The following is a 143,871-nucleotide window of genomic DNA, read 5'->3' as shown; positions in this document are numbered from 1 at the left end:
TCTATAGAGATAATTTCATCATTTTACTAGTATTGGGGGTACATTATTATTGTTTTGGTAATTTGAAGGGTAAATAGTCGTAATTGATAGTTTGGGGGGGTAAATTGTCATTGAAATGATAATTTGAGGGGATTAAGTGGACTTTACCCAAATTTCTTAATTACGTGTCTAAATTATTAACGATTCTTACATTTATTGTTCTAAATCAGAGAATTCAAGCCATTATAAGGCAAGTGCAAGAAAATAAGTGGGGAGCTCTTAGAGCATGTTTGAGATTGAGTTTAAGAAATATAGTTTTTAAGTAAAAATATAAATATTTTTTTTTTGCAAAAACTTTCACCAAAAGTGCGTTTTAACTATTTTTAGAGTAAAAAAGTCAAAAAAAAATGTATATTTTAAAAAAATTTTATTAAACATAACAACTTCTACTTAACACAACTTTTTAAATATTAAAAGTATTTTCTAAACGCTTGCCCAAAATTGGTTGTCAACTAAATAAAATGGTTATAAAAAAGGAAAAGTGTCAGTGGTAGTAAACCATGATTACTCAAGACAATGGGGACAAATGATGATGCCAATGCCTCCTATTCTAACCTATTTATTGGCTTTTCTTATGTCACAAATTCAAGATTCTTTCTTTTAAGACATTCTTTTTGTTTAAATATTTCCCAATCTCTTAATTTATCCACATTCTTTTCAAGATTATTAAATCATTATCCCAAAAGCTTCTAACAAAAAAAAAAATGTGGGCCTAAATTCTTTTTAATAAATAAAGCTTAATATGTAAAATATTTAACTAAAATAAAAATAAATAAATTGTCAGAATTCGAACTCAAGATTTTTGTTCCGATAGCCGTGTGTGTTGAAGATGGACAGTTTGGACGGCTATTGTTCTTTCAGCCCAAAAGCAAAATATAATAATGTTCTTTTGGCACCAAAAGGCGCCGAATATTAATTTATAATTAATTTACGCTCCATAACAGTTGAAAGAAGAAAATTATAAAATAAGCATGTTTTTGCATGCCTTGTGGGTCAATGGTAGGAGCTGCAGTCAAATGACTCAAATTCCCTTCAGGAAAAGGTTGGATTAGTGCATCTTTAGCCGAAGCTCTAAATAACTAAAAATAATTAAATATATTTATTATGAGTTATTTTATTCTTTCAGTATAATAAAATTAGTGCTATAATAAATTGTTTCATATGAAAATTTACTGAAACAACTATTTTTTTACTCTTTTATTTCTTCATTCTCTTTGCCTCTCTCTTTCACATATTGAAGAGTGTTGTAAAAAATGAATAAAAATTTATTGAAAACGAAAAAAGTAACCGAAGTAAAAAAATTTGTATTAGCTCGGTTGCTATTTTAACTAGAGAAATGTTAGAATTTAATAAAACTCCTACATTTTCCTCATCAAAATCTTAGGTGGCAAAATGTTATTTGCCAAGTTGATGTAAAATGGCACATGGTCTAAGTTGATGGCAAATGGTTGCCACCTACAATTTTGATGGGCAAAATGTAAGGGTTTTATTAGATTCTAGCATCTCTCTTTTAACTATTACTGTTAGAGACAGGAACGGAAGCAGAGTTTAGTATGGGCAGAGGTCAATGGACAATAAATTGTGTTACTAGGGGCTGATATGCAAAAAAAAAATAAATTAATTAAATTAAATTACCTTATAAATTTTTTTTTTTTGCCTTCAATTTTTAATTTTTTGTTTCCCTTATGAGTTGGGGGTGGCCATGGCCTATATGGGCCACTCCCTTCCTCCGTCCCTAGTTAGAGATGCTCTAAGCCTGTTTTAGGGGGTTCATTTGGGTTTGCGATTTTAAAATGTGTAATTTGAAAACGTTATTTTTAAAAATGCAGTTAAGTGTTTCGCCACATCACAGTTTGGCCATTAAAATCGTAATGTAACTTTTAAAATTGTACGTTTCCAAATAAACACTACATTTGCCTACAATTTGAAAACACAAATTTTTTGCATTTTTTAATCACAATTTTTTTAGAGACATAATCCCAAACGGTCCATTTTATATGATTTAATTTAAAATCGTAATTTTTATCTATAAAATCCCAATGCATCAGAAGTTGGAAGGAGCAAGGAAAGACATGATTAAACACTAAAACTTGTTTAAGAAATAAAATAAAATAAAAAATAGTTGAAGATTCCTCTCCTACCAACTTGTCCTCTCATTACTTCGACTCTCTTTCTGCCCACTTTCCTAATTCCCTTCCTTTAATTAAGTTGTCTTCTGTTGGCAATACATAATGACCTAGATCCTATGCAACATTGTAATGTGTTATTTATTATATATATATTAAGCTTTTACTCATTCGTACAAGTGTAATGATCAAAGGGGGGTCAATTCATGCAAATCTATATGCATTATATGCTGTACAAGTTGAACCTTTCTCTTTGATTATTTTGCAGCAAATAATATATAATTAATTTGTAAGAAATGCCCGTGAATCTGCCCTGCAGGGTTTTTTATTAATCAAGCACCAAAGCAAATGATGTTTGTTGGTGAAACAGAAACTTCTCCGTGATGGCAGGCGATCATCAACTTCTAGGGGTGGAACCATGTCACCAAAGGTCAGCGGGTTAAGAGATTTTAGATCCAAATTTATTTATTTACGGAGGAGGAATTTAAGAAAAATGAGAAAGTTATTTTTCTGTGGACCAAAAAAGGAAATCATCAACAGAAAAATTCAGCACCTAAAAAAAAAACAATGGGGTTAATCATATTCACACTTAATTTCCTTCAACTACCAATCACTAACAAACAAAATTATTTTATTAGTCGATCAGGTTAAATTTAACAAAAAAAAATAAAAAAGCACACTTCAAATGCTACTTAAAATTAAAAAATGCCTTCAAGTAAAAAAAAAAAAAATAAAGCTTATAAAATAAATAAAAGAAGGGTTGTCGAACCACCCCAAATTATTGGCCACCCTCAAGTCAAAAGGGGCTTGCCAAGCCTATCTCAACAGTGTTTGGGAGTGGCCAAGCCAGCTTCAAGTGTGTTTGAGGAGTGGCCGAATAACCCCCAAATCCTATGGCGGAGGCTGATCAACCAAAAAAACAAAAAAAATAAACCCCCAAAAAAAAAAAACCAAAAAAACTAACAAATAAATAAATAAATAAAGCTTATAAAATAAATAAAAGAAGGGTTGTCGAACCACCCCAAATTATTGGCCACCCTCAAGTCAAAAGTGGCTTGCCAAGCCTGCCTCAATAGTGTTTGGGGGTGGCCAAGCTAGCTTCAAGTGTGTTTGAGGAGTGGCTGAATAACCCCCGAATCTTAGGGCGGAGGCCGATCCACCTCCATGTGATTTGGAGGGAGGTTCAGTCACTCCATAATGGTGACTTGGCCACCACCACTAGACGTATATGGAGATAGTTCGCCCACCCCAAATGTAGTTAAACCACCCTTTTTTGTCATTTTTATTTCTTCTCTTCTTAAAAAATAAAAATAAAATTTTGAGGTTTTTTCTTTTCTTTTCTTTTCTTTTTCAACTTAAATTTAGTTTTTAAACTCATGGCATTTTAATCATTAGTTTCTAAACCCAGGGTATTATCTTTTTATGTTTTTTTTCTCTCTCTCTTTTTCGCTTTATTGGTTTCCTCCACTCTACAAGACGCAAAAAAATATATTATCATCGCTACCTTGCCATTACTCCCTTTCAAATTCATCATGGTGAAAGAGCGTTTTAGCATTTTAGGTGGAGCGTCGAAGATATCCAAAAGTTTCCTTTAATGGTTGTAGCTTCACTAGCTTGGGCCTTCAAAATTTTTGACAGGGAGAACCAAAAGGAAGATCATCATATCTCACATTAATTTCATATTCAAAATCCAAATTCAAATACATAACCAAATTGTTAGGGGTACCACCCAACACAAATTAAGTGCAAATCCTAGTCACTAATTAACATCATTGGATTAGCTTAGAATTGAACAAATGACGAGAAAACATAGAGGAGGGAAGAACGGCAGTCCTCCCCTTTTTTGTCTCGGTCCCTCTTCCTATGGTAGTAGTGTTTGATGTCTTCTCTGTAGTCTCTTCCGAACTCTGTTTCTAACAGTTTTGTTTTAGATCTAAATCTAGATATAGTTTTTCAAACTCAGATCTACTTGTCGTCACCAGCCAAGGTGTGTCTTCTCGAGGATGTCTACGATGTCGTGCTCTTCCGTTGATGCTTGTATTGGAATTTTATTTTATTTTATTTTTTTTAGTTTTTCGTTTTGATTTTTTGTTATTTTTGTCTAGGTATTCGGGTCGAGGACGTGAGTTGTTTTCCTGGCCTTTTAAGCCGAAGAGGAGAAGATGTAGATCGGTGTGGGGAATTATCTCTCACGGCTGGAAAATAAAGTTTAAAAATTTGGACTACTCATATCTTAGATCTAATCTATCTGGAGCAGATCTGTTTCATATCTGTAATTGTACATGGGTTAGCGGAATCTGAAGTCATAAATAATATTTAATTGTAAAATTTTTTTTATTGTATCTATGATTTGTAACATCATAAGATTTTACTATGATTTATCAAAGCTTTATACTACCTGATGTAAGAGTTTTATGCTCTTGATCTTTTATCAATGAAATTTGACAAAATTCCCACTAAAAAAAAAAAAATTAACATCACTGGATTTCCCACCTCACCAACAAAATACTAGATTTTGATATAACTTGGATATTCAAAATTCAAAATTTACACAGAAATTATTAGTAAGTATTACAGTTTCTATGTATTGTCATTTCTATAGCCAAGACATAGAAACCATAACGTGTGGCAAAATGTTCACCTTTCCCCTTTCCCCTTTCCCACCCTTCCCTCTGAAAAAAGAAAATGGCAAAATGTAAAATATATATATATAAAATAATAAACCTTTCTGCCAAAAAGGACGAAGTCACTATATTTACCCTTGTCTATGTATCAAACCACAATAGTTTTACATTACTCCGACACTTTGTAAATCCTTAATACAATTCCCAAGAAACAAAATTTACTTTTACTGTACAAGAGCATTACCCACACCAACATAGTGGTTAAAATTCACAAAGTAAATAATCATAAAACTCCTCATTCAATTTTACAACATAACACGAGCAATCTGATTATACCCTCTTTCTGCTTTCTGCCTGCCTTTGATTTCTCCTGCACACCGTAAAGTCCTCTCTATATGGTAACCGCCTCCAATGCTCACTTCTCTTTCTAAGTGGCAACAATAGCTCTCGAACACACTCACATTTACATGCAATTTGAACCCCATCAAGAACAGAAACTCAAGCTCCAACTCGTTCAATTCTTCTGTCGTCAATCCCCCAACTCTTGCAAAGTATGCATTACGGTAATTCCTGTTCAAAAACAAGAGCAGATATTAGAATTACGGCCAACAAATTTTGCCACGACCAGGGACAAAGCCGACTTTGGTATGAGTAGGGTCTAGGCCAAAAAAAAAAAAAAAATCCCTTGTGTTGGGGGCCATGACCAACACTGGCCACCCCAGTTCCGTCCCTAAACACAACTTGCAAATTCAACACAAATTTTAACACAAAATTTGCTAGTGTTCCGATGCAATTAGAATCCTACATAAACCCAACACAAAATTCCCTAGTTTGACATATGGAAAAATAACTCACATGTCCTCCACATATTTGGAAGCCACCATGATGGTTGTGATGAGAAGCCTATGCACATTGGTGGCACTGATCCGGAACCCTGCATTTCTCTGGCAAAACCGATCAATATAGACATAGGCAACGACATAAACCGACGGTCCGGCTCTGGTGTACCGAAAAATCCTCTCTAGATAGGACTGGATCGTCATGTCCGGCGTCTCGTCGCAGTCGAAAACCCGGGTTCTGATGGCCCATCTGCAGCTCTTGGCAATCCTCTCATTCCTGGCCATACTTCTCTCAATGAGTGAGGCAAGAACATTGATCACCAATGGGGTGTTTGAGTCTTCCTGGTAAGAATAGGAAAAAACATCGGATCGGAGCTTTCTTGGGGATATTGTAAGGGAAGATGAAGCCATATTGGGTTGAAGATGAAGGTTTTGAGGAGTTGTAGAAGAAGAAAGTGTCTAGAGAGGTTTATATAATACAAGAGAGAGTGAGAAAGAGGGAAATGACATTTTTTGGAGACATTTGGAAGGTGGGTGGAAGCCAAGATAATATCAAATTACAAGATACGTGTGCCTCCTCTTTGTAAAGGCAAAGTACAAACCACCAGCTAAGCTTTATTCATTGTATAATGCAAAAAAAACCCTCTCTCTCATATTAAAATTTGACTCGCCGACAGTGGGTTGAAGGGCATGGATGGAAGAATTCTTTATTTCCAATGTGATGAATATAAAAGACTTTAATTTGACTCATTTAATTAGACGTATTTAGTTCATTAACCATAATTTTTGTAGTAGATTTATGGGTCGTGTCAAAAATTAATAGTCCTAAATATTACGTGTCGAATTCAGATCGTGTCGAGACATGAATATAAAACTATATATGTCAACTCTAATTCAACTCATTTAATTAAACGGGTCAAACCTATTAATCATAACTCGTTGATTTCATGAGAAATGATATTTAGGGCCTGTGTGGGTGTGCGTTTACAGGGCCTACAAGTGCGTTTAACACTCAAAAAGTACGTTTAGAAAAGAAAAAAAAAATACATGTTTGGTAAAAAAAATTGAAAGCACCTTTAAGAATCTAAAAAAAGCCAAAAAAAAAAAAAAAAAAAAATTGAAATGCACGTTTGGCAAAAGCTTCATTTTTAAGTTTTTGCCAAAATGCGTTTTTGGACTTAAAAGCTCAATTTCTCAAACAGAATCTCAAGTATGTTCTTAGCATTCTTTCAACATTCTCAGGTGAGTTGACATGTTTCATCTGTTAAAGTGTTGATTAAATTAATAAAATTTACATATTTTTATTAGCTTCAGCTCTTAAGATTAATGGTCGGTTTATAACCGAATTATGACAATTCACCATCAATTTCAATTAAATATTATACATGTTAAAAAAAATGTTAAAAGTATCAATTAAATAATTAAATTTATTATTTATTTATTAACTTAATTTCATATTAAGTTTACAAATTGTATAAAAAAATTGAGAAGTAGAAGACATAGGTAGGTGGTTGGTCCCACAAAAGTAGAGGGCATTTAAAGATTGACTTTTGCCTCGAGATTTGTGTGATTTGCCTCCAGGGTGAGGCCGGTAGTATGTACGAGTTGTAGGTACTACACGTGCGGAGGCTTCACTCATCAGTATCATCGAATCTTGGTTTGCAACTTGCAGCACGTGCAAATGCTGCTCGCCGAAAATGGAAGCAAATTAGTCCATCAATCCATGATCAATGAAATCTATCCCAAGATTGAGTTTCCCCATCTCTCCATGTTTTTTTCCCTTTCGGCCATTTAATTCTTGTCAGCTCTGAGATGGATTGAGGTCTACAAACTTGCAATTCTAAAGATTATAAGACTCACAACATTATCCTTTTTTTAAATTTTTTTTATAAAAAAAATAGATAAACTAAATAAAGGAGTAGTCATACTATCTTGGATGGTCGGCTTATAGGGTTGTTGATCATCACAAGGCGATAGTTAGGTGTGTGAGATCAAGAACTATAGCAATTATCTGTTCAAATTGATACATGTCAATCTCCGCCCTCGATCCTCTCTGCACCATGCCACTATCCGCTCTTGCTCAGCTCATATAAGATGGCTAGTTCTCGGATTTGAAGAGGTTTTCAATTATGGTCTTCTCCAAGCCCGATCAATTAACCTTCATGGGTCCCGACCACAAACATGCCTCACCACCGTATTCATTGGCCTCTTCTATACCTGTAGCATCCCTCTTTGTCTACATCCAACCACCACACATGGCGTATAGCCCTCATGCGCCATCGCGTGGATACCTCTCACCCACACATGGCTCCTTCATTTCACTCATATGTCACCTTCCTCCATTGTTGCTGCTGTCTTTTTAGTGTTATGCATTTATGTTATTTGACTTCTATTTTGTATGTTTTATTGTTTTTTTTTTTTTTTCCCAATAATTATTTTGTTATGTGGGTGTTAGCGTCTTTGTACCTTGCTCTTGTGTTTTGTTGAGACTTTTGAAAACGGGAGGTTCACTCCTTTGCAACAGATCCGGTTTGCTTTTGGACGTGCCTCTTCTTCAACAGCCTCTTTCTAGTGATGTAATTTTTTGGCTAGGGTTCGAGAAGGGTTGAGAGACATTTTGAAATATGTACCCTTTTGAGAAGGGTTGATAACCCTTCCTTATTTGATTTAACCAAAAAAAAAAAATTATAAAAGCTTTCATCCAACGCATGCCTCTCATTGAACATGCCAAAGTTCTGCACAGTAAGAGAAAACTCACGGGAACGGTAATTATATATAATTGCAATTTCTACCCACATTCTGTCGTTATTTATCCTTTTGATCGGTACTTTTTTTTTTCTTTTTCTTTTTTTCTAATTTGATCGAGACTTATTAACTATCAAATCCTCTGAACATAATTCGAAATCACTGAACCACCAGAAATCCATGATAATGACTTTGTAAGAATCATTTTGATTATTCTTATTCTCAATTATGATGTTGGGCATTTGATATGCCTGCTCTGATGCTCAGCATTGAACAATAAGGTTCAGTTTGTCCCACAAAATGACATTCCATTTGAAACTGAAATTCTGTGGTAACATTTTAAAGATTTTTATAAACTTTACCCCTTAGTAATTTATTGAAAAATGACAAACTTACTGACACATGACACTGACAGCATGCATGTAATAGAAATGTCAAAAACATTATAGTGACGGACTAATGTAACATGGTATCAGAGCTAAAAATTTTATGTTGGAACCCTGACTCTACAATTTACCTCCAATTTCAATTAATATTTCACTTGTTATGGTTCACCTATTAAGAGGAAGTTTGAACTCATACGTAAAGAGAAATGTTAAAATATTGAGTCCCATCTATTAGGATGTGGTGTAAAACCTCATTTTACAGCCTTCAATAAAAATTTGACACATCAAGTAAAAACACTAAATACTATAGAGATGAAAATACCATATATTTAATTCAAATCAATATCATAGACTTTTTCATTCATTTTAATCCAACGCCTACCCCCCCCCCCCACACACACACACACCCCTCCGAGCCCCTGTCACTAGAGTCTCTAGAACCAAGACGGTGATTTTGTCAATATGTATTTTGTCAAGATAATGAAAATTATTTAGTATGAATGGTTATATTATTTTTTTGTATTTCAAACTATCTACCTCCTATTCGATGATGCAAAATACCCAGTTTACACCATGACGTGATTAAAGTTAGTTTTTAAAATATTAATTAAACGATTAAATTTACAATTTTCTATCAACTTAAACTTTTAAAATAAGTGATAATTCACATACTAACACATATTAATTAACAAATCATAAATTAATTATACTCTAATTCATTTAGCACCCATTTTAAAGTTCTGATTGCATTAATCAAAAACATTGTGTTTGGGTTTAAAATACGATGGATCGATCACATAATTAACATATGTGTATTTTTTAAAATTATTTTAAAGAATAATTATTTTAGAGATGTAGATCTATTTTCAGTACTATTTCTTTCTTTTTATAGAGCTCAATGAATTTACTTTCAATTTTTTATAGAGCTCATTGAGTACGCCGACAGCCGTACCGTAGCAGAGCGATAAATTAGTCCTGGAAGAAAAATGTACAGTACCAATAGTGAATACATTAATAACCAATTGATTTAAAAGCAATAGGTCCACAAATAATATCCACTCAAACTTTTGGCAGCCTCAAATATCTTTTACAATGATTGATGAGTTTCTTATTTTTTGTGTGTTCTATATCACAGACAATATTAGGAACCGACACTAAAGTGGTGCACCATATGGAAAGATAATATATAAAATAATAATTAAAAATGAAAAAGATAAAAATAAAAAAACATGTCGTGGATCCACCACTCACTCCATTTTCAAATAGGCAGTGAGAAGCAGACAGAACATATTTTAGGGGTAAAGCCCGTTCCTGAACTTTGGTCGGGTCATTTAGAAGAAGAATCCTGGTACAAAAATGGAGGAAAAAATGTAAAATTTGTCTTCTTGGTTGTACCAATTTGTAATAAGTTTTTTATGCTTTAAAAAGTGACTTAAAATTCTCAGTAATTAGTATAAAATAACAAATAATCCTTAATCCGAAACTTTCATTTGAGATTTTGACAAAAACCGTCACCAGACTACCCTCAAATTCTTGGGGTGGTTCAATTACCCCTTCTCGCCAATTTGGAGTTGGCTCGACCGACCTTGAATTTTTTTTTTTCTGTTTTTAATATTTTATTTTTTTTTTATATTTTTAATTGTAGGGGACGGGTGTCATATTTTATTGGTGCTAAAGACTAAAGTGACGTCCTGACGGTTTCGGTCAAAATTTCAAATGGAAGTTTAGGATGAAACTGAAGTTATATGTCATTTATGCTTATCATGGCAAGGAATTTTTGAAGTCACTTTTTAAACCCTAAGTAGCTTATTGCAAAGAGAAATGCTATTAGCATTCTCAAATGTCCCTCTCTCAGCATTCACTTATTTTTTTTGTTATTTGTTATTTATTATTTTTTTAAAAAAAATATGTGGATGTGAATGTGCCAAAGAGACAAGAATGTTGGGAGATGGACCCTTGAAAATGTTGAATAGCATTTGACATATTTTATATTTTTCCCAAAAACAAAAATTATAGGGATAATTACCTTTTGTCCTCATAAATTACAGCGCTTTGGCACTTTCTCCCAATGAATTACCAACTATGACTTCTGACCCCATCAAACTAGCATTTTATGACAAAAAGCCTCCTTAAGTTAGTTTAAGGGGTTAAAATTGACGGTCAACAGTCATGTGCAAGTCATGTGCCATTTTAAATTTTTTTTCTTTCACTTTTGCCCTCACTTCAGACCGATAAAATGACGCTTATACCCTCCTAAACATATTAACTATATTTGTTTGAAGTGAGGGCAAAAGTGGAAGAAAAAAATTTTAAATGGCACATGACTTGCACATGACCGTTGACTGTCAATTTTAACCTCTTTGACTGACAGAATGTGGTTTTTTGTCATAAGATGTTAGTTTGATGGGGTCAAGTGTCATAGTTGGTAGTTCATATAGAGAAAGTGCCAAAGTGTTGTAGTTCATGGGGGCAAAAGGTAATTACCCCAAAACAATAATAACCCTTCTTTTTTCACGAACAGTTCATTATTTGAGTAACGCTTTGAGATGATTAGAAAATATGTACTGGAATTGGGGGAAGTGATTGATAATTCTGTATTAGAATTTCCTTTCTGGTCATATGCAGTCACATAATGTTCCATTGCATTATGATAGAGAGTTCCAGCATTAGATATAAGCAAAAAAAAAAAAGGGTAGTGGTGGACTGCCGCACAGGACAGGGGAGGGTGGCGGTTCCACCTCTAATGCTAAAGTCATTAACTAAGATCGGAGATAACAATAAATTTAGGAGGTGTGGAGGATAAATCTTTATGAAAAATTAATGCAAAATCATAAAGTTCTAAAACATAACTTCATAATGAATTCATAAAATAATTCTTCTCTCTTGTGCCCCGAGGCGCTTTTTTAAAATTAGAGGAAACTTCACTATGACCCCCTGAACTTCTACTCGATTTTACAAACCCTCTCTAAACTTTCAAATCTCTCATTTTGGACCCCTAAACTTTCAATTACTCTCAATTAGAACCATTCTATTAATTTTAGCCGTTAAAAATACAAAAAAAGACCAAAATATCCTTGATTTTCATTTTTTTTTCAAATACAAAAATGTTTTGGGAGTTAAAATTTTATACAAAAATCATGAATATAAACGTCATGTAACATTTAAAATTTGACGAAATGGTCCACATTGAGAGTAATTGAAAGTTCAGGGGTCCAAAATGAGAGATTTGATAGTTTAGGGAGAATTTGTAAAATTGAGTGAAAGTTTAAGGGGCCAAAGTGAAATTTCTCCTTAAAATTAAGTTTAACTTGTCATGACATTACTTATTCTGCTCCCTCATCTAACTTGCTTCCTACTGCGTCTCATCTTTACCTGAAAATATGAAAACAAAACAAATGAGCAATATCCGCTAATCAATTTAAAATCGGTTGGTTAAAACATTTTATTTTAAAACGTTCTAGTGTAAAAATTTACTTCACATTGAATAAACAAACTTTTGAAATTCTTCTTTGTAAAATTGGACTCAAGAAAAACTTCCTGCTTAGCAAGCATATATCATAAGTGTTTAGAGATATTGGATTAATTAATGTGATCCTCACAACAAATTAGAGAAAACGTAGGTATCCAATTGTCACCCTTTTTTAAAAGAAAACCATCTAAGACCATTAACTTGTAAAATGGACAAATTCTTGAAAATAGTTAGAGGCCAACAAATGTCTTATTAAATATTTCCCCTCAAATGATGTTGTTTTTTTATTTTCCATTACCTTCCTGGCTCCATAATCTCCTATCAGTCAAGGGAAATAAATCACACTACATTTCTGTGGTCCAATGAGCCACAACCTTAATCTTCATTATTGGGCTTAATTATTAAAAAATATATATATTATAAGCCTCTCTCTATGTGCAATCACATTGAAGTGTCGACTCACTGAAACTTTATTATTCAAGCTTTCAATTTGACTTTTTCCTACATTTGGAAACATACCTTTTTACAAAAAAAAAAAAAAAATTGTTTTTTATGTCTAGTGAGGGTGGTCTATACATTTGGCATGCAAAATTATACGAGTAATATTAAAAGTCACTCTTAATTATATATTTTTTGTATCACTATAAAACTGATGTGCCTTCTAAAATCATCATTGAACTTGTAATTGATCATTATTGAATTTTGATCAAATTATGATTTTAAAAGCCATCTCATTCATGACATGGAGTGACACAAGCACGATTTCTAAACTTACTCTACAAAATTACACATGTAATTTTTCAGAGTAATTATCGTGTCCCTCCAAAAATGAGGTGACTTTTTAAATTCATCATTTGATCAAAATTCAACATCGATCAATCACAAACACAATGGTAATTTTAAAAACCACGTCATTTTTTTAGGGACATAAAAATAACATAAGAAGAACTTTTACCATTACTCAATTTTTCGAGCGGATGCGATAATTACTGCCCATAGGAGGGAAACAGATCATCTCCATTTTATTTAGTATCCATTTAGTACATTTAGAAGGGTAATATTATCTTTTTCTTTTGAAGTAAATTTTTTTGAACAAGTTTATCCTTCTAGATGCACTAAATAGATTTTCTCTATTTCATTCGAAATAGCGAATTTTTTTCCCATCCGTGAAGGATAGTTATCATGTGCATTGCGAAGCACTTTACCTGATAGGATTCCAGTGCCACGTTTGTTTTAAACCGTTGGATGGGACCTGGAAAGATGATCATTTGTACTCACCCCCGAGTGGAGCCCATCTCCCTTCATGATGTTGAATTATTTTAGCGTGTAACTCGGGTCGTGGCATTGGACCTCAAAAAACCCAATGAAAAGCCCAATGAAAAGATCCAAGCAAAAGATTTTGGGATTGGACCTTTTATTTCCAATGATGACACAAGCCCAAAATCTGGTGCCCAATACCTTCATGGGCTTCATCCACGTGGCAAATTTAAGTACTTTCTTTCGAATTGATGAATAATTAAAGTATAGGCTTCCTTTTGTTTGATTTTTTATTGGTTTCAAATGAGTAATTTTAGAAGTCATTCTTCTGTCATTTCAAAAATAATGTGACTTTTAAAATTACCATTTGATCAAAATTTAATAATGATAAATTACAAGATCAATGGTGATTTTAAGAGTCACATTATTCTTAGAATAACACAAGAGAGACTTCTAGCATTACTCGATTTCAAATAGGGAACATAATCCTCTCATGTTCAAATGAACTGGAGAGTATCCAATTAGTCATACTTTAAGGGTATTTTTCTATTTTCACTTTTTGAGAGGACAAAAATACATCTCCAATATAACTAATTAAATATTCTCTTGTTCAAATTAATTGGAGAGCATCTTAATTCTTCAAATTGACATTTCCATCAACTTATTGTCCAATTAATTCACTGTATGTCACGTCATACCAATCAATTAATATTATGTGATTCTTGTTTGACACGTCATGTGCCTATTGTACATGTCACGTGACACAGAATTTATTACAAATATACCCTGAATAAAGAATTTCTTTTTATTTATGATATGTTTGCAATTTAAAGTAATTGTGCGGTGTGGCACACAATGAAAGGCCATGGTATTAATTGATTTGACTCACATAGCACACCGTTAATTAATTGAATGATAGGTTGATGAAAGAATTTATTTAAATCCAAAGAAAAATCTAAAGATCTAATTATTAAAATCCCATAAAAACCTAAGCGGTAAATTTGATTTTTCCTTTATATATATATATTGTCATAAAAAGGTGAAGTAATATTCATATGCGACATAGGATATATCCTAAAGCCCCAAAAATGTATCCTCTGATTGGCTGATTCAAAAAAAAAAAAAACACTCAACTTCTAGATGTCTTCGAATGTTTTCTAAAGGAATGGACCTAGAAAATTATTGTTTCCTTTTTCTTTTCTTTTCTTTTCTGAAAAGGACCAACTAGATAGGAACAAGCATATGGTCCTAAGGCACTTATTTGTGGTCCGACAACACTTTTAAATAAGGTCATTTTCTCCTCTACTATGGAGCTTAAAAGAGCACTCAAAATCTTGCTTTGTGGCAATAGTTTAACACATGCATGTCAATATCTCATATCCGGTATCTCACATGATTATTGCTTCATTGAACAAATATTTTTCTTGTGGTCGGTCACTCACTTTGAAGAAAAGAATATTCCTCCTGGCTATGGTGCAATCTTAATGGGCAAGCATACTCCGCGCTAAAAGAAAGGGATAGGGGCCTTTAGGTATACATATAGGCAGAATCATAACTTTTTAGAGTATGTTTTAAAGTCAAAAGAGCTTTTTACAAAAAAGCTTCAATTTTAAGTTTTTTTTTAAAAGTGCATTTTAGCAATTAGTAAAAAAGTTTAAGAATACTTTTGAAATTTATTACCTAATATGCAGGCTTTTTATTTGGCACAGCTTTCTAAGTATTAATAGTACTTTTAACCTTCCCCAACACAATCTCAAATCGGCTCTTGCAATCAGTAAAAATCCAATTTTAAAGAGTTTATATTATAAAAAGTAAAAAATTTGGGAAGGCTATAAACTTCATATTGTTACCGTGCATAACAATGATGAATAATATGAAAACGAAAAGAGAGAGAGCCGAGACACAGATTTACATGGTTCGACAAGCTGGTGCCTACGTCCACAAGAGAGTGTAGCTATATTTTACTATTAATGATTCAAGGTTACAACAAAGCACACTTATAAGCCCTAATTCTACGGATATATACAGAGCTTCGCTCCGTTCACTCCACTATTTACTCAGCCAACCACTAGTATTCCAGTATTACTCTGTATGCTTAAGAGAATATGAATCACTAGTTCCAACACTTCCCATAAGTGGGAGTAGTTCCGCCCTAAGGTATACTGGTTTTGTGAAATAGAATTAGTAACGATTAGGTTTTATGCATTGGCTTATTTTGGTGATCAAAACATGGGTTTCAACACTACTACATCGGTTCTAGATTTGATTAATTTTAAATCTATATTTGATTAATTTAAAATTTTGGGAGGGCTGTTTACTCCCCAAGGGTGGGAGTAGTTCTACTCCTAGGTATATAGCTGGTTTTGTGAAACAACAGAAGCAACGGTTAAGTTTTATGTATTGGCTCATTTTGGTGATCAAAATATGGCTTGTAACTAATTTTTATCTCAGAAAAAGAAATTGTTAAATATGCACGTGTGAGTAAAAATTCATTTGAAAACATATCAAAAGAATGAGTAATTAATATAACAAAATTTGAACTAAATTCATTAGCATAGGCTTGTGGGTTGAATAATATCCTAATATGTGGTTTTATTGAAAGAACTCCCTCAAAATTAAATCTCACCATACAACCTTGAAAGGATTTTAACATGTTCCATTGTTAGTTCATATTCTTGTTGTCGGCATACTCTCTCTCTCTCTCTCTCTCTCTCTCTTTCTCTCTCTCTCTATAGCAGTGAAAATGATGAGCTAAATAAATTATATATTTTTCTTTTCTTTTCCTTTTCTAATGTCAATTAATAACAAGTATAATGATGCCAATTTTATATCAATGATGCCAAAAAAAACAAGAAAAGCTAAATTACTGACAGGAAACTAGACAAGGGAAATTAAGGAAAATACTACTGACAAATGATGATTATAACCATTGTTCATCATGTCTGATTACTTTTAATTTCATCAGAAATATTGTCCCTAGCCTCTCCATCTAATGATAATGACGTACGATTTTCTCTTCAATTCTTAGAAAATTAATGCATTTCACAAGTACTTTATATATATATATGATCCATCTATATCATATTGACCCCACAATACCAAAAAAAAAAGATATTTGTGCAGTATGTTACAATGCAATAAATGATTGCGAAGTATGTTATATGTGTTTAGTGAATGGGACTTCACTTATATGCCGTAAAAAAAATTTGGACCAATATTGAAAAAACAACATAAATTTTATGTAATTTTTTTTTTTTAGCACCTAAACCAAATCCTAGTGGGTGGCTAGAGACAATTTAGCATATACTTTAAAGGATTCGGCTTAACTGCTGTAAAAAAAATTTACAACATATGTTTTATAATTTTTTTAACGGTTCAAATTTAATTTTATTCTCTCTCTTTCTTATAAAAACATATATAAAACTAAATTTGAACAGTTTTAAAAACTACCAAAAATATACTATAATTTTATTTATTTATTTATTTATTTTTACAATATCTATACCAAATCCTATTTTAAATCCAAAAATGTACTTTTTAACTAATTTAGACTTAACCAAGAGGTAAAAATAAAATAACATAGGGTAAAGTCCACTTAACCCCCTCAAACTACTAACCCAATGACAATTTACCCTCCAAACTATCAATTGCGACAATTTACCTCCCAAACTACCAAAACAATGACAATGTACCCCCCAATGCTAGCAAAATGACGAAATTACCCATATAAAACTTTCAATAAGACTAAAATACCCTTAAAATTTTGAAAAAAATAAATAAATTTTAGTATTTTTATTTTTATTTTAGTAAGCGTAATTTCGTCATTTTGTTAAAATTTGGGGTACATTGTCATTGTTTTGGTAGTTTGAGGGGTAAATTGTCGCAATTGATAGTTTGGGGGATAAATTGTCATTAGAGTGATAGTTTGAGGAAGTTAATTAGACTTTACCCAATAAAATAAAAGCACATCCAATAGAATTTAATTTGATGTCAACTAATGGACAAGTGAGATAGAACAGACTTCATGGACTGTGTTTGGCAACACCCTCCTCTCTTTTTTTATTTTTTCCAAAAAAAAAAAAAAAAAAGTCAACATTTTTTTAAAAAAACGGAAATATGAGGATTTCATTGATTAAAGATCATGAGTATAAAGCTCTTATAAAGCAGAGAAAAAAACTCTTACAGCACAAAGCATAAAGTTCTGCAAAAATCATAGCCACATGTTAGCTATGAGGTTACAAAGTCATAGATACAAACAAAAAATTTTACAATTATGTGTTATGTATGACTTCATTCTTCCGTTAACCCATATACAAATATAGTTAAAGAGCAAATCTGCTCCGAGCAAACTAGATATAAGATATGGGTAGCCAAATTTTCTAACAAAATTTATTTAAACCGACTGTGAGAAATAACACCTCACACCTAATTATCCAGGCCATGAGAAATAACCTCTCACACCTAATTATTCCTCATCACTAATGAAGGAGATCTAAAGAGAAGAAACATCTTATTCAAGACAAAAAACACAAACAAACAACCAGCAATTAAGCAGTAGAAACAGCCGGAGAGGAGATGAATGGCACAACATGATGGAAGGAAATATCGCAGAGAGGCCAAAGTTGCTGATCTAGTCGAAGAATACCTACAAACATAAATTTTTTTTAAAAAAAAAATTAAATTTTTTTTTTAAAAAAAAAAAAAAAAAAAAAAAAAAAGAGAAGGGGAAGGGGAGAGGAGGAGGGAGCAGATCTCCTCTCAAAACTATTTTATGAGGAGAAGGGACGAGAGACGGCTTATCAAATAATTATCTTCATTTTTCTCTTACTAAAAATTTAAATTTAATTTTACCTTTATATTACATCAATTATTTCTTATTAATATTCAAACAAAAAAAATTCACGAAAAAACTTTTACCAAATGCATGATTTTCACATAAAACATTTTTCGTTTTCATTATGTTAATGAAGCTAAATCACAATAATAACATTAACGCATTTACTTTTTCGATTTATGGTTAGTTTTCCTGTAGAATTAAATATTCACCAATATGAAATGTGAAAATTGAATTTGTGGCGACTTTTTAAATAGCCAATATCAATATTTTAGATATTAAGTAAATTTTCCCACCTCATCCTGAAAAGGGGCCTAAGGGTGCGTTTGGGAGTGCGTTTTTTAAAAAATAATCTGCGATTTTAAACCAAATCGCAACTTTAGGATGTTTGGGATTGCGATTTTAAAAACGCAAATTTTAAAATCGCAAAAAAATCTGCGATTTTCATAAGCTGATTAGAAGGTGCTTATTTGAAAAAGTGCGAATTTAAAACAAAATCACGATTTCTATTAAAAATATATTTGACGCAATAGTTACCTTTTTTAGAACATGAATAAAAAAAATACCAAGAATACACACCTAAAATATATTAAAACCCTTATTTTCTCTTTTTTTTTTCTTCATCCTCTCTGTCTTGTTCATCCTCATTGGTAATTTGGTCATGAAACCGTAATTATATGCTAATATTATCCAAACACTCAATTGATAAAAAAAAGTAATTTTTAGTATATTTTACCAAACGCCTGTGCAATTTTTAAAAACTCAATTTTTAAAATCGCACTTATTAAAATCGCACTCCCAAACGGGCCCTAAATATCAAAAGCTTTTATGTCGTCATCCTCCCAAAAGGACAAGAATTTAATGTAAGATATGGACACACATATAAGGCTTCCTGAGGGTACCTAAGCTGTTTTTAGATGGGCAAATTTGTTAGTTTAAGACTGTTTTGATTCAGATTTTCTAGGTATTGCATACCATGTAATATTTTCTTTTTTCTTTTTCAATCGCTCATTTATATTATAGGTATATCGCTTACTAAACTAGGAATGACTCAGTTGTTTTCAGAAAATTTGTTAGTTTATGATTGTCCCGATTCAAATTTCCCAAGTATTACATGGGCGTAATATATATATATATATATATTTTCTTCTTTGGACCGCTCATTTATACTATAAGTATATTGTTTCTTGAAATAGGGGTGGGGTGTCTTAGCTGTTTTCAGGTGAGCAAATTTGTCAGTTCACAATTATTCCGATTCATATTTTCTAGGCATTATATGGGGTGTAATAATTTTTTTCTGGAGCGCTCATTTATATTATAAGTATACTGCTTTCTAAACTAAAGATGACTCGGCTGTTTTCAGGTGAACAAATTTGCAAGTTTACGGCTATCCCGATTCAAATTTCCTAGGTATTGCATGGGGTGTAATAATTTTTTTTAACGCTCATTTATATTACAAGTATACTGCTTTCTAAATTAGAGATGACTCAAGTGTATTCAAGTAAGAAAATTTGTTATTTTATGGCTATCCTGATTTAGATTCCCTAGGTATTGCATGGGATGTAATAATTTTTTCTGAACAACTCATTTATATTACAAATATACTGCTTCCTAAATTAGGGACGACTCAGCTGTTTTCAGGTAAACAAATTTATTAGTTTACGACTATCCCGATTATTACAATGTATTGCATGGAGGGTACATAATAAATTTCCTCTAGACCATTCGTTCTACATGAGCAATCAAGATCATGCCAACAATTCCAAAAAAAAAAAAAAGAGTTGGATAGTTTTGGTGCCCCAGAAGGGCGTTCTAGGGTAACCGACAACCCATAGACCCCACATAAACCGCCCAACTCACTTTATTTCCTTTTTATATTTTGTTTCGCATTAACGCTGGCACGATATGAATCGTTCATTTAAAATAAACAGTCCAAGAAAAATTGATTGCAGCCTAACCTATATGCAATACCTTGATAATATATATGTGAATCCCGACAGTTCTATACAGTCCCATTTGCATCAGCAATTAAGAAAGATGGCACTAGTTGAATAAGAGAATCTGATAAAGAGGATTATGATTGTTTGGAAATTGGCCAAAAGGACAAGATTCCCGAAGGAGGCAAAGATCCTAGATTTTCAACGTAATGCATGTGGTGATCTCATAGTCCAAGCGTTTCCTTTCCTCTCCAATCATTTACATTTGCTCTTATTATATCTCTTCTTTCATACCCATCACCTTCATCTACACTTCACACGCCCCAATCCACATTGATGGACACTACACAGCTACTTGTGTAACATATGTTGGGGTCCCATTGAGAAAAAGGAGAACAAGTACTATTTTTTCACACAAATATTTGTATCTAATGAAGAAGATGAAAAAGAAAATGGAGGGGAAAAGATGGAAGGAAAAAAGAGAGGGAAAAAGAGGGTTCAATTATTGCTTTCTATTTGTATGGTTCCATACTTCCATTGACTAAACATCATGTTAAAATCATGGAGTTTGCAGTGCTATTATAGCCAATGATTGGGATTTTTAGTAATCTTTTGCTCAAATTTTTAGCAATTTAATGAGACAATACATTCTAAGAAAATTCATACGAACCACCTACCCAAATTAATTTTGAACTGTGTAGCTACTTACTCTAATAAGTAGACTTTCATTTACTCTTCCATTGACTGTACATCATGTTAAACCATGGAGTTTGTAGTGCTATTATAGTCAATGATGACAATAACTCTTCCATTGATGAGATTTTCGGTAATTTTTTGCTCAAGTTGTTAGAAATTAAGGTGATATATTGTGAGAGAGTTCATATGAACTCACTTATCCAAATAAATTTTGGGTTGTCCGACCACTTGCTTGAACAAGTAGACTCTTTCATTTACATATATTGTTTAAATTACTAGCAATTTGATTTTTTTTTTTAAAAAAAATGCTGAAAATCCTTATTCACCTTACGAAAGCCTTAAACATATTAAAGTGTGATTAAGTCATGAGATTAGACGTGGAACATGCATGATGCACATGTGTTTCTTATCATGTTAGATTTTAAAAAAATAAAAAAATAAAAAGAAACACAATTAACATCCGAAAAAGAAAAACAGTTTCATTAGAAAGTCCAAACGCAGAATGATTTCCCTTTTAATTCATTTAAATAGAAAACTCTATTTGTTATACTATTAATTTAACTATTATTTCTTGTGATTTAACAAAATATCATACTAAAAATTATGAGTTCGATATCAGTTAAATATTTTATATGTTGTGCTCTTATTTGATGAGCAAGAGTATTAAAATATTAATTTAATAATTAAATTTATTATTTTTTATCTGTCTAAAATTTTAGAGTAATTTAATATTATTAAGATGCATTGCATATATACTACCTTGTAATTTGTTTTCTGGGCATGTTTGAATATTCTAGTAATTATCTCTGTGGGACATCTTAGTTATTACCACAAGAAGAAAATTTTAATTCAGCATGCCCTATCAAATCAGACCTGACATCAGGAACGTGCTTTTCTGACATACCTCCAACAGGGTTTTGAACCTAAATATACGTTACTTTGAATTTGAATCTTAATTTTCTTATCCAAAAACTGTATTCCTGTTTGTTAACATCTCCTGGAAAGTTTTACAGATTGTCATATCAGTTGTTCATCATTCATAGATTAGAATCCTTATTAGATTTGACTACCAAAAAATAAAATTAATCAAGCTCATATTCTACAAATCGTACTACAATATTAATTATGTAATATAAATAGAATCATAATCCGTATCATGTTTGACCATATCTACAGAAAAGAATTAATTTCGTATTTGACAACATTCTATAAGAAATATTCCCATGTGTAAAATATTTGTAATAATTGTAATTTCATGATTTTTGTCCGATTATGTATGTCAGTATAAAGAAAGAATTCCTCCTTTCGCTTTCTCAGTTAAGTAGTAAATTCATAACTACCTTATTATAAATGCTAGAATTTTGAACCTATTTACCATATTCTTTAGGGTAATGATATTCTTCACACCTATTTTATACTAGCTGATGTTGCGTATTTTAAGTGGCTTTTCTTTTATTTTTTTGGCCGCTTGAAACATATCGCGTCTGCCAATATAAAATGTGTGATATATGAGTGTGAAGAATAACATTTTCCTATTTTGTATCGTGTTTTTAGAGGAACCGAAACTCACTAGAAATCTCCTCCATTTTTCTCGGCAATCAAATGGATAATGGAACCAAGACAATTCATTCATAATGCAATGAGCTTACCTTATCTGCACTCCATTTTTACTAGAAAGGCTAAAATATTGGCTTTTGTCATGAAGTGTTTGCAGAGGGCTAAAGTCAATTCATCTATTATGGCGGCAATGTATGTGGAACCCTCATGAAAGATATATGTGCCGAACCTTTAATACAGTTGACAGAAAACAGCATCCAATCATTTATATGTTCATCTTTAGGCAAACATTGCATGTTAGATGTCTTCCCTGAGCATCTAAATAAGAAATTTGTGGGACAGGAGAGAGCTACTGATACATCAATTGATAGAAATTAGACATTTGAGTGCATGGTGAAGTGATCATGTAATGGACCATATTTGACTGATTACAAGCATTAAAAGAGGATTTTGTATGTTCGTTGCAAATAATACAAGTAAAAATATGCTACAACATTGGGTTTTCGAGTGTCGTTAGGAGTAATACAGCTTTTATTACAGGTCCTCTACAGACTGATCGACATAGTAGTTCACGTGACATTTACCATGTTGGCCGCTGATGGATCAGATGAAATTGAGCAGTCAATGCGTCAGCAAGAAAGAACAAAAGGGGAGTGAAAAAAATGAAGATACATCTTTCATTCAAAAATACAAACGCATCACGGAGGTCCCAAATTAATCGGTTGAAAGGCAAAAAGAGAATATTGTACACCAAATGCGCCAACTATTCACTAATTGGTTACCCTCCAAAAAAAGGGCACCATTTTTAGCTATTTCCTTCTCTGTTGGAGCTAATATACACTAACACTCGCAACATATAGAAACACCATGCCTTGTATGCCCTTGCAGCAACACAAAACTGTATCAATTGCATGCACCCAACTTTTCATTTTTTCTCCATAGGTAGTAGGCATTGCAAGCAACAAGGCATGCATATATACCAGAAAGCTTAGCTCTTAGAATTAGAAGGTGGTGGTTGATGCTGCTGCTGCTGCTGCTGCTGGTACATGGCAGCCATCCTGCTGTAAGCATCCATGGTCATTGGCTGCAATAAACTTTGTATTACTCACTTTATTTTCGATCTCACAGATCATCAGGCTCTTGTACTAACAAAATCTCTAAAATACAGACACATTGTAAAAAAAATTCTAACAAATATTATCAGATCATCAGAAAGCAGAAGTAATGGAACCAAACTAACTGGTTTAGCTACTGTTGGAATTTACAAAGAAAAGTTTGTGTACTTGAAAAAATAAGAGGTACTGTATCTTTTACCATTACTATTTAAACTGTGTCAAGAGCTATAAGCTACATATAATTGCTTGTGTTTTGTCATGATCTAAAATAGTAAACACTCTGTTGATGCAAAGATTAAGTATGATTTGACTCTTGTAATGACCTGATGGCAATAAGTAAGCAACAATTGACCCAGCCCTTGTAGTTCCAATAAAACCAACTTGGTGCTTTGTAATCATTGCAAGAAAAGCCAAAGAAAAAAGGAAATATAAACAGAAAAAACTCCTCAAAATCAATAATTTAATGAACAAGTGAATGGTATCTAGCTAAATTGTCAACTGAAACTGACATGCATACCTGTGATTGGCATGCCAGGAAAGCGGACAAGGGGTCCGGCATTACCGCTGCTGAGGTGGCAGCTTGTAACCGGTCACCGCCGGAGCCATCCCAGGAGGTAATGGGCATGAAGGCGGTAGGGTGAAGAACAGGAGAGATGCCAGCGATGTTGGGGCGGTTGATGTCAATGCCCATGCCAAGGCCGATGCCCATACCCATCCCCATGCCTAGTGGAGCCATCATGGACATGGGAAGTTGTTGCATGGTCATTGGCATCATCATTGGTTGCATATTCATTCTGCTCATCATATTCACTTGAGCTTGCAGTTGCTTTAGATATTCAATTACTTCGTCAAGCATCGACGCCTTATCAGTCTGCAATAAATCAAGAAAGTATGCAGAGTGAATACCAATCAGTGCAGGTGCTCCAAAACTATTTAGTATTGTCTCTCATAAAGTTCATGGCTTGGAATGAAATTAATGTTGAATTTTGCAATGCAAGAAAATATGCAGAGTCAATGTATATATATATCCTCTAAAACTAGCTATATAGCATCAACAAACTTGTAAAACTAGTGTATACGACAAAGGTTTGTTTCGTAAACTCTTTAGAGGGTGGTCATTGCTCTTTAGTTGTGATGCAACATAAAGCTAAAAGTAGTTTTGAGCGTTTTATGTTTTCCTGCTAAAACTGTCCTAAAAAAGTGTTGTCAAACGAGCTCAACAAACTTGTAAAACTAGTGTCTACGACAAAGGTTTGTTTCGCAAACTCTTTAGAGGGTGCTCTTTGCTTTTTAGTTGTGATGTGACATAAAGCTAAAAGTAGTTTTGAGGGTTTTATGTTTTCCTGCTAAAACTGTCCTAAAAAGTGCTGTTAAACGAGCTCAACAAACTTGTAAAACTAGTGTCTACGACAAAGGTTTGTTTCGTAAACTCTTTAGAGGGTGCTCTTTGTGTTTTAGTTGTGATGCGACATAAAAATAAAAGTAGTTTTGAGCGTTTTATGTTTTCTTGCTAAAACCGTCCTAAAAAGTGTTGTCAAACGAGCTCATACTTCTCTCTCTGCATTATAGTTTTCCACTGCTTTTATGTACTTAAATTTTCTAGGCAGAAGCCACAAGTACATAGTAGGACTTCTTATAAGCTATAGCTGAGATAGAGAAAAAGAAACTTGACCCCCATATGCAGAAACCTGTCTAATTAACCCCAAGCTAGCTTGAGAGCCTGCAAGATTCAGCACCCGACATATTTGACCTTGTTACTTTAAAGATGTGTACCACATAAAAAGTCACAGTACCCTCTCTCCCTCTCTCCCCCCACAGAAAGTTTTAGAAATTTAGATTAATAACATGGAAATGAGTGATTTCAGACAAACATAATTAGGGCCTACCAATTGAAGGATTTGTTTGGGAGCAGGTCGTTGTCTCCATACCCAACAGCTTTCTGTCAAATTGTCCCCCATAGCATGCAACTAGCTGCATATGTGGACTAGGATCATCGGATTCAGTCCCACAATTCCCACAGCCATTTGTGTGCAAAATAAGCTTGGACCACATCTATTGCATTCACTGTCACCCATCTAATCTTAAATCTTTCAAGCTATGAGTAGTATCTTATTGTGTGAAAATTAGAAGAGTATCCTCATCTCTAGCCACCTGTTTTTCCTTTTCTTTTTCTTTTTTTAGATTTTTCATCAATGGTTAATTTAGCGATTTTGCCCCCAACAAGAGGGAAAAAAAAAAAAAAATCAATAAAAAATATAATATGAGTGCTGCTAGAGATAATACAACTTTTACTATAAGTTTCTTACAAACTGACGTGGTGGTTTATGTGGCACTTACCAACAAGAGGTAAGTAGTCTCTAATAGACAAAACAAAACCTTAAAGAAAATCCACCTAACACAGTAAGGAAAATCATTGGCTAGTTTGGCAACACTCTTGAGAGCAACTTTTTACTTTTTAGCCAAAGAAAGAAAAAATAAAAAAAAAATAAAAAAATAACAAACAACTCAACACAAAAAAACATTCAAAAACAACTTTCACCTTTACATCATATTCATGTCACAACTAAAAAGCAAAATCATCGGCTCATTTGGCAACACTCTTTAGAATAGCTTTTTGCATTTTAGCCAAAGAAAAAAAAAACACATTAACAAACCATTCAACACACAAAATACTCATAAACAACTTTCACCTTTACGTAACGTCACAACCAAAAAGCGGTAAAAAAAAAGAAGAAAAAACCATTAAAAAGCATTACCAAACGAGCCAACCATCCATAAATGAAATTCCTAGAACAAGATCCATCATGTTACGGATGCCATCCCATGAAAAAATCATTCCTCATAATTATCCAGGGGACCTTTGATCATCCACCGACTGCATATTAAATGGAGATGGTAACATCGAGGAGCAAATTTCTACTAGTTTGGCATTTTTCTCTCACAATTTAAAGTTTTGCAAGGATTGTAATAGAAAAAAACAAAAACAGAAACAGTACGATTGTTTAGTTAAAAGTAGGCCTGAACAAAAAAAAAGAAAAAAAAATAAAAAATAAAAAATAATTGTAAAAGCACTAGTAAGAAAAAGAAAACACATGAGTTGAGACAGAAATGGCCAAATATGGAACTGCATACCTTACTCGAATTGGGGACCAGCTTCTGCAGTGTCTTCATTCTTTGATTTATTTTATCTCTCCTTTTCTGAAACAATTAAAAAACATTTTAAAATTGAATACACTCCACAATCCTCCCCAGCTTCTTGGAGAATCCCGTCTTTAAAGGTAAGATGTGTCACTTGAACATATGAGACTTCTCATACGCTAAGTCCGACCCGGTTTATAAAAAAATCATGAGATCCATCTCAAATTTAATGATGATTTTTTATTCACTCTAATGAAACCCAATCATATCACTGGAGTAGAACTAAAAAGAAATGGCAACTTTTCCAGATATGCTAAATTAATGTCTTATGAGAGAGAGAGAGAGACAGAGAGAGAGAGAGCAGAGCATACACGTTCAGATTGGTTATGAATGGCAGCAGCCCTACTCCTTTTGGTAGAAACAGAGGATTTTCCATTACCCTTCTTTTTGTCCTCATCGCCTGCCTCCCTCTTCACAAATTGTACACCATGAACCATAAAAAACAAAAGAAAATCAGACAAATAAATATAAAAAATAAACCATAAAAAGATAATATACAAGCTATGTTATTTAATAAATTTTAATATAATTAAAATGATGTGAAAATAAAAATTAATTTTAAGAGCCGATAAACCGACTGTATAAAATAGCTATAAACCAAGTCGGTTGAAACAAAAGGAAAATCATTATTAGCACATGCTTGCCTGAGGTGAGCTATGGCAAACGGAGTCATGGTCATCGGCGGTGGTGGTGGCCTTTGTTGTGCAGGGCTTGCCGGCGGAGCTGGTGTGTTCCGGGGAGCCAAGCGACGTAGAAGTAATCCCAATACCGAGGTCTATATCACACGTGTCAAGCGTTACATGCTGACTATCCATCCCGCACGTGGCGCTCCCAGTGACGCTCTGGTCTCTGCTGCTCCACTCCGCAGGAGCACGCGCCTCCGCCGCGCGTCTCCCCGCGAAGACCATGTCCACGTCTTTCTCGTTCGTCCCCCCACCACCACCACCGTCAGCAGCTCCGCTGCAGGACCCGACACGTGTAGAGCACCCGACCACGCACGTGCCGAGCCCGTCCTTGACCTGCCCCTGGTCAACGTCGGAGGTCCTGTTGGAACAGGGCACGAGCGCGTCCATAGTCATAGTATTCGAGGCGGCGGCGGCGGCGGCCGCAGCCGCCACGGCCCGGTGGTGGTGGTCGAACCACGGAACCAAGTCTTCGACGCCGGCTCCGTTGAACGGCTTCCGGTTGGGCGGCGGCAATCGAGTGGCTTGGTTCACTATGGATTCCAAAGTTCCGCTGGCTCGCGGCTTCTCCCAAGTACTGTACTTGGATGCAGAGGTGGTGGACTTTACCGGCACACGTGGCGGTCCTAAGCCGTGCATAGCTAGCTGGCCGTTCTCCCACGTCAGCTCCGCAACTTCATAGTCCAGCCTGTTTTATCATACAAAACAAATGATTCAGAATTACCTCCCGCCGCCATATTTTTCCGAACGGCAATATATATATATATATAGAGAGAGAGAGAGAGAGAGAGAGAGAGAGGGAGTACATGGGGACGTCAGGGGCGGTGGAATTGGAGTGAGAGCGGAGGGAAAGCCTGGTAGGGTTGGGATTGTCGTCGAAATCCCAGCTGGGAACACACTGGCTCATTCTGGAAGGAGGGGTTGCCGGAGGCAACGGGTGTTCCGGGGAGGAAGGAGAAAAGGGTATTTCTCTCTTTCGCTTATGTTTTAGCCTTGAATCAGATTTCATGTGTTTGAGAGGGAGAGAGAGAGAGCGAGAGAGAGAGAGATAGATTCTAGTCCACAGGTACAGAATACAGAAAAAGTTTCATATTATTTATGGAGAGAGAGAGAGGTTTGGGTATCTATCGCAAGACTTTGACTACAGTCTCAGCGTTTGCTTTATGCCTTTATCCATAAAAACATAAAGATTTATGAAAAAAAAGTAAATAAAAATAGTAAACAAAAAGATGTGGACTGTGAATAATCTTTGCAAATTGCACAAAGGAGTGAAGTACGTTTTTCTTCCTTCTATGAAAAAGAAAAAAATTATATATATATATATATATGAAAAACAACCACATCAACTTTCTCAAACTGGTTCACTTGTCAATTGTCAGCCCCCATCTTTTATCGAGGCCTAGGTTCTCCTCGTGGAATTATCTATTCAAATAGGCTATTTAACATCTTAAAATAAGTTTTATATGTAATTTTATATTATGTATTTAAATTTTTAATATTTTAAATAGATAATTATTGTTAATCGTTATTCGGATTAGAAAGACAAAAGTAAGGTATATTTGCTAATTTATTTAATTAAGTATTTTTATTTTTAGTTTGAAAATGTATTCTCAAATAATATAAAGGTAAAAACTGTTTTTTTTTATTAAGAGTATTTTTTGTATTTGGATGGTATGTTAATTTTTTTTACTTTTTTATTTTTTATAACAAGTCTTTTTCTTCATTCATTTCTTATAAAAAAAAATAGTATGTTGTTCTATATCATAAATACAATGAGTAATTTCGTTCCATATCAAGAGTCATACAAGCATAGTGAAGATGATAAAATTAGCCCCAAACATATTTAAGTACATGAGAAACAAATTCATATTTAAGTATTTGAATGTCACTGTCCTAATTAGTCTCCAAATCTGCAGTATATTCCAGCAAATCATGTTTATATATATTGTCCGATCATCAGAACTTTTCAATAATGATAATTCTTGTGTCATCTGTCAATTATTTGCTCCCAAAAAAGAATTAGGAAGAAAAACGAAAGGCATATCGGAGATCTAAGACCTCTATTATGAGGATTTCATGTAAACAAAACCTTAAAACCCGACTAAAGGTAATCAAAACCCCAGTTAGGAGAAAAAATTTCAACCCAAAGATTGCTGGAGAAAGCAAATCTAAAAATAAGACAAACAATAACTGTTATAGTAACATGTGTGTCACTATACTCTCCACTCAGAAGAAGAAAATAGTTGGGGAGGATTCCCTCCTCCTAGAATGATTATCCTTGGTTTTTTTTTTTTTTTTTCTAGTGTTAATTTTTTTTAATTGACAAATTAAGAAACAAATAAATACTTATTTTGTTATACAAAGAAAAAGTTTATTTAAAATTGTTATCTCTACTGTATGTCTTCTTTTCTTTCCCGAAACAACAAATATCTTTTCATTTTCTTTTTTCAAAAATTTCATTGAAAAAATGCCAAAGATATTTTGAGAAAACGAAAGATATTTTGAAATTAATTCTTTTTTATTAAAATCATGTCCTACATTTATCTTAAATCGGTGAAAGAGTACTTACTAAAGAAGGCATACATTTAATTTGGCAAGTCAAAGAGAGGAGACATTGACCGAATTAAATTTCATAAAACAGTAAGAAGACAAAGTTCTATTATAATATATAAGTGGGAAAAATATATATTTCCAACATTCCAATGGCTTCCTTTGCTAAAATTTGTATTTTAACACTATATATATATATATATATATATATATATATTAAGAATATGTTTGGAATTGCGTTTTAGAAATAGAGTTTTTAAGTTAAAAAGTTTTTTTTTTTGCAAAAACTTCATTTTTAAACTTATGCCGAATGTGCATTTTGGCCATTTTTTAGCTTTTTGGATCTTTAAAAGCACTTTCAATTTTTTTTATCAAACTAATATATATATTTTTTTTTCAAATAGATTTTTTAAGTGTTAAACGCACTTTTAAACCCCTCAAACGCACACCCAAACCAGCCCTAACAATATAAACACAAAATACTCTTGAAAACACAAAGTCAACTTCTACTTTTATGTCATATTAAAATATTTTTTTCAAACCCAAAACAAAAAATGTCTCACAAAACAAATTAACAAACCGAGGACATCGACATCATGTTTCAAAGTGTCCGAATCCCGCATTCTAAATGAGCAAAATACCTTTAGATCCACCCTCTTAAACTGTCCAAATTTGAAAACCCAATAATAGGTAATTCTCACACACACACACATATATATATATATATATATAGAGAGAGAGAGAGAGAGAGAGAGAGCATGTTTTTTTAGACCACCTTGATCCACAGGATATACATGAGAAGTGATATATGTGTTTTACTCCTATCACTTCTCATGTATATCCTGTGGATCAAGGTGGTCTAGAAAAACATGCTAGAGCTGCCGACTCAACCAGCCCCCGTTTAAAGTTGAGTTGTCGAAATGACTTGACCTTCTAATTGTTAGTTAAGATGTCGCCCATGAGGGTTTAGACAAACGTTGTCATTTTAAAGGTGATTCAATTTCTTGTCAATACGTTTTTGGTTTCCCAATGGTCAATTTATAACAACAGTAATTATTTAATCCAGGAAAGAGAAAAAGGATATAAAAATAATTACAAAAATTAAAAATAAAAAACACAGCGGAAAAGGAAGAACAAAACAAAAGCTATATTTGAGTCTGTCATCAAACGGAGAACAAAACAATTCTCTGACATAATCAAAAGCAGAAACACTTTTTTTGCCAAATGAGCCCATTGTTTTTTTTTCTTTTTTTTCTTTTTTTTTTTTTTAAAAAAACATATTTTTTTTTTATTTTGCAAGCCATCTTCAAAGTCACGACTTTTATTTTTTATTTTTTACATGTCTGCATAAGAGGGAGAGAGAGATTTGACTTAGTGGCCTCAACTTCATTTAGCGTGGTCTCAGCCGATTGAGTTACCTCTTAGAGACCAAAGTCACGACTTTTAGAACATTTAAATTTGACTCAATAAATATTTAGTTAAAAAACACATTTTTTTTATTAGCTATACCTACATCCAACTCAATATTTTAGCTATTCGCTTACACTTTTCTATTTAAAATATTATTTATTTATCTACTTTTCCTATTTCAAGAAAAAAATAAAGAGCAAGATTATTTTTATTATTAATATAAATAAAGATTTGTTGAGCTACAGTACTCAGGTAGCAGCTGAACAAATCCTTAGTCATTTTATTGCGCTGGATGTGAAGCATTTTTTGTTATATTGCTAATTAAAATAGCCAAAAAGCTAATTTGTTGAGGCCAATGTAAATGATCTAAGTTTCTCCAAAATTAAATTGGAAAAATATTAAGGCCGTCAATTCTTTATACAATCTGTAAATTTTATATGAACTTAATACAAAATTAATCGATTAAGGTTAAAAGGTTTGATTCATTTAATTAAATAAAATCATATTGGGGCTCATGCATATAATCTTCTTATACTCGTATTTTGACGTGACTCGAATTCGACACGTGAGATGTAGGGATAATGATAATTTTTTTTATATGACCCGCAAATCGAGCACGAACCAAACATGAAATGAGCCAATTATGATTACAGTTAAATTATCTATATCTCGACACAATCTAAATCCAACACGCAAATACGAATCGCTATAGGTGCTTATTGATCCCACCTTTAGCTAATATATATGTGAATTAAAGTAATTTTCAAAAGAGAAAATATATATATATATATATATATATATATATATATATATATTACGCTCTACGGCGGGGGAGTGTAAAATTTTGAGGGTTAATTTATAGATGTTGGCAAACGTTAGAAAAAATAAAATAAAAAATTATAGATGTTGGCAAACGTTAGAAAAAATAAAATAAAAAATTATAGATGTTGGCAAAGGTTCGGCGGAAGTCCAACGTCGTAAATTGCCGTGATTTAACATAGGACAAGCGAAAGCCAGGCTGGTCCAAGCTACGTCAGGGCCTTTGAGTCTGTCTGTGAACAAGGGCTTCACCGGCCAGGTACATTGAATTCTCTGGGCCTTAACATTTTGCTGGCCACTCGTCCTAGATTTTGCAGTCGCCTCCATTTGATTTGCATTGAGCCAATGAGAATCAACTACGGCTCCCTTGATTTCTTCAATTGTCTTACCAATCTAGTTTTTTTTTTTTGTTTTTACCAATATAGTATTGATTGAGGTTGCAATGTTCTTCTTTTGCCATTAAAAAGACATAAATGCCCATAAATTTTTTTTACAAAAAAAGGGCAAACAAAATTAAAAATTCCAGGGAAGGTTGTGGATTAGTTTTGTCTTTTTTGGATTTTTAGGTGTATTTTTCTTTTTGAGATATTTTAAGGGTATTTTTATTTTTTTAAGAGGCAAAAAGGGGTCATTGTAACCGTGAGAAATTATAACGACGATGGTAAATTGATAGGGATAAATCTATGTCATTAGGGAAAAATTTACTTAACTCTTTTAACTAAACTTTCTTCACTTTTGCAATCTCCCCCCTCTCCCTCTCAAAGTTCAAAAACTCTCAATTCAGTTATCAAACTTTTAAAAATTTGCAATCTCACCATTCTGAGGGATAAGAAATTCTCAAAATACTCTCATTTAAAAAAATAAATAAATAAATAATTGTAATTTAAGAGTACTTTATAATTTTATAAAGTTTATAGGGGTATAAGGGTCATTTTACATTTTGACCGTTGATTTAACTTCAAACCCTAATAGGAGGTGAGATTGCCAAAAATGGTAAATTGATATGGCAGTTCATTTGGTCTTCAATCTGTTGGTAAACCTGGAAAGCAAGAAATGCAAAAGCATTTGATAAGGTGGAACTTGAACCTTGGTGGATTATTGCTAAAGTAAATGTCCATAAATCTGATTATATTGTTAGAATAATAACAAACATGCTAGAAAATTAGAATACAAACAAATAATTACGAGGCATCTCTTTGATATTTTTTAATCCATTATATTGTAAAATAATAGCACCAAATGATTCTTCCACTCTTCCCTCCCTCCTTTCTAAAGGTGGATGTCAATAGGACAACCCAAATTCTTCCACTAATGAAAATATAGGTTTTATGCATGTGGAGAGGAATGGGAAAATAGCCTATATATATATATATATATATATATATATATATATAATGAGAAACATTCTATACTCATTCATTGATAAAAAGTCGCAAACAAGAGCTCTTACAAATAGAGCAAAAAACTCTAAAAGCAAATCATAGCCGAAGCTACAACAACATACCAATCAACCATAACCAAAAACATCCGCTAACCCATAACTATTCATCAGGTTTAATATCAGATATGCACCAAACAGACATAATCTAATGCATAGGTAGCGCTTATTCCTCAGCCCTGAGAGCAAAGAACCCCCGTGCCGAAACTCATCCTCCTCAACCCAAAAGTCAGGATATTGTTCACATCTACAACCCAAGGTCTGGACCAAAGCAGTAACGGGTAGATCAAAGAGAGAGGATAGAGCCTTATTACAACCAAAAAATAGGAAAGAAAAACGTACAGGGAAATAAAGGGAAAAAAAAGAGAGGAAAATACAAGCAACAACAGAGAAAAACAGAAAAACAACAATAGGAAACCAACAATACAGGGAAAAAACAAGAAAAACACACTATGCGAATAAAGGCAGCCAGAAAGAAGCCGATTGCGTGCTGGCCGAAAACCGACGCAGAAGGTGGCATTGGAAGTTCATCATGGTAGGGACGTGTGAAAAGACCCAGCAGCAGATGATGGGCGGCAAAGCAGGTGCAAAAGAGATCTGCGGCACACACAAAACAATCAGGGGGGAGAGTTTGAGTGAATCCCCCAAGAGCAGCAGCCACAAAGTGTACCAAATAAACAGAAGCAATAAAATAACAACACACCAAAATAAACAGCAAAAAAAAAAAAAAGGCAGAAAAAGGAAAGCAAACTACTCAAATCATAAACAAACAACATAACCATAATCGGAGAGAACAGAAACTCAAAACACAGCCGGAGAGATAGATCCAGTGCAAAAAGTGGGATGGGCACAGTCGGATCCGGTTTGCAAGGTGGTGGGGCATGCATCGAGGTGGAGGGTGGAGGGCAGTAGATCGGGCAAAGAAGCACTGATCCATAGCCAAACCCGATCCAGCAAAAGACGTAGCAGAAGGTGATGGCGGGGGAGGAAAGCAGCAAGGTGGAGAAAGGCTAGGCGGCCATGGCAGCAAAGGGAGAGAAAAAACGGACCAGAGGGGGGAAAGGGGCAGCAGAGAAGGGGGAGAGAGGACGCAACGGGGTTAGGGGCATTAGGTAAACAGCTAGCACCTAGTGCGAAGAGGGCGAGGGGAGGAGGGAGGCAGCCAACGGCCATTCCTCCTCCCCTAGCCTGGAGTTACCTTACCTGTGCGGCTGCAGCGCCCTGAGAGAAAATTTTTTAGTAGATTCTTACCTTTAGGTAAAGTATATAAAAGACCATATTAAGTCCACTTAGTAGGGTTACAAGCCTATATATTATGTAACGAATTAGTTCGTAATTAACTCAGAGTGTCACCACTAAAACCATAATCAAGATTAATGACATAAATGCCTAATTGTGTCGATATTCTTTTTAAACTATCGAAAAAGTGCCCATGTTCATCCTAATGACAAAAATATCATTAACAAAAACAAAACAAAGAAACTTTAGAAAAGGTTATTATATATATATATATTATGAAATAGACCTTAAAAAAATTTTTGCCACACCCCCCCCCCCCCCCCCCAAACTAAAAAACTTCTAATTCCACCCCACCCCTGCCCCCCTAAGGGGTGGTTTTCTTCTTCTTTTTCTTTTAGTTTTTTTTTTTTTTTTTTTTCAAAATTATAGGAATATTTTTGTCTTATTAATAAAAATCGAGGGCCATTTTTCTTTTCTTTTTGTTGGCCTTAGAGGATATAGACATTTTTTTAGTACTTTAGGAGGGATATTGGCAATAGAATAATAATTTGAGGGAGGATCTATGCATTTTTCCTTAACATTTACCACCACCACAAAGTAGATCTAAGCCTATATCTTAGTACACGAAACCATCTTAAATCATTAAGACTGCAACTTCACCCCGAATGCACTCATTACCATAAGTGGTCTATGGGACTTCATAATAAGTCCTCTAGCGATATATGAAATCACAAGCCCATGACTTAATAAACAAATCACACATGAAACACAGGTATGTAGTGAACCCAATGTAATAACCACAAAATTTATTAATTAAAATAAGGGTTAAATACCTTATTCACCCCTAGAGCTTTACAACTTTATTTTTTGATCGTTATCATAGGAGGTTCTTCTAGTTTTATTTTTGCCCCAATGGGTAACTCAATTGGCTGTGAACCACGTCTCATAATATAGTGAACCCAATGTAATAACCACAAAATTTATTAATTAAAATAAGGGTTAAATACCTTATTCACCCCTAGAGTTTCACAAATTTATTTTTTGATCCTTAGGGTTTGATTTTTATCACAGGAGGTCCTTCTAGTTTGATTTTTGCCCTAAGGGGTAACTCAATTGGCTGTGAACCACATCTCATAAAGCGGAGATCACTAGTTCGAGTCGTCACTCCCCCTTCCCTTGTATGGACATGTCAAAAAAAATAAATAAATAAATAAAAGATCGGGATGGTCCTTTCATCCATCTACCGTTAGTTGACTTAATGGAAAGCTAGGTCACTGATACATGAACCAATTATATGTTGACATGTGTCCTAATTGCCAAATCATCAACTATGATTGGATTTACACATTTGCCACTTAATAAATTTTTTCAATGTGTATTAAATTAAAATACTGGAAAATACTTGCAAAAAATAAAACCCTTCTTCCATTCCTACGACCCACAGAATCCCCAAACCCCATTCGAACCCACCCCCCATCTCCGGAGACCTTACTTCTTCCCCATCTCCAACCACGAGACGAGCCTTCTTCCCCGGCCAATGCCTTTATAGTAGCTGATTTTTTTTGGACGAACCCATTGTTTCATTGTCTGAGTGGAGGACAAGCAGCTATACATATGCTTTTCTGATAGCCATCAAAATCAGAAAAGGGAGAGATGTTATACAAGTTTGTTTTTGGATAAAAATGTATACATATGATCTGTGTAATAGAAATGATTGTTGTGTTTAGAGGATCAAGGCTATAAAACATTTCTCTATTAGTATACTCCATTGTAAAAGTTGTCATCTGTTGTACCAAATACTCATGTAAATTAATAGGCAAATACTTATCACGTTTTAACTTGCAAGTGCACGAAATTCAACAGTAGTATAGTTGGGCAAATACGAGATCATCTCACAAGGATTGTTAATTTTATTTAAAATTGATTTTCTCAAACTAAATTGCCAAATTGTCACAGATTTGCAATGGTGAAGAGATATAAAGATAATGAAGAGATTAGGGTTTTGATATCCATCACAAATCATACTAATTAAGAAAATATTAGATCAATGTTCCAATCACATGGTATTTTAATGTTTGTTAATCTAAGGGCATGATATCTACACCTTAAATTATTTATCTCCCTAAATAACGAATTAGGTATGATATCTACTCTAATTCTTTTCTTCCCTAAATGATTTAACATAGTATCTACTAAGTTGTTCTTTAGGAAAACATAATTTTATGGAGATCGACAAACACATAAATCATAGGGCATGGTATCTACTCCTAGTTTCTATGTTGATTAAGCCAAGAACCCATGATGAGGTTCTTTTGTCACTTTATTAAGCCCAAGATTCGGTCATCTAAATTGACTTAATTAACAAATTTCAATCACAAGCAAATAATGGTGAGACACATTCACAAGGGGAACTCAATTACATAGGCATAATCAATTAAAATAACCACATATGATTGAAACAAAGACACTAATATTAAACTTAAACAGACATGATTAGGGTTTCAATCTAGCCCTAACAATTGTTTAGTTACACCTAATGAAATTAAAACTAAAAAGAAAAGGGAAAGAAGAAACCAGAAAACGCTTCTTGAAGTAGCCTCAAAATTCTTCTCTTTGGAATTGTATCCTTTTTAAAAGGCCTAGGAGCCTATTTATAGGCTTTAGAAATACCTAGAAACCGTAGAAAGCCTAAAAAAATTGGAGAACAAACCCTAGTCCAATTAGGGTTTGAAAAACCTAGTTTTAAGCGAAAAATGAGTTTTTCTGCATCTGGGTCGCCCGAGTGCACTCGATCGCCATGCCTTGCGCTCGATCCCAGCTTGCGCTCGATCGTTCCTCTTTTTCAGCGCTCGAGCCTAAGTGTAGTGCGCTTGATCCGAACTCCATCTTTTCCCAAAATTGGCCTTTGATGCCCAAAACTTCTAGAAACGTTTCATTTTCCTTCAAACACCTAAAAATAGACAAAAACACGAAAATGAAGTAAAACAACATAAAATAGCACAACTAAAGGATTAACACACATAAATTAAGGGCTAAAATATGTATATTTTAGCACTTATCATCATCCAAAGTTCTTTATGTTATCCAAGGAATAGATTTTTTATTTTTTATTTTTTATTTTACTCAACTTTCTACAAAGAAAGGTACTCAACAATCTTGCAAAAAAGGTTGGGCTTTTGGGTTTGTTCGTGGAATGGGTTTGTGTCGTGGTCGAAGATTGTGTTGTGGTCAGGGAAGAAGGCTCGTCTCGTAGCCGGAGATGGGGAAGAAGTAAGGTCACTGGAGATGGAGGGTGGGTTCAAATGGGGTTTGGGGATTCTTTGGGTCATAGGAATGGAAGAAGGGTTTTATTTTTTGCAAGTATTTTCCAGTATTTTTATTTAATACATGTGGAAAAAAATTTATTAAGTGACAGATATGTAAATCCAGTCATATTTGATGATTTGGTAATTAGGACATGTGTCAACATATAATTGGTCCACGTATCAGTGACGTGGCTTTCCATTAAGTCAACTAACGGTAGATGGATGGAATGATCATCTCGGTCTTTAGGCAAACCAGAATGACCTCCTGTGATAAAAATCAAACTCTAAAGATCAAAAATAAAGTTGTGAAACCCTAAGGGTGAATAAGGTATTTAACCCTTAAAATAATCAACTCAAAGTATTACTTACAGTACATCCATAGTAATTAATTTGTAATTAGTTGAAGTTACCACACCAATAATAACTATCACAATAAATTGTAGTGAAAAGCAGAAATAAAATGATTTAATACAATTCTAAATATCTTTCAATATAATAATTACTAGCATTAATTACCAATAGAGAACTTCCAAGAATAAATGTCTACAAGGTAAAATACTGCTAACTATTTGTAGCGTCCCACATTGCTTGTGTGTGGAAAAAATGATGTATTTATATGGAATATGCTCTTTCTAAATGGTATGAGGCATTTTGAGATAAACCTAATAACAAAACCGTGTGGGCCTGGCCCAAAGTAGACAAAAACATATTATTTATGGCGGGATGTTACGTATGGTATCCGAGCTGAAGCACAGCTTGATATGAAGGGAACGTACACAAGCCCATGAGGGTCACTGGCGATGACGCTGGGTCCCAAGAGGTGGTAATTGTGGCGTCCTACAATGCCTGAGTGTGAGAAAGGGGATGTGCTTATTATATAGAGCATGCTCTCTCTAAATAGTATGAGACTTTTTGGGGTAAACCCAATAATAAAAACCATGCAGACTTGTCCCAAAGCAGACAATATCATATCATTTAGGGTAGAGTGTTACACTATTCTAATCAAACCTGACAAAATAGGCTATTCGTTCAGAATCTTCATCCTAATGAAATGTCACTCCCAAAAGTCGTCCAAACCTGATAATTTGCAAAACAACGAAGTGTTTCATAGATGGAAAAGTAAATGCGTAAGTCCTAAATTGCTCATAACAAAAGGTTGAAGTGTTTATTACCCAATCGGAATATGATTCACGAAATGTATGATATGTGTGTTTTTAGGGACATGCAAAATCTTATCTCTAAGGTCGTTTAGGAATATGCCTTCTTCCCCCATCTCATTCATATATTCATTCCTTGATTTAACTATTGGGATAGTCTTTGTCCCCAGCTACCGTTCTTTACAATCCAAGACTTAAATTAACAACTCTTTATAAGTCAAATTTGCATCGATTTGCAGCAGTTTAAAGTTCACTATGTGCAATGGGTTATGCACATATTTTTGCAATGTAGAGACATGGAATGCATTGTGTACTTTGGCAAAGTCTGGCTGTAATCCAACTCTGTAAGCTACCAAACCAATGATTTCGATTACCTCAAATGTTCTGATATACCTCCGGTTCAGCTTGCCTTTCTTGCCAAACTACATCACTCCTTTCATTGGTGAGACTCTAAGGAACACTTGGTCGCCGATTTTGAATTCTAGCTTACAATGATGCTTGTCTGCATAACTTTTATGTAGAACTTTGAATTCTTTTGTGTCTTGCACCAAATTTGGTCCCAATAATTTTCGTTCGTCGACTTCATCCCAGTACAATGCCGATTTTTGCTTGCGTTCATAGAACGCCTCAAATGGTGCCATGTCAATAGTTGCTTGATAAAGGTATGAATTAATGAATCCAATTACATTTGAAGTCAAGCATGAACATTCTCAGCATGTCCTCCAAATTCTGGATATTCTTTTTTGATTGACCATCCGTCTATCGGTGATATGTTGTGCTAAAGTTCATTTTTGTTCTCATGGCCCCGTGTAAACTTATCCAAAACCTCAACGTAAACTAAGGATCTCGATCTAAAACTACGATAGAGAGCACTCCATGCAACATGACTATTTCTTGCACATAAAATTATGTCAAGGGTCCCTTCCACAAAAGATTGAGCATGGAACGTTTAAGGTTATTCCTCTCGAAGAAATCATGAACGAGGGTAGGAGCGAATGGAAAAAAGACTCTAGTAGCCTAGTAGACGTATCTTTTTGTTTATTAGATTTGGATTTGTCGATGTCTCACCCAATAGTAATTGCAAGTATCCCGTCATATAAAAGAATGACTATTCCATTCCAAAAGTTCTTCATATACCAAACGTGGCCTTGGCTTGCTAAAGTTTAAAAAAGAGAATCCTACCAATACTTAAACGCTCATCCTCTAACAAAAGATTCGACTTGATGATGCCAAAAGTTAATAGGAAGATAATTCTGTGCATTCAAAAGCCCTACAGAAAAAGAATAGAAAAAAAAAATTAAAAATAAAGAAATCTGTGACCTACTGAATCCAATTATTCACACCAAAAGTCTTTTGTCATGATGATATCACACAGCCACAACAAAATAGATAACGGCGGAGGATTGAATTTGCAAAAAAGAAAAAAGAAATCGTTAAAAATAAGATAACGGCATAATTTTTTATTTCTTTTTGAAAAAATATAAAATATAAAATATAAAAATAAGAAAAGATGGATAATGAAAAGGAAAAAAGAAAAAGAAGCAATCCCACTGAAAAACCTTATCCGTCTACAAAAAGTTGAACACTCTGAGCCTGAGGCGTACTTGCAGAGCAGATTGTGTCACCGCCTGCCTCACGTGAGACAAATTTAAGAACCTCTAAAGGATTACAATCCTTATTAAAGCCTAAGCATAATACTCATTTGCTAATCATTTCTCTCTTCTTCTTCTTTTTTTTTTTTTTTTTTTTTTTTTTTCGTTTTTTCTTTTTGTTTGAGTTGCTAATCATTTTCAATAATAGAAAGAATCTCTCTTTTTTCTGAGCATTAAAAAAATTAGAAAGAAAAAAAAAAATTTTGAGATACCAAAACTATTGCTTAAGAAAATGTTTAGAGTAACGGCTATCTTCAGTAATACTAGAAGTCACTCTAAAAGTGATGTGACTTTTAAAATTACCATTAGACTTATGATTAATTATTATTAAATTTTAATCTAATGATAATTTTAAAAGCCATATTTTTCATGGAGTAATACAATAGCGACTTTTACTCAACTATATTTGTTAACTTGTTTTGGGGTCTTTTTTATTTTTCGTTTTAATTTTTTTTTTATAATGATATAAAAGGTAAAAATTGTTTTTTTTTTTTTTTTTGTGTTTTTAGAAGTATTTTATGTTTAGATTGTTTATTAATGTTTTTGTTCTAAGATAAGAAAACAAAATTTTTAAAAAACGGGCAGATTTTACTATAGTTCTCTTACAAACCCACATAATAATCTATATTTTACCGGAATGAGTGTCATATGGACTATAGACACTTTAGTTGTTAACATAATAATAAGTGTCATGTGAATTATTATGTCAGTTTGTAAACGTAGTAATCGTCTATATTTTAGTAGAGTAAGATTCTCTCCATTTCATTTATAGAAAATATTTAAAGTTATTGGGTCTAACTTGTGTATATGAAGTTAACATTGACATGTCTTTTTAAAAAAAATTAGATAATGTGATACGATTAGATACATAAACTTTAAAACCCAATCATAAAATAAATAATCAATAATTATTATCTTATTTTAGTGGGTGACGCGATAAATATCCGTAAGATTTTTATAAAAGATATTCTATCCTTAGCCTCACTCATTTGCTTAAAAATGTCAATTATATAAAACTAGACAGATTTCTAATCCCATGGTTTCTGTTCAGAAATCCAGAGAGACAAAAGACAAAACAGCAGAGTACTTTAGCTTTGGGTTTGGTTTATTGGAATTTCAAACGCAAACCCTTTGGCTTGGTGAAGGGAATTCTACTAAAACAACCTCAAATAATAAATTAAAGAGAAAATGTCAGATTCAGCAGAGACAAACCCTAAAGCTCCCAATCACCCAAGCCCAATTCCAAAGCAATCAAAGAGGGTGGCCAGAGCAAGACCTTTGAGCCTCCCAGACATATTCTTCAAAGACCAGGAAGCTTTCAAGCATGCTATTCTCCAGATGCAGCTCCACCAACCCAACCACCAATTCCCGCTCGCCACGTCGCCGTCTCCTTCCTCCCCAACAACCTCCTGCTCGTCCTCTAACACCGACCTCACCGCCCTCTCCCTAGACCCGCCTGCACCCGATCCCACCTCCCTCCTCTCCGACACTCTTCTGTTGCACATCTTCTCAAAGCTTACCGTCTCACAATACCATTCCAATTCTTTGGTCTGCAAGCGCTGGTTGTTCCTTCACGGTCGCTTGGTGCAATCGCTCAAGCTCTTGGACTGGGGGTTTCTCGACTCGGGTCGGATTTTTCGCCGGTTCGCCAACGTCTCGGACGTCGATATCGTCCGCGCCTGCATCAGGTCGCGCCGAAACTCCGGTATTCTCGTGACCCACAAGGCCGTTTCGGTCCACGTCGATTCGAACTTCTCCGGAAATGGGTTTATCGGGGCGGCCGATTTCTTGCCGACCCGGGTTATTGACCAGGGGCTCAAGTCGCTGGCCGAGTCGTACCCGAATCTCCGGAGATTGGTGGCTATCGGAGCGAGCGAAGATGGGTTGTCGTGGGTGACCAAGGAGTGTCAGATACTGCAGGAATTGGAGCTCCATTGTTGTGGGGATTTGAGCTTGAGAGGGATTTCGGGGTGTACGAACTTGCAGATTGTGAAATTAGTCGGTTGGGTGGATGGATTTTACGGCTCGGTGGTATCGGATATCGGGTTGACGATATTGGCGCAAGGGTGTAGGCGGTTGGTGAGACTTGAGCTGTGCGGTTGCGAGGGAAGCTACGACGGGATCAAGGCGATCGGGCAGTGCTGCCAGATGCTCGAGGAAATGATCCTGAGAGATCACAGGATGGATGCGGGGTGGTTGGCCGCTTTGTCGTATTGTGGGAATTTGAAGACTTTAAAGCTGCAGTCGTGCAGGAGCATCGACTCGAGCCCTGGCCCAGACGAGCATCTGGGGTTGTGTCGGACGCTGGAAGGCTTGCATTTGCAGCGGTGTCAAATGCGGCCACGGGATCAGCACGGCGTGAGAGCTCTGTTTTTGGTGTGTAGGGAGGTTAGGGAAATTGTGTTGCAGGATTGTTGGGGGTTGGAGAATGATGTTTTCGGCTTTGCTGGTATTTGTAGGTATGAGCTCTCTTTGTCATTGTGTTGTACAGATTTATTACAATTATGGAGTACACTTTTAATGTCTTTTAGTGTCGTATGGTGATTGCGCATGTTGTTTTGAGTTGAAGAGAAAGTAGCTGTTACTACTGTATGACTAACAAATTTCTTGTATTAGTTAGACATTATATGCACTCAAAAGTGAGAAAAATATACATTGAGAATCAAATAAAAAATAAAAAATAAAAAAAAATACTCAGTGCTGCTCATTAGTTTTTATTTTACTACGTTAAGAAAAAACAAAACAAAACAACAGTAGTCTTTCCTTTGGAAAATATTCTTGTTAATATGAACAATATTTTTATGACTCTATTTGTTTGCCATGGACATTTAAAGCTACCTGGCTATGTACTTGTGGATGAAATTGAGAGTTGATATGAGGTGAACTAAAAAAGCAGCCATTAGGAGATGTTAGGAATTCTTTGAAATCAGTATTTGTGAGTCGTAATTTTTATTTAAAAAATTGTTATATCCTCTGACTGAATCACTAGTATTACTTTTTCCAAAACATAAAAACTAAAAGTGATTTGAGAAAGCCGCTTTCAAAGAAATAAGGTGCAGTGAAAGTTTATGCATTGTTGAGGAGAGCTCCTTGGGGTCTGAATACACAATAAATGTGATTCAATCCTGAAATGAGAAGGCCATGATAATGAGGTCAATTGTTGAACGAAATTACTTATTAGGTGCCCCGGCTTATTAATATGAACGGTTTAGTAACCTAAGAAATATTTGTTGTCTAGAGCATGTCTTTTAGATATTCCAAACCAGTAGAGCATATGTAAGAACCCAAGGTATCACTGATTCCTCTGTAAGTTGAAGGGCTCCAACTTAGTGGCTAAAACTTAAAGATACCATATTATTTGAAAAATCCCAACATGATCCTTTAACCAAGTGTGAGCTAAGGAAGAAAATTTATTGGGGTTTACATCTTTCCTTGAGTTACCCTATCTTCTTTTATGGTATTCCAATTTCTTTATACAAGAAGATCTCTAAGTTTGATGTGTGTCCTTGCACTGGGTTTTCCCTAAAGCAAATCAGAAAACATGTGAGAGATTCAGATGAGTCTGAACCAATGTTGAATCAAAACATGTTATGGCCATGGTTTCCCCACAGCTGGAAATGCATGTAAGGTAATGGTCAAAATGCAGGACCTTTCTTCCCCATGGATGTTATGAACAGAACAGATACAGTAGTTTAGTATAAAAGAATAATGAAATTGACATAGTAAGTTCTTAAATAAGTGAAATTCTTTTACGGAAGGTGTATCAGTTTTCCAGATGACTATGTTTATAAGATCCATAGAGATCAGTAAACTAGAGAACTAGAAGTTTGCAATTTAAAGGTTTTATCAATGTGAATGCATAAGAAAGTATCAATTTCAAGAAGAACGATGTAAAGTTAGTTGTGATGTTCCAAATAAGTGTTCTCTAGATGTTTTATTACAAAAGGAGGACTTATCTATAGTTTTTTGAAGGCTGCTGGATTTTTTTTTTTTTTTTTTTTAAATTAGTAATCAAGATATCATTAAAAACGTAAGCGTACCCACGTACACAGGAGAAGGCTGCTGGAAATTGAGATGTGATAAAAATATCTGCATAATTCACTTCTTGGAAAGTTTAATTCAGATTCTCAAGAAATCAAGATAACACTGCCTGTCAAGCCAGTGGTCTTTGGATTGAAATGGTATCTCCACCCCCCATGAATCTAGTTGAAAAATGAAGTCACACGTTCAAACCCGTAAAGTAACTTGACTTATAGTTTTCTATCAAAAGAAAAGAAAATTACATTTCCTGCAATCAACGCTAGAAATTATAAATGTCCTAATATCTGTATGCGCTATGTCTGAATATTATGCAAAGCTCTATGGGGATTGGGGGTTAAAGAAATGGCTTCAATGACAATTTCCACAGTAATCCATATTCTTGCAATTGTATTTGAGGCCTTTGGAATTATTATTATTTTTTGGTAGTGCTTTTCTTTAACATCAGTGTTCTTTATGAATACAGATGGAAAATGGAATGTGTGTTGTGTGCGCACACTTGCGTGTTTTTCTTTCATACAAATCTAAGTTTTCTTGTAAGCTGTTTAGTTTATGCTCTTCATCTTCTGGCTTTGAAGAATTCTTTGTTTGAGGCCATAAATAAGGCCCATATGAACTTGTCAACCTTTACATTCATGATAACGGCTCCTCTTTATATGGATGGTCTCCATCATTTTAGGATTTGGCAAGGTGTACTTTTACCATGGCTAGTGGGATACAGCATTTTGATACATTGTCTAATGAGGAACTAATAGCTGCCTATTTGAAATCTTGTATATTATAGCCAAATATTGTTGATTTGAAGGTTTGAATGAAAAATTTACTTTTCTCCTTGCCTAGGGGGGTGAAGGTGCTTTCTTTGGAAGGATGCTCATTGCTGACAGTGGAAGGTTTGGAGTTGGTAATCCTTTCTTGGAAGGAGCTTCAAAGACTTAGAGTAATATCATGTAACAAAATAAAGGACAGTGAAGTGACTCCTGACCTCGCAGCCTTGTTCTCTGTTCTTAAAGAATTAAAATGGCGACCAGATTCCAGGTCTCTCCTCCAATCAAGTCTTGCTGAGACTGGTTTGGGAAAGAAAGGCGGTCGTTTTTTCAGGACTTTTAAGGTATGACCTTGCTACTTCCTTCTTAGAATCTGTGCTTCAATCAGTGAAACTCAGATGATTTACATGGCATCGGCACTACAACACACTCCCCGCTACGTTGTCGACTTTGTAGTCATTATCTTGTCTAATTCGGAGGTTTATCATCATGATAACAGAAGATGATTTGCTTTCTTGCTTACAGCGCCCTGCCAAAGGGGGCACGTCCTTCGAAGCGTTCTAATCCCTCACCACTTTAGTTGTAAATGGGATATAACCAGCTTGACCAAATTTTGGTGTCAAGTTAAAACTGTAATGTTCTAGGTTGATGCCCAGCACAGCTTCCCTAATGTTCAACAAGGTTAGAAATGCTAATTTTGTTATGTTGGGTAGTTGAACTGACTTGGTAGGCGTTAGCATAAGCAAAGACATTTAGTACAGTTTTTTCACATCTGGATATGTAGCCTCTATTCTTCTACCACAAAGTTATAGTGAAAAACTTTCTGCAGTTTGAATATGCAGAGGATCCTTTGTCTTTTCATGAGTTTACGTTGGGTATTTTCTTCAACAAAGCAGAGGTTCATCTGACTAATGCCTGCCAATTTCAAACAAATTACTACACATGGAAGTGACGCATGTTTATTGAAATTGCTGTGTAGATTTTTGGCTTGTTCTATACATGCTATCCATGCATGCTCAGATGACAGAGCACTTGTACACATTGATATTGCAGGTTTTTCTCTTGTATATGACATATGGATGGACAAATAAACAGGCTGGAGGTTTTGGCTTTTATTTACTCCATCTGCAAAGAATTGTCTCTCTCTTCGTTGGAGTAGAGAGTCAGATTAAGAACATGTTTGAGATTGTATTTGAAAAATAAAGCTTTTAAGTCAAAAAGTGATTTTAGACAAAAGCTTCATTTTTAAGCTTTTGCCAAAAATACGTTTGGTCATTTTTAGGCTTTTTGAACCCTTAAAAGTACTTTTAATCTTTTTTACCAAACGGTTTTTTTTTTTTTTTCAAACTGATTTTTTGAGTGTTAAATGCACTTTTAGTCCCCACAAATACACCCAAACAAGCCCTAAGGATATGTTTGGTGTGCTGTGTGTGCATAATAGACCCTCTAAATATTTCATTGTTTGGTTGGTTTTGTATACCTGTGAGTATTATATTTGTTTTGTTGTAAATTAAAATTGTATTATAAGGGTGTTTTGAGAAATTTAATTATAATATGATTCTATTTACTAGTATATTGCACTATAGCAAACAATTGAATATAAATAACTATTACTATTTCAATAGCTATTTTATTCTGTCTTCTTCATTTTTGATAATAGTTTTTTTTTTTTTTTTTTTTTTTTTTTTTTTCAATACAATAGTAATTTAACATACCAAGCATGCCCTGAGGGTTAATGGTTTTAAACTTCATTGCAAAGGGTGAGATTATGGTTCAATTCAATTCAGAAATTGATGTACATGAAACTTGTAAAATGCCCACTCTTGTGCCACAAAATCCAGGCTACAATCTCTCATCATTCTTGAAAGAGACTCTCCGAATGAGAGATCAGATTATCATAAATAGACATTCTTATCATTCTATCTATAAAGAGGAATGATAGGGACCCAACTTTTTTGCCCAACAAAAGTCCAACTTTTGCCTTATTTATTTTTTTTAAAAAAAATAAAATAAAAAATGGAAAAAATGTTTAAAGCAACCCTATCTATTTTTTGTCTTTCTTTTATTTGGTATTTTTTTCATAATAATGTCATTTTTTTTAAGAAAATGTCATTATTATGAAGAAAAATACTATTTTTCATTTTTAAAAAAATACTAAATAAAAGAAATGCCAAAAATAGATAGGGTTGCTTCAGACATTTTTTCCATTTTTCATTTTGGTTTTTTTAGAAAAAAAAAAAATAAAAGGTAAAAGTTGGACTTTTGTTGGGCAAAAAAGTTGGGCCTTTAGCATTTCTCATCTATAAATTCTAAGAAAATACCCAAAACAATTAAAGCAACAACTTACAACCGACTTAACCTATTATTATATTAATAGATAGCAAGAAGTTCCTCCCCAATCCCAATCGTGTCTCTTATATCTCAATCTCAACCGGGATACTTGTTTGCCTAATTTCTTGATGTTTGTTCTTACTTTTGCACAATATTGTTCGTTTTGAGTCTATTTTTTGGGAGCCCACCCATTTTTGGGTTTATGTGTTTTTTTCCTTAAGATCTATTTTCTTTTCCTTTCGGATCAAGAACGGCAAAAATCTTCTCTTGTAACCATTTTTCTTAATCAATTAGAATAATAATAATAATAATAATAATAATAATAATAATAAATTGTTAAATTGGTTCCTGATTCAGCCACTTCAATGGTTGAATTTTGGGTGGTCAGTCATGGAGTCCAATTTTTTTTTTTTTCTTTACTATTTTTAGAGTAAATTTATAGTTACACTTGTTATTGTTTTACCTCTTATTTATCTTTTATACAATTCTTTTTCAAATTTACGGTTAGATTTGTAGGACTCACATGTAAGTCTTACAAATTCAATGGTAGATTTTAAACAAAATATATGGATAAAGTTAGAAAGAGAAAGAAAAATAACATTTCTCTTACAATTAATAATGATCATGTCGGAAAAATAGCCAGAATTTATAAAGAATTATTTGTTACATAGGCATTAAGAAATTATTTGTCACTCTTTTGAATAGGGGTGTCAAGGGACGGTTAATAACTGCCTGCTAATCGTTAACCGCTATAACCATTAACTATTTAACCGTTAACTGTAACCACCTTGACACTCCTACTTTTGAATCCACGTCAAATTATTTGTCACAACCTTAAATCAGGAACACCAATTTAGCTTTCTTTCTTTTCTTTTTTTTTTCTAAAAGGAATAAAAGGTCTTTGTAGACTTGTTCAAGTTATAGTCTTACGTGGCAGAAACCCATTGGTTGAGTAGTCGTCGACACAAAACACGTTGGTATAAAAATCGTCAAAGGAAAGAATCGGTGCATTCATCCCAAGCAGAGTCAAAAGCCGTTCTCTCTTCTTCAAAGGCGGCCGAGTTCCGAATCACTGAGTCGACTCAGGCGAGTTTTCTCTCCCTCTTTTTGCATTTGCTATTCAAATCTCATGCATGTAGAATTTTTGATTCCCGATTATTTTGAATATGTATCCGATGCGCGCGGTTATAGATCCGATCTATGGCATGAAATCTTCAATCTCTTCTGGGATCTTGTTTGAGATTTGGCTTTTCGTGCACTTTCGTTCCAGATCCAACTTTTCTAGTGCGATTTGGAGATCTAGGGCTTTAGAATTAGCTAGATAGGAATGTTTTATGTTGAATATGTTTGCTTCTTCTTCTTCTGGTCTATTTTCTAATATATTTTCGTTGTTGATGGATTCTATTGCAATTCTCTTTAAATTCGTTGCTATTTTGATTTTTAATCAATTTTTGTTTTATCATTGTTTGGAATTTCGTGTAAACCAAGCGATTCATCGCTTTTTGCATGCAAAAGCAATTTGTTGGCGTTATTTTTCTTAAACTGATTCAAATTTTGTACATACATGAATAAATGTTTGAGTTGTATGTGATCGATATCCAATTGCGAGGCTTGTTGTTGTTTAAAAAATATAAATAAATTATTCAACCCTAGATTTAGAAATTTAGGTTCTTTTGGTGCAACTGGCATGGTATATTAGAGTAAATTCTCCCCTTTCTGGTAATATTTTCTTGGTTTCTCACTAAGCATGTTTTAATTTTGTGGAAGATTCAGTGAAAAATGAGAAAATGTCTTCCATTTGAAAACTGTTCTGCATGCGTAGTCAGAGTTGAGTTTTTTTCGCAGCATTTTTCAAAAGCTTTGAAGCATTCTATGGTTGAATAATATATGCACCAATTTGTACAAATAGTGTACTTGTAATTTTGAGAATTAATTGTAATCACTGAAAAGAATGACAAAACAAAAAAAAGAAACAAAGCCAATATTATCAATTTGCAGTATTACATTGGTTTGGGTTGCCAAAAGACTGCTTGCACTTGAAGATTCCGTTGCAAAATACTGAAAGAAATAGCAAACTGCTCTCTATTATGCTCATGCTTGACTGAGCAATGCTGCGATTGTTTTCAGAGTATTTTAGCCTATATAACTTGTGTAGCTCCGTTTGTGAGATATTGAAGATCTCGCTAAATCTTTCGAATGACTCTTGCAGAAATGGCGTTGGGCGGACCAGCTCCCCCTAGGGGAAGTGCAGCAGCTACTGCAAGCATGCGCAGGAGGAGGACCACAACTGGTGGGGCCTCCGGAGGGGCAGCCGGGACTATGCTCCAGTTTTACACGGATGACGCCCCAGGCCTCAAGATCTCTCCGAATGTTGTCCTTGTCATGAGCATTGGCTTCATTGCCTTCGTTGCCATCCTTCATGTCATGGGTAAACTGTACTTTGTGAAAAGAGAGGCATAGTAGGGCACTGACCAAAATGATAGAGAATTCAATGTGGTGAATTTTGGGTTTTGAACGAATAAGTAGTTATGTTAAGTGATGAAAGGTTGACCTTTCAATTTATTAACTTCTTTAATGGTTGAAACAGCTGTAGTTTGTCTTTGTTTCTGTTTATTAGAGGCAAAGGTTTCTGCAACATTCTGCTGGTGTTAACGTCACTTGTCCTTTAAAATGAGAATACAGTCATTGCAAAGCATTCATTTTCATTGCTACTATTGATTGGCATCATATGCTTAAGCATAGTTGGGTTATGCGAATATGATTTACATTTGAAGAGTAATGTTATTTAGTAAATTGTTATACAATTTGATGATATATGTCATTCTAATTATATGACGTTGTATAGCAGTACTCTGTTAATTGAGGAAAAATTTTGCACTTCTACAACATTATTAGTGGTGTGATATATATATATATATATTAGGTCATGGTTATTGATAGCCACTTATGGCTGCCATGTTTATTTTCAGAATCTATTCTTTATGTACTTAATGTTGTGAAGATGACAAGCTGAAATGAGGGTTGCCCTCATCATGGCAACATTGCTTCAACTGACCTTAGATGTCGCTTGAAGCATTTGCCGTTTTTTACCAGCAACCTTTGATCTGATTGGCAAAAATGGCCCCAATACCCATTAGAAGAGGATCAAGTGTAATGTTTTCCTGCTAATGCGAAAAAAATGAGAGGTAAAGTATTAATGTGCAACCTCTCTCTTTACTAGAAGACGAAGTATCAATCGAAAGCATCTTCTTGAAATTATAGATCACTTCCATGAAAAATGTAAAAATAAAAGTCATGCACTGTTAGAATTTGCAATTGGCATGTTACATGTTGAGCAAAGATAGAAAATCGTGGGTATTTTATCACCAAACAAGGGGCCTAGGATCGAATTGTGTACACCAAAGGAGAGGAGAGCCTGGAGAGGAGTTTAAAGAGATGGATTGAAATAGAAGGAAACATCCGGGGCTATATATGAGAAATGATATTTATTACAACTATGTTGATGTGACAGTAAATATCAGCCATTGATTTTTATTTTTACAAGCTTATGTTGATTGAAATGTTAATTTTCACTACCACATCATCATAGTTTCATGACAAAAGTATGAAAATCTACTAAATAGCATTACTTATTGTCATTAGCATCAGCAAAAGTAATAATTAGGAAATTTAAGAAGATTAAATCCAAAACTAATTGTCTTGCCACATTTTGGATTGAGAATAGGGTAAATCTGAACACATCAAACAAAGCCTAAGAATTTGTTTGATTTTGCATAAGGTGTTTTTTTCTTTTTTTTAAGGTGGGATTGAGAAGAGAAGTTGCGAACAAGAGTACGAGAATAGAAGGCTTTTAAATGTGGAATTGAAATTCAACGCAAATGTTTGCTCATTTTGCTTGTAATTTAGACAAGTAATTGTAAGATGACCCTTATGGGGGCCAACCTACCTGGGTAGGTGTTTGGGTAGCCAAGACCTACTTGGATAGGGGGTCTTCTCACAATAACCCGTCCAAAGGTGTGAGATAGCGATGAAAAATGATTTATATAGATGAGAAATGTAAACCATTTTACGCCGCATGAAGGGTTAACCATTAGTACACATCGCGCCAAACACTAAAAAATAAAATTAATAATAATAATAAAAACAAAACCTTTTCTAAGAAAAAATATATTAGGCCCAAATAAATGGGCCCAAGTGTCAACTGCTCAAGAAGAACCAAATAGTTGGGAATTCTCTGTGTTTCTGCACAAGTGGCTAAAATAACAAAGATTTGGATATAAGAGGAATCAGAGACATTGAATTCAAAAAGAACTGAAACAACAGAAACGCAAAAAGCCCAAGAAAATGATGATATGATGGGATAGAATCCTCCCCATGCAAACCCGCCATGAATTGATCAACTCCATCTCCATGGCTCTCTCTCACTACAACCACTGCAGCTATTCCAAGATAACGAAGGCTCCGCCTTCAGAGGATTCCTCTGAAGGCTGTCCAGCGTGGAGCATGAGCTCTCTTACGGCCGTCTTGCCGGAATCTCCATCACCCACTTGCAGCGCCGCCGCCTCCTCCTCCAGCCCTCGGGACTCTCAAGTCCCCATTGAGTCTTCCGATGCAAGAAACCTGCAGGTATTTAGAGTTTGATTTTGTTTGTTGTTGGGCTTCAACAGACCGTCTTAATTTGTATAGATTTTGAAAACGATGGATATATTATGCATGACCCTTTTGAATCTTGCAAGATTTGATTGTCTCTGTTTATTGTTGGGTTTTGCCGAAGTTGATCTCTTTTGGCTTTTCAATGAATTAGAGCACTAGTAACAGATATCTTATAACCAAGATGAGAAATGCTAGAGAGCCAAACAAATGAACTCAAAAAAATTTTCAAACTAATGTGGCAAAAGTTTTAAATTAAAAAAATGCAATTATCTTTCCATTGTCTACCACTCATGGTCTGCCACATCAGTTTGAAAATTTTTCTGCATTTATTTGTTTGGCTCCCTATCACTTCTCAACTGAGACATGCTACATATCATTCTCTCAACTATCTTTCAACTATCTCTTTTTACAAATCTAAGGGATTCACCATTGGATTTGTAGACTCATGTGGGTCCCATAAAAATTCAATAGTAGATTCATTCATTCACTATACAGAAATGATTGAAAGATGATTGAGGGAATGGTTTTTATCATTTCTCCCCTATAACCCATTCCCCTCTTTATATATAGGAAAAATCTTTTAAAAAAAAAATCATAAAAAGTCACGCAGCTTCCCTATTGCTTCCCTATACATTGGGAATACTACAATGCTATTCAATGTGTAAGGAACCAAAAGAGCTTTTTAATACATTATTTTAATATAAATATTTTTATTTCCTCTCCTCTTTCATCTTTCTGCCTTTTATTAAGGATTGTGTTGAGATTTTGTAAAAATTTGGAGGTTAAGTATGGAACTTGTATTTTGTAAAGAAATAATATTTTAATGATAAAAAAAAAAAAAAAAAAAAAGATTGACGCTATTGTGAAGTATATTTGGATAGATAAATAAATAGTAGTTTTGTTCCTTAAACTTAGGAAAAATGAAAAGGAAACTATTGCTACTTGCTAGTGCTCTTTTATAGATAACAAAATAGATATCTTTGCTTTGCAATCTCTCTCTTTTTGATGAATACATATTTCTGATGAGAATGTCTTTGTTTCTTGATTTGTTATAAGAGTCTGTTTCATTCAATTCTCAGAGACAAACTTCTTGTAATGAAATAGAAAAATGGATGGAGAATGCCAAAACATTTTCCCATTTTCGTCACCCCTTCTTGCATAACAACAACCATTTCAAAGGTTCTCTCTCTCTCTCTCTCTGTGTTGAGCTTCTTCAAAGGATGGTGTTGTTAAACTCATGTGTATGCAGCTCCTGATCAAGAAGTTTCCAGCCTGATTTCATCTCCAGTAGCATGCGCTAACACCATATTCGGAGCATCCGAAGCCGGAAGCCTCAACAATGGACGCCACAAATTGCTGAGCCGCCACAAACCTTACCATGCTTTTTTGGATGAACTCAAGAGGCAGGAGCGTCAAGCTCAGATTGACACATGGAAGAAAGCCAAATATCAGAAACTCGTGCACAAGTGAGATATCAAATCCTCTCTCTCTCTCTCTTTCTCTCTCTCTGTGATATTCAAGAGAGATTTTAATTAAGCATGTTCTGGCAGACTGGAAAGGAAAGAAGCTGTTATCAATGAATGGGAGTTGAAGAATACCAAGAAGGCCATCGAGGAGATGAAGAAATATGAGGTATGGAAAAAAGGAAAATGTTAGGTATTCTTCTAGAGTTCTCTGAGTGTCCTCCCAATTGTGATGTGATTTTTAAAATTATCGTTAAATTTGAGATTATCATTATTGACTTTTAATCTATTAGTGATTTTAAAAGGTACATCACAGCTGGGAGAACACAAAGAGAACACTAGAAAAACACCTAACATTTTCCTATGAAAAATATATTTATTTTTAATGTTCTTCTTAATCAAAATTATTATGTCGCTAATCTATATTTATAACAGATTTTAGAGCTTAATCATCTAAATGATGGATGGGCTTTCTATTTTTTTTTTAAAGGAACCTTACAGGAAGGGCTTAGACGATGGGAACCATAAGCGTTTCCTCAAGTCTGACTAAACCATAGCCTGACCCAGCCCCACTAAAACATCATTAGAAATCAAGGTGGTTAATACTAATCAGACATATAGATGGCCTTGTTTCATTTACAAAATGGGATGAAATATGGCATGATACATACTTTAGAGAGCCCAAGCCCAACTGTGCTTGGAAAATTGCTTGAACAAGTGTTCAGACAACTCGAAACTTGTTAATCTGGGCCTCATTGGAAGCCTAATAACACACAAGATCATCACCATAAGAAATCGCAGATTATTTTAAAAATCTTCTCTTTTTTTTTTCCTCTCATCATTCCTTGTTGGCAGAGCAAGCTGGAGAGAAAACGCTCCAAGGCTTTGGCGAAGACAAACAAGACAATAAGCAGAGTCAAGAACGAGGCAAGCAGGAAGAAATCAAAGGCGAGACGATCAACAATTGACGAGATATCAGCAGTTTCAAAATATTATGAGAAGATCCGAGCCACCAAAAGTTGTCTATTGCTCGAGCTTAGGAAGTTCTTTTAGTTCAAAGAAATGCTATAATCCGTCTTTTTATCCCTTTAAAATTGATTTGATTTTAAAATTAATATTAGATCAAATGTTAATTACTTTTAAATATTGATCTAATACTGATTTTAAAATTCATATCAACAATAAAGAATAAAAATATAGTATATAACATTTTACTCAAATTACTCATTAGTTCATATTCAATCATATTCAATACATCACCGTATGACAATTACACCCAACCGTTGGTTCTGGTGGCATTACCATTCTTGCCCTTTGAAGAAAAGAACAAACACTTCATTCATATTTTCTCTTTGTTTATTACCCAAGTCAGAATTTTTTCGAGGTACTTTTGCTTCAATAAAAATAACATTCACCTTTGTTACTTTTCGAGACTATCAATAATGTTATCCTGATAAGCAATTTTTGACAAACTTATGAACTCAACACAAATTCAATACGAAATTAAAAGATTAGGGCTGAAGAGTTTAACTCGTTTAATTAAATGAGTCTAGTTATAGTTAACCTATATAATCTTATATTAATGCCTTGATACAACTCAAATCTGACACGCAACATAATGACTAGCAATTTTGACATGACCCGTAAACCCGACACGAACCCAATATAAAACTAAAGGATTATGGTTGAAAAGTCTAACCCATTTAATTAAATGTATCGAGTTATAGTTGACATATATACTCTTATACATATACTTTGACACAACCTAACACATGACATAATGATTATCAATTTTTTATATGAGCCGCAAACCTGTCATAAACTCAATACAAAAATTGAAGATTAAAGTTGAAGAGTTTGACACGTTTAATTAAATTAGTCGGGTTATAGTAAGCTTATATAATCTTACACTAATGGCTTAACATAACCCAAACCTGACACGCGACATAATGACTAGCAATTTTTGACATGACTCTTGAACTCAACATAAACCAAATACAAAAAAATTATGGTTGAAAGTCTAACTCGTTTAATTGAATTGGTCAATTTTCACACGACTTAAACCAGACATAATGACTTGCAATTTTTCACATGACCCACAAAACTGACACAAAACCAATACAAAATTGAATAATACTAGACATCCTAACATTTTTTTCCAAATTCATTTTCCCAAATCATCTAGTCCATTCAATATATATATATATATATATATATATATATATATATATAGATTTTTTTTTTTCTTAAATGAATAAGGTGTCCAAATTATTTGGAAAAGGGAATTTGGAAAAATGTGTTGGAATGCCTAGCAGCCCTCTACAAAATTAGAGGGTTATAGTTAATAAGCCTAACTTGTTTAATTAAATGGGTCGAGTTATAGTTGATATATATAATTTTATACCTATGTTTCGACACAATTCGAACCCAACATACGACATAAGGACCAACAATTTTTAACATGTCCCACAAACCCAACACAAACTCAATACAAAATTAGAAGGTTAAAATTCAAAATTTAGACACGTTTAATTAAATAGATCAAACTAGGTTCAACTTATATAATTTTATATACTCTTTGACAAGATCTGAACCCAATACACAAACATGAACTTTGATGATGTAGTAATAAAAATCAACCATTGAATTAGCACTTGTGAGAAAAATAAAAAATCAAAGATTAATTTTCATTACTACGTCATCCGAATTGTATAACAATCTACTAAAAAGCATTAATCCTCTTTACCTTCCCTTCCCTTGGAAGTTTAACCAGACGGTTCTAACATGTAGCATTTACACATCTAGTGTTTCAGGCGATAAAGAAACAATTACATGACGCTATAACCAAAAGCTTGGAAGTTTGAAAGCAAAAATATTTACAACTATCCATTAAATACAATTGTAAGAATATTGAATACTACATACAATGGATTTAATTGCTTTAACTAGTTAAAGTACATAATTGTCCTGTCTTTGATAATCAAATGCTGCAAAGAATCAGTGGGTGTTGTCAGATACCCAACCAGGAACCATACTCTCATCCACAGATTTTGGCCCTCCGCAGGATCTTGAGACTGATTCAAATAGTTTTTCAATCTCGGGGGCACACCTTATGAAGGTTTGGTTCCAAAAGTTGTATCTAGGATTCTGAAAAAATTAAAAAAAAAAAAATGACCAACTTAGAAGAAAAATTTTGGAATTAAAGTTGCAAAGGCATACAGTGCAATTAAAAATATCATCACCTTAATTAACTCGATGAAAGTAATGAGAAGGCCCCATGGATGAGGTCGGTTGACAATCAGGCGTTCCAACAGCACTCTTGTAATTTGCTCCTGGATTATTTCCTGCCCACGCCAAAGGAAATTAGAATTCAAGGCAAGCAGCTGAATATTCTATGTAATCTTTAAAACAATGCGAGTTAAATCATCGATTGCTAATACCAGTTAAAAGATGCTTTACAACAGAAATCTTGAAACCGAATAGTTTAGAGATTTAACAATAGAATAACCTCACCATGACAACAAAAAATGAAAATTTTAAAGATGAATTTTTTTGCCAATTTAACAGATTTTGAATCATATTTTAGGCCTGAATACTTAAAAGGAGCAGTATATCAGTCCATCCATTTTGTTGAAGGGCATGCACTTGGTTTACATTGCTTGCTTGAAATCCAGAAATCCAAAAATCAAACAATCTTTCCTATTGCCTAAGCAAGAAGTTCTAAGCACAGATCGCCATCTTCAGCGTCAGTTACAAAATTAAAAACACGCAAGACAATACATTCAAGTGATATTGTAAATAGATCATTTTGTACCTGATTTGATTCGGCAAACAAGTAAAGAAGGATGAAGGAGAAGTAATGTGTATGGGTGTTTGGATAGCGCAATTGGTTAGCGACCGCATTAAGAAAGAGGTAGCGCCCTTCAGTGTCTAAGTCCGCTATTAGAGCCTGGAAGATATCCAAGGCGGCACCAACAAAGAACATAGCCAATGGAACAGTGTTGGTAGGGGACTGTGCATGAGGAGTTTTCGACTGCAGCTGCTGGATGGCCAGTAGAAAAACAACATGAAGATAAGCATCAAAACACAATTTCCTAGAGTCCTTTTAATTTCAAATTGATAAACATATTATCCTATATCCACAGGTCCCAAGTCTCTGGAGTAAAAAGACATGGCAAATTAATAGTTCTTAATTAGAAAATTAAATACTGTGGTTTCTTCGAAAGTTCTTTTAAAAAAAAAGATAAAGAGTGAAAAAAAAAAAAATAGACGATAATAGCACTTAACGCATTGGTAACTGACCAATCAACATTAACAGGTAAAGAATGCATAAGTAATAACTAATAACCCAGTGGACAACTTCAAACATATAAAAAAACTGGGGAGCACAGTCTACTAACAATGAATGGTGGTCTTTGAGACCCTGAGTACACATGTATAAGTAGGGTAAAAATCAGAGTACCTGCATTCCAACATAAAGCACAAGGGCGTTGATCAAGGGTACATTGTAACGGGTACCAGCAGAGGCAGCATCACTTGGTGGAAGTAGTAGTTTCTGCTTCAGTTCAGTCACAAAAGATGCAGGCTGCCTAGTCTGTGGAATATACCCAAAAACAAAAAAATAACAAAAGAAAAAGGACAACAAGAATGTAACATTAGAAAGAATAAACTCCGGAGCGTGGTACTAGAATTAAAGGAAAGAAATGTCCAGAATATTATGAGGGAAAAGCACAGAAAAATATATGAGAAAAAAGAAAAGGCAAGTAAATGCCGCACCAAGTGAAACACAGTTTCCCCAAGCATATTTTCTGGTAACAAACAATGAAGGAGACAAAACCAGGTACCTTGAGATACTCATCTAAGTCAGCCTTAATCTGCTTTGCTTTAAGAGCTATTTCAACATCAGAGAGAATGCGTGGGGATTGCCTGATTTCTGCAAGTAAATCAATCTGCATATCAAAGAAAACCAGTTCCACTCAGGATTTTTTTCTCTTAAAGAAACGCTTTACAAGTATTACATTCGATCAATCAGGTACCTTTAAGTTGGGAGTAGATGGATCTGGCAGCCTCATATTACGGGGAAATGCACTAAGGATAATGTTTCGCATTTGTATGCAGCTCGGAGGAATCACATCACAGAAGGAAAAATGAAAATCACACAGGAACTCGGGGAAATCATGAAGCAGCACTAACAGCACCCTAAGCGTGCCTTTGTACAGAAAATGAACCTGTGAATATCAAAGAAAATAAAAAGAATGAAAGATAGTTATACTTAAGTCATAGTGGCTGTAAGCAATGAAACCCAGTAACAAAGAGGCAAACCGGCACTCCGAGTTCAGCATTCCTCAAAAATGGCTCCATGAATTGGAACAAGTCTACCAGCAACCGCTGCACAAATGGCCATCCCTTCTGACCATTTACAGTGAGCATTTTTGGCATGAAACTCCTGTGACTCACCAACTCAAGCCATGCAAAGCTGAAGAAGCATTTCAACAAAGTTAGTGTTGCAGGTGCAAAATGGAAGACACATAAAATAACACAGGCAGGCCAAAATCATGATGTATAGAAACCACATTAAGCATATTAAATCCTCTCCAAATAAAATATGTTCCAAAGAAAAATGCCACCCATATAATAATGAATACCTACTTGCTGATTAGCATCAGCATGCCAAGGGCCTTTTTTAAACCCCTTGTAAACCTTCACAGCCAATTACCCAGAAATATAAAACTCGTAAGACACTATTTCTAAAAAATTCAGACCATTCTAAAATCTTTCATAATGGGTACAGACAACTCTATTGCATGATCAATTTTGTCCTCTATTAGCAGTGCCCATCAAGATTCCAAGTAGAACATTTCAAACCTAACAGCCACTTGACAGATTTCTTAAACAAAGACAAACTTGGTCATGGTCAAGTTGGAAAAAACCGATTGGATTTAATAAACCTATCAGCTTAAAATATCTAAAAGCTTTCTGATTTTCAGAATTAGCAGCAGAGAGGATCAGAAAAGCATATCGACTTCAAACCGCCGCCAAAAATCCAACTTCTATTTCTGCCCACTAAGAAGCCTTTAATCTCATTCTGGCAATGCGTTTTACTGATGACCCTGGTCAAAACATCTACAAACAACGTAAAGAAGAATGATCAATTCAAGAAAGTTAACAGTTTCCAATCAAGTCCTGAACCAGCCCTTTGCTCCAAAATGAAAATCAACTAATCACCAACCTAACTTTTCAAAGAACTTTCTTCAATCCAAGCATTAACAAGTATCTTTAACCATGTATTTCTTATGCTTTAATAGAAGCTAATGAGTATCTACTGAGCTATAGATTCCTTGCTTTGGTATAACAGTAAGAAAAGTAGATTTGGTACTTCAATTGATAGTTCAATTTAATTGAACTACATGAGGAACTATAGAATAATGTTTTATAGAGCACCTATAATTTTAGTGCAAACCATCAGTCCCAACAATTTAATTACGGACTTTTCCAATTTATTCAATCTCTCAAACTATCCTAGTAAAAACTGCCCTTCATTTGTCCATCTAGAAAGGTTACTAAAGCAAAGAGGAGATCAACTGGACGTAACTTGTCTGACTAGTAAGCTTGCATATTAATATTCTATGCAGGATGCTTTAATCAACTTAAAACATACAATTCAACAGTTCTTCCTCACAAATCAGTCACGAAACTATTAATTACATCTCTAAAAAGAACCAACAAGTCAGCATTCAAACTAAAAGCAAACATCATTGACGATCATCCAAATTTAAATCTATCTGTACCAAAGCTCAGAGGTTCATAATGTTAATGTCAACATGTCCTACCATCAGACTGTTGACGGAACAAATTCAACATGCTAACCTGAATGTAGGAACTTTAAGGGGCTGCAAAGCATGAAATGCATTCGCAAACGCTGCCAAAATCTGCAAAATGCAGCACCACTTTAGTGTATCATGGAGCCAAGAGTGAAAAAAGCAAATGATAACTATCCAAACCTGAATGTTTGCACCATCAATAACAGGATCCAGGGAACTCAGGTCCAGCAGCCAGTTAATGAACAATCTAAAATATGGTCGCGGATTAAAGGATGTTTTCTTCTCCTCTGCATCCTTCTGGATGAATCTCACAGTCACAGCCAGAATCTGTCACATACCATTTATAAGATAGGAACCATCATTCTAGAATAATAAGGAAAAGGAGCAAAAACAAGTTTTTAGTTTGGACTACGGACTAACCTTAGACAAAAGAAAGAGTTTACTAGACCCCTGCTCCACAAAAAATCAAATAATGCAACATTACATAGATGTAAATTAGATTCCAAAGAAGAAAAGACCATACAGAATCTTTAAAACACATGATCACCTTCAGGATAGAAAACACCAGTTTTCCATAGATATCAACAGCAAGGAAGGACATATTCTGCACTTGTTGAGGTGATTGTACCTCAGAAGATAGACAATGTGCAACAGAAAGCTCCTGAGATGAATATTAAGGGTTCAGTGTGCATCTCAGAGAATTAGGTTGAAATATTGCTTTAAAAAGAAACCTCACAGTCAGGTGGCGGAAAAAGCGATCTGTCATATCATCTCCCTTCAGCAGTCCATTCTGATGCAACTGTAAGATATAATGTGTACAGGCTGCATCGTTTGCACCAGGCAGTTCACATATCCGGTACCATTCCGCAAACAGCCTAGAAACCTACAGCATATTAACACACATAAATGTTAAGACCACAACACTAATGCATATAAAATACTGATCATTATGTTTTTATTCTATTTAGTCACACCTCCATTTACACTATTATGAGCAATAATGTCCAATCATAATAAACTCAAAATAGAAACAGACAACAGAACAAAAGAATTAGGTACTTCCTGTTCTACACATACACAAGACACCAACAGCAAACACAGTATACCACTATATAAATAAGCTGACACAAAAAATCTTGAGAAAATTAGTACACAACATGATGAAGACATAGCATTTTTTTTTATTTGTATCTGTGAAACAAAGGCAATATTTTTAAAAACACAACAACAACAATAACAACAACAACAACAAAAGAAAGGAGCAGTGACATTGGAAAGATTTAAAGATATATGTTCAGGTAATTTGTCGTGGGCTTTAGGGCTGAAAGGTTAGGTTTAAGGGCTAGTGGTCATAGGACGTTGTCTTCAAGGTTTTACATAAAGAACTAGATGGGCTTAAAGGATGAAGAGGACTCCTCCTTGAAGCAAACACTAGCAGAGATTTTTTTGGCAGCAACAAGATCTGATATTTTTGAGGTTGTACTAAGGTTTTAATTGGTGGATTACAATATGGAAAAGCTCAGAGTTTAGCGGTTTATAAGATCTAGGAAAAGAGTTGAGGATTAAGATTAAAATATCACAAGAAAACAAAATCATCGAAGCAATGAACGGTACAGTCCTGCCTGATGTGGTGTATCTGGAATGTGAGAGGATGATAGTGGAATTAAAAGCTTTATTCTTCAATACCCTCTACCAAAGGGCGGCTGCCCTGGATTGCTTTCGTTTTTCTATCTGTCATGATTTTCTTAATCTTTTTTCTTCTTTTGGTTAGGTGTTTCTCTTGTATACTTTTTATCTACTTTGGTTGCACCACTTTTTTAATGAAATTCATTTACTTACAATAAAAATAATAAAAGAAAAACAGTAATGTGAACAGTGACCAAGAAAGTACTCTAGGCACTAGGGTTGCAAAAGAACCGAGCCGTTCATAAACAGCTCAAACTCAACCCATATAAACATGACTTGAGTTTGACTCGAGCTTGAACAGAAATTTAGGCTTGTTCATTTAAGGAACTTGAATAAACTCAGAGCGACTTGTATAAGCTCTTTAAACTTTTATAACTTCATTTTTATCGTTTACTTTATAGTATTGTTTTTACTTTGTAGGGAGAACATAAAGTTAAAAAAGGGGAATTCTATTTTTATCATAATAGATATAGCTTAAATCTTTGTAATTGTAAGTGTTGATATAGATATTTGTATGTGTACGTGTGTGTACTGCAAAACATACATATAGACTTGAGATTCGATTATTTAATATTTTAGAAAAGATAATAAGATATAATATAAATAGCCTATTTCATGAAAAAATATTATAGATGGTTTATATAATACAAGGTTAGTGAAGTTTATTTTTTTAAAGTACATAAAAAAATAAAAAAATAAAAATCAATTTATCTAATTAACTTGTATAAAATCTTAACAACAATTAAGTAACTAATGATGAACAAGGATCTAGGAAAAAATATAAACAAAGAAATTAATAAGTTAATTGATCAGCTCGTCAATAAGCTCGAATTCGTTCAAAAAATGAATAAACCAAAGTTAAATAGATTATCTAACTCGGTAATAAACTCAAGCTCAACTTATATTCGAGACAAAATTAAACGAAACAAGTTTAAACATTCAATATCGGCTTGACTAAAGCTCTACTAGGCACATAAACCTTCAATAAACCCAAATACTCGATTTTATTATTCAACTCTGAAAATTTTGAGTACAATGAGAATTTACATAGATTCTAGATATTTTTTTATGAATAACATCATAAAAAAAGGCAAAGCCATCGTACACGAATAGATTCTAGATCTTAACATTTAATAGGACAAAAACTCCTACTTCAACTAATAAACAAACTCCCAATCGGACTGGACTAAAGCCTACACATAAAAACCCATAAACTATGCAAGACTGATCACTTATTAAATTAAAATCCAAGGTCCACGACTATGCCCTACAACCAACAATTACAAGACTAATGAAAACACCCTTAACTTTCAATAAACCAAATTGAAAGAGAATAAAATGGTATGACATAATTAACTTTTTTCTTTGATATGTAAGGTGTGACCTAATTAACTACCAAAGACACTTCTTGAACCAAAGAGACCTCTTGCTTAGTCTTAGGCTTCCAAAGAAAATGTTTTGTCTCTAGCAACACAATTGTTGTGCCATCAAGCAGTGTCTCAAGACAATTCCAATTCAACTAAACCATAATCACAATGAAATTTAGATCAGCTACGAATCCTTATCAACTAATCAGCGTCGTCAGAAACATATATTCTTTTATGCTATTATATTATATCAAAAATCACATCTTCGTCACCTCACTAATTGACATATCCTTTTTCACTAATTTTATCCATACTATTTTAGGCCTTCCTTAACCTCTTTCAATCCCTCACCTCAAATTAATCGCACTTTCTCACCAATACACTAATAATCTTTGTTGCAAACGAGACCAACTTAAGCAACTGCCTCACTTTTTTACCCAGTAGGAGTCACCCTTATCTTTGCATGAATGACTTCGCAACCTTATCTTTCCTAATCTTCTCACCCATCCATCTTTTTTTTTTTTGATAAGTAATAATAAGTTTTATTAAAAGCGTAAGGCGCCCCAACGTACACTAGAAGTATACAAGTGGCAACACCTAACTAGAAAAAGAAAAGAGAAAGCCGAAGCTCACCCACAAAAGAACCCCAACACATCCACCCAAAAACCCTCAAAAACAAAAACCCAAAGAAGCCCAAAACCCTCAAAACAAACATGAATCGTTACATCCCAATAGTCTTGCCCTTCCTTCTCCGAGGAGACGCGCTAGCAATGCCATAATTAATAGAGCTTTCTAAATTTAACAGCTCTCTCTTGCCCTTAGCCCTAGGTTGCGCGACCTTTATTTCCCGAAGGAAATTCTCTATCACCTCATTCAGCAACACCAACTTCCGATCATCTTCATCGCCATCCAGCCCCTGATTAGGAAGATCCGGGGATAGCTTCCCATTGCGTGCTACCTGATTTGCCCGACAAAAATCCTCCTCCATGACCTTCAAGCTCGCCATATGCGGATCATCGTCCTTTACACCTGCCCTCATCCACTCAATCAGCCACTTTTGGGGTTTGGTCAAACCATTTTCACCAGTTATGGTGTCAGAAGTGCCTTTGATCCTAGATTGTGCAACCTCCACTTCCGGAACAAAATTCCCTTTCTCCATCGGACTTATGCCCCTCATCGGATTAGTGTCCTTAGGAACAAGCTTCACTTGAGCATTGTAAGCAGCAAACCCAGCGAACCCAGCGATTGGGTCGGCATGATATTGTACCAGCGGAGCACTAAGGGATTCCACCGTCTCAAGAAGAGAATCATTCACCCGGCTTCCTCGTTCTTTCTTAGCTCTCCGATAGCAGCTTGACATCTGCTTGTTAGGAACTATGGGAGTGCCATTATCCGATAACCTAGAAATTGAGTGTAATCTATCTCCCAATGCTAGCGCCTCTAACGAATGGGCAGCCACGGGTACCAAAGAAAAGGAATGTGAAGGGACAGAGGTATCCGCTAAATGTACCTGTTCAATCCCGGTAGTCATCAGAAACTCCAATGCCGACAAGGAATTCGAACCGGGATCCAAAGCAGAAGCTGGTTCCGATCTAGATCCTGAACCAACCAGGGTCGACGAGGACACCTCCTTCACCTTAGACAGAGGAGGAGTCACAGATCTCGACCCAAAAAACCCCTGCCGAAGCATCTTAATAGTCACATTTCAGCTACTCAATTTATGTACATGTTACTTTTTAACATCCTAATATTTTATACCATCCCGCCAACCCTATTTTTAATTTCACTAAACTTACACTTCCTATACTCGGTTTTAATCCTACTCCACCTAAAATCTCTAGTTTCTAAAGCACCCCTTCAAACTTCCAACTTCAAGTTGAAATCTCACTTTAGTCTCATCTTTAACATGATATCAAACAATATCTGATGAAAACAATAATTCACTCAATGCAGACACCGGCGGATCCCTTTGACATAAAGTTCTCATATGCATGAAAAGGTGTGGGCAAGTTTCAAGTTTTAAGTCATTATCTTCAGTCGACTTGAATAGAAAGGAACCAAAACACAGTAACAAGCCAAGAAAAAAAATAAGCATATAAATTTTTTAAAAAAATACAACATATCAAGGTCATGACAGATGCACCCAATATATCCTTCTCAATTTTCATTCATCCTAAATCAGCAGCTCTGGTCAAATACATATAATCCCTAAAAACTTTACCTGGGTTAAACCAAGGTATATGAAGAATTTAAAATCATGATACCTGCTCGCCAAAACCAGCAGGATCTGGTCCTACAGACTCCACACTGTTATAGTCTTCCCTACTTGCTGTAGAGTGCCCAGGAGGCTGTTTCAGCAGAAAGAAATATTTTTGGATCAGAACAAATTATCAAATTCAAACAATAGTAGACTATGACATCTCCATTGACCTTTTTGTCTTTCAATTGTCTGGCTTTATCCTCCTTTCCAACATTAACACCAGATAGAGCAGCCACACTAGCAGCAGGATTCTTCACAACCTCAACTAGTTGTTGTAATGACTCAGGAGATCCAGGCTTTGCAGCAACCTAAATATTAGAATTAGTAAGAAACGGTATTTAGAAATCATGGAATGCACTCTCTCACACAAAGTGCACAAAGGCAAACCTTTGCTAAAGCATCAACAAGATTGTGAAGTTCAGATATAACTCTAGATTCTTCAATGACCAAAGTTTGCAGAAGGGAAATTGCAAACTCGGTTGCAGCCTCTGCAAATTCATGCAATTAGTCAGTCAACTGTAGTACAATATAAACTATGCAAATGAAGTTCCTTGAACATACTATTCCTGCCTCCATCAATAAGTTTTGCCATGTGAACATTGTACTCTGCAAGGTTTAGCAATTCACTGCGAATAAGACCAACAGTTATATCTTTGTTGAACTTCCGCTCCTCATCTGAGTAAATAACCTGTAAAAATAATGTGCAAACTCATATAATGATGAAGAAATGGAACAGACAAAGCATGAAGAGAAACAGAATTATCAACAGCAGAAACATTATATAGTATATCAAGTAAAGGTCTCCCTCTAATAACCTGAAGGTGATATAACTTAAGTCTATGAAAGCACAAAGCAAAAATAATGCTAATAAATACCCTATGAGATTTGAGAATATTTGGAAAATTCTCGGAGATCCACATACAGAGAAAAGATGAATACAAAAAACATAGGATTCATAATACAAAGATCAGCATAGAAAGTTTATCTAAAATTAAGATATAACCTAAGGTAGACCAAGTGTGTAAAAGGTAAAGAAACCATCACATAGCATGGGACAAAAGAGCTTCCAAACCATATCGTGCATCTTGAGAAACAGGAAAAAGGAGCAATAGGGCATACCCAGCTAGTGAGCTCCTTAACAACAAGCTTGCAAACATCACGAATAGCAGTCAGAATTGCAAGATGAGTACCAACATGAATAATGTTTGACCCATTCTCATATAAACCTTTGAAAACCTGTATCAAAAATACAGAATGAAAATCAAATCATAGAAAAGTTTAGGCTAAGAAATTCCCAAAGGTATATGGTTACTTCCGCAGCTATTTAAAGCAGTTGATTGGACACCAACATAAAATTGTGCAGCAAACAAGATAGCTCGAGCATAACACATTAAACAAAAAGTATAACCCAAAATATTATCTTATAAAAGGAAGTACACCTTTTGTGCAACAGCCAAGGCAGCTTCATCACGACTAATGCATCTGAGTATGATTTCAGGAACTTCAGCAATGACTCCCTGAACACAAATATACCCCGAAAGAATGCATTTTAATGTGAATATATGTCCCAATAAAAAGTAATTAAAATTTCAGATTAAGAACATGTTCAAGAAATAGGATAAAGCACAAGTGATTCCACAAAAAAGTTATCACAGATAATGAATGTAAGGCAGTAGTACAGATAATACCTGGATGTCCGCTTCTTTACCATCATTATTTAGCAAAGCTTCCAACTGAAACAATTACAAACAGGTTAAAGTATTTCTGAAGTAACAATAACAGAACTGAAAGGAACTAACAAAAAAAACAAACATGGAACCACTAGCCCTGAAAGCAAATGGTCTCCATGCAACAGGCCACAATCAGCGCCATATTTGTCCAAAACATAAACATAAGTTGCAGACAGTATACTATAATGATGTAAATGGTATACAAGAAAGAGAGGGGGAAAGGACACTGAAGGGAGAAGATACAAGAAGGACAAGCAACAAAGGTCATTTCCAACCTTCTGTGCAACAATCTGGTATTTATCCAATGCATCCCTAGTGGTGAGCGAAGGCTCGGATATGCTATTTCCAAGGCGCTCAGTGGCAACTGGTGAAGGTAATAGCTGTGAAGAAGCTCCAGATTCCTTGCAACAAATTAGAAGCACATGTTAATAACAAAGACTAAGACCTCAACACCACAAAAAGCATCAACAAAATAACAAATTCTAACCTTTGCAACATCAGAGGAATCCAATGAATGCAACTCAGAGGCTGAAGAAGTTGGAGGAAACGAACCAGTGGCAGAATCATTCTCAGAACTAAGCTGGGCAACACCATCAGCCACTCCAATGTGAATTGAGGAAGCACTGGATACTCACAAGCACTCCAATCATATTAGCAAATAAAATTTAGAAAATAGAAGTAATAAATATACATAAAATAGATAAAGCACCTAAGATGCATAGCTGAATTAGATTCCATTGACTCATCTTGCGACCGAGAGACTGCTTCAAATCCTGTGCTTCCTGAGGTAGATGAGTAGCCAGGATTTAATTGTCCAGATGCGGAGCCATATGCACCAGTCAGACTCGTACCGCCAGATGAAGCAGGACCAGAAGGCATAGCATGTGAACTCTGGCTAGATTGATTTTGCCAGGGAAGCCGAACAAAGTCCTAAAACAGAAAGGGAATACCAAAAAATGTCATATTTTAAGCACCAAGTTTCTTAAACACCATATCATACCTCATGCAAAAAGTCAGCAGGTACCTACCTCATAAACTCGCTGTTGAGAAAGGGACAAGTGACCAGGTTTAGGACGGAGGGCCTCTGGTACAACACCCATAGAACCTTGTGTATACATGTTTCCATCAAAAAATGTGGGGCCAACACCCTCTCTATGCTTCCTTCTCAAAGCAAGTTGTTGAGCTATTTCCCCATCAATGGTTTGTATCGCCTACAAGAAGCAATGTACCACGAATTAAAATTTATATTGCCACAAAATACAAAAACTAATGAAAAAAGTTTATAACCAGTTCTTTTGTCCACAATCATAATTGAATAGATAAACAAGTGAGAGGCGATAGAGGGAAGAAAGTATGGTCTTTTTAGGATATGCCCTAAAAGGTTTAAATTGAATTATTGGTTTGAATATTATAAGCACTTGCATGATGCAGCAAAAGAAAAAACTAAGTCACAGGTTTGTTGCTTTCACCTATGGCGATCTTGAGTTCTATCAAGTGGGACCCACATGCCAACACCAATGAAACAAGGCTTACCCACTTCAAAGATCGGGTAACATTCTCCTGATCTTGTTGACTCTAAAGTTCTCTAGGAGTTTCTAAGACTCTTAGGAGCATATTATTCGACTTTAGAAAGTCTATAGAAAAGCTAGGCAACTCTCTCATCCACTCCCGCCTGTGTTGGTGCGTGGGTGGCGCGTGAGAGCTGATTGGTGCTACTTTTAGGCTGTGTCATGGCTGGTTCGAGAAGGTGGTCGGTGGAGTCCAAGGAGTTTGAGGTGTTGATTAAGGTAGGGGCGTCAGGGGTGAGGATTTTTGAGAGGAGTAAAAGGATCAATAGGTCCATTTTCATGAAGAAGGATGAGCTAGCTTGGATGGTGCGAATAGTGGAGGATTTGGTAGCAGTGGATAACTCAGAAGTCTTTTGGGATCAATCCAGAGCTGGGTATCCTAGAATAATCGCTCAGAAATGCGCTAATAGGCGTGGATGTTTTCTGACGGTGGAGGAATTTCATGATAGAAGGTGTGGCTTGATCATCATTCCAGAAGGACGTTGTGGGATAGGGTGGGAACGATTCGTCGAGGAAATGCGAGTGGCAAACTCTTCTCTCCATGAGCATCGAGTGTTCAGGGAAGATAAGAGAGATAAGGAGGTTAAGGAACGGAGGAGTTATGCGGAGACATTGAGGCTATCGTTGAAGCCAACCGAAGAGTGTTGCAATTCCTTCCAAGAACCGTTTGTCAAGGTGCAAAGGTGCCCGAAAGGTGCCTCTAGTTATATGGAACAGCAGACCCATGAGTATGGCAAGAAAGCATTGGTTCCGACGACGACCCATGCATCGGTGAGGGCTCACAGTGGTTCTAACGAAGATTTTTTGTCCGGCGAGGTCTGTCCAAGCACCTGTAGAGGATGGTATACAAGTTTGAAGGATGGAGGTCGCACGGGGGTTTCGTTTAGAGCTCCGGCGAGTAGTCTCCAAACGCCGGCGATGTCGCATGCTTCAATGGCAGTTTCTGAACACATGACGGGAAGGGGGGGTAAGGGGCACCATGCTGGGCAGACCTACTCTGAGGTAAGTCTCGAGCTCCTCAAAGTCAGGGAGTCGTTGAGACGTCTGAAACGGGAGTGTGACGTGGGGCTGATAAAGATAGACATGGTGATCAAGCAAATGCAGGTTAGTGGGCTTGGGAAGGGAGATAAGGAATCAGCTTGTCAGAGGAAATCAGTACCGAATGGGAAGGAGAAGTTTGGGCTGGAAGGAAAAGTCACAAAGCCCAATAGATAGCTGAAGGTGAAGAAGAGAGCGGTTTTTAAGCCTAAAGGAGTGTTGGGCTCAGGCGTGGGCTTTAATAGCCCAGGGCATGCTGGACCAATAGGAGCAAAATATTCAGAAGAGGTGGCTCCGACGGAGGAGACTGAGAAAGTTTCGAATGGCTTGCGACCATACATGGCTAGGTCGGCAAGCCCATCGTTTGTGGCCACAAGGGTCTTATCTGTGGGAGGGGGGGTTGGGTCAGCGGCAAGAGGAGCACCCAAGGTGGTTATCAGCACACCTACATGGGGCTTTGATGGGTCTCTGGCCAGAGAGAAGCCCAACAACAAGCATCCTCTAAGTTCGGCGATCGAGGCACAGCCCACCGGCAAGGGCAAAGCTCTGTTGACTTATAGGAGGAGGAAGTTTGGGCCGCAGAGGTGGGACGCTGCACTGGTGGGTTCGTTAGAAGCTTCTTCTTCGGCTTGTGGGCAGGTGAAAGGGATTCTCGGGTCGAAGCCGGAATCTACTCAGAGGGTGCCGGAGATGCAATCTTTGCCGGAGAATCCTCAGAGTTCACCGGAGTGCCGAATGGAGACTAGCGATGCTAGTGAGGGTTCGCCGGAGTGCCCTGTGGAGACCGGCGATGCTGGTGAGGACATGGGCTCCGCCACAGATCAGGTTATGTTGGAGTTTTCCTCTCGTTGGAATTATGGGATGGTTGTAGGGGGCTGTTCACAGAAGGTCTGTCGGGGGGAGGCAATGAGTCTGGTTCAGTCGCTTCATGTTGGACAGGAAGGAGTTGAACGTTTGCCGTCGATGGAGCTCATTGGGTCTGGGTTAGGTATGGACGAGAACAGCATCTCAGCAACAATTGGGTTGGAGGATTTAGGACCAGAGAAGATTTCTTCCAGCTAGGTAGTTGAAAGTTGCCTCAATTTTTGTCCTAAAATTGGTGTATCTGATAAAGGGAAGAAGGAGGAGTTGGCGGCTTTGTTCAATTCTATTGAAGCTTCCAGGATGCAGTTTGATTCTGATTTGGGAGGCATTTCTGCCTATGTTCCTGCTCCCAAAGGATTTAAGGAGCTTAAGGAGTCCGATTGTGCTCGTTTTTTTGACAAGGGCCAGACGATATTTGTCCAAGGTAGGGGTCGAATTGGTGGATCATGAAGCTTAACATCGTAGCATGGAATGTGAGAGGGTTGAATGCCCTCAAAAAAAGGTTGCGTATTAGGGGTTTCTTAAAAGAGTGGAAAGCAGATATAGTGTGTTTGATTGAGACTAAGATGGAGGCTATTTCCCGTGAGGTGGTCCATAGTCTTTGGGGTGGTCAACATGTGGGGTGGAAGTATAAAGGGTCTAATGGTTTGTCGGGGGGGATGTTACTGATATGGGATAGGAGGGTGGTGGAGTGTAAGGAGGAGTGTGTGGGGCATTTCACCCTGGCGTGCTCTTTTAAAAATGTGGAGGACAACTGGGTATGGGCGTTTGGGGGGGTGTATGGTCCGAATGAGGATGTGGAGAGGAGGGTCCTTTGGGAAGAGCTGGCTGGTTTGATGAATGTGTAGGAGGTCCTTTGGTGTTTTGGTGAGGATTTTAATATTGTCTGGTTCCCTAGTGAGCGCTCTAGTGTTTCTTATTACTCTTCTGGCATGATGGATTTCTCAGACTTCATTTCAGAAAACAATTTGGTGGACATTCCGATGATGGGGGGACAATTTACTTGGTCTAATAATCAAGAAAATGAGATTTGGTCTAGAATTGACCGGTTCTTGCTATCCTCGGATTGGGAAGATCACTACCCAGCAGTGTCACAAAGAAGACTTCAACGCCTGTTCTCCGATCATTTCCCTATATTACTGGACTGTGGGGCTCTTTGCGGAGGTAATAAGTACTTTAAATTTGAAAACATGTGGCTTAAAGCCGAAGGTTTTGTTGACAAGGTTAGTTCTTGGTAGGGGTCTTATTCGTTTGAGGGTTTACCTAGTTTTGTGTTAGCTAATAAATTGAAATGCCTCAAATTGGATTTGAAAAAGTGGAATGAGGAGGTGTTTGGTGATATTGGGAAGAAAAAGAAGGAGTTGATGGGAGGTATTCAGGAGCTGGATGAGTTGGCAGAGTCGAGAGGTTAAGATCGGGAGGAAAAGATTCGAAAGGCGGATATGTTGAAAGTTTTGGAGAATACCTTATTGTGTGAAGAAATTCATTGGCGCCAGAAATCGAGAGCTTAGTGGCTCAAGGAGGGGGACCGAAATACTCGTTTTTTTCACAAGATGGCTAATTCTCATCGCAGGTACAATCGTATGGAAGTGCTTCGTATTAATGGCGTCTTATCCGATGATCCAGTTGAGGTAAAAGATCACATTGTGCAGTATTATCAAAGCTTATACTCGGAACAAAGCTCATGGCGGCCTAGAATGGATAACCAGCCTTTTTTGTCTATTGATGAGGAGGATAATAGGTGGTTAGAAAGAGATTTTGAGGAAAAGGAGGTATGGGAGGTGGTAAAAGACATGGATGGTGATAAGGCACCAAGTCCAGATGGCTTCTCCATGGCTTTTTTTCAAGCTTGTTGGGATGTAATTAAACATGATGTTATGGCGGTTTTTGATGAGTTCCATCGTAGACGTCTATTGGTGAAAAGCTTTAATGCAACTTTTATTTCCTTGATACCAAAAAAGGCGGATGCGGTGGAGATGAAGGACTTTCGGCCCATTAGCTTGGTGGGAGGGGTGTACAAAATTGTTTCTAAGGTTCTTGCCAATAGAATGAGAACTGTTTTGGGTAAGGTCATATCCTACTCTCAAAATGCTTTGATCGGTAGTCGTCAAATCCTAGATTCGGTTCTTATTGCAAACGAATGTGTGGATAGCCGCATGAAATCAGGGGTGCCAGGTGTTCTTTGTAAATTGGACCTGGAAAAGGCTTATGACCATGTAAATGGGGACTTTGTTTTGTATGTGCTGCATAGGTGCGGTTTTGGTGAGAGGTTGAGGGCTTAGATAGAGTGGTGTATTACGTCGGTAAGATTTTCCATTCTTGTGAATGGTTCTCCGGAAGGTTTCTTTAACAGTTCGAGGGGAATTCGGCAAGGGGATCCTCTCTCTCCGTTACTTTTTGAGCTTGTTATGGAGGCCTAGAGTAAGATGGTGAATGCGACGGTTGACCAAGGCCTTTTGACTGGTTTCTTGGTGGGAGATAGGGTCTTCTCAGAGTTGGTGGTTTCTCACTCTTTATTTGCTGATGATACTCTGATTTTTTGTGAAGCTTCTCTCGAGCAAATCCGGTATGTGCATCTCATTCTCTTATGTTTTGAAGTTGTTTCGAGTTTGAGAGTTAATCTTGGAAAGTCAAAAATTGTGGCTATTGGAGAGGTGGAGAACATTGGGGTTTTAGCTAATATCCTTGGGTGTAGTGTTGCCGATTTGCCTATGAAGTATTTGGGTCGCCCTCTTGGGGCGCCGTATAAGGATACGGTTATGTGGAATGATGTGATCGAAAAGATGGAGCGTCAAATGGCAGGTTGGAAGAGAATGTACCTCTCTAAAGGAGGCCGTTTAACTCTCATTAAGAGTACGTTGACTAATATCCCGACTTACTTTTTGTCTCTGTTTCCGATTCCTATGTGTAGCTAAAAGGCTTGAGAAAGTCCAAAGAGATTTCTTGTGGGGAGGGATGGGAGATGAGCCTAAGTTGCATCTTGTAAATTGGAACCCAGTCTGTCGTCCCTTGCACTACGATGGTCTTGGCATTCGAAAGTTGCATCAGTTTAATCAAGCTCTCTTGGGGAAATGACTTTGGAGATATGCGAATGAGAGTGAGGCTCTTTGGTGCAAGGTTATCAAAGCTAAGTATGAAGACCAGGAAGGTAGGTGGTGCATGAAGGAGGTTTCGGGTTCTCATGGTATGGGCTTATGGAAGCATATTCGACAAGGTTGGAACTTCTTTGCCAAAGGTATTTGGTTTGAGGTGGGGGTGGGCTCGAAAGTTCGTTTCTGGTATGATATTTGGTGTGGGGGAAAAACTTTGAAGCATGCCTTCCCATCCTTGTTCAGTATCGCTAGACACAAAGAAGCATGGGTGAAGGATAACTTTACTTGGAGGAATTGGGGTTGTTGAGTGGAATGTCATTTTTGTGCGGCCCGTCCAGGATTGGGAGATGGATTTGGTTTCTCCTTTCTTTGATCGGTTGTACTCTTGCAAGATCTCCATAGGTACTGTGGATCGTATTCGCTGGTCCTCGTCTAAGAAAGGCAAGTTCGAGGTTAAGTCGCTCTTCAAGGCCTTGTCCAAATTTGACCATGAGGTGTTTCCTTGGAAGAGCATTTGGCGTACAAAGGTGCCTTTGCGAGTGACTTTTTTCGGGTGGACCGCGGCTCTAGGCAAAATTTTGACTCACGATAATCTGCGTAAAAGGAACCTTATGGTGGTGGAGTGGTGTTGTATGTGCAAGACCAAAGAGTCAGTAGATCATCTTCTTCTCCACTGTGAGATCGCAAGTGCTATTTGGCATACTATTTTTAGTCGGTTTGGGTTGCATTAGGTCATGCCTTGCAGGGTGAGGGACTTGTTCGATTACTGGTGGTCGGGAGGATGTGCTCGAAGTGCGGTAGTGTGGAAGATGATCCCTGTGTCTTATGTGGTGTATATGGATTGAAAGAAATGCTAGATGTTTTGAAAACTCCACTAGGACTATAGAGGAACTAACTCATCTTTTCTTCTTTACTCTTTACTCTTGGATAGCCGCTTGGCTAGCTCCTTTAGTGATTAGTTTCTCTGACTTCTTATTTCATTTCTCTCCCTCTTAGGCGCTCTCTTTTATACTTCCCGTGTATGTGAGTTGCGCCCCTCTGCGCTTTTGATATATAACATTATTACTTATCCAAAAAAAACTTAGTCCACCAGGCGTTACTAAGTACCTTATGAGTTAGGTGTCCTAATCCTAGCAGGGTACAGAAAAGTCGAGTCTTTCTAGACGTGCTTGATTGACAAGGGATTAATCGACAACGGAAGATCACCGCATACAAGCATCATGCTTCCCACATGAACTTGTGGGACTTCCTAATAGATACAAAATCATTCAAACAAACCCAAGAACTATAACATCGAATACTTTCCTAATTCTGCTTAATGATGCAAAATCGTATTATATCTTTAACTCCTATAGCAGTGCACTCATGAACAAAGGAGTCTATTTTTTAAAGAAAACGAATCACTCAATTAAAAACATAGCCAAGTGCATGAATTTTTTTCGCATAATGGCCAACCAAATAGAAGAAAAAACTCAATTGAATCTTTGTAAGTTGATAGTACAGTTTCTACCAACCAGGTTAAGATCACCGAGCACACTGTGCACTTTTATAATAATTTGTATTCGGAGCAGTTCATTTGGTGGCCTAATTTGGATGCCCTTTCTTTGGCTCTATTGATGCAGTTGAGGCCAATTGGCCGGAGAAAGCATTTGAGGAAGGGGAGGTTTTCAGGGTAGCGAAAGCAATGAAAGGTGATAAAGCCTTGGGCCTTGACAATTACTCTATGGCATTCTTCTAAGCATGTTGAGTTGTTTAACAGAAGACATCATGAACATCTTTCATGACTTCTATGTTAAAAGCAAGTTTGAAAGCAGCCTAAATGTTATGTTCATTGTTCTCATTCCGAAGATTTCAAGGCTGTTGATCTAAAGGATTTTCGTCCAATTGGTCTAGTGAGTTGCATCTAAAAATTATTGCCAAAGTTCTAGCTAACAAGCTGAAAATGGTTTTGGAGAAGATTTTTTCCAAGTCTTAGACGCTATCATCCCAGGAAGGCAGATTCTAGACCCCGTTCTCATTGCTTATGAATGTGTTGATAGCATAATCAGATTAAGAGAGTTAGGCACGATTTGCAGATTAAGGGAGTCAGGCGCGATTTGCAAATTGGATTTTGACAAAGTACATGATCACGAAAAATTGGGATTTTCTGATGTATATGCTGAGGAGCGGCTTTTTTTTTTTTGATAAGTAATAATGATATAAAAAGCGCAGAGGGGCGCAACCCACATACACGGGAAGTATAAAAGAGAGCGCCTAAGAGGGAGAAAAAAGAAAGAGGAAATCAGAGAAACTGATCCCTATAGGAGCAAGCCAAGCGGCTGTCCAGGAATACAAAGTAAAGAAGAAGAAATGGGTCAATTCCTCTATGGTCCTAGTGGAGTTCTCAAAGCATCTAGCATTCCTTTCATTCCAAATACACCACATAAGACACAGAGGGATCATCTTCCACACTACCGCACTTCGGGACCGACCTCCCGACCACCAGCAATCGAACAAGCCCCTCACCTTGCAAGGCATGAGAAATTGTGCACTTGAATAGCTCATTGTATTTCTTTGGTGCGTTTTTCTGCATTGGTGAACAGCACTCCACCTGTTTTTTTAATAGTTTTTTTAAAAATTTAAAAAAAAAAAAAAAAAAACAAAACTATTAAACCTTTGCCTCAGTTGTTGTTTGTCATTGTGATGGAGGATTTGGGCAAAGATGATTTCTCCTGAAGTGTATGGGAAGGGGGGGTTGTTATCTAGGTTTTCTGTAGGGGCTGGAAATGTTGGTGGGATCACCATCTCTCATCTTCTGTTTGCAGATAACACTCTAATTTTCTATGGGGCGGACCTAGACAACCTCCGTAATTTGTGTTGCTTGTTCTTATGTTTTGAAGTTGTCTCAAGCTTTAAGATCAATTTAGCCAAGTCGGATCTTGTAGGTGTCAATAATGTAGAAGGTTTGGCTAGGATATTGGGATGCAAGGTCTCTTCTTTGCCTATGAAGTACCTAGATTTCCTTCGGGTGCTTCTTTAAAAGCCAAATCTATTTGGGATGTCATAATTGAGAAGGTTAAGCGACCATGATCGAGAGCACTTTATCCAATTTTCCTACCTACTTCCTAGCAGATTATCTTTAGTTCTCTAATGGCTCTACTCAATGGAACGTTAACTTTGTTAGAGTGGCGCATGGTTGGGAGTTCGAATCCTTTTCCTCGTTTTTCGATCAGTTGTATTCCATCCAATTGAAACAGGACAGCGTAGACAAGCATGGTTGGGAGTTCGAATCATTTTCCTCATTTTTCAATCATTTGTATTCCATCAAATTGAAGCAAGACACCCCTCCAAGAGAGGGTTGTTTGATGTAAGATTGTTCTACCCCATTTTAGCACTCCCTTCCCTCGGTGGTGTATTTTGCGAAGTAAGGCCCTTGTAAGAGTGAGGATTGTTCTACCCCATTTTCTTCATTTTTCAATCATTTGTATTCCATCAAATTGAAGCAAGACATCCCTCCAAGAGAGGGTTGTTTGATGTAAGATTGTTCTACCCCATGTTAGCACTCCCTTCCCTTGGTGGTGTATTTTGCAAAGTAAGACCCTTGTAAGAGTGCTTTATTTGCTTGGTCGGCTGCTTTAGGTAAGATCCTCACTTTGGAAAAATTCAGAAAGCAATCTCAATGTGGTAGATTGGTGTTGTATGTGTAAGACGAGAGGGAAAACCGTTGACCACCTCCAACTCCATTGCAAGATAGCCAATATGGATCTCAAGTTTCCGTTTATTCGGTTTAATGTGCACCATGCCCCGTCGAGGGCAATTTGGTAATCTTCAAAGTGAAGCTATTTGGAAGATGATTCCGCTCTATATGATGTGGACATAGCAGTTTGGTAGTCCTCAAAGTGAAGTTATTTGGAAGATGATTCCACTCTGTATGAATTGGTGTATTTGTACAGAAAGAAATGACCGGAGCGTGAAGACGTTAGTAGAGCTAAAGGCCTTCTTTTTCTATACCCTTTTCCAATGGATGGTTGCCTATAACTGTTTTCATATTCCTAGTTTTCATGACTTGTTTGACCTTTTTTTCTTTTTCTGGTTCGGTGTTTCTCTTGTATGTTTCCTGTGTACTTGAGCGCACCCTTTGATTTTTAAACAAATCATTGACTTATCAAAAAAATAAAAACTTTAAGATGCACAGGAACTTGGAATAACTTCAAATCAATCTTTATAGGCTTTTCAAATTCTAACAAGCTATCAAATTCATAACATAAAACGTAATTACATACCCATGAATTCCACTAGAGAAAAACTTTCAAATGCACAAGATCTTTGAATAGCTTCAAATCATTCTTTATAGGATATTTAAATACCCAAAATGTCCAAAGCAACTTTTACTTTGCCAATTTTTTCAACCTTGGTGAGCAGCAATTTTTCAGGTCCCTTTTTCTCTTTCACTTAATTGACTTCAATCTACACATTCCAATTTACTGAAATCATTCTGTTCTAAATATACAAGACGTAGCCAAATATTTTCATGGATATCATCAAGTTAGTGTTTTCATACCAAACAGCTATTAGAAATGTTCAACATCATCAAAAGAGTAATGTCCATGACAATTTTGGTGATAAAACTTCTATTCCAAAATATTATTTTATATTTTCTAGTTGACACGATAAAAAGATTTAGTGCTTTTTATAACGCCATCAATAGTAAAACACCTTGAGTAGAAAGTGTGTAGAAAAATGCTTTAGTACATGAAGATGAAATTTCCACCCACCTCAAAGTAAAATACAAATGAGCATGAGCATAAAAGATATAAGCATTGCAGCTAACCTTATCCGTGGCAGCCTGTTCAATGACTGCACAACCGAGATCAAGGTTGTCATTTGTAACAAGTTGTACTGCTTGTTCTAGAAGTTCACTCGCAATATTCAGACCCTGAAGTGAATTCCTCAGCTGACTTGATATTGACCCACGTAAGGGTTCCTAGCAGAAACCACAAACAAAAGTTAACAACAGAAAATAAAAGCATACAATCTAAAAGATATGACCATTGAATCACAAAGATATTCTTTAAAACCAAACGGGATAAATAAATTCCCAAATTTAAGTGTGAGACATTACTTTGCACGTTACATGAGCAAGACTTCCAGCCAGACTTGCAACCATCAAGTGTGCTGCATTAAATATGCGTGTTTCATCCAATTCCATGGCATAATCCTGCCATTGTATTTGAAAAAGTAAGTGGAAAAAGATACAACCGTAGCAACTAGAAAGCTTTACGGACAAGAGCTTCTTATGATTCCAGATAGTTCTATTGCTCTGCCATTGCAAGGTGAAAAAGGCTTATGCAAGAGTTTTAACACTTCAAGAAAAAGGGATCATTCTACAAAAAGATAAGGCCGGCTCTAATTTATGGAACAATATGCTGAGCAGTCAGGATACTGCATGCAAAACAGAAAAAGCAAAGTTGAAACACAAAAACAGAATGGATAAGTGGGACAAAATGACTCAAAAAAAATACGAATACGGCGGAGAAGTCAAAGGTGGCAACAATTAAGGAAGATGTGGGGACATCGTCAAAGATGAGTATTTGTATAGAAGAACAATTAATGCATCATTTATATGTAGAGATTATTTTCAAGTCGAGGTGCTTAAAGGAAAAGATGACGATGACACATGGCAGTGAGAACAGAGACAAGATTGATTAGAGTACGGACCTGCCAATAGCCAAAAAGGAAATGGATACACAGAATTAGTATCACGTAAAGATTTAACAAACCTTTAAAACAAGCTCCTTTGTTGTTTGGGTTGCTATAGATACACTGCGCTGAACAATACCAGATACTATCTCTTTAATAGCTCTGTCCATCGCAATTGGAACCACTCTGTAATGTATGAATGAGATGAGCTTGTCATAGAAGTAATAAGCACTTTTCTCAACAAGCAGTAAAAGAATTTTCAGCTTCAAACCTCTGAAAATGCAGGTGTAAGCCCAAAGCACTGAGCTTCTGGTTGATAATAACATGAGTTCCAATGTTAGGTATTGGTGCAGGAAGCTACAAACAACAGAAGAACCAGATACTTAGTTAAAACTAGATGTCCTACCTTATTAAAATAAACATAATTTTCTTCTTACTAAACGCAAGGAAGAAAATGCAACCATACCTGAGTTAGAGAAAACGGCGACTGGGATGGAGTGGCTTGCAAGAGTCCTTGCGCAGAAGGGAGCTGATCAGCCAATCCTAAAGCTGACAGCTTTTCATCCTCCATCAATGTACCAGAAGGAAGATGAAGAGAAGCAGCATACTGAAAAACCAAATTCATGAAAACTCGAGGATACAGACCACCAAACTAATTCGAACTAAGCTATACAGAGAACATACGAAAAAGAAGGGAGGGTCATAACCGATCTCAAAAATCTCAAACCAAACAAACCTGAGATAACAAATGTGTGTGGCCTCCAGAATTAGGTGTACTAGCAACCTCAAGCGGTAGCTCAACTTGGTTCACTGGTGGTACCATTCCGGATTTAATTTCAGCAACCAACTGTGGTTGGGATGCTCCAACATCTTTGTTAGAAAAATCAGGATTCCCTTCAACTTCCCTTTTGCGATCCTTGAGAAGAGAAGTCGGTGTAACATCCTTCATATCAACACTCAGGTTCTTGAATAGGACCTGAAATGGCAAGAGGTAGAAATATAAATAGCTAAAAGAGCCAACATTATATTAGGCAGGCTTCAACAATGAAATAATTGTACGTCTACCTCAATATCAAACTTGAGGTTCATTTTCAAGTTTGGCATTGAATAAATCTCAGCAAGTAACCCAAGAATGCCCATGGTCCAAGGATTGGGAGGTTGATATGCTAGACTGTTTTGGCATGGTTCCAAAACCTGCAGCAAGAAGTGTGTGGTTAAGATCACAGCACCTAAATTCAGAGCAGAAGTTAGCAATTATCAGCATAACCATACCTTGGAAGTAAATGGTATTACTGCAATCATCAATCCCTTCTCATATGCCTGTCCCACCAACCCAAGATGAACAAAAAAAGTCAAATATCAAATCATAAAATATGTAGCATATGATTCTCAAGAGCACCTGAAAGTTTTTTTTTCATAAGCAATCAAAATTTATTAAAATGCGAGAGGATGTAACCTAACCAGAAAAACCTGAAAGATAACAAAAGAAAATCTAATCCGGCATAACCATAATCAAGAAGACAACATTAATCAAATTATCACCTCTATAATCAAAGATTTAGGATCAATTTCACGAGCCCGTAAGACTTGATTCCTTCCAATTGTTAACTTCCCAAGCCAACTACCCAAGTTTTTTAGCAATGAACGCTCTTCGGAACTTGACTTTATAAGCTCTGATCCTAGGAGAACCTGAAAAAACAAATTTTTTTAAAAAAAATTAAAATAAAATAAATAGATCCCAATCGTTATTACACTGGTAGCTACATCCAAATGCATAAACAAATTAGTTATAAGACAAACCTTGCAGTTCTCATATGTGGCTTGAACAATTTCTTTATTCAAAGCCTTTGCAGTAACCTTGTCCAAAAACTTCAAATACAAGTCATGAAAATTCGGCTCAATGCTTGCTCTGTCAAGGAATAGGTAGAATGTGATATGTGATAAGAAATCATATGAACATGACAAAAAGGCAACTGCAAGGTGTGTGTACCTAACTATGTGTATATACCTATGTATATCTGTGTGTGTGAATTCACAGGTCATTGAAAATCCAGCTAAATGCTTTACCATTAAATAGTTGGGAGACATTTATAAAGGACTGGACAATTATAAAGACAATTACAACAAACTACTGTATGGCGTAAGCTAAGCATAACAGTATTCAAAGGGACCCCAAAAAAATAAAATATATAAAGGCAGCTGTTAGGATTAGCATAAACAAAGTTACAAGTTCAGGCAGCATGTTTCTAATATGTGCTTTTCTATGAATGCAAACATAAATACAATCACAAAGTTTCTAACCTTTTCATAACCATATATTGTGCAAACCAGGGATAGTACTGTTCCTTAAAAATTTCATTGAATTCTTTCGCCTTAGCTTCAATATTAGCAACTGAGATATTATTTATGATAAAAGAAATTTTGTCTTGAATCTCTGATGCCGGAGCCTGTAAACAAAGAATAGACACATAAAAGGATTAGAACAAGACCATATGGACAAATTGAATGGCAAACCAAAAATTTCAATGGTAACTTTTCCATTGTGCAATCCTCATTGTTACCATGATATTCAACAGGATGATTAATTGAACTAAGCCCTGTTCTACTTAAAAGATGAACTTAATGCTCACATAGTCAAAAATAAGGAGACTAACAGAAGGATCAAAACCCTATAATTCATATATCAAGCCAACTGCCAGCACTTCCACCAAAAAGCTGATCTTCAGCATCAACAGAGGGAGAGATTTTCTTTTTATACAGAAGGAGCAATGTGTAAAGACCGTTATTTCCATATTATTTTGTGTGTGTGTGTGTGTGTGTGTGTGTGTGTGTGTGTGAGAGAGAGAGAGAGAGAGAGAGAGAGAAGCCCATAGGGATGAGCTTTAAATGGAATGCCCTGAACTATTGACTGTCAAAGTCCCAATTATCAATCTTTGACACATACTGGGTGTGTTCAATTGTTTTGTTAATGACAATTCCTCAGTCATAAAAAAACTAAAAAAAATAAAGGCAAGAAGGGAAGTTACTTCTGCATGCAACATTCACTTGAGAAAAAATAAAATAAAATAATGACAATCTAGAAAAGGCTTGACACAGTATGCAATTATGTACTTTGGTTGCGAAATTGCCAAACAAGATCATACAATTCCAATTAGGTAAGAGGGGTCTTGAACTAAGAAATAGATTCTAAAAGCTAAAAAAGGGTATGTCAAAATATATATATAAAAACCGAAATAACCCATAAAAACACCATGATAATTGAGAACAAAGAAGAGGTTAATGAGAAACACTCCAAAAATCCAGACAAAAAAAAAGGTCAAGAAACAACTATATGGCTTTAAGTGACTTTAAATGGCATAGAGAAAAAAAAAATGTGAAGAAAATAGGGTGGTGCCAATTTGCGCTTTGAATGAATTTACATTGCTTATCAAAAAAAAGCAATATTCTTTCTTAATTCAGAGTCATTCACAAATATTTCTCCCCCAGAAAGAAAGGGCAATAAATAGTTCCGTTCACGTCAAAGTACAAATCGATGCCCAGCGGTAGTGTTATTAAAGTTTTCTGTTCTACTTAGGCACTTAAGTCCAGTGTTGTTAGAGTTAAGGGGTTGTTAAGATGGCGTTCAATTGAATCCAAAGTGCTTGAGTTGGTGGTGAAGGGAAGTTCTCCTGGGGTTCGGATTCTTGAAAGATGCTGGGAAAATATTCACTCTATTTACTTGGGTAAAGCCAATAGTTGGTGGTTGTTAGCCACCATAGACGAATTGATGTGAGAGATGGGCTCGAAGTTGTTTTGTAGACACTCTCGAGCAGGTTTCCCTGCTATTCTCGCCCAACAATGCTCTAACAAGAACGTGCAGATCTTGTTCATAGAGGAGCGTCAGTGGAGGGAGATGGAGGGTACATATATCAGTACTGAAAGGGAGAGACAGAGACGGGTGGACATTCACAGCGGAGCTATGCTTGGTTGTGAACTTCTTCCAATCGCTCTTCGCCAACCGCTCGTCGATGGGTGTGGGCAAGAATCAAACGATGTTATGTTCTCCGACCAAGGGGGGGCAAAGGCCATTTGCAGAGTTAGTGAAATCCAAGACGGTTGCTCTAATGGGTTATTAGGAAGAGGCCACCCGAAATTCCAAGGTGACGACTACCCTTCCTCCCGGTGGGAAAAAAGGCACTTGGGCTGATTGAGGACCAGTGGCCATGCTGGTGAGTTCCTTCATTGGTGTTTCAGCTTCTGGTTCTGCGAATGTCATTCCTTGTGGAAGGGAGCACAGAAAACCTTGCAGAGTTCGTCGGGGGTGATGCAGAGCCACTATTGTGCTACCAAAATGGCTCAGATTTTACCGGAAAATATGGGTCTAAGGTGTCGCACATGACAACTCCCCTGCAACCCTTTTCTCAACCTTCCTCAGGAGATACAAACAGGGAGACAATGTTATTTGCAAGTTCAATCACAGCGGTCTTGAGGCTTTTATTTGTGGTTTTGTGGGGGCTGAGGCTACCAGCTCTTGGTCTGCTGGTGGTTGCCAGCTAGGATCTAATAGGGTAGCAGCTCAGAAGGCTCCTGCTATTTTAAAGGAGAGTTTATATCCTTCACTGAGCCCTCGGTTTCTTGTTCATCTTCGGGTTTTATGTGGAAAGATAGTATTATTGACAATAAGGGGGAAGGATCTGCTCTATCTGCATTGGTTAGGATGGAGTTGGGTTGTTGGGGCAAAACACTGTGCAGGGACAAGTTGCTTGTCAATAGAAGGAAGGCTTGGCCTGCACTCCCCTGCTGTGCTGGGAAAAACTGATTGCTCAAGGCTTGAGTACTCATATTGGGCTTTGCATAGAGTGAAGAAAATCCAATTTGTTATGGGGGTTTCTTGTGTGGGTTTTGAGGAGGGGTTTATAGCTCTCTTGACAGTTATTGAAGCAAGCTGAAGTCATAAGGTTTCAACTTCCTCTTCTAAACATGGCAACAAAGGTAGTAGGGAGTTAAAAAGACCAGGGTGCTCCATTAATTATATGATCCCCAAGGAGAGAGTTAGCTGCGGAAAAGGAAAGGAAAGGGGGTTCTCAATTTTAATTAAGCCTAAGTTGTAATCCTGGAACGTAAGAGAGTTGAATCAGGGGAATAAATGTCTGAGAATGAGGGAATAAATATCTGAGGATGAGGAACCTTCTCAGAGAGTGAAAGGTTGACATTGCATGCTCGCAAGAAACGAAGCTTGGGGTTATGTCAAGTAGTGTTGTGTGTAGTTTGTGGGGTTGGCATCATGTGGACCGATGTTGTTTAGACTTTGGAGGGGCTTCATGTGGCATTTTAATTATGTTGGATAAGTGAGTAGTGGAAAAGATTAACAATTGTACAGGGGAATTTACTCTAGCGGTTACTTTCATAAACGTTGAAGATCATTTCACCATGGCTTTTGCGTGGGTCTATTACCCTAATCCTGATAGGGATAGAAGGCTTCTTTAGGATGAGTTGGCTAGTATGCTTAGTTGGTATAACCTGCCTTAGTGCATTGGGGGTGATTTCAACGTTACCCAGTTCCCCAATGAGAGATTGGAGAAGCTTGCTTATGCCCAGCAATGATGGAGTTCTCTAACTTCATTTTTTTTATTAGAGCCTAATGGACCTCCCTCTTGTTGGAGGTACTTTTACTTGGTCGAAGAAACGGGAGTCACCTTATTGGTCTAGGATCAAGAGATTTATTGTTTCTCTGGATTGGGAAGCTCGATTTCCTAGTGTGACCCAGAGGAGGCTTCATAGGCTGTGCTCAAATCATTTCCTGGTCCTCCTTTACTGTGGTGACTTTCAGACGTGCAGTAGGTACTTTAAATTTGAAAACATGTGGCTCAAGTCTGAGGGTTTTGCAAATAGGGTGAAATAGAGGTGGGACTCTTCCAATTATTTTCATGGCTTTCCAAGCTTCATTACGGCCCACAAGCTTAAGGCTTTGAAAGTTGATTTAAGGAAATAGATTGAGGAGGTGCTTGGCAATGTAGGAAGGAAGAAAAAGATCCTTCTAGAAGAGCTATGTGCTTTTATATTGCTGAAGGAGGGGCTTTAGGCAACGAGGAGTGAACGAAAAAGTCAAAAGTACTAAGCGAGTTAGGCGAGTTGGAGGCAGAAATATAAGGCTTTGTTGTTGGGGGAGGCTCACAAATGTACTAAGTTTTTTTTCACAAAATAGCCAACTCTAAGAAAAGAAAGAACTTTATTGACTCCTTGTCGATTGATGGCACCATGTCTACCAAGCATTTGGAGATCAAAGAGCACATTGTACAATTTTACAAAAAAAAAATGTATACCACGCAATTCCATTGGTGACCTTTGTTCGACGGCCTTTATTTCGACTCTATTGGTGAGGCTAAGGTTAATTGGTTGGAGAGAGAATTCGAGGAAGGGGAGGTGTTGGAGGTAGTGAAGCTATGAATGGTGACAAGGCGCTAGGACCTGGCAGTTTCTCTATGGCTTCCTTTCAAGCTTGTTGGGGTGTATTAAAAGAAGACATTATGAACGTCTTTTGTGAATTCCATGCTAGAGGTAAGTTTGAAAAAAGCTTTAATGCGCAATGGCTCATCGTCCTCATCCTGAAGATTCCTAGGGTTGTTGATACCAGGGACTTTGGCCCCATATGTCTGGCGAGTGGTATTTACAACATTATTGCTAAGATTCTAGCACACAGGCTAAAGACGTTTATGGGAAAGATTATCTCCAAGTCACAGAATGCTTTCATTCGAGGTAGGCAGATCCTATATATCCAATTCATATCACCACTGAGTGCCTTGATAGTAGAATAAAATCTAGGGAGCCGAGTGTTCTATGCAAATTGGACTTAAAAAAGCATATGATCTTGTCAATTGGGATTTTTTGTTGCACATGCTGAGGAGTGGATTTGGGGGGAAATGATGTTCATGGATAGCTCACCGAATATCCTCGGGCGTTTTTTGGTCTTGGTGAATAGCACTCCCACCAATTTTTATTGTACCTCCTTTGGTTTGAGACAAGCGGACCATCTGTCTCCCTTGTTATTCATCACTATGATGAAAGCTTTGGGGAGGATGATTTTTACCACATAGTGGAGCTTTGTTGGCTAGCTTCTCTATGGGGAAAAGCCCAAGATTACCAACCCAAGTTCATCTATCACCTCTTGTTTGCGGATGACACTTTGATTTTAAATGGGGCTGACCTAGATCATCAGCGTCATTTGTGGTGTTTGTTCTTATGTTTTGAAGCTGTTTCGGGTCTGAAGATCATCTTGACTACGTCTGAATTGGTTCATATGGGCAATGTTGATCATGTAGATGGGTTGTCTGGCATTCTAGGTTGTGTGGGGTTGCTTCTTTGCATTTGAAGTATCTTGGTCTTCCACTGAGGGCTTCCTTTAAGGCCAAGTCTATTTAGGATAGGGTTATTGAAAAGATAGAGCATCAGTTGGCCAATTGAAAAGGGATGTATTTGTTTAAAGGTAGTATGGTTACCCTCATAAAGAACACTTTCCAATTTGCATATGTATTGCATGTCACTCTTCCCTTTCCCTCTGGGTGTTGCAAACCGTATTAAGAAATTTCAACATAACATCTTTGGGGTGGGTTAGGAGAAGAGTCCAAATTTTACAGGGTAAGTTGGTCCAAGTCTGGTGATTCCAAACAGTGAAATGTTAGTTTTGTTAGAGCGGCTTATGATTAGGAAGTGGATGTGTTTGTTTCATTCTTTAGCTTGTTGTGTTCAATCAGAGTGAAACAAGTAGGTGAAGACAAGCTTTGGTGGGCCCCCTCTAAAAAAGGATTGCTCGATGCTAGATCTTTCTACAGTATCCTAGGTTGTAGGGAGGACCCTGTTTTCCATTAGAGGAGTATTTGGCAGACTAAGGCTCATTTAAGGGTGGCTTTTCTTGCTTGGTCGGTGGCCCTAAGAAAGAGCCTTACCATGGACAATCTTAGAAAGCGACATGTCATAGTGATCGATAGGTGTTGCATGTGTCAAAGGAATGGGGAGTCCATGGATCATCTTCTTCTCCATCGTGAGGCAAAATGTGTCTTATGGAATGCTTTCTTCAGTCACTTTGGGATTTCTTGGGTTAAGCCTAGATGAGTTATTGACTTGTATGCATCTTGGTGAACTATTGGTGATACCGGAGTGTTGTGTGTTTTTGTCTTTTATGGTGAGGGAAATGAATGATAGGAGATTTGAAGATCGCGAGAGAACGATGGAGAAGCTTAAGTTTTTTTTTTCTTCAATACTTGTGAACAGCTACTTATGTTTCTCCTTTAGTTCTAAGTTTTCATGATTTTCTTGTGTTTTTTTTTCTTTTTCTAGTTAAGTGTTTTGTCTTTTATACATCCTATATACATGGAGACACCTTATGCTTTCAATGATATCTCGATTACCAAGTATAAATTGTATTTAGAAAGAGAGAGAGAGAGAGACCCAAAATGCTAAACCAAATATGGCATATCAGGAGTACCAGAAATCACATCTTTCAAATCAGCACAATATAGTTTTGCCTTGGCTACCAGACCAAAATTGTGTATGTCAAAATTCACTTAACCCAATTGAAGAATACAGAACTTAGTTGCACTTGAAATACATGAAAACCAGCTGGTTGTTATGATAATGGACGTGAATATTAATCTTATAATAATGGAAGAACAGATACGACACACTGCCAAGATGAAATAGACCAGACAAGGGAAAGTCTCCAAGCACAAAATTTCAAAATACATAAAATAGTTTAAAAAGGAATGTAGAGAACAAAACTGCCACTGTAGTACATGTATTGTCAAATGCTAAATATCTCACAAATCAAATCTTCAACTCAATCTAACATGCATTGACTTGCACCACATGTGAACGTTTTTCAGTGAAAGTTAAAGAATGTGGAATTGAGTACCTCTATGGGAGTCTCTCTTTTCTCGGCTGCAGCAACAAGTGTTTCAATGTTCAGAGCAGAGCCAAATCCTGTAAAATTGTGTTGCATAAGTATGACTAAAGTGATGAAGCATTTAACTAAAACAAAGACCTAATAGCATATTGCAACTTTTTTTTTGATAAGTAATAGCATATTGCAACTTTTATAGAAGAACAAGCATTAAATATGAAGTACAAGAAAATTACTGGTAGAAGTAACTGCTCGAGAAGGGCGAACAAAACCAGATGAAGAAGAAAGCATTGGCGGAGCACTTATAGCATTCTGTAACTGCAATTTTAGCAATAGAAGGAACACTGCTTAGAAGGGGAATAAAAATGATACAGAAGAATGCTGGCCAGAAGGAAAGAGAGAGAGAGAGAGAGAATGAGAGTTACCTTCTGAATACTAGAAGCATCACCTAAATGAACAGCTGAAGATTGCCCTACAGAAGATAAGAGTGGTTTCCCGTCATTAGATGATACTGCAGCTGCTTTATGACGGTCTTCAAGACTTTCATTTCTATGTTGAAGCTGCAGTGGGGACGAAAGTTGCTGCCCAGGCTGTATGATGCTAGAGCTATTTAGCTGCAGTCATGACCCAGCATATAAACAAAAGGCATTGATTATTCAGTACACAAATCAACTGAATAACTGGTTTAGCCAAGTAAAAGGGTCCCTCAGTTTTTCGTACTCAAAATACATTATAGTCAATAATGCAATATAGAGAATGAATTATTAGAATTGAATTTGTTTGACCGATTGAAAATGCATCCTCAAACAATCCATTCTACAATTTCTATAGAATTTTTCCAAAAGTAATTTTGCTGACCAGGACAGCCTTATGAAAGTCTACTCCTCTTAACTTCATTTTCAATTAAGTTCAGATGCGTGACACAGGTCAAGAGACAATTGCTCTTTACCTCCAGATTTCCTGAGGTAGCCTGAGTGGAACCATGGTGATTAACAACAGAAGCATGGCTGCCTCCATCCGTGTCTGAATGGCCTGATGAAATCCTTGCAAGAGCCTGTTCTATGAAAGCAACAATATCTGAATGAGTCCCGCGCAGATGGGATATCTGTAAGATATGGTTGCAATATTGTGGCCACTCAATCAGACGATCCACAAACTGCTCCAAAGCCATAGTCCCAAACACAAACATCTGCACAGAAAGAAACCATCATTAATATCATATAACAATAACCGATGAAAGAAAGTCAATGAAAAATGATACCAACTTTTGAATCTGCAGGTTTGCGTAGAGCATCTAAAACACCACGCAGAGCAATCCCGAGTGTGAGATGAGTTACAAGCTGGTGCTTGATAACAGAGCCTGAGATATGGTTAAGAACCATAGCAATAAAGCAAAAGAAAATTCATTTTAAAGACACATAACAGTCTAACAATGAAAAAAGGTGTCTGTTAATAAATCAAAAGCTGAATAATATACATCACTGCAATTAAAATCAGGCTAAAAATAAATTTTGATGAAGTCAATGTCGTTAATCGGCTGAAGACATGAAAAACAAAATATGACTTGCATATATCATATAAATCCAAATTGCATAACCATATAGAGCTGAGCACATTCAACACAGTCACCATTAGAAGACTACTGAAGAGAAGATTAACCAGGGTAGTGAGTCAGGTAATTCTAACAATGTAGTGAAATCCAACACTGTAGTTAATTGTCACCATAAGGCCAAAGAGAGAATGTTTTCAGAAACTGATGATCTCCAACTTTCAAGGTGGTTCGACTAAAAAAGACAGCTACATGTGGAAAGTAGGCCACAAATTCTGATATCTCTCTGGTATGTCCTAAAGTTAAATGTGTCAGAATGCATCCTTTAAGATACGAGTGGAGTAGATGCAAATGTTATTGCTGCAGATAATCATAGCAAAAGTCCAAAGACAAAAACATGGTTTTATTCACAAGACCCTTTCAGGCAATCTCTCTCTCGGAGATTTCTACAAGGCTGAGCTATTACAAGACCAAACAGAAAGAACTTAGTTCAGCATACCCAAGAAATGGAGAAATGATGCTGAAATTTGAAAGTGCTCATGTAGCATATTAACTCAAGCTGTTTCAATAAGATTAATTCTGAGTACAATAAAAGGATATGAAGTATCAGCAAATTTTATTATGTATGTATGCATAAAGTTTTTTTTCTCCGAGTAAAAAGGGTCAGGGTCATTATAGTTAAGTTAATAGTCATCTGCAAATTTTATTATGAAACTTACCAAACAGAACTGCAGCAATTTTGAGCTGCCTCTCGGGATACTTGGGGAAGAATCTGTACTCCTCAAACAGATTTGCAATCATGCACTCAAAAATTAATTGTTCCCTGTCAGTTGGTGCAGAAGACCCTTGAAATGTTAATTCCACATTAGAAAGAAAATAAAATTTTAATGTGAAAATAGGTGACATCAGCAGATTTGAACAAAAAGCTCCCTTAACCAGACTTTACCCATTTTGGAAAATAAAAAATTGGCACAACAAAATTCCAAAGACAAAAAACCCACTTAGACCTCGTTTTCCAAAGGCAAAAACACGGAAAGACAATTAGCATTGATGGGAACTGCCATCAGATATATGAGAAAAGATAGCCATATCTCAATTGGATAAAAGTACCATGACAAAGAGTCAAAGACAGAGTAGCCTTCAAAACCTGGGGTTTCAAATAATACAACAATATTCTGAGATATGAAGTAACCAGGTGAGTAAAAGCTTTAACAGGCATTACACCTTTTCACAGAGGATTCCTTGAATCGAGCAAGCATTTGAACCATTGCTTCAATGGTCAACTGACCAGAAAACATTTGATGGAAGTAAGAGTTTGCTTCAGCCTCAATATCATCTGCATATCCATCAGACGTTGAAGAATCTGTAGCCCCACCATTCTGCAACCTTGGATTAGAATCCATAGTTGTTACATGCAGCTTTTCCATCTCCTCAGCAAGCTGCGTAGAGCTAATCAAGCCTGTATGAGCTTTAAGGACCTGCAGTAAAAAAAATACAGAACACGGTTACAGATAATCAAGAACAAGACTGCATGTGGATTGACAGATTGACCGAGTTGCAGAAGAAGAACCTTCAAGAAGGTAGAACTAGTCTCTACATAGAGATTCAAGACAGCACCGGAATGATGGAATGTTTTGGTGGAAAAATCCTGTGATCCACCAAATTGAATCTCCTTCAAGAAACTGAGGCACTCCTGAAAGGTCAAACTATGCACTTCAAACCATATTTTTAATACAGTTGCTATATTTCTTTTCCAATAATAACAAAAATAAAGGCTCCGTTTGTTAACATTCTTGTTTCCTGTCTTTTGTTTTCTCTTCTCAAAACAAAAACATTAACAAACAACCTAAAGACAAAACACTCCTAAAAACACAAAAACAATGTTCAACTTTATGTCACCTCATAACACTTTTTCAAACCAAAAACAAAAAACACCCTCTAAACACACATTACAAACAGAGCTAAAACTTCTTCATCCTAAAGTCACTTTTTGCTTTCCTTTTGGGATGTTCCAAAATGAGCGCCATTTTCAAAAAGTCAAAAGTACTTTCTATATGCTCCCACATTAACCCTCCCTATTCAAAAAACCAACCGGTAACATTAGCCAACCTCTAATTGAGGGTCAAGGGCATTTAAGAAAGCTTATTGCACTTACTAATCTTCACCAAAAAAAAAAATTGTACCATTTGAAACCAAGATACTCGTTTTTGGGGAAACAGTGGATATTCAAAATGTACCAAAAATTGGCACTCTCACGGTTATCTGCACTATTTACAGGTAGCAGATGCAAGAGCAACTAATTATTACCTCAAAGAAAATATCTTTATATGTATTTAAATTATAACTGAGCCACTTCTCAAGGTCTACAAGTTCTTTTCTTGACGCAAGAGCTGCCAATCGGATGGCATAAGAAGAAGGAACCATATCTAACACTGCTGATATAATCTGCATAGTAGACAAGAGCAATGAGTACAGAAGCAGGAGAAATAAAAAATCTAATAATGCCAAAATCATTAGACATTCAAAAGGGTATATCTGGATAAAAGAAGCTCAAAGCAATGAAAAACTAAAGCACAATGGAAACTTCACAGCATCAGACAGTATTTCTAGTTCTTTGGGGAGATCATCAGACCGATCAAGAGACTAATACTACAAGCATATTGACTTTTGAGTTTAAAAGCAATATAATGCAACACACAAACAGGAAGGCAATCAACCATGAGTTCACTCAAAATTTACCTTTAGCTCTTGGCAGATCTCCAATATTCTAGTCATGCTGTCTGGATCAGAGTTGAGGGCATCTATAAATCCACGCAACACCATATTGGGATTAACATGCCAGAGGTGAAGAAGCATTCCACTATTCATGGCATTTTTTACTATAACCGGGAAAACACTAAAGGTCACTTCATACTGGAGGAGGTTATAAGCAGTCTGCAAAACACATGCAAAATTTATTAACCAACCAAAAATATTTGGAAAATGATGAAAACCATCAATGACCGAATAGAAAAGGCAAACAAAAGTACATTAACGTGTGCCATCCCAAGAAGTAAGACTTCAGGACAGTGTTTAATAGGATATTCAACGATCAACTGAACAGAAGTGGCATGACCCCTCTCAGCTAGTTGACATAGCACGTCCAAAAGGTCAAGACACAACCATGCATGATTAGCATGTCCAAGTTGTAGCTTATGGCCATGCACTGCATCAATATCAGCCTGCAACAATTATCGGTTATTTACAACAATCAAAAAGAGATAGCTCAAGGAAAGAAGTAACAACTGGATACATATGGCATCATACCAGCTGCCTTGCAGAATGGGCAAATGTAAATATTTCTGGTGGTGCTGAAACAGCATATTTAAGAAAAGATAGCTGACCCTCTGTATTCTTCCAAACAGAACCACAAATGGCATGGAGAGGGAATGGTTCCTGCGTAATCCAAAGATTTAGAACTAACATGTTTCTCATATGAAATTCACATATTTATCTTACAACACATTTTCTGTGTGTAACTCTGCACATGTACTAAGAATATACCTGGCACGCGCGCTTATATGCAGTCATAAAAAAAGAGAATGCCTCCTGATTAGGAAAGTAGAACCCCTCATGGTCCATATTTTCAATAACTCGTATCCAATTGGTTCCAGGAGCCTGTATTCAGCATACATACTTAGGTACAAAAGACACACATACAAACTAGCAATCATTACGATAAAAAAATAATAACAATAAAAAATAAAAAAATAAAAATTTGCAGCAACAAGAACAAAAAATAAACTCACAAGTTGCTTGATTGTATCTATGACAACATCAATATTCCAGGAGTCCAAGGATTGCAGATCAAACAAAGTGCTGCAACCAAGAGCCAAGCTAAGCGTTGAAAACATGCTCTGATTGTCCTCAAGACCAGCTTGGGTGCGGGCAATTGTGCCAAGTATTTTAGACACAGTAATCTCAGTCAGTGGCAAGAAAAGAGATAAAATCTCTTTGCACTGTGTTGCATTAACTGTGCACCCATAACCTAGTTCCTTCATAATATCTCCCATGCTCATTTCCTTCTCCATTTCTGCTAAAATAGAATCAAAATCTTCTCCAGAGTCATGGAACAAATCCATATTCCTGTAGCAAAAACAACAATCAAAGTTATTTCTAGATGATACCTTTAGAAGCAATAAACAAATGGGCAGGGCATCTTTTTAATCAACTGCACAACTTTTCTAGAAGAAATACAATTAGAGAAAGATTTGTCACCTTAGAAAATTGGCCTCACGCAATTCATCTGAAAGAAGCGGCGTTAAAACAAATGGGGCAACATCATTCGACTGCACGAAAGATAACATCTGCATAAAGGAATCTAAATGCTTGGAAAGGGCCTCAGACCGCTGGAGGAACATAACAATATTCTGAATTCGCTCAGAAGAGTTCAGTAAAACAGGATTCGCACACAATTCCTCAATCTGAGCCATACAAAAACTTTTTCCTAGATAACACCAAAAAAAACAAAAAATCCCCTATTAAAAGGTGAAAAACATACACGCGACAATAAGTGCAAAGGAAACTAACTAAGCAAGAATACATCCCGGTATCAAGATTTTACTTCCACTTAAAATCGAAACTTACCACTCATTCTGGCTTCAAGGTTTTCAGAATCTGACAAAGCGAGACCAATGGCAATTTTTTCAGATACAGACAGGTGCAGTGCATTAGAGAAATTCTCTAGAGTTCCTTCATTGATCTCTGCGTTCCTTAGCGACTCAAAAAACACCGTGCTGAAATTTGGCTGGTCCAACAGGTATCTAAAAATTGATGCAACAACTAATTCTAGCTGCATGTTCTTTGAGTCTGTGCCGTAAGAGTTCAGATGATCAATGCATGCTTGGAGCAGCATAATGCTTCCCTCAACTCCATATTCAACAAACTGCCAAAAAAAATAGACCATATCAGTGCATTATCCATTCAAATGCATAGATGAAACTCAAAAAACCCTTATTCCAATGAATTTGGATCTGCTTCATGAATACCTCTTTCTGCCTGAGCAAATTATCATCACTTCCAAATTTTTAAAATTATACAAAATTTACAGAGGCTTGACCAGCAGTTAAGCATGCCATAAACTTCAGACAACCCCTCAAAATGGGAATGTAAAAGATTAAATTTTAATCATTGCCAGCATATTTATGTCTGAAATAGACTGCACAATAGAAATCAAGTTAACAGATTTTACATATAAATACAAGTTTCCTAAGGAATGGACCAGGTGCTAAGGTTTGAGCCTTATCAATTATTTAGAATCAACACTTAAAAAAATATTACACACCAGTATTTTCTCTCCCCTACTCCCTTGTAATGTTGTGCTAGTGGATTTATCTATTGAATTCTAGGTGAAGGTGATGACGAGCTCCAAAATGTCTTTGCGTGTATGTTCTTTCTTCTTTTTAGGTTAGTAAGATAGTTTTCTGCCCTACTTATCAAAAAAAAAAAGAAAAGAGAGTTTTCTACCCTAGCGGCGGCGCTGTTAGGTGTTGTGCGCTAGCTCTGGTGAGCCACAATGGAATGACGCTTCTCCATAGAAGCGAAATCCTTTTGCCTGTCCGCGAAGGAAGGGTGTCCTGATCTCCGTTTGGAGGAAAAGAGAAAAGGGTTCGTAGGGGTAATTTTCGTGAGTCAACCTTGTGCTTCATGGTTGGTGGATACGGTTGAGGAGGCGAGTCAATCTTTGTTGAAGGTTGATATTGCGAAGTCATACCGTGAGGGCGATAAGGCTCTGATGGTGCATGGGGGTGTTAATAAGGCAGGTGGTTTCCTGGAGGTGGTTGTCTTTGTTGACGGAGGTCGTAAAGGAATCATTTGACTACCTGAGGGCCATGGTGGGAGGGGATGGCATCGGTTTGCAAATGAGTTGCAGAGGATGTTGGCTCCACAAGCCTTTGTGCACCCTGTTCCGGGGACGCAACTCAAGCTTGGTTTGGGAGAATCCATCTCTGGATGTCATCCTGGGGGCTCCTTTGCAGAGGTTCTTCGGCTGGCATCTGGTTCTGAGGTGCTTCCCGTTGGGAGGAGGGTAAGATCTTCGCAACCTCTCGATCTTTTCCCGGCGAAGGACTCTTTTGAGCTGAGGTACGGAGATTATGAGTCGCAGGTGATGATGGATTGTTTTGAGTTGGAGTCGCGAGAGCCTGCTAATTCTGTTACATGTTCTATCCCGGCAGCTGATCATACGAAGAAGAAGAAGAAGAAGACTAAGACGATGCTAGGTCTTTTTCGTTCTAATTTGGGCCGGGTCCTAGCTGGGTTAGTTAAAGGACTATTAGTTGGACTGGGTGTATTACCTTTAAGGAAAAAAGAATGGGTTTATTCTATTTTTTTAAAAGGCATACAAGATCTCGGGTTTGGGTCTTTCCTTAAGCCCAAACACGCTGGGTATCTTAAGTCAGGTTGGCACAGGGGTATGAAGCGTCATGTTAAGTGTTTGCCTAAGTCTCAACAGTGCGGGTCTGCCTCGCCGAGAGATGTTGATTTTCCGGCCGCTCGTAGGGAGGCGTGTGTTTCTGAGGCATATGCACCAATCGCCGGTGGTCTAGCCTGGGTTTCCAGCAATGATTCCGAGCTTGCATTGGTGGGGCAGTCATTGGCGGAGGTGCATCCGGAGTTACCTCAATAGGGCTGTGCGTCAGGGTCTGTGAGTACCATGCCTAGTATTGGGGATCTTTTTTATTTCTTCTGTCTCCACTGTCTCCAACGGTGGTCTTTGTCCATCCGGTGGGAGTTGATGTTGTTCCGGCGAAGGAGGTTGAGCCTGTTAAGACTGCTTCGATGAAAGGGTTGCTACGTCGAGGGTTTTTAGGGTCTAGAAATGCTTCTTCTTCTTCTCTACCTAGGATGAAGGAGGCTTCATCATCGGCAAAGGGTTCTAAGGTTGTAGTCAAAGATTCACAGATTTATTCTTCTTCGAAGAAGCACGCGGCTGAGCTGGGTTTGAGAATAAGCGAACCTTTTCCTCGCATGTCGGAGAGTGGTGCTCCAATGTACTCCTCTATTTCCAAATCTCAAATAGGGTATGTCCGGAGGGTGAAGGAGAAGATTGCTAAGCAGTGGCATAAGAACAAGGAGCTGTTTGCCGAGGTTGTAGCGGAACCTTCGGAGAAGGGGGTGGAGAACTATTCGGAGGTGGTGCGAGATGCGGTGAAATTCGCCTCCAGTGTGGGACTGTCTAATGGTGAAGGAGGTGATGAGAAAAGTCATTTGAATCTCTCTTCGAAAATTGAAGAGGAGTGGGAGCCCTATACCTCTAAGGTAAAAGGGAAGAAGGAACTCAAGAATTTAGAATGCTCCATCAACTATGAGGCTAGAGAGAGACCTTCTCCGGAGAGGTGCCATCGCCGGCGGGGTTGTGTTAGGACCAAAAATGCATTTTCCTTTCCTCCAGAGGTGCATTAGGGGCTTTGTGTTTTTTTAGGGCTGGTGGTGGTTGTGGGCTTCAATCTTTGGGTTTTTTGGGTTCTTTCTTTGGTTTACCGTTTTGTTGTTGTTACTATTTGGGTTTTTGGGGTTGGGACTTCTTGGGTTTTGTCTTTGGGTTTAAATTGGGCTACCTATGTATACTTTCTTGTGTACTTAGAGGCGCATTGCGCTTTTTTGGTTATATATAATTTACTTATCAAAAAAAGACTACATTTTTCCTGATATGTCTATACATCTGAAATAAACAAGACCAAATTCATGCAATGAATTATTAAGCATATCTTTAACTTTTAAGAGATTCTAACCTAAAAAACAATATTAATAAGATATAAGCATTCATCTGTGTTTAATGTGGTGCATTTGGAGAAAACACAATGCTCAAAACTTCAAAGATTGTGAAAAGACAGTGTTGAGTTTTTTTTATAAGTGATCAATATATCTTTTTTAGTCGTTTTGGGTTGTCTTGGGTTATGCCTAGAAGTGTTGTTGATTTGCTTAATTGTTGTGGTGGTCCTTCGGCAGGCCTAGGAGTGTTGCGGTGTGAAAAATGTTGCCCACATGCCTCTTCTGATGTGTATGGAAGGAAAGCAATGATAGGTGCTTTGAGGACAAAGAGAGGACGTTGGGGAAAATTTTATCCTTGTTCTATGAAACTTTGTATCTATGGACGGCAGCGTACGTGTCTCCTCTATCGATTCGTTTTAGTGATTTCCTAGTTCGTTTTGCCCCTGCTAAGGTGGCTCCTTTTGTATACTCCCAGTGTACTTAAGGGCGCCTTACGCTTTTTATGAGATTGTTTCATTACTTATCAAAAAAAAAAAAAAAAAAAATTAAAAGTGTAAGATGCTCCTAAGTACATAAAAAATATACAAGAGAAAACACCTAGTTAGAATGAGCAAAAAAAAAAAACAAATAAATCATGATAACTAATCGTCAAAAGAGAAACAAAAGAAGTTGTCCAAAGATACAGCGTTAGAGTTAAAAGCCATTATGCTCAAGTCTCTTTATGTTGGGATTCCTGCTTATAATTGTTCTTGCTTTTCTAATTTTCTAGAATTTATTTATTTGTGTTCTTCTTCTTCTTAGTTGTGTGTTTATTTTGTATACTTCTTATGTACTTGGGTTGTGCCCCTTTGTGCTTTTTAATGATATTTGTTTACTTATAAAATAAATAAATAAAAAAGGATACAAGCAGATAGTATCCATGGTGACTTTTCAGCTCAAGCCTGTATAAGTTACATTTCCGCCCAATCTTCTACTTTGTTAATCAATAGCATCATAGAGCAACTAAACTTCATTTTCTTTCTTTAGTTTCATTTTCTCTTGTTCATTTTCAAGGCCTAAGTATGGAAGTTATGGTAAGCACGGTAGTTCCATTTTTCATTCTTTTAATAAAATCACTCTCCTTTCTATGTTTTACAAATCCAATATCATTAGCAATCTAGTAATTCTCTGTACCAAGAATACATTCATGCAGATAACTTGTCCAAACCTATTAATTTTTAAAAAGATTACTCAGTCTTCCAGTCCTCCAGTCTTCCCTATCCTTCTTTGCTAGCATAGCATCCAGTAACAATTTTCAAACTGCATTACCAATTACACACTTATCCTGTCCAAAAGCAAAGCTAACTATATCCTCAAAATAAATAAATCAATTGAGTTTCCAAAAATTAATTTGCAAATACCCATCAAAACTACCTCTTAATCTTTTCCTCCTTAACCAGTCATTGGAGTCAACCCACTCTCAAGTATATTTAATCCCACGTTTAATCAGATTCAACCAATTTAAATAAGGCACAATCTAAGCCTAGAAACAGAAAGAAGCTAGCGCAATCCACACAAATGAAAAAAAAAAAAAAAAAAAAAAAAAAAAAAAAAAGTGAAATTATTAGGTTTCCGGCTAAACCAACAAGGGAAACGTAACATCATGATGATATTACAACCTAAAAAGCATAGCATTTTACAAATAGAAACATAGATAATCTGGTATTCACATATACGCATACATGCCGAGAGAGAGGGGGGTAATACCTGACGGAGCTCACGAAGAACAGAGTCGGCGTTGGATTCGTCGAGGATCTGGAGCAGGTACCGAATCTGATTCGAAGCCGTTGACGAAAACTTCAGCATGGTGGCGAGTGATTGAATTCTAGGGTTAAGGGTTAGCAGAGAGAGACTGAGTCTGTGAGAAGAAGATTGGGTGAGGAGATTCGGAGATTCGAAGGGATGAAGAATCGTCAAGAAACGGAGAGGAAAGGCGAGATTTTGCGTCTGATAGTGTTTTATAGAGTAAGACGACTGGTTTGGTTGCGTAGGGAATGTGCGGATTACCGGCGGGTTTTATACGATGGGTTGAACATGTTTTCGAGTGGGTATCAAATACCATTACAATCCCGACTCTCGAGGCCATTACATTCACAGTGGGACCATAGTATTTTTAAAGAAATATATATATTATTATTTTTAACTCACAATTATTTATAATATTGACATCTCAATCAATTCTTCTTAAAAGAAAGAGATATACTATAATCTAATAAAAATTTTATATTTTACCCATAAAAATTTATGTGATAAGATGTCACATTATTTTTTTGTGGAGAAAAAAAAGACAGAAAAAAAAAAATGTAGCATATTGCCACATGAACTTTTATGAGCAAAGTATTAAGTTTTTATTAGATACTAGCATATCCCTTTCTTTTAATAAGAATAATGTCGTATACCACACAAATATCTCACAAAGTTAATGTGACAAGTGACAAGGTCTAATCATTTTTTAATCAGTCATCATTAAAAAAAATTTATAATAACTATTAAACCTTATCATATCAGCTCTGAGAGATGTTTATTTGAAATGTATGATTACTCTTTTAATAATGATTGATATAAAGGTTGAGTAAAATTGTCTTGTCGATAGTCATGATATTTAAAAATTTAAAAAAAAAAAAAAAAAAAAAAAAAGTAGTTCTTTAACATTACTCCTTTTTCATGTAACAAAAACTATAACGATGAGAAGGACTTTAAAAAAAAAAAAAAAAAAAAAATGTTGAAATATTTTTTTCTAATTTTGTTTGAAAAAAAGTGTTTTAATGTAATATAAATGTGATAAGGGTTGGTAGGTGTGAATCGTGTGATTCATATTTAAATAAAAATTTAATTTATGGGGTTCACTTCATCAACTTATTTGGTTCGGTTTTCTAATAAATAGATATTAAACATGTTTACTTTGAAAATAAATAAATAAATAGGTGTATAGCTTACTTCTTTTATATATATATATAAATGGTTATATGGCCAGGCCACTTTTGACATAAAGAGAATGTCAAAAGTTAGCGAAGAATTGCCTGGCTGCTTCTCAAACAAGTAGCCCCTTCGTGATATAATCTTGTAACCCAAGTCGGGCACTTAGCTAGTAGAAAGTGGTCGCACGACGACATTTAGGGGCCGACCTTAGAGCACTAGCAGCAGATGCTCTATAAGCTATTTCTTTATTTCTTATGTTTAGAAAAAATTTCAAAAAAACTACAACAATCTACTCACATCAGATTTCCTACATTTAATCAACTCTCAAAGTTACTATAGTGTTTCCCAAAATATACAGAACCAAAAGTAGTTTTTTATACATTATTTTAATATAAACATTTATCTTTCATCGTTTTGTCTTTAATTGAGGATTGTGTTGAGATTTTGTGAAAAAAGTGATAGTAGGTAAGAAACTTGTATTTTGTAAATAAATAATATTTTAATGGTATATGGAAATTTCACAGGAAACAAAAAGTAGTTTTGTACCATAAACTTAAGGAAAATCAAATGGAAGCTGCGGCTAATACTCTAAGTGATTTTTTTTATAATCATTGGAGTCTTTGGCAACCCAACACTTTTTAAAATAATTACAAAAATGCTAGAAAATGACTATTTTTTATACTAGGCCCCCGGCAACATTAATTTTTCACACCCCTTTCAAAATTATACTATTTACAAATATTTTTAAAATCTTAAACAATGACTCTCAAACATGCTACATGTTACACTTACTCTTACTGATAAAATAAAGCTTCATATTTTTTGGAGGTGTTTGTTAAACACTCTATCACTGTTCATTTTCCAGGACACTGTTCATGAATAAAAAAATAATAATAATAATAATAATAATAATAATTGGTATGGAAAAATGAAAAAGTAGTATTGGAAAGTAAAAAATTTTGTTTTATAGTGATTATTTTATTGGAATAGTAATAAAAAGTAAATAATATGATATAAAAAGTGAATGAATAGATATAAAAGTGAGAATGGTTTTTTTGAAAAAAATGAAGTGAATAGTGTGGTGGAGAATGAATAGTGCCAAGGTGTTTGACAAACACCCCCTTTGTTCTCTCTTGAGAGAGAAGTGAGAACCTCCACCTTCTCTCTAAAAAGAGCAAGGCTTTTCTATCTCCTAGTGAGGCTTTTTCTTCAACTCCAAGAGAGGAGGATGGATCTCTTTCTCTCCCCTCCTCCATTTCCCATTTTTTTTCTTCCTTTCCTCCTTTCCTTTTCTTATTCTTGTTGCATCCTTTTGTTTTCTACTTTGGTTTTTGTTTTCGTTTCCTCCAAATTAATAAGACCCTTGCAGCTCAACCTCCACCTCTGGCCCACCACCCCTCATCAGCCTTGTCTTCAGACGTGCCCCACCACCATGCTCTTGGGCCTCATCGCTTCCCGCCATTCTCTTTTGTTATAATATATTGTGTGAGATTTGATTAATTATCAATTGATAAAATCAAATTTCACACAATATATTCTAACATCTTTTGTGTCATCGTCTGACCACCACACGCCGATGTGTAGCCCTCAAGCGCCCGAACGTGGATCTCACTCGCCAATGAGTGTCTTCCACGTGGACTCCCCTCACTTGTGCGTGTGATGTCTAGTTCACTGCTCCACTGGCCCCATTCACCAATATTGAAGTTGTTTAATCCTGTTTTGTTGTTTTTCTTTTATTTATTTATTTTTAGATGTAGTCTCCATGCACTTCGGCTATTTTTCTTGCTTAGGGTGGCTTCTAATTCCGGCGTGTGGTGGTTGGATTTGTTTGTTGTGGTGTGGCATTTTCGGTGCTTATTTTGTTACCGTGGTTATGGTAAGGGTTTGGAAAGAGCAACGGGTTTGGAAATAGTTGCTCTTTTGGAGCCCTTTGTTTTGCCTATTACTGCAGTCCTTTGTGATCGTTTTGATTTTCTTAATGGATAGGGTCATTTATTTGATTCTTTCTCGTTGGTTACTTTGTATTTGCACCATATTTTAGTTGTTTTTAGGTTGCTCACCTGTGTTTGGGTGTTTATTATGTAATTCTCCTTTCCCCCTCCCCGTATTGAATAGAACCGCCCAAAAAAAAAGCCTAATGCCATTTGAGGGAGTCAGAGCAGTGGTAGCACCTACTCACTATATATGCACCGATGTTGAAATCATATGAAGCTTTTCGTTGAAGATTGAAGAACACCAAGTTGCCAAGATAACAAGAAAAGTAATTAATTGCAGTGTTGCTTATGCTTTGAATATCACATAGAGACTTAAATAAGGGAACAAATTGATTGAGAGTTTGAGATTATTGAATTGAAAGACAAGTACCCTTCAACTCCCTTTTTTATTTTTATTTTTTTTCTCTTAACAACACAAGGCACAAGATGTTGTAACTGTTGTTGAATCAAAATATGAAAAAAAATGGAGTATGAATCTAATTTGGATATAGTCTTGATTTTGTCTGTTTTATCTTGATATTGGGTGCATTCACATCCGGCTCAGCAAAATTTTAGTTAAATTTAGTCATAATATAATTTTTTTCTATTTTAACTATCAACTTTTTTAAAGTACTTACATCCAGCTCAATATTTTAACTATCAACTTTTAATATTTTATTTAAAATTTATTATTTATGTTATTCTACGAGGAATGAGAGAGAAGTTTAAATAATTTTTAATTAGAGAAGAGAGGATAAAATGATTTTTTTATTAGTAAAATTATAGATTGTTGAGCATTGTAGCTTCTCCTCAAATTTTTAGAACATTCTCAGTAAACTCCCTATAAGGGAGTCTGTTCCCTTATAGGGAATATGTTCAAAAAAATCGCAAAAAAAGTCCCCAGCAAACTCCCTATGTTATTCCTTAAACCATCAGATGCTATAATAAAACCTAATGTATTGATTTCACTGTCGCGATCTCGATGAATTATTTAATCCTAAAAACACACTCTCTCATCTCACGACTATCTATGCACGCAAACCTTCTTCTTCGTCTTCGACGTCTTGCTTCCTCCTCTTTGTTCAAGCACGCTTTAGCACTACTATTCCATGAGCTAGAAGTTCATGGATGAGCATCAGAAGTCACCGAAGAGCACTTAGGCGGCGGCCACAAATTCATGCTCGTTCGTGTCAAATTTAGTTGCCAACCGGAGGATCTCTAGTCGTGGTGTACTTGCTTTGGATTGATGGTTGATCTGTTTGGAATGGCTTTCGATTAAAATCATAATATAGGTTTCTTTGATTTTTGAAGGGAAATTTTGGTTATCATGGCGATTTGGTTTGCAAAAAACCAAAAGTAGAGGGAAGAAGAAGATAGCTACGAGAAGAAAGAAGACGAAAATATGAGGGAGAGAGAGAAAGTTTGTTTAATAAATTAAAAGAATAAAAAAAAAAGTAAAAAAAAAAAAGAAAAAAAGAAATTTAATAATATAAAAAATAATTAAGAAAAATTATTGGAATGTATATCAACATAAGAAAGTATAAAGTAGTTTGAATATATCTTTAAGTATAAGAAAGCATAAAGTAGTTTGAATATATATTTAAGTTTAGTAAAAATGACAAAGAACCTGCTGAAGGCCCTTAAGCTAATTTGCTGATGAAAAGTGATTTAAACACTAGCCATGAAAAACACAAGAATCGAGGATTGGAGGGAGGTGACGGTCCGTCAGAGAGTCCACAAGCACCGTTAAGTTATTTTGATGACGTGTTTGTTTGTAGGCCTTTGATATTTTTTAAAGAAATCGTAGCCATGAAATGGCTCACATCCGGCTCAACTCAAATGGGGAGGATCCGGATCCGACGTGTGCCTGGCTGACTCGCTCCGAGATAGAAAGACACAGGGAGTGCGAGTCTGACACTGAACGAACCCTCTAGGCTCTAGCAATGGCGACGGTTGCAGAGTCATCGGAACCGAACCCAACACCACCACCGCCACCGCCACCGCGCAGCGACGATCCTATAGGCAAACACAGCACGACGACAATCCTTGGCGAAACGACGCCGTGGATCGAGTACGCAGTCCAACAAGCCCAGCTCGCCCACGAGGCCGTCGAGTCCACAATCGAAGCCTCCAAGTCCCGGCTCTCCCAAATCATGTCCACTTCCTCTACGCATTTCCACCAGACTATCGTAAATTCCCTCCACTCTTATCTACTTATTTCCTCTCTGTTTGTTTGCCGAGAAAATAGTGGAAAAGACACCGAACAATTGAATTTTCGAGATTTTAGTCTACATATACATTTTCTACATCTTGCTATAGAGGTGAATGAGATTTATGGCAATCGAATTCGTTTATAGTGTGAAATTGTCTGTTTGACAAGAAGAAAGAGGAAAGAAAACGAATAAAGTTCGCGTATTATGCATCATGGATTGATTTCTTTTCCAATAATTTGAAATTCAGATAAAATATGCCGAAAATGAAAATTGTATTATACTTTGCTATTAGTTGAAACCAAACGAAGTATTATGCTTAAACTAGGGATTGTGTATCTAATAGTTCATATTTTGATAGTACATTTGAGGTAGGAGATGACTCTAAAATTAGATTTTGGAGTGAGAAGTACTGTGGAAATTGGGCCCTCAAGGAAGCTTTTTTTTTCAGTTTTGTATAAGAATCGACTCTGCGGTGGATCATTTGGAAGTTTCTGACGGCTCTTATCAGTAGAACATGAGCTTTATCAGAGCAGCTTCAGTTTGTTGTATTCCTCTAGAGCGGGCCAGGGAGGGGAAGGGGAAGATAAGCTTTATTGGGTCCCTTCCAAGGGAGGGTTGTTTGACCTTGGATCGTTCTATAATGTCTTTGCCCCTCATGATGGTGCTCCTTTCTCTTGGAAGTGTATATGGCAGAATAAGGTCTCTTTGAGAGTAGCTTTCTTTGCTTCGTGGGCTGCCCTAGGGAAAATTCTCACCATAGAACTTTAGGAAGCAGTATGTCATTGTGGTGGATTGATGATGTATGTGTAAAATATGTGGGGAGTCTATGGATTATCTTTTTCTACACTGTAAGATTGCTAGTACCTTATGGAGTGCTATACTTGAGTAATGCTGGTCTTACTTGAGCTATGCCTAGGAGAGTGGGTTACCTATTTGCTTGTCAGAGAGGGTTGAGTGGCAATCCCTAGAGTGCAGTAATGTGGAAGATGATTCCGTCCTTTCTTTTGTGATGTATTTGGAGGGAAATAAATGATTGGGCTTTTAAAGACTGCAAGAGGATGATGGTGGATTTCAAGTATTTTTTCAGTATTATTTTCCACTGGGCTGCTACTTTAGAATTTCTTTATGTGCTTTATTTTCATATTTTTTTTACCGTCTTTTTATTTCTAATTAGGTGCTCCTCTTGTATACTTCCTGTGTACTTGATGTGCTTTTTGTGCTTTTTAATGACATTTCGATTACTTATATAAAAAAAAGCTAATTTTTTAGTTCCGCTATGAAGTTGTTCATATTATAGCAGCTGGAACTTTGAATGTAGGATTCTTTGGAAGATCTCAAGTCTAAGTATGCTGCTTATGAGGATATGGTATTCGGAAAGATAAAAGGTTAGCTCTGGTTTCAGCTTTTTGGTAGTTGTGTTTACCACGAGCATGCGTATTTCTTTGTTTTAGATTTTTTGATATTTGATAGTGTTTATTTTCAGACTTGTGTGCACAAGGTGTTGTTACTGTGGCTTCACATCCGTTGATTACTACTGGTGGGGTTGCCGCTGGCTTGGGATTTATGGCACTGAAAGGTATAGTTTAAAGTTCTGTAGACCATTGGATCAGATTGCAATTATTTTAAAGGTTCTAGATGTACTTATTTTTCGATGGCCATGTGGCTAGGACTTTTATAATTCATCTATAAGTGAGGTGTCAGATATTATGAATGTCATTGACGTAGATGGATGTGAAATTTCTGACTTATCTGCCAAATCTTGGAACTTGCTTCTGCTCAAGAACATTCATGAAGCTAATCTTTATTTCATATCATATCCTAATGATAAATATGTTCTCGTGCGTGTTCTGAAAGGTTTTAGCTTTTTACTGAATATTATCTATAATATTTACTGATCACTGTTTTTCTATTAACTGCAGGGCCACGGCGTGTCTTGTACTATAAATTCTTGCGCCTTTTTGTGAGCGACGAGGTAAGCCACAAACACAATTGAAAAAAATGAATGTTTATTTCCAATTCATGGCCTAGCTATGTAATCAGGGTTTAACATGAACATGAATTGTTTGGCACAACCCTCGTACACGAAATGTATACAAGAGAGACAACCACAACATGAAAATGAATTGTTCATGCAACAGTCTTCAATATTTTACAATGATGCCTCAGTTGACATGGCAAAAATGTTTGTAAAATTTGTATTCATTACCAAGTGTCTACTGTTCTTTTGTGCAATGTTTGGCAAGCAGAATGATGGATCAATAAATGTATAACTGATCCTCCACTTGATTTTCAGTTAATCTCTTTTAAGAGCTCCTCAAGAGATAGCCCAGCATTCTCTTCCTTCACATCTAAATTCTGGATGTCTCCTAGTAACCCACTGTTCTTCACTCCCAATTCACCAAACCTGCTTATTCCAAATCTTCAAATCTTCCTTGAAAAAGAAGAAGAAATAATTGTATCTTTAGACTAAAATCTTATAGTGGACCGATTTCCAAGAGCTATATTACACCGAAGTGGAAACATTGAGACTTTAGACTTAGTCACTTGTGTTAACTAGTTTATTATCATATGAATTTTTTGATCAAAAATAAAAGAAAAGGCATGATTGAGAGAGAATGTTGCAACGAGGGCCCAGGCTCAACAAGTAAAAGTGGTGGGTTTGAGTCGGACTTAGGTTCCATCCTACTAAGAAAAATAGGGTTTTTGTTTTTTTTTTTTTGGGGGGGGGGGGGGGGGGGGGGTGTCAGTTTCCTATTGGTGTGAAGTTTGATTGGTAGTTCAACCTAATCAATAAACTTAAATCCTCTTTGACAAGGGGCTAACCTGCCGAAAAGTTTTTTTTTTTTTTTTTTTTTTTTGTATGAACTTTAACCCAGACTTCATATGCATGCTTATCACCTTAGCGGAGGGTGGTTGCTGTGTATATCTTACCTACCATTATATGTGGATATATAGAATATGAGAAAGCTAGCTTGCTTCCAAGCCACCACATAAGATGTGCCGGTGGTCATAGTTGGTAAGTGCTAGACAATTCTATAATTACCTAGGGAAAACATCAACCACATTTGCGCTATTATTCTAAAAGGACTAGTCAAGTTACAATTGGAGAACCCCAAGGGGTTGGCCTAGTGGTTGAGGCTTGAGGTCTTAGGGAGTATCACCCCATAGATCCAAAGTTTGAGACTTCCTAGGTGCAAACTCCCCCTTGGGGCCACACCCCCTAGTGTGAAATCCAGTGATTTATCCTGACTCGTGTAGGGAAACTTCTGAGGGTGCGGTGCATAGGTCCGAGATTTACTCTGTAAGGGTGGGTCCGAATGGCCCTACCTTGTCGAGGTTCCTCGTCATAAAAAGAAGTTACAATTGGAGCTCTCTAACTTATAAAGCCAATTTCATATAGCAAGGAACCAATATGAGACATAACACTTATGAGAATCTTTATAATCCACCTACTCGATGTGGGTAATCCACTTGCCTAATGTGGGACTAACTTTATGGGGTGTCAGAATGTCCTCACCTAAATCCTTAACGTCTTCGTCATGGCCCAGGCCCATGTGGCTTGGTTATTCTGATACCATTTGTAACGATATAGATAAAGCGTTAACCACATCTGCGCTATCACTCCCAAGTTACAATTGAAGTTATCTAGAATCACTTATAAGTCTAGTCTCATCCAGCAAGGAACTAGTATGAAACTTAGTACTTATGAACACCTTTATAATCCACCCGCTCAATGTAGGTAATCCATCCATCCAATGTAGAACTAACTTTCTAGGGGTGTCACAAATCTTCAATTGAGTTTATTAATGATCAGGTGCCGAACCTGGTAACCTTTGGTTTTAAGGTTGGAATTAGAAGTTCATAGTTTGTATACTCTTTGTGCATGTTCTTTTCCTTTCTCATCCTTTATTCCTTAATTTATTTCTCAAGGAAAGTTAAAACATCTCCATAAATATTTTCGTTGTCTTTAATAAAAAAAAAAGCTCCAGTTCAATATTTTCATTCATTTGAATTTTGTGGATTATAGTTGAAACACTGAACATGCTAAACTGGTTGAGTTGCATGGTTTTGCTGTTGATCCACATCATGTTATAAACTGATTCCTGCTAGTAATTTAGTTTAGTGCATGTTATACCACAAAGTAAAATTCAGATTTTTTTTTTTTTTTTTTTTTGTTTTGTTTTTTTTGTTTTTAAGGTTTGGAGTTGATTCACAGCTGGTAAAGGCACATTAAAAGGTATTGCTGGCTGCATGCTAGGAGGGGTTCATAATCATGAAAACTGAAAGGTTACTTATTATAATAGGCATCACTGCATATATTTGCCAAAATCTTACACATTTACTTGGATTTGGAAGGTATTTTTACCATTTTTGTGTTTCCTGCATGTTTATGTCTCTGACATTTTTCAGAGCAAGAGCATATGCCACTTACATTTTCATGTGACAGAGGCCAAATTTGTTCCATCAATCCATTTTTAAATATGTTACCAATTTATATCTAGTGCTCAATAGTACCTAATAGCATAAAGTGATTATTTTGAAACATCAATCTCGAGATGGAATTGCCTGTGTTAAGATGAATGTTTTTGCAATTTCACTTCATTGCCTTCAAGAAAATTCAAATGTATATCTCTCTCCTTAGGAGAACATTCTTTTTGTCTACCCTTGCTCCAAAAACTCGAAGGCATCAATACTGTATTCTCACCAATACTTGGCGTCTATGCTGAGAACCCTGAGCTGTTGTTCTATAATTGAACCTGTTTTATGCTATTTAGAGATTTAACTCTGCCTTTATTTCTGGGTGCAGACCTTACTGCTCAAAGCTAATCGGAAGGTAGAGGGGTTGCGGACATCACTTGATAATCTGAAAGATAAAAGTGAAAAGTTAGAGGTAACCTTTGGTTTCTTGTCAATCCTTATTGATGATGAGGAATTGATTAGAGTGTGTCATGAATTATTTTTGTGTTGCTTCATGCATCCATTACTTTTTTGTTCCTCTTTCTCTCTGTTCCCCCCCTTTATTAAAAGAGAAGACTTGGCCGGTGCAAATGTTGAAAAGGAAGTGGCACACTTACGTACAAGGATGTATGCTAGTAGTATCAAACATCTTCACAGGACTACCAACGCCTATATGCTATGTAGAACAAATCAACAAAATTTAGAAATGAAAAACCTTGATATCCTGCAATATAGAGTTTCACCAACACAGTTAATCAGACCCTAACATTTATACTTTGGGAATCTCAAGGGTCCTCTGCTCTTGGCTGAGTCTAAAAGTTTGACCGGAGGCAGAGATTGGTATCTGCAAACACTCAAACTCAAAGCATTCAGCATCTTAAACCTCCAATGCTTTGGTAGGTATTTGCAAACACTTTTCTTTGAGTGTCTCAGATGCATGTGCCATCCATGAATAAAGGGGCATGATGTTTGGCAAACAAACTGAGAAGGAAGAAAAAAATATAAAACTTTTTGAGAAACGGCTGTCTTACTCTATATCATTTTGGGAACAAACCAGAGAACAGTAGTCGGACAAATGGTTTGATCCAACTGGGCATCTATAAAGGGACATGATGTTTGGCAAACAAACTGAGAAGGAAGGAAAAAATATAAAACTTTTTAAGAAACTGACGTTTCACTCTGACATTTTGGGAACAAACCAAGAGAACAGTAGTCGGACAAGTGGTTTGGTCCAATTGGGCATCCATTAGGTTAGGCGCCAAACCCATTATTGGTTTGAGATATTGATAAGGTGAATACCCATTCTAGTCAATGCTATATAATGACATTTGGACCTCAAAAGATGGAAAGAAAGAAAAAAATCTCTTTCATCCTATCTCCATAAACCTCAAGGTGTACGAAGTTTCATATCTGATGAGCAGATCAGTAGAGAATCCATTTATCTTAAGTTGATCTAGTCGAAAAGCAGACTTACGTTAAAATAATCCTTCTTTGAAACACTTTGGTAGTGCTCCTGTATTGGAATCAAAATAATGGACTTATCTATTTAGTTCATGTATTTGAGGAATATATGAACAGACTTAAACAGCCTTATCATGACACCCTTTTGGATATTATCTTATACAGCTATGGATGGGGAGTGTTGCAGAGAATTCGTCCCTACAAGTCACTGGGGTGAATCGCTGTGGGTAGAGGCATGCGAAAGGTTTAACCACTTCAACACTATTAAGTATTCTTTAAATCTGTGAAAGCTGTTTCAAGCCAAAGAGTGGAGCTGATTGTGGTCTTAGGTGTTAGGTATTCATAAATAAGAATGAATAGAAGCAAGCAACTTGGGCTTTTCCCTCTTTGTTTTTCTTTTATTGATATATTTGTTGTTTATGTAGACCTTAAAAAAATTGAATAGAAGGGAGAAGGTAGCTCACAAGATTGTATTGCCAAGTAGAATCTGGAATACTGCAGTGTGGGAGCCAAAATAAAAGGGAGGGGGGGAGGGAGGGTGGGGAACAGGAGGCCCCCATATTCTTGCTTTGTGGATTTGCAGCACAGTGCAAAACTCCAAAGCTTCAGCATATCAATTAGGTGTTTCTTAAAATAGCATTTTCCCTAATGGCTGATATTGTATTCACTTCCGGATTTTAAGCTATTGCCTGCTCATTGATCAACGTAACTGATTCAAGCAAGCATTCCTAAAACAACGCAAATTCTTTTCAGAAAAGCACATTACATGGAGAAGAGATACTGATACGCGGAAGGACAAAACTGAGGTTTGCACTTATATCAAATAGCAGTTTATATAGTTTACCGCATTTTTTCATTGCATTAATAGATCCTGTTCAAACCATTTACAGACTCGCAGGGAAACAGATTCAAGGTGTAATCCGCACAGCTTATAAGATTGAAAGACAAGCAGCAGGTATGCAAATATTATCTCTATTGAAATTGTTGACTTTGAGCACATTGAACCTATGTGGATGAAACATTCCGCTAATGTTATCTCCACGTTGCCTGTGTTGCTACAGGATTGAAAGATATTCTTGGAGAACTTCCTAGGGCATCTCAATTTCAGTCACAGGTTAGTTTTTCAATTGAGGCATTCCCTTTCTTCATTTCACCATTGCTTGTAAAAAAAGGACAATTTGCTATCCTACTTTCTTGTTTGATGTTTCAGTTTGAATTTCTTACTCTTGTCATATATATTAACAAATAACTCAAAACACAAAACACATTTTATACAGCTTTTCATATCTCCTTATAAGAATATTTTGACAAAACACATGCTTAGCTTTTGCAGGGGTAAGAAAAATAATAAAAAATGGGGTTAGAGTGGCTGTGTGGAGGAAAGGCTATGTGGCATATATATATATATAAGAGTAACCCTACACATGTTTTTGTTTTCTTAAAATGAGCAAGTCACATAAAATATTTTCTCAAATGTGAACCCCACGGAAAACATTTCTCACCTTTTGGTCATTTCAAAACACTTTTTTAAACCAATAATAATAATAATAATAAAAAAAGTTACTTTAATATACTAACAAATATAACCAAAAGCTCGTTCACCATTCTCTCCCTTTCACAAGTTAAAATTTTCGAAGGTCATCAACTCCATGGAGAAGACATCATAGTTAAAAGAATCATTATTTGGAATAAAATATGACCAGTGAAGAATGGGTAATAAAGGCATGGGCAAGCCACGTCCTCTATCAGTCTATCTATCTTTCTTCCTGTCGAATAACTTTTTCAAAAAACTTTACTCGGTCAATAACTTTTACATCTACTTAAAAGTAAAAGAGCTAGAAGTTATGATTTCAACAAACATTTTGCTTCTGTCTTAAGTATTCTGTTGTTTCCCAAAATGCTGATGTGGGGCTGTCTGCTTGACAGGTTTCTAACCTTGCTTCTGAGGCAAAGCGAGAAAGGAATGCTTTGACCAAGGAGATCACAAAAATCAGCAATCATGGAATCTCGGTTTGAGACTTCTCCTGCTGACATTCTTTTGTTGCATGTACTTTTGAAGCTTTTACAAATTGAATCGCCTTTAATTAACATGTGAGGGAGGAACTTTATTCTGTGAGAAATAAATGCAATCTGTGGAACATTTTTTTTTTTTTTTCTTTTTGAGTTATGGGAAAGGCGAGGTTTTCTTGCTTTGAAGAGGAGATACATGTCCTGCATTCAAATTCTATCATTGCTTATTTCCTTACCCTACTTTGTAGCCATTTGTCCAATATTTAATTTTTGGGGTTGTGTAGTATTTTTGTGCAACATAGTACATAGAACAGACAGCTTTGAAAAACTTGTCATATGTTATAAGTTTTTAGTTTCTTAGGCAAATACCTACCAAATCATGGAATCCTGTATCAAGCTCCATTTGTTTCGACATTAAACGAGATTTCCGGAATTTTTTTTACTTTTTTTTTTGGTGTTTGTGATGAATGAAAAATTGATTTTGATTTGAAATATTGTTGGATCACCATCCTCCATGTCACCGCCCACCACCTCTTCCCACACTGCACAACTCCTCTCCTGCAACCTTTGCAGTTTGCAACCCTCTACTGGCCGGTCATGAATTTTTGTGTTTTCTTCATTGATAAATTGTGCAACTCATGGTGGCCTTGGTCGAAGTAGTGGTGATTCCGTGCAAAGGATTTTTATGTCAACTAAATACCTCAAAATATTTTTGACATCATCTTTTGAGTCTCCCAAGTATAGAAAATAAGCATTTTTTTTCTTCGTTAAAAACCAAAACAAATAGAACTAAGATATTTCAAACCTACATGCATTCACCCAACTCTAATTATTTAATTACAAAAAAAAAAGAAAAAGAAAAAAGAAGGTAAGCTGATATCATAGCTGTGCTTTTGGCATTTTTCAGTGAAAATGCTGTCCTGGTTATGAGTCCACAGCATTTGGTGCCAGTGGAAGTAATCTATGCCTAAAAGCCTAAAAGCCTAAGGCCCTAAAGGTGCCTTGGGGCTTGGCCCTGACAGCACCTAAAGCCAAATCCGGGCTTATTAAAAAATTACTAGAGATTTAAAATGTTTTTTTATTAACTATTCATATTTAATTTTACTTTTTCTTTATTTTTTCATAAATTTAAAATTAAATATAAACCATTAAAAAACCTGTGAAAGATTTTATTTTATTTTATAGCACCTAAGCCAAATCTAGTCCTAAACCTAGGAAATGTTTGTAGTATGAGTTGAAGATTATCTGGCTGATTTTGCACAAAATTATTCTTAAACAAGGAATCAATTATAAAGCAAAGGCAGTAGCACCTTTGCACCATAATTTTTTCCTTAAACTACATGAATACAAGTACAACATAAGAGCATTCATTCACATTTTTTTCTCCTTTCATATCCAGCTAAAAACACATCATGTTTTTCTATTTTAATTACCAACTCATTTAAAGCATGTAAATCTCACTCTCAATTTTACTATCGAGTTTCACTATTTCATTTAAATGTAGTTTCTCAAATACTTTTTTATTAAAAAAAATTCTTTAACAATTATATTTTTTAAAATTGTCGTATTTTTTAAAATTTTGTCTATTCTCAATAGTCATAATTTCGAAAATTCATATTTGTTTAACCATCATTTCTTTCAAAATTCGTGTAAAGAGGAAAAATATGCTTAAGATAGAAAGAAAGTGAGTGAATAGTATTATTGTAATGCTCGATTTTTTTAAAAAAAATAAAAAATAAAAAATAAAAATGAATGATCTAATATCACTATCATCATCAGAACACACGACCCCATCAACAGGTGATGATGATTTATTGTTGTAGTAAAACAAAATCGGACGACTGAGATCCCATATCACCATTTCCTTTAATCGGGTCCCACAATCACCTACCGCCATCCAATTTGAAACCAGCGATTAAATTCAGCGCCCATTGTAGAGAGATAAACCTGAGAAAAGAAAAAAAAGAAAAAAAAAAAAAGAACAGAGAATATTCGCTCACCCTCATCTCCCTGCTGCATCACGTGAAACTCCCACTCTCTTCCCCCCCCCCCCCCCCCCCCCGAAAAAGGATTAAGGTCCTTATTCCAATACTTTAATCTGGATTACTCGTATTAAATAAACGGTCTAGATTATGACAACACTCACTTTTTGGGCAAAAGAGCAGTTCAACAAGTGATCGAACCATCCCTTTAGTCACAAGAAGTGACGAGTTTTGTACAATTCATTTGTAATTTTGAATGAACGGTCTAATTTAGGGATACGACATTTAATGCTTAGGATATTATGGCGTGATTCTAGTCCAAAAATAGCCAATTTGGTAGTTCCCTTTAAAATCCAAACATAAAAGTAAAATTAATCGTAGAGGGTTCGGGTTAAAGGACGAAGATCTAAGCATCCCAATTATATAAGAAAAATAAAAAAGAAAGAAGCAAAATGACCTAAAAAAAGAAATTATACTTGGAGAATTTGATTAACATAATAGCATAATTTGTGCTAAAATAATAAAATAAAAAATGACCAAACAATCATTTAGCCATAATAACAACATAAAAACATACGTTTAAATTGAACTTTAGAAAATGATCGAACCACCTTTTTAGCTACAAAAAATGCTAGGTGGTTCGTCGAATAAATTGAACTTTAGAAATGATCGAACCACCTTTTTAACTTAAAAAAATGGTGGGTGGTTCGGCCAACCGACGAGGACCTACTCAATACTCTTACGGCAATTTGGGAGTTGGGTTTAAAATTCAAGCATAAAATTAAAATTAATCTTAAAGAGGATTTGTACTAAAAAAATTAATTAGGACGAAGATCAAGCACCCTGTCCCTCATCATATAAAAAGAAAAACATGAAGCAAAAGAACCTTCTTTCTCTTTAGAGAACCGAAAGGAAATTAAAATTGGAGAATTTGATTTGATAAACATAATAACATAATAAGAGCCCAATCACTTTCCGACACGTCAGCAGACCTCAAAATCACGCTGATGGTGATGGTTAAGATGATGATTATACATTTGCTCCTGTTGTTGTTGTTGCTGCTGCCTGATCAGATCCTTCTGGCGCCGGAGCTCCATCACCTTCCGGTGCGAGTTCGAGTGCTGAGTCAGCACGAACGTCGGGCTCGCGGCGGGTCGGTACTCCGGAACGAGCCGACCCGACTTGTACCTCACGCCGCACGCGTTGCACAGCGTCTTCGGCCCCTGTGGGCCCGTCCGCCACTGCGGCGTCTTCTCCGACGCGCAGTGCGCGCACCTCCGCACTCCTCCATCTTCGGCGCCGCCGCTCTTGCTCTTTGACGGACTGGATCCTCCGGTCTCCGGCGAGGTGGTTAATGCTTTGGAGCGTTTGATGCGGGCGGATCTAGTCCCAGAGATTGACGTGTCCGATCTGAATCCAATCGTTCCGGCGAGGTCGTTCGCCGGAAAATCGGTGAATGAGTCATCTACGAACTGCGAAAGCCACTCGAGCTCCGCCACGTCGTCGCTCTGCACACCGGAATCAGAACAATCAGAGATCAAAGAAAAAACATAGGTACTGTTTGGTTACCATTTAAAAAAAAATTAATATTTCTCATCAAATAAATTTCTTAAAATCTTAATAATTATTATTTTTTAACTTAAATAATCTAAACTGTATCGCCTTATATTTATATTAAGCGAGATACAATAAATGAAAAGAAAGGAAAAAAATCAGTAAGAAAAAAAAGTGAAGAGAAAGCGTGGTGGCGGTGGGTGCTTACGGGGACGCAGAGCGTGTTGGTGAAGTCGGAGGAGAAGTGGGTGCCGGCGGGGCTAGGAATGGTGGGTGGGGAGAAGAGTCGGTGGGTGTTGGATGGGTTGTCATGAGTCGGTTGAAGGTAATGGGAATCGGAGGATGAGGCGGAGGCGGAGGAGGAGGAGAAGAGCTCGTCGTTGGAGAAATCCAAAAGGTCGTCGATGGGGAAGCTGCAGTCTGCTCCACTCGACGACAGCCCGTACACATCCATTATCACCGGTGGGGGTCTCTGTGCCTCAGCTCTCTGGGTTTCTGTGAGAAAGAGAGAGAATCAGAGGGGAGGGGATGGGGGGGTTTGAGGGGAAGAGATATAGCAGTGTATGATGGGAAGGGGGGCAGGAGAACGTGCAGGGAGTGACCATGCACTGCAGTGAGGGAGAGAGAGGAGAGAGATGGGGGGATTTGTTTAGTTTCTTTATCTGTGCAACTGAATTCTGAAATGGATAGGTGTGGAGTATTTTAATGGGGTGAGAGTGGAAAGGCCAAGTGCATGGATGCTTTCATGCAATCATGGACAAATGGCTACACACCTACACATGCATGCATTACCCCCTTGTACTTTCTCATATTTCTCATCTCCATCCATTCCAATTTTTGTTTCTGCCCCCCACTTTTCTTTGATTGTTAAATACACCCCAAATATGGGCCGGAAACTATCGATTTTTCGATTAGGTTGTCCGAATAATACATAAATTCAAGCAGTTTAAGGAGGGTTGATGAATTCATCTGTTTTGGGCAAGGGAATGTAGGATGCAGAACCCATCTGTCCTAAGTCGTTGTCAATGTAGGATGCATAACCCATTTGTTTTGAACGAGTGAGTCATGCAACCATTTTGTCTTAAGTTTAAAGGTTTTTTGTGTCATTAGAGTAATCTAATAATAAAGAATTTCAATACAAGGAACTATTCCCTTGTATGATATTGATATAAGATATAATTTTTCTTAATGAGCAATGCTACATCCAAATTATCTTACAATGCTGGTGTTGTAGTTCCAACAAGCTTTTGATTTTTTTTTTTTTTAACAAGGACTTAATTATGGTTGGTTGGATAAAAATATAGTAAGTAAGACTCTTTCTTGATATCCTTTTTGTTTCCTTTTTGCTCAATTGGTTTATTTGACTCGGTTCAACATGAAGTAGGGTTCAATTTTTCTCTTTTTCTGTTTTTTTTTAAGGAACCGAAGTATTGAAAATGGCTACAAGGATCTTTCTTTTATATTCATGAATCACATATTCATGAATCCATGATATATTCTTCAGAAAAAAGGGTCTTGTAGGATGAAATTGGATAAGCTAGATTTTGACAAAAGTGTTTCTATAATCATATTGTCTATAAAATTGATTCATCAAAATACTTACGAGTCACCATTGATGTTGACACATTGCCATTGGGGCATGTCCATTGGTGGACCAAGCAATCAACAATAAGCATGAAACAAAAACATGCAACCAAGGAGAAAATTCTAGCAAATCAATGTCCATATTTCAAGCCAAAATCTCCCTCTATGATTAAGACCACCACCGATTTTCAACACGATTCATAAATACAGACTCAACATAAAATTAATAAGCTTTAATAAAAAAAATTCGACCTAATTAAAGGTTCAAATTAAGATTGATCTCCCTCTCCCTATTTAAGTACGGCAAATTGAAAAAAAAGCCCGACGTTTTATCCAATGCTATTGAATCCTTTATTGAAGTGGGAGAGCTACCCCTACCCTTTCCTCTCTACAATTTGTCTAGTCACTCCAGTCACATTCTTGCAGTGGCAAAAGGTGACTAACTAGCCGGCCAATCAAACAGTCTATACATTAGGGTCCCATGCTGTTGTTAATGTTAGGGTTTACAAGATTGTCAACCTTGAAAAAAATCAAATTTTTTTTTTTTTTTTTTTTTTTGTTTAGGTTAAAAAGATAAAATTAATGCTACACTTTACATTCATTTTATCACATTTACTTCACTCTGTTAACGTGACATAAGCTGAATGGATGTAAAAAATTTTATTTTTTCAAGTTGTCGTTCAGCTCATGCCAAGTTAGCGGGTGTGAATAATAGATTCTAATGATAATAGTATTTTGGACGTATCTAACCAAAGCATGTATCACAATCAATTAAGATTATTTTCTTATATATATACTCGATGTAATGACTTATAGGATAAAGTTTTTTTTATTGAATTTGGCTTAGGTGGTGTCAAAAACTACAACATATATACTTTTTTTTTAAAAAAAAATTAATATATTAAAATAATATTTGTCCTTAGATCATGTGATTTTTTTATGTACATTTTAAAAATATAAGTCAATTTAATAATTATTTCGACCCAATTTAAAAGAAAACGCTATAATCTAATTAATGTTGTTAACTACAGTTTGATTGGAGTAGACTCATAAAAGAGTCTAGTTGAAGTTACTTAGAGGATTTAAGCATGTTGCTTATTGTTTTGTCCCTTTTTCAGTTTTTTCATTTACCATAAAAATAAATAATGCCATAATTACTCTTAGATCCAAACCAATAATGACATAAGTGGACCGCCATATCCCGTACTCCCTCTTTTATAGGTAGAAACCAAAATGAATAATGACATTATTGACTTTTAACTCGTACACCCTAAAATATTGAAACTGAACAAGAAACTCCATTAATTCCAAATTTAGTTTCTTCAATGGTAGCTCAATCGGTTAGAGATCACGTCTCAGCAGAGGTTACTAGTTCGAATTTCTCCTCTTGTGTTTGGACATGTCAAAAAAAAAAAAAAAAAATTCAAATTTGGTAAATGCAGCTAATTATATGTACTTATTGGGGTTTGACAGGACCCACGAACTCGATACGAATTCATCACGAAATTTAAGAGTTAGGGTTAAGAAGTTTGATTCGTTTAATTAAATGGATCAAATTAGGATTAACTTATATAATTTTATATCAATGTCTTGACAAGACCTGAACTCAACATGCGATATAATAGTTAGTAATTCTTGACATGATTTATAAACACAACACGAACCCAATACAAAATTAAAATAATTAAAGTTGATGAATTTAACCTATTTAATTAAATAAGTTGTGGTTAAGATGCTCATGCATTTACACAGCTCAACTCTGACAAGCAACTCGCTTACATTTGAATTTTCCATTTTATTCACAAAATTAAAAGAAAGCGGGACACGTGTTACCTAAACATATGATACGTGTTGTGTTATCTAAGAAATAGCTAGTAATGGGAAGATATCATTTAACAAAAAGCAAAAAGAAAGTGAGACAAAAAAAAAATAATAATAATAAAATTTATTCTAAATGCTTATTTTAAATTATAAATGTACCATTTCAATATATAAATTACTAAAATATAATAAAAACAAATACTTCCACGAGAAAAATTCAAAACTATTTAAATAAAATCTAAATTATTCCAAAAAATACAAAAAAGATTGTAATCCTGTCCCGTCCCATTGCCGGCATAAAGAGTTTCGTAACGGAAGATATGATTTTATAATTTTATTTATAGTAGGACCCCGTAACGGAAGCCATAAATTAAAGAAGGAAAAAAGTGACGGCGAGTGGAGATGTCCGTTACGTTTGGGGCTCTCAGATTTTATTGCACCGACAAGTGGGTTCCAGGCTCCAGCTAGAAATTGGCAAAGCCGAAGACAAAGCCGAAAAAGGACGAGTTGCTCAATAAAGAGAGGCACGTGTGGGAGCGTGGGGATTGCGGTTTTGTGGGCCTGTGGCTGTGGGCTATGGCGGTGGTGGGGCCTACCAATATATATATATATATATATATATATATTTTTTTTTTTTTTGGTACAAATTTTAAGTACCGCCGGACCGTACGGTGCGATGGTCCATCTGATTGATTAATTGATCTGACGTGTTCTCTTCTTTTGTAAAGTTCGAAATAGAAGATAACTGCCAGCCTGGATTTTCCGCCATGTCACCATATTATACAATTTCTTTTTATCGACCCCACATTCCAGCCTTCAAAGGTCCACATCCTGAACTTATTTCAGAAAAAATAAAATAAATATTATATTTAGTTTAAGTTCTTGTCTTATTTAAATTTAGTCAAATTTCAAACAAACTCTTTTTTTTTTTCCCCTCGTTTTATTATTAAAATTAACAGTTTATTATTTATTTTGGGTCATGATACAATGTATGCTAGGCATAATTTTTTTTTTTATAATTAAAATAATAAAATAAAATATTTTATTATTTTAAAATATTAAATTTGTGGGGTGTGCATGGCTGTTCATGCACGCCCAGCATTTCAAATAGCATCACCCATTTATTTTATGTGTTCATAATGTCAAAAATCATAAATGAACTTAAGAAGAACTTGTCCATTAAAAAAAAGGGACAAAATGGTCCCCAAAAAAAAGAGATAATTTTGCCCCTATTTTGTAGGCATGGTCCAACTACACTAAATAATAATAATATGTGATCCATGAAATGTACAGGAGTTAGCTCTCCAAAAATTTAAATCACAACCAGATGAAGCACCAATGAAGTCACATTGCCGGATCGAAGAACATTTATCGGCGGCTATGGCAATGGTCCACAACCCCAAAAGTGGCCAATGGTGATGCTCGGCCACCCCACTCATGTTTTTTCTTCTTCTTTCTTCTTTATTATTATTATTATTATTATTATTATTATTTATCAAGTTTTATTAATTTGGTTTAGTAAAATGTTAACATCAATGCCCAAATGTGAAGGTAGTTGTCCAATGTCCACAGCCGCAAATGACATGTTCAAATAGGCAGCTTCAAGCTTTTCTAATATGTATTGAATAAATAAAATAAGTACTATCAAATACGTGCCTGTTTGCCAAAGTCTATAAACTATTCCTAATACTATTCCTCTCAAAATTAACCCCTAAACATTCTACATCACATTAATCATTTTCTTTTATCATTATTCAAATAAAAAAATTACTACAAAACAAAAATTTTCATTTTTCATATAAAACATTTTAATTTTTTTCTCACATCAATCAAATCTGCTACAGTAAAACTTCCTTCTTTTTTTGGGTGTGTTTGGCAAAGGAGTGGGCCAAACCGGACCTAAAAATCTAAAAAAAATTTCTTATAATTGACCAAAATATTCTTACTTTTTACATTACATCAATCACTTTTTATTACTATTCAAATTAAAAAATCACTACAAAACAATTTTTTTTTTACTTTTTTTATACAAAACATTCTTACTTTTTTTTTTTTTTTTTTTTTCATATCACTCAAACTTGCTTCACTTCTTTTTCAAACCCTTTGCTCAAAGCACACTCAAACTTCTGGCAAACAAGCCCCAAGGGAAGATTCTGAGGATGATCGATAATTGATTCTCTTCCTATGGGAGAAATATACAAAAATAATAATTACTAAAAAGAAAATAGGGCAATGATTAGATTAGTGTGAATTTAGGATGAGAATGGGTGCATTATCTTGGAATTTGTAGACATGCCATTTGAGATACCAGCTGTAGAGTTTTTGTGAGAAATTACAAATATAAAGGGTCCTCGAATCACGTGACATGACAGAAAGAAAAAAAAAATATATATATATATATGGTGATCCCGAAGCCCACAAGACTGCACGTGCATGCTCATGTGCTCCTTAAAAGTGATGGGGGTTTTAAAAACCATGATTATTGACTTGCATTATTTGCGAATCTTTTATTTATTTTTTATTCTTTTGCCAAGAATAAAATCACCACTCCTTGGAAGTTGGTGTTCCCCAATGACTTCACCCTATTTTCCTTTGTTGGCACCATAAGAATTAGACAAATGTTAATTTCCATATTACGTTTTTATAATATTTTTTATTGGTTGATGTGATGTTTTTTAAGTATTTTTTTTATACAAATTATTTAATAAATAAATAAAAATATTAATCAGCACATTACGTCGACCGATATGAAACAAGCATAAAATTGTAATGTGGAAAGTTTGCTTTGGGCTAGGTTTCCAAATTCCGACCTTATGTTAGGATTTTGTGTCAATTTCCAAATTAATATTTTGGAAATACAAAATTTATGGGTTTATTTACATAAACTCAAAACCATTATTAGCATTTAATCTATTTGCCATTTGATTCAAATTAAGTATATAATGTGTTAATTCTAAACATTTTTTTATTTTTTATTTGGGAAAATAATTTGGGTAATCTAATCTAACCTTACCCTCAAACAATAAGTGGGAATGAAAATTCTTAACTTGTTTTGTTATGGAGTTTTCGTGTGTATGATAATTTTCTTGCTGAAATAAATAAAGAGTGCAGTTATGGGTATTATAATTTTTACTGTAAGTTTTTTTTTTTTTTTTTTTTTTTTTTTTTAAAAAATATGATGATTATCATTGATAAAATAACTGATGTGGAGTATAAGCCTCCATCAACAATCAAAAGATAGAGCAACTTGCTCCATCAAAATGTCACTAATACAATCTGGAATTTGATCTCTCCAAATCCTATCACTGCCATTTGTAATAGCCTCCCTTGCGAGTCGATGTGCCGCTTTATTAGCTTCACGGTGTATAAAACCACATCTCCACCCTGAGAAATTTTGCAAGACACCCCGCGTATCCTCCACAATATGACCGAAAAGGCTCCAATTTACTGTAAGTTCTCTTACAACTGATGACAATTAATAATTAATTGAAAAAAAAAAAAAAAAAAAAAACCCCTCATTCCCAAGCTGGACGGTGGGATTGATAAGGTTAGCAAGAAAAGGAAAAAGCAAAAAAAAAAAAAAAAAAATTGTGAGATCTTAGATTTAAGGAATGAAGGGTCTTATTGTAAAGATGTTGAGCTAATCTTAATGTCCCGGCTCGTGCCAGTGATTGAAAATGAAATTTAATAGAATGACAAATATAATTATTGGGCCGTATCTGTGGATATGGCCCATGTGCCCTTTCTGCATTAGACGATACAAGTACTGACTCTACTGATGAGAGACCAGCTTTGATGCTAAAAAAAAAAAAAAAAAAGTATATTATTTATATATATAAAAGCAAAGGAGAGAGGGCTACTTTTTCACATGGATTGTGTATGAGAGATGGGAGACAGCTCTGTCACGAAAAAGCTCTGCATTCAGATGCACTTGACATATTCTTACGTGTTAGATTTCTTTTTGTTTAGAAATCATCCAAACAATGCATGTAATTTTTAATAAGGTATGTGATTCTCAATTACATTTTTATGTCTTAAGAAGAAAAATGCTAGAGACAATATTTTTATGTCATGTGATAGTTTTAATCAATTATTGAATATTTCTTTTTAACAATGATTAATACGAAGATTGGTTGGGATTGCCATGTCAGCATTGTAAGATGATTATAAGATAAAAATGTAATTTTTATCATTACTATTTAAAAAAAAAATACCTGTAAGAATCACATGTATTTTAGACGCATGTAAAATTTAATAAATTGAATTGGGAAAAATATATTTCAAAATGAATAAATTTCTCATTCCAAACATGTTTATCAAAAAAAAAAAGAAAAAAAAAAAGAGAGTTATATGGAGTAGTTCATAAAGGGTTCTTATCAGAAGTTTATTATTAGCTAATAATGAGTAATAATTAGGTGGAGGTGGGTTCCAATCCTAATCCAAATCCTTGAAATTGCACAAAACCTATTCTCACATATAGTTATATTGGAGAGTATTTTTGTCCCATTAAAAAGTTAAAAAGACAAAAATATCCTTAAAATACTCACTAGTTCATTTAAACTAGAGAGAATCTTGTTCTTTTTAGAATTTTATGTTTCGATTTAAATCTAAAACCAACTCTTTTAGGGTGTTATGATTTTTCTGTTAATTGCTTTTTAGTTGGGCTTAGAGTTTTTCTAACGTAATCTTTTAGTTTTATTTACTTTCTTGTAAGCACTTATTTTGTAGGGGATTTTTTTTTTGGTAAGCACTTGCTTGTATAGGTAGGATGAAGATTCACTGTACTTAATTTCCCGAATTACTAGCAATTGGGGAAGCTTCATAGAGTAGGGATTACAAGCACTTGCCCGAATTCTTATCCCAAACAGTTGGGGGCTGCTTGGAGCAAGTAAGTCGTGCAAACCTCTCTCTCTCTTTTTATGGAATTGTACAAATTATTAGCAATTCGAATATCCAAAAAAGCTCTGAATCTGTGTAGGTCACCTTCTAACTTTTAGGCAGTCTTGTTTCCGAGGACTACTCGTGGATATTTTTGTTTTTGTTAAGTTTCTTCAATAAATTCATAGATAATTGTCTATATATTGGAGAAATAATTACAATATCCACTATTACAAGAAATCCAAAGATGGTTGTTTTCTCTGCGGGTGACTGAAAATGCATGGCTTTGGAGATGGCGAAATTGTTTATAAGGATGATAATAGGGCCACGTGAGTGTGCAGACTCACATGCCTTTGCGTTTATGTAGATCTCAATCATTTTTTTATTATTAATTTTTTTTTTTTTTGACATGTCCGCACAAGGAGGGGGAGGAGGATTCAAACTAGTGACCTCCGCTTCATTAAGCGTGGTCCCAGCTGATTGAGCTACCTCTTGGAGACATTAATTTTTTTTTTTAACTTCACTTTAAACTCCTAAACTGCAATGCCTCACAAATTTTAAAATTTTTTAATTTAATCCCTTGAACTTTTAATTTAATTCAATTGACTTTCCTTTGTCAGATTCAATCATTAACCCCAAACGGAAATTACTAAAAAGACCAAATTATCCTACGACTTTTTATTTTTTTATTTTTTATAATTTTTAATTTAAAATTAAGGGTAAATTTGTAATTTTTTTTATAAAAACGTCAGGGCTATAAAGATCATCTTATTACTTTCAACGTTTAAAATCTGATAAAAGGGGTACATTGTATCAAATTGAAAGTTTATGGGTAAAATTGAGAATTTTTGAAATTTGATAGGTCTGCCGAAATCAACACCGCTTGTTACAGCCATAAACAATGAGAAAAACTAAAAAACAACATAGCATTGAATAGTTCAGTGGAAATTGCTTAATAGAGGCGTTTGGCTGCTGAGAAAGTGTAATGAAAATCAATTTCAACATTAGATATTTCATTATATGCAATCCCCGAACAAAAGCGGGAAGTCCTTCCACCACCAAAAATATTCTCCCTCCCAATTCCCAAAGACTTTGTATCTCAAGTTGTTAAGAGATCATCACAATATACATGAAAGTTGATGAATTGGGAAGTATTTGGCACAAAATCTTCCAGTTTGGACAGCAAAAACATTTCGTTTGACACTCGATAAATCTCTTCAGATTGAGGGTGTGATTTATCAGCAACCAAAAATTCACAAAAGTCTCCCTCTATCTCTATCAGGCTACGCCCAGGAGTCTTCTTCACACCCCTCTCTCTCATCATGCTTCTGATCATCTTCACATCACCCCATCTTCTCTCATGAGCACAAATATTTGCAAGCAATGAATAAATCCCGCTGTCTTCTGGATCCAACTCCAAAAGCTTAAAGGCAGAAAGCTTTGCCATCTCAACATTCCCATGCATTCTACAAGCATTAAGAAGAGCACCCCATGCTGCTATGCTTGCTTTCATTGGCATTTTTGCTATTAACTCATAAGCTTCTTCTAGTAGCCCCACCCGACCAAATAAATCAATCATGCAAGCATAATGTTCAACCTTTGGCTCCATCCCAAAATTTCTTTCCATGCTTTGAAAATATTCTCGACCTTCAGAAACTAAACCACCATGACTGCAAGCTGACAACAGACCCACAAATGTGATTTCATCGGGTGTACATCGCAAACCGATCATCTGCTCGAAAAGGGAAAGGGCTTTGGTCGCATGTCCATGAGAAGCATATCCAACAATCATGGAATTCCAAGAAACCAAATCTCTCTCCAACATTTCATTGAAGATCATTGCAGCCGCATCAATTCTCCCACATTTTGCATACATGTCAATAAATGCATTTGCTAGAATCAAACTAAGTTGAATCCGCTTTTGATTGATGTAGTAGTGGTGAATCCATTGACCCAAATCCAAAGAACCAAGTTGACTACAAGCAGAAAGCACACACACCAAAGTGTTCTCTATTGCAACCAAACCTGCCTCTACCATATCAAGAAATAATTTCAAAGCTTCCTTTGGTTGATTATTCTGAGAATAACCTGCAATCATTGCACTCCAAGAAATCACATTTCTTTCTGGCATGTCATCAAAAAACTTCCTTGCCAAATCCAGTTTGCCAAACTTTGCGTACCCATTAACCATGCTAGTCCATGAAAACACATCCCTATTTATCATGTTGTCAAAAATCTCTCTAGCAGCAACCAGGCTACCACATTTTACATACATATCCAACATAGCGTTTTGCAAATTCAGGCTCGAATTCAAATTCTTCTTTTGTATATATTCATGGATACTCTTCCCCATACTTAAGTCCCCTTTCAGTGAGCACGCTGAAAGAACCGCAATCATAGTAACCTCATTTGGCTCAACATCACTCAATAGCATCAAATTAAACAATTGCAAAGCCTCATCCGTACAATTATGCACCGTATACCCATCAATCATCGAGGTCCAAGTAACAACATCTTTCAGAGAAGTTTCATCGAACATTTTACGCGCAAGTTTCAAACACCGACGAGTAGCATAAAAATGAACCAACCCATTTCGCACTACCAAATCCGAATCAAAACCCATCTTCCAAATACAGCAGTGAACTGATTCCCCGTCTAAAACTGTACAAAACTGCTCGCACGCCTTGAGCGCAAAAACAAAGCTCCGGCGGTCCATTTGGACGCGTTCTCTAACCATTCGACGAAAAAACAAGAACCCCATAGTGGGAACTTTAGCTTTACAGTAGCCTCTGATCATTGTGTTCCATATATAAGTATTGGGGTTTTCAATCTGAGAAAAAAGCACACGGGCATAATCAATGTCACCGGTGTCAGCTAGAGCGCAAAAGGCTAAGACCCGGCTCACAGGGAATGTGTGAGTAATGAGGGCAGTAACGGTCATGTGGGCTTGAATTTGTTTCAATTGGAGCATGTTTGCGCACGATTCCATGATTTGTAGAGTTGGGTTGGTGATTATAACGTTGGTGGTAGAGTTCCATTTGTGTTTTTTGGTGGAGGTTGAAGAGAGTGGCCTGAGAGAGTGGAGCACTTGTGTACTACTAAATTGTAATTTCATTATATTTCGTCGCAGAGCCGTCGAGAACGGAGGCACGGAGGTTTTGTTTGATGGTTGATTTGAGGGTTGAGAGGGAGGTTCTGCCGATCAGGCGGTTGCAAGTTGAAGAAGCCATAATTTTGCTTTCTTCTCCGGTGTTTATTTGTGAAAGCAAATAAGTCCTCGTTTGTTTTTTGTCAAAGTATATACATATATATTTTGGTTTGGTGGGGTGAAGATTAAGTAAGTCCAGCCCAACTTTGTAAAATGGGCTCTTTGTTTGCAAGCAAATTGTATGGAATAACGCTATAAAATATATTTTTATTATATAATTATCTCACAATGTTTTTTTTTGGGACATGTCCGCACAATTATCTAATAATGTTAATGATAGTCTCAAACCAATTTTTAAATTAGCAAAAAAAAAAAAATTAGCAAAAAAAAAAAAATTCATGGGATAAAAATATTATAAATAATATTTCTCAATTGTGTAACAAGCTTTCAACATGAAGTGTTCCGATTAAGACTCTTACATTTACAAGAGAAATAATGCTATTTAGTAAACTCTTGTACAATTAGATGGTGTAACAATAAAAATTAGCCATCGCCCAAAAAACAAAAAAAAAAACCATTATTTCATTTTTACCAGGATGCATTCAATCATATGATAAGTTGTACAAGACTACTAAATAGAATTACTCTTGAAAGAATAATGTGTAATAAGCAGTCACGAAGACATTTGCAATTATTTTATAAACTTTTAACATGTGTTAGCATATATAATTATAGAATATTGAAATTTTTTTGTGGCCAAGGTGGCTCCAATCATAGACTTACACGTGTGAAAAGTAGTAAGAGTTGCAAGGGAGATGGAGAGGATCCCTTTCCAGTTGCAAGTGTTTACTCTGTTCTGATTAGACCCGCAAAATCTTCTAAACATGGAAATCGGCTGCTTTGTGATGGCAAGACCAATTTGATTGAAGTTGTTCTAGATGCTTGGGCAAGGGATTTTAGCCTTAGAGCAAGCAAGCAAGCTTTTTATAAGATAAACGAATGCAAGCTTAAGATAACAAACTAATTTATAAACCAAAAACAGGCATTTTTGGTGGTACAAACATGATACCAGAAAGTCCTTTAAAGAGAGAAAAAAAAAGGGTCCTAATTCTCTTCATTCTGACTTTCATCTTTGACAAGCTTGATCATGTCATCAATTCGAAGAATCGTTATGGCTGCTTCAGTTGCAAACTGGCCAATGGAAAATTCAAGAAACCACTTTAAAAGGCCATTTGGAAATAATCCCTAATCAATCCTCTTCATCAGTTAGAGCATTTGTATGTTCTACAACATTTACCTGAATTATCTTCACTTTGCTCATTGCAGGCTCGATGACTCCGGCTTCTAAGTTCTTCCGAATGGTTCCATTTGAAAGGTCTAGACCCATGCTGCAATAATTTAAGAGGTGACCAAACCAATTACTATTGAGTGATAGATAAAATAACAAAATTTCCACCTGTCTGGAAATGAATTTTACTGAGTACTTTGAGTGAAGAAGAAAAAATTCATTTTATTCATAAAAAATAAAAAATAAAAAAATAAAAAATAAAAAAAAACAAATGCTTAATCCAAAATGACACTCACAGAATAGCTCAAAAATAAAATACCTAGATAAATGCTTCTTATCGGCATTGGTTTGTGCTATGGTATGGTAAGCCCGTAACTTTGCGACCAAATCGGTGGCATCCTTAGCAGCATTCACGGCTAGCACCTGAACAAAATACATGTCATTATTGTCTCTTCAGCAATTCCAATGGGTGGGATGGGGGGTTAAATCATGCATTCATAGATTATAGTAAACCTTTGGTATAATTAACAAAGATTCAGCAAATTCTGCAATTGCCAACTGCTCACGGGATCCTAAAGTTGTAGCAAGGCACTCCAAATACCCGGACAAGGCAGCCTCGACTGCGCCTCCACCTGCTACCACCTGTATTGCAATATGTCATGGTGAAGAATATGAATAGGAAAATTGAAAACTCTGCATTGACGGCAACCAACTTTCTAATAAGTCATTTCCATTTTCTCGTTTCCTTTTTTGTTAGAAAACAGTGAAAATTCTTACAACTCCCAGTTATGAATAAAAAAAAAAGGATAGTAAAGCAAAATGTCCTATTTGGTTCAAAGAAAAAAAATGAAGGAAATAATACATTTGAATCCATTAAAACCTGAATAGCAAGCCCCTACAAGGACGAAGTGAATCTTGAAAATGAAGCGAGTAATTTCAGCAAATGATTTGATGTAATATCTTTTGTAATCTCACTTGTCATAGCACGAACTGAACCAATATTATTTCCTAGTCAACACAAGAGTGTCTACAATTTCGCAATTGTGCCAACTAGTAAGTACCCTTGGGTCTATTTTTTGTAGAGGTATCACTGGGCTAAGAAATCAAGGTCACGCCAAAGTGCATTAATTCCACATGAAAGAGTTACATAAAAACAATTACAAAGTTCTTTTTTGTATCTCCAAAATATGATATTAGCTGGGAAATGTCTCTTCAGTCTTATGTATATGCATGCTCGAGCGTGCTGGGCCTAAGCTTGTCTGATCAGCAGATTCCTATATCTCAGATTTCATGATATGATTTTGGTGCTGACTCCACTTCACTTTATGGGACGTTAAAAATAAAATTCTATCCCTTCTTCTGATCAAGCAAAAACCCAGTACAATGTGCATCTAGTGTATACCCAAAAACAACTTGGGCAACAAACGCCTATGCCACTAAGATATGGGCAAATAATCAACCGAAAGCTTGACAACAGATGCAATAAAAAGCTCACTAACAACATAGTAGACATAATTGCTAAATGATATAACTGCTTAAAAAGTTACCTTATTTTTGAAAAAGAAAAGCATATAACATTAAGCCATTATATTATATTAAATTTCCTACATATCCAAAATCACCCCACCAGAGTCATATTTGAATAACTTTGCTTATTACAACGAGCAACACTAATAAACAACATATTCAAGAGTTTGAAATTATAACCAAGTATTAGAGAAAGTGCCGAAGTTTACCGTATTGGATTCAAGGGTCCTTTTAATGATAGACAGAGCATCATGCAGAGCTCTCTCCATCTCATCAAGCATATAGTCATTCGCACCTCTGAGGATCAAGGAAACCTAGAGAAAGTATGTGAATAAAAAAAAAGGCAACATCAGAAGGTGACTATGCATGAAAACAATGTCTAACTGATATCTCATAAAGTACAATAAAAAAATGTTCATAGTTTCTATATTAAGTTACATCCTTTAAATATTACTTTAGCAGGCTAACAGTTGAACTTAACAGGGTTATAGACTCATTCTTAGGCCTGATAGAAGGAGGAATTCCACAAGGATTTTCAGGCAACTGGGTTGTAAAGCTGAGAAGTGTAAAATCCAAAAAATAAAATAAAAATAAAAATTAAAGAAATCACCCACCGCACTTGTAGTTTTAGTCCCCTTTATCATAATCACATCATCATCAGCGATACGTTCCTCAACAACTTCATCTGCATATCCAAGAAATGATGAATCAAATGATTCCTCTCCTTCCATATCAGCAAATGTTGAGACCTGCCCATCAATTGTACACAATCACAAACAAAATAATAATGGTTAGCCTATTTAAAACAGTAAAATTATCATTAATATGCACTATAATACAAAAACTAATACATAACAATCATACGATGGATACACTGAAATTGAAGAAGGAAAGAGCTAAATATATAATTCAAAATTCCCTCCCCACACAGTGTTTTACACGTAAAGCCATCACTCCGAAACCTCTCTATCAATATTCCATATAATTCATTAATTGAGGTGGGGATGATCAGGCTTATAGATGAAAGGAGCTAACTTTGAGCATTTATCTACTGGGATGCTCATTCTGGGAAGAAAAGAGTAACAAATAACCTTGCAACTGAATACAGCTTAAAAGATTAAATCATGGCAGGTAGGCCAAAACTGGAATTAGCTTTTAGACTTTGCTAGCAAATTGAATATATAGAATTTACGGCAAAGATAGCCAATTAAAAGTAGACATTTCATGATAATAGACTAATTTGCTACAACATCAGAAGTATGTACTGAGACAAGATGCCTTGCCAAGTAGAGGAGTACTTCAGTCACATGCTATAAGTTGGTTATTTTTCCAGGGGACATAATGAATTTTAAGTTCTGTTTGCTTTCTTCATTTCCAAGCAGTTACATTTTGAAATAATAAGAACAGCTTCAGAAAAACAAAAATTATAGTGAATCATTAAGCTTCATAATTGTACTTCTGACAGTACAATAATAGATTGGCTTTTGGGGCTAAAAATGTAAACCCGTACTCGACAGTTAGAGCTACATGTGGCATTTGTGCTAATAGAATTTCTTCTTGCTTGTGATAAAGGAAAAATTACATATTTGGACATTTATGTCAGAGTTCATCAAAGAGCTGATAAGAACGACCAGATGAAACATCAGGAAGCTTTGTAAGAATTCAGATAATCCTGAAAACAAAGGGAAGTTGATAACATTTTAACAAATTACATTAGAATTAATATGCCTTGATAGATCTTGTATGAACACCAAAGCGTTGCTCTCACTGTAGTTATGATACTGATAGCCTTGCTAGATCAGTTGGTGGTGTTAAAGGACCAATAACAACATGGGAAACAAATATGATATGATTTGAAAACAGCAATGCAGGAGTTCTGATATACTAGGATTCGGTATGCTGGGAGTGCATTAATAAATTAATAAAATCTGCAGAACATCGTTCTTGCTGCCAAGGTTGTATGTCTTTTTTTAGCCTACTCAAGACCATTACATATATGTGTATATAATATACATATATTAATTTTTGGTTTAAACAAATATTAAAAGCATCAAAAGCATAATTTAAATTACAAGAAAATTGTCAATTATCATTTTCTAGTGACACCAAATGTGGTCTTAAATTATCTATTTTTCCATGGACTGTGGACTACACCCAACCCATCAAATACAGCCAACCCTAGTCCCCAGCCCACTAAATACCCATTCAACACAATTTGTATAAGCAAATCCAGAACATCAAGGTAGCTCACTCTCCAAGAACCACTCAAGAAAGTTCTCTGATAAATCTCTTTACCAATCCATGCCCAGCACCAACAAGCAGTGTCCTTTGACTCAACTCTACACCATCAAAATCCGCAACCTGGCCTCTCCTTGCCACCACTCCCACACCCTGACAAAAATCAGAGTGGCTGTCGATCTCTTGACAAGTTTGCATGTGTGGGGCCATCCACTACTATATCTCACCCAACAATGCTGTGATCCTCCACATCAACCCGAAAAATTGCTAACTCTAAACAAAAGTGTACTGTATGTCCTAGTAATCAGACTTTAAAAAATAGTTTTTAAATTTATGACATGTATAGGATACGTATCAGCCATGTCCAATATGTACTGGACACAAATATACAGGGGCTTTGCAGCTCCTATATTAACAAAAGAGGCCCTAATGTGGACCAAAAATATACCTTTTTGATTATAGATAGTTAAAGAGAACAAGTAGTACAACTGAGTACTTTGCCCCCTTCACCACCAAAAAGTTTTTTTAAGCTCTGCTGATTCAAAAATTCTAAATCACAATATTTCTGGACATAAACTATTGCTCTTGGTACATCCATGATTGCATTAACTATTAGCCAATGTCAAAAGCAAATAACAGCCTTGAAAAGTGATACCATTAAACATAAGCAGGCTAGAAATTTACCAGGGTTGCACCGGTTGCCTTGGCAACGTGGCGCATATCCTCTTTCCGAACACGTCTGACAGCAATTGCCCCAGCCTCAACAAAGTACTGAAAGAACATCAAAGAACAAAAAAAAAAAAAAAAAAATCATAACATGCCCAAATCTAAATCTGCTTGCAAGTGTGATAGTAGGTAAATAATGAACTAGGAGAAAACTAGAAAAGAATAATCTAAGATTGCCTGTTAGCCTGAGTTTACTGTTATTAAAGTGAACCCATTTCAAAAGATGCTTCAGACCACACAATCAACAACATAGTGGACCAAAACCAGAAGATAATTGACGCAAAACTTAATTTTTTATCTTTTTACTTTTTTCACTTCCCCTACTTTTTCACATTGAACATCCTCCAAAATTTTAGAGAGCTCATTGAGGATGCTCTTAGACACTTCAATGGATCAAGAATACCTCCATCAAACAAAACACTAAACTTTCCCTAGGTACTTAAATATTTCCTATACTATATGGATATCTCAAAGTGATACTTCCAGGTTAATCACACCATGCGCTACAAACTTCATTTTCAGTTTGGGGCATAAAAGAAAAAGAAATTTCAACATTTTACCCTTCCTATTTCCTAACATTTGGTGTTTCACACATCTCCAAAACATTAATCCAACATTTTCTACCTAGCCCCTGTAACATAGTAATAATCACAGGACCATGACCACGACCAAAAGACAAGTGACCCTTTAAGTAATGCCAACAAAAAGATGACCCTGTAACCAGTACATGCAACCAAGTTCAGTTAGGGTTATGGCATCAGAGAGGATGTTAATTGTCATGCCAGCCAATTCAGTGCCCACAAATGAATACTGGCCATGTCATAGATGCAAGGCAGAATCATATATACATAGAAGCTTGCCTTGAGTGCCATGTCATCTATCCCTTTTGTTGTCAGAACAACGTTAGCTCCAGCTTTCAGAAGTTTTTCAATGCGTTCTTTTGTCATATCAGCTTCTCTGCAAAGACATATGTAACATCAATTCCACATAAGCAAAAATGTAGACAAACATTACGTAATGATTTTTTGTCTTGATAACCATAAATAAGTGGTAATTAAAATTGTCACAACACAACAAGCTTAACACATGAAAGACTTTTAGTTGCCGAGAACATGCACTAAAGAAAGGGAAATGCAATATTTTTAGCCTCATAAATGAATTAAGTCAATGCTACATGACAAGACACAGCATGCTTATAAAAAAAGGAAATAAGTATCAATAATTTTATTGGTAAGTAATTCAATTTTATTAAAAGTGTAGAGTGGCACAACCCTAGCATACAGAAGGTACACAAGATAAAGCCCTAATAGAGAGAAAAAGAGGAACAAAAAGCCAAAAACTAAGAGAAATTAGAAACGGGCAGGCTATTGAATGCTGCTATCCATGTGTAGAAAGACTATAACATCTTTTTCAGCTCTAACAACGTAGTCTCTTGATCTTCAAAGCTCCTTGCATTCCGCTCTCTCTAAATACACCATATTAGACACAAAGGAGCCAATCGCCACACTTCCAAATCATTATGGTTTTCCATTTGTCCTCTCCAACTCACCAACAATTCTCTCACCCTTATAGGCATAACCCAGGTTACACCAAATAAATGAAAAGGCGAACTCCATAATTTTCTTGCAATCTACTTATCAAAAAAAAAAAAAAAAAAAAATTCTTGCAATCTCACAATGAAGAAGGAGGTGATCAATAGATTCCCTACATTTCTTGTACATACAACACCAATCCACCACAATAATGTTCCTTTTTCTTGAGTTAACAAGATTTTCCCTAAAGTTGTCATCCACACAAAGAACACCACTCCCGAATGAGCCTTAATTTTTCAAATACTCTTCTATGAAAAAGAGGAAATTCCAGGAATGGATAACACACAATAGTAGGCTTCACTTCAAAAAAATTTCCTTTTAGAAGGTATCCAGCAAATTCTATCATCACCTCCTTGCCTTACTCTTTGAGAATATAACAACTCAAATAAAGAAGATACCACTACCACCTCCCAATCATATGCAGGTCTTGTAAAGAAAACATTCCAATGAATATTTCCATTTCGGAACTGCAAATGATTTGCAATACTAAATAATCTTGGACAAAAATATCTTCAAGGCCTATTCCCCACACCATAAATCATGCCAAAACTGCACCTGGGATCCATCTCTTACCTCAATATATTAAGTATAAATATATTTGAGGCACCATGGCAGTTTTCTTACTCCACAAGCACATTTTGTCTAATAATATTTTGTCCAACATGTTCCACTTATAGATTGGGTTAGTGACCATTTCCCTAAGACTACAACCATGATACCTTCGTACATCTCACTAATAACTCAACCCTGGTATGTACAACTGCAAAGTTCCGCTAAGAACATGATAATATGCAAACTATAAGTTATTAGACTCTTACTTTACAAATTGTAAGGAAGCAAAATATTAAAAAAATAAAAAAGGCAGGTTGGCATTTGTGCTCTTCTTCTCATAACCCATTGTAACATCGATGCAAAACATTAATCTTCACATGCCAACTAAACATAATTATATATTAAGGTTTCAATTAATTGCTTCCTGTGTAATCCATTCTCAAGACTAGATGATGTCTAAGAACCGGTAGCATGGCAAATATATATTTTGAGATACTTGTAGATCCATTTTAACAGATATTGCCAATAAAATTCCATTTTTTTTTTCTCCCAACTGACTAATTTATTTGTAAATGGACTATTCTCATCTTTGAAAAAAATGATAAAATCTCCACTTAGATTTATAAAGCGACTTATCAGAAGAATTTGGACTAGGTACACAAACACACACGGACATATTTGAATGCAAGTATATGTACCATTTTGTGCCTTTACCAGGCTGCTCTAAATAGGTAATTGGATACTAAATCAATTACTGCAAACAAACAAGCGTGTGGAAAGTGAAATGTAGCATGGTATTGATTGTTTCAATGGTGTGCAAAGCTGATTATCAATCAAGTAAATTACAACTATTAATATAAAAGAAATACTTTCTATTATTTCTCACCTTTCACGAATTTTTTCAAGCTCCCTGGGATCAGTGACTAAGACCTGGACACCCAATTGCATCTTTGTCTTCTGAAGATTAAAGTCAAGACAGGCAATCCTCGCAGGGGCAACCCTAATTGGCATTCCTTGGGCAGCACGACCCATATTTAGAGCATACCCATTCAAAAGATAGCTATCTTTTGCACTTTTGCCATGAGCTTTCAAAATATTAATTCCCTGGAGCATGATAAGAGCAACTAGGGCATTTGAACTTTCACTTCCACAAATTTTATCATACCACAAAAACCATGAAAAGCAGGTTGGGCCATATCAGGCCAATGATTCTACTAGCCAGTAATTTTAAAAGCAACTTACAGTGCATACTAATAATAAAACAGATATCAAATTTCCTCCAGATATACATGCACACTACATAACCATCCACGGATGAGGTATGGAATATACACAACCCACCTTAATTGGGTATTTGACTTCCCCCCGGGCATTTTTCATTTTAACAGCTTGTACAGCATCCACAACCTAGAAATATAAATCAAATATATGTATCAATTTTTTTTATAAGTATGTATCAATAAAACACACAAAAGGCTTGTCAAAGGTACAACAAGCACAAATGGCTTGGTTAAAGTATAGAAACAAGTACCAATTTCACTAACATCCAGAGTATTGGAACAAAATAGCTCCATATTACTTGAGCAAAAAATAAGCGTACCAGATTTGCAAAGAAGTCACTGTCACCAGCTATCAACTTTGAGGACATGCTTGTCTTGGCACAGTTTATTAGAGAATCTTTTCCAAGCTTTTCAACCTAGAGAACTCAATGAAACAATCTTATCAAGAATATTATATATCAAATACATTACAGCTTAGACAGAGCATTGGCATACAGAGCAAAATGAACAGGGACCAATCTCTTAAGTACAAAATTTGTTTTTGCTAACTGAAAATAGGAATGTTTCTGTAGAGGCAAAGATTGGAATTTTCAATTTGTGAGAGCCGTCCGAGGTTGAGAGTGAAGAGTCCGCGGATTATTTTGGTTCTTTTATTTCTGTTCCTTAGTGGGATAGTGTGAGGGGAACATTTGAGCACATGAAAATGCCACTGTTCCCGGGGTCCCAAGTGCAACACCAAGCAGCGGTCAGGAAGGCAGCGAGCTAGTGCAAAAGAAGTTAATCAAGCCCACTACCTCTTTATGAACCCTATAGGCTTGAAACCCTATGAGGTTTAGTGTAATTATACATGGATTGCATAAAGTTAAAAACCACCATGTTTGTGATGGAAGAAACATGTTCACCAGCCTGTTTAAAACTTCAATATACTAGTAGGATTTTGCCAAATGACTTTGTTGGTTGTACAAACGTGTGTATTTATCTTTGGTGTGTACGAATGTGTTGTCACCACTAGTGACAAATGACGAAACCGTTATGAATTTGGGATCCCGATTTGGAGTAATAGGTCTACTCTCACAAGTTTGAAAATGTATGTCTGGTATAAGTTAAAAATGTCATAATGAGTATGGGGTGCGCAACCAAGTAGATTACACCACTGTAGTAAAACTTGAGTTCAATTTAAATGGGATCCACTTTATAACCAGTGGGACTCACTATGTTAATATAAAATTAGCTATTCAAAAATACCCAGACCTATTGTTCTTCAAACGTTTTTTGCAGGAAAAACATTTGAATACTTACATCACTAACCAAGTAACTAACATGCCTTATGTCTTATCAAAATCAAAGTGTCATCTACAAACAACAAATGGGACAGGGACACTAACAACTCTTCATTACAAACTTCTGTCAACAGAATATCAAGTGTATGTCCTACAATTTCATGGGAGCAAAAGAATGTAGCAAGGCCTATAATACAACAATTCAATATGTTCAACTTAAGTTTGGACCACAATATTGCACGCCAAACCCTCTCCCCATTTTTAGCATGAATGATAAAACTGACAAACTCATAATATAGTCTTTCATGGCAACTGTATGATCCATACCAAACTGCCATTCATGCCTACTATGGTTATGAACCACAATTGTCACCACCACACACAAGCATCACATTTAGTTTTCAACAACTATACAAGACAAATTCATATGAGACTTACCTGTACAGCCAATTTCTCCTCCACATATTTGCATGCCTCCCTCATAGCAAGCTGTTCACATCAAGAACATATGCAAATATAGAGGATAAAACCATAAGGCAACTCACCAAGTAACATAGTGTCGAACTTGATTAGTGTATATACTTAAAATAGAACAAAAAGGTGGAGAGAGAGAGAGAGAGAGAGAGAGAGAGAGAGAGAGAGAGACTCACTCTGTATCCACTGATTATGGATGTAGGGTGAATGTTATTCCTCACCAAACCATTTGCTCTCTGCAGAATTATGATTAAATGATATATTAAGTCATCGTCCATCAAACCATAAGAGAACTAATAGGCGAAGCCATGTTCAACTGAGTGGGAGTGATTGCTCCCATTGAAGTCTCATAAACTTGTGTGGATAAGTTAATTTTTTTGGTCAAGTTTTCAAAGTTGCCCCATTGGAGAAGATTGTCCCCGCTAAAATTTCATGAAAAGATGGGATTTTTATAAAATAATTAAAACAGTTACAGTTTTTGTTAAGTTTTCAAAGCAACCTCAGTAAGGGAACAAGCTTCAAAATGAAATATTAAAAATGAGGTGCAGTTCACTTAAAATACTTAAAAATTATAGCTTGTTCCAATTTCAAACACCAAAACGACACAAGAGGTACTCCATAAAATTAAGAATTGAACCAATTCTGATTTAAAATGTTTAATATCTCGTCTTTTCAATTTCTCACAATTTTTATGTGCCCCAAAAATGAGGTAGAAAAATCCCAAATTGTACGCTTTTAAGTTTGACTAAAATTATTCAATAATTGATTCCATTGCCAAAAACTAATTTTACATGAAATGAATTTCTTGATGCTCTTTTTTAATTTGCATTGATCAACCATCAATTTAATGCTTTACTTTTATCTTTGGTTTTAATGATTTGATTACTATTGATATGTGATTCTGTCATCATAAAATTAATTGTTCCGTGGAGATTTACTTCCTACCCATTATTTTACAAAATAAATAAATAAATAGCGAACATCAATATTATAACAAACAAAATATTTTTTTTTAAAAAAAATTGTTGGGTCGTTATGTTGGTTTTCAATTTAATGAGTGAATAATTTGTATTACTAATGTTTTGTTAATAGCCTCCACCAGGGGGAAATTCTGGTTCCGACCCTATGGAAATTCCACTATAACCAATATGAATATCAAATCTTAAAGAAACACACTAGCTACACTTAATCATAGATATGGCATAAATGTGATTCCTCACCATAATATCATTTGCTCTCGGCAGGGAATAGGATTAATTAAGTCATCATCAAAACATTAAGGGAATTCCTTTAAAACCCATAAGAAATTATATGAACAGACTGCCTACACTTACCTTAAGTAACTCCGCAGCTATGATGACCACTGAAGTTGTCCCATCTCCAACTTCTCTGTCTTGAAGCTCAGCCAACTCCACGAGAACCTACAAACCAAAAAAAATAAAGTTAAACATGCAACACAGTGGAAGAATCTGTGCGACAACACACACATACACAACCATAACAGTAAAACAAAGTGATAAGCCAGATGTGACTCTTTATCCACCTTGGCAGCAGGGTGCTCAACTTCCAACATCTTGAGTATTGTAGCACCATCGTTAGTAATTGTCACATCACCAATATCATCAACAAGCATCTGAAACAATAAATCAAGAAGAAGCAAGTTAAACTACACGGATGAATATAAACCTTTGGTGAAAAGGTATGTAAGCAATGCCTCTGAATAGACATTGAAAAACAAAGTAAAACTTGACATGCAGTCAGCATTTTAATTTTTAACTGTATGACTACAATTATGTTAAATAGTCTTCATGGATTGGTACCCCTCTTAAATAAAAAACATACAAGTAAACAAATGAACCTAAAGACACTACTCTTCTTTCCTTTCCCAAAATGTCCTTCTCTCATCAGTCTTCACTGCCTTATATATATTTCACTCCAACACATGTGTGTGTCCAACCATACACCTCAACAAACGAACATAAATACATAGGAACAACATCACTCCATTGAGACAATCAATATGCTCAATTTGAAACCACTTAGGCAATACAAAGGAGATCGCTTGTCCACTATCCTACAACTATTACACAATCAAATTCACTAAAGTCTACAGACTTACACGTGGTGTAACATTTTGTTAATGCTACACTGCTCAATAACTTATAATCGAACTAATACTTTGACAATTCTTCCATTAGGTTACATGTTCTCTATACTAAACACACCACATTTCATCTCAACCAATTATCATTTATGTTGGATCAGGCCTTTGACCATCTTATCTAAAAACCAATTGGTATCCAGTGAAGGAAGTCAAAGCCTTTAATGGCATTCGAAATCGCACCCCGCAAGGCATGTTCTAAGAGCCGTCCAAGTGAGCAGAGTAGCATTATTGAACATCAACAATTTAATATCAAATCCATAAACCCATGCATTTAGCATATTCTTATAAGATAAAAACTAAACTTTGAACATTTAGATGAAATAGTCCTTAATCTTAGCGGGCATAGGGATTATAGGAAGACCATGTTCAACATTTAATGATGGCACTGGCAAACCTCTACAATTAGCCATTCAAGTTACTACAAATAACACGACAAAGTAAAGCAAATCCTATCAGGAACAACCAACATTGCAAGTTGCAACCACAGAAACAGCATCAATACCTTGTCGAGTCCAACGGGACCTAGCGAGGATTTGACAATGTTAGCAACCGCTCCGCACGCCATCACTATTCCACCATACCACCATCACAAACAAAACAAAAAATTCGGCATTAAATTCACACAAAATTAAAATAAATAAAAGCAGGTTTTTCAGTTGCCACCTGGCTATCCAGTCCCAGTATGAAAAGATTCCCGATTACTCTTGAGGGGCTGAATCGATTTTTTTTTTTTTTTTTTCAGTAAATTATTTTAATTCATACAACTGAGAAGAATAATGACCGTCTCAAAGCATAACTGTAGCCCGTAGGTTAGATAAAATCATCGCCATCTTTCATTGAAACAAGGAAATGAACTTAATCCAAATGTTCCATCACACGAGTTGTTACATAACTCCTCTCAGAACACATGACACTAGCAAGCCCGAAATTGGGTGCCTTATACGATCAATACTATGTTGCAAGATTTTGCACAATGACTCAAATTCAAATGCAGCAGATGATGCAGAAACCAATTGATTGAAGACCAAAAGAGAGATAATGATAACATCAAATCTAGAGTTAAGAATTACTTATAATTGTTATTCTTGTTTTTAGTTGAGGTAAGGAGATCCTATCAGCCTCACTCAACATCAACACCGACTGAACCTCTAGAGCTATTTTTCGAATAAGAAAGCTTGTCTATCTCCGCCGCTAATGTAGCGGCTAGTCGAGCAATTGAAAAACTCACGCCATCGATTACACAGAGAGAGAGAGAGAGAGTACCGTTTTGAGTGCGAACGTCCTCGCCGGACTGGCGCTCGCCGAGAATATCAGGGCCCATTTTGTGGTTCTCTGAGAGAGCGAGAAAGAGAGATTGTCTAAGTCAGAGAGAATGAGAAACCCTAGATTAGATCTATGGATGCAGAGGAATTTAGAAGAAATGGAACTTCTCTGGAATGTTCAGAGCGGGAGGAGCTTGGTTCGAGTGAAGCTTTGAGATTGAGAGGGCTATTATGTGAGCGCCAAATAATTTTTGGGAGACCACGACGTCGTTTTTTATCAGAGGCATGATGCATAACTTTGACCCAACTTTTTTCTTTTGTGATTTTTTTTTAATACAAAATAAAAAATAAAAAATAAAATTTTTGAAGCAATAACATCGTGTGGTCCTTTTTTTATTTGGTATTTTTTTTATAAAAAAATTGTATTTTTCTTAATAATAATGACCATTTTTTTAAAAAAAAAATTACCATTTTTATGAAGAAAAATACTTCTTTTTTTAAAAAAAAATACCAAATAAAAAAAAAACTACATAGGAAGTTATTACTTCATAAAATTTTATTATTTATTATTTTATTTAAAAAAAATTAAAAAATAAGAGAAAAGTTAGCCAAAGTTGTACCTTTATTATTTTTCTTTTTATTATCTACTTGTGGCCAACAAATGACATTCGTGTTCATGTATCAGAGTTTAACTAGTGTTAAGAAATATGTATAAGATTATATATATCAACTAATATAACTTGTCAACAATTTTAACTTGCTAATTTTAGCTTGAATTCTTTTCAAATTTGCTAGTTGTGTCAAAAAAATTATATATCAGATTTTAATTATGTGAAGACATAA

The 143,871-nt window shown here is 35.8% G+C and overlaps 10 protein-coding genes across 12 annotated transcripts; 4 read left to right on the top strand and 6 right to left on the bottom strand.

Moving 5' to 3' along the window:
* Positions 1 to 4,916: 4,916 nt before the first annotated feature.
* CYCP3;1 (cyclin p3;1) lies at positions 4,917 to 6,136 on the bottom strand. Its single transcript, XM_059577842.2, has 2 exons — positions 5,645 to 6,136; positions 4,917 to 5,359 (listed from the first exon to the last, which is right to left on the bottom strand). Exons 1-2 carry the CDS (start codon positions 6,037 to 6,039, stop codon positions 5,095 to 5,097), a joined length of 660 nt encoding a protein of 219 aa, XP_059433825.2. The 5' UTR covers positions 6,040 to 6,136; the 3' UTR covers positions 4,917 to 5,094.
* A 16,760-nt stretch (positions 6,137 to 22,896) lies between these two features.
* On the bottom strand, positions 22,897 to 28,606 carry UNE10 (basic helix-loop-helix (bHLH) DNA-binding superfamily protein). The gene is made up of 6 exons (XM_059603397.2): positions 28,312 to 28,606; positions 27,467 to 28,193; positions 27,134 to 27,232; positions 26,757 to 26,822; positions 24,142 to 24,495; positions 22,897 to 23,593 (listed from the first exon to the last, which is right to left on the bottom strand). Exons 1-6 carry the CDS (start codon positions 28,512 to 28,514, stop codon positions 23,498 to 23,500), a joined length of 1,545 nt encoding a protein of 514 aa, XP_059459380.1. The 5' UTR covers positions 28,515 to 28,606; the 3' UTR covers positions 22,897 to 23,497.
* Positions 28,607 to 42,188: 13,582 nt separating this feature from the next.
* LOC132167829 (F-box protein At5g51370) lies at positions 42,189 to 46,896 on the top strand. Its single transcript, XM_059578860.2, has 2 exons — positions 42,189 to 43,534; positions 45,954 to 46,896. The coding sequence occupies exons 1-2, from the start codon at positions 42,264 to 42,266 to the stop codon at positions 46,225 to 46,227; spliced, it is 1,545 nt and encodes a 514-aa protein (XP_059434843.1). The 5' UTR covers positions 42,189 to 42,263; the 3' UTR covers positions 46,228 to 46,896.
* A 2,288-nt stretch (positions 46,897 to 49,184) lies between these two features.
* Positions 49,185 to 50,913, top strand: LOC148587300 (Preprotein translocase Sec, Sec61-beta subunit protein). Its single transcript, XM_088513493.1, has 2 exons — positions 49,185 to 49,294; positions 50,418 to 50,913. The coding sequence occupies exon 2, from the start codon at positions 50,420 to 50,422 to the stop codon at positions 50,666 to 50,668; it is 249 nt and encodes an 82-aa protein (XP_088369619.1). The 5' UTR covers positions 49,185 to 49,294; positions 50,418 to 50,419; the 3' UTR covers positions 50,669 to 50,913.
* Positions 50,914 to 52,618: 1,705 nt separating this feature from the next.
* Positions 52,619 to 55,377, top strand: LOC148587299 (uncharacterized). The gene is made up of 5 exons (XM_088512541.1): positions 52,619 to 52,834; positions 53,941 to 54,040; positions 54,111 to 54,327; positions 54,412 to 54,493; positions 55,180 to 55,377. The coding sequence occupies exons 1-5, from the start codon at positions 52,619 to 52,621 to the stop codon at positions 55,375 to 55,377; spliced, it is 813 nt and encodes a 270-aa protein (XP_088368667.1).
* A 1,609-nt stretch (positions 55,378 to 56,986) lies between these two features.
* Positions 56,987 to 100,629, bottom strand: LOC132167794 (transcription regulator). 2 transcript variants are annotated; one of them, XM_059578823.2, is made up of 51 exons: positions 100,352 to 100,629; positions 95,480 to 95,777; positions 95,111 to 95,339; positions 94,642 to 94,978; positions 94,397 to 94,510; positions 94,160 to 94,288; positions 93,883 to 94,074; positions 93,593 to 93,787; positions 93,161 to 93,298; positions 92,424 to 92,546; positions 92,078 to 92,331; positions 91,573 to 91,676; positions 90,570 to 90,664; positions 90,254 to 90,493; positions 89,730 to 89,918; positions 89,541 to 89,622; positions 89,317 to 89,384; positions 82,731 to 82,876; positions 82,230 to 82,338; positions 81,972 to 82,118; positions 81,702 to 81,749; positions 81,495 to 81,623; positions 81,166 to 81,405; positions 80,896 to 81,036; positions 80,701 to 80,786; positions 80,510 to 80,615; positions 79,852 to 79,947; positions 79,561 to 79,713; positions 69,217 to 69,399; positions 68,898 to 69,118; positions 68,676 to 68,811; positions 68,464 to 68,589; positions 68,147 to 68,191; positions 67,898 to 67,975; positions 67,578 to 67,694; positions 67,020 to 67,146; positions 66,846 to 66,946; positions 66,629 to 66,766; positions 66,463 to 66,546; positions 61,882 to 62,028; positions 61,693 to 61,806; positions 61,566 to 61,595; positions 61,326 to 61,472; positions 61,192 to 61,253; positions 59,647 to 59,800; positions 59,361 to 59,552; positions 59,169 to 59,273; positions 58,787 to 58,918; positions 58,139 to 58,366; positions 57,567 to 57,668; positions 56,987 to 57,471 (listed from the first exon to the last, which is right to left on the bottom strand). In XM_059578823.2, exons 1-51 carry the CDS (start codon positions 100,448 to 100,450, stop codon positions 57,322 to 57,324), a joined length of 7,206 nt encoding a protein of 2,401 aa, XP_059434806.1. In that variant the 5' UTR covers positions 100,451 to 100,629; the 3' UTR covers positions 56,987 to 57,321. The 2 variants fall into 2 exon arrangements, with proteins under 2 accessions (XP_059434806.1, XP_059434807.1); XM_059578824.2 differs by having other exon boundaries at positions 58,139 to 58,363.
* A 4,747-nt stretch (positions 100,630 to 105,376) lies between these two features.
* On the top strand, positions 105,377 to 113,931 carry LOC132189623 (alanine-tRNA ligase). The gene is made up of 9 exons (XM_059604374.2): positions 105,377 to 105,725; positions 107,068 to 107,134; positions 107,233 to 107,325; positions 107,669 to 107,721; positions 110,557 to 110,640; positions 112,422 to 112,474; positions 112,559 to 112,623; positions 112,730 to 112,782; positions 113,595 to 113,931. The coding sequence occupies exons 1-9, from the start codon at positions 105,480 to 105,482 to the stop codon at positions 113,682 to 113,684; spliced, it is 804 nt and encodes a 267-aa protein (XP_059460357.2). The 5' UTR covers positions 105,377 to 105,479; the 3' UTR covers positions 113,685 to 113,931.
* A 2,532-nt stretch (positions 113,932 to 116,463) lies between these two features.
* LOC132166870 (GATA transcription factor 4) lies at positions 116,464 to 118,138 on the bottom strand. The gene is made up of 2 exons (XM_059577713.2): positions 117,423 to 118,138; positions 116,464 to 117,168 (listed from the first exon to the last, which is right to left on the bottom strand). Exons 1-2 carry the CDS (start codon positions 117,666 to 117,668, stop codon positions 116,644 to 116,646), a joined length of 771 nt encoding a protein of 256 aa, XP_059433696.2. The 5' UTR covers positions 117,669 to 118,138; the 3' UTR covers positions 116,464 to 116,643.
* An 8,345-nt stretch (positions 118,139 to 126,483) lies between these two features.
* LOC132164583 (pentatricopeptide repeat-containing protein At2g22410, mitochondrial) lies at positions 126,484 to 128,750 on the bottom strand. Its single transcript, XM_059575119.2, has one exon. It carries the CDS (start codon positions 128,610 to 128,612, stop codon positions 126,597 to 126,599), a length of 2,016 nt encoding a protein of 671 aa, XP_059431102.2. The 5' UTR covers positions 128,613 to 128,750; the 3' UTR covers positions 126,484 to 126,596.
* Positions 128,751 to 129,313: 563 nt separating this feature from the next.
* LOC132168038 (T-complex protein 1 subunit alpha) lies at positions 129,314 to 143,170 on the bottom strand. Of its 2 annotated transcripts, XM_059579103.2 has the most exons (18): positions 143,030 to 143,170; positions 142,269 to 142,333; positions 141,146 to 141,235; positions 140,937 to 141,023; positions 139,779 to 139,838; positions 139,567 to 139,617; positions 138,169 to 138,264; positions 137,910 to 137,975; positions 137,455 to 137,672; positions 135,285 to 135,381; positions 134,383 to 134,469; positions 132,075 to 132,209; positions 131,670 to 131,774; positions 130,447 to 130,575; positions 130,253 to 130,356; positions 129,943 to 130,033; positions 129,715 to 129,836; positions 129,314 to 129,606 (listed from the first exon to the last, which is right to left on the bottom strand). In XM_059579103.2, the coding sequence occupies exons 1-17, from the start codon at positions 143,085 to 143,087 to the stop codon at positions 129,750 to 129,752; spliced, it is 1,626 nt and encodes a 541-aa protein (XP_059435086.2). In that variant the 5' UTR covers positions 143,088 to 143,170; the 3' UTR covers positions 129,314 to 129,606; positions 129,715 to 129,749. The 2 variants fall into 2 exon arrangements, with proteins under 2 accessions (XP_059435086.2, XP_059435085.2); XM_059579102.2 differs by having other exon boundaries at positions 129,314 to 129,836.
* Positions 143,171 to 143,871: the final 701 nt, after the last annotated feature.

The sequence above is a fragment of the Corylus avellana genome, chromosome 2 (assembly GCF_965113065.1).
Source record: "Corylus avellana chromosome 2, dhCorAvel1.hap1.2, whole genome shotgun sequence".
In the NCBI taxonomy this organism is placed as follows: Eukaryota; Viridiplantae; Streptophyta; class Magnoliopsida; order Fagales; family Betulaceae; genus Corylus; species Corylus avellana.
The sequence above is the reverse complement of the archived record's forward strand: the minus strand, read 5'-3'. Positions and strand labels throughout refer to the sequence as shown.

Excerpts from the sequence above, each read along its gene's own strand:
- UNE10 (XM_059603397.2), bottom strand. The coding sequence starts at position 28,514 with ATGAAATCTGATTCAAGGCTAAAACATAAGCGAAAGAGAGAAATACCC. Across the intron at positions 27,233-27,466 it reads TTTGCCATAGCTCACCTCAG|AGGGAGGCAGGCGATGAGGA; the intron begins GCAAGCATGTGC and ends CAATTTGTGAAG. Across the intron at positions 26,823-27,133 it reads TTCATAACCAATCTGAACGT|AAAAGGAGAGATAAAATAAA; the intron begins GTATGCTCTGCT and ends TAATTGTTTCAG.
- LOC132167829 (XM_059578860.2), top strand. The coding sequence starts at position 42,264 with ATGTCAGATTCAGCAGAGACAAACCCTAAAGCTCCCAATCACCCAAGC. Across the intron at positions 43,535-45,953 it reads GGCTTTGCTGGTATTTGTAG|GGGGGTGAAGGTGCTTTCTT; the intron begins GTATGAGCTCTC and ends CTCCTTGCCTAG.
- LOC148587300 (XM_088513493.1), top strand. The coding sequence starts at position 50,420 with ATGGCGTTGGGCGGACCAGCTCCCCCTAGGGGAAGTGCAGCAGCTACT.
- LOC148587299 (XM_088512541.1), top strand. The coding sequence starts at position 52,619 with ATGGCTCTCTCTCACTACAACCACTGCAGCTATTCCAAGATAACGAAG. Across the intron at positions 52,835-53,940 it reads CCGATGCAAGAAACCTGCAG|AGACAAACTTCTTGTAATGA; the intron begins GTATTTAGAGTT and ends TTCAATTCTCAG. Across the intron at positions 54,041-54,110 it reads TAACAACAACCATTTCAAAG|CTCCTGATCAAGAAGTTTCC; the intron begins GTTCTCTCTCTC and ends ATGTGTATGCAG.
- LOC132167794 (XM_059578823.2), bottom strand. The coding sequence starts at position 100,450 with ATGCTGAAGTTTTCGTCAACGGCTTCGAATCAGATTCGGTACCTGCTC. Across the intron at positions 95,340-95,479 it reads CCTTGAAGCCAGAATGAGTG|GAAAAAGTTTTTGTATGGCT; the intron begins GTAAGTTTCGAT and ends GGTGTTATCTAG. Across the intron at positions 62,029-66,462 it reads CTGCTGGTTTTGGCGAGCAG|GTTTCTAGGCTGTTTGCGGA; the intron begins GTATCATGATTT and ends AATATGCTGTAG.
- LOC132189623 (XM_059604374.2), top strand. The coding sequence starts at position 105,480 with ATGGCGACGGTTGCAGAGTCATCGGAACCGAACCCAACACCACCACCG. Across the intron at positions 107,135-107,232 it reads GGTATTCGGAAAGATAAAAG|ACTTGTGTGCACAAGGTGTT; the intron begins GTTAGCTCTGGT and ends GTTTATTTTCAG. Across the intron at positions 110,641-112,421 it reads ATAAAAGTGAAAAGTTAGAG|AAAAGCACATTACATGGAGA; the intron begins GTAACCTTTGGT and ends AATTCTTTTCAG.
- LOC132166870 (XM_059577713.2), bottom strand. The coding sequence starts at position 117,668 with ATGGATGTGTACGGGCTGTCGTCGAGTGGAGCAGACTGCAGCTTCCCC. Across the intron at positions 117,169-117,422 it reads CCAACACGCTCTGCGTCCCC|AGCGACGACGTGGCGGAGCT; the intron begins GTAAGCACCCAC and ends TCCGGTGTGCAG.
- LOC132164583 (XM_059575119.2), bottom strand. The coding sequence starts at position 128,612 with ATGAAATTACAATTTAGTAGTACACAAGTGCTCCACTCTCTCAGGCCA.
- LOC132168038 (XM_059579102.2), bottom strand. The coding sequence starts at position 143,087 with ATGGGCCCTGATATTCTCGGCGAGCGCCAGTCCGGCGAGGACGTTCGC. Across the intron at positions 139,839-140,936 it reads TAGCTGCGGAGTTACTTAAG|AGAGCAAATGGTTTGGTGAG; the intron begins GTAAGTGTAGGC and ends ATAATTCTGCAG. Across the intron at positions 132,210-134,382 it reads AGGCAACCGGTGCAACCCTG|GTCTCAACATTTGCTGATAT; the intron begins GTAAATTTCTAG and ends ATTGATGGGCAG.